Source organism: Leptopilina boulardi, unplaced genomic scaffold (genome assembly GCF_019393585.1).
Source record: "Leptopilina boulardi isolate dan_hultmark-lab unplaced genomic scaffold, ZJU_Lbou_2.1 LbouV2_195, whole genome shotgun sequence".
Taxonomy (NCBI): Eukaryota; Metazoa; Arthropoda; class Insecta; order Hymenoptera; family Figitidae; genus Leptopilina; species Leptopilina boulardi.
In genome coordinates this window covers 67667-186527 of record NW_026137746.1, presented here as the reverse complement: position 1 = coordinate 186527, position 118861 = coordinate 67667, and the positions used below count along the sequence as shown (strand labels likewise).

Genomic DNA, 118861 nt, shown 5'->3' with positions numbered 1-118861 from the left:
GCTATTGGCAACCAATGCTAAAATCAACGCGTCAGTCACGCAACGCAAAAGTTTAGGTTCCTATTGGAGAAAGGCCTTAAGGTTGTGTCCTAGGCCCTCTCCAGAATGGAGCCAAACGCAACGCAGACGCAAACGCATCCCTATTCAGGCTGGTTCCACAATGGACTCGACGCAAGGTAAACGCAGCGTTGACGCGACGCATCCCCATTTGATGCTGATTTCATGGAGGTTCTACAATAGGTGCAAAAGCCAAGTACAAGTGCAAGTCCAAATGCAAATCCCATGATTGCAAGAGAGATAGACTACCTATCCCCTGCGCACTCATGAGATTGCCACTTGGACTTGCATTTGTACTTGGCTTTTGCACCTATTCTGGAACCACCTTCACATATACGAAACGCGCGCGTTTTGCGCTGACGCGTGTCGCTAGCGACGGAGTGGGATACGTATTTGTTGACGCGTAACGCTAGCGATAGAGTGATATGGAAACAACTGTGTTGTTACCCATAAGGCTCTCTCCAGAATGGAGCTAAACGCAATGCAAACGCGACGCATCCCCATTTGCTTAGGCTGCAGTCCCATGGCAGCGTTTTGCGTTGCGTTTTGTCACTAGACCCTGAGTGTAAACATAGCAAACATATATCTGCATCTCTTTTACACTCATGGTCTAGTGACAAAACGCAACGCAAAACGCTGCCATGGGACTGCAGCCTTAGCATTGAGATGCGTCGCGTTTGCGTTGCGTTTAGCTCCATTCTGGAGAGGGCCTTAGGGTAGCTTGGAAGTCACTAGTCGTTTCGTCCCGGTCCCCACTACTAGACTCATCAGTAAGGCTACGTAGTGGGAAACCTGCCTTATACGACCATGGGGAAGTGAGAGTTGGATCGTGTATATATGCTACACGCTAGGCAACATCTACACTTGTGAGAGAGCACATGGGTACTGACCAATGGCAGAGACATCCATTGGCCAACCCCCACAGTGATATACGTATAGTTTAATACGTATTTCACTTTGTCGCTAGCAACACGCGTCAGCGCAAAACGCGCGCGTTTCGTATATGTGGAATCAGCATAAAGGCCTTTCTCCAATAGGATCCTAAACTCTTGCGTTGCGTATGCATTGCGTCGGTTGCTATTGGCAACCAATGCTAAAATCAACGCGTCAGTCACACAATGCATACGCAACGCAAGAGTTTAGGATCCTTTTGGAGAAAGGCCTTAAAAAAAAATTCATGTACGAAGGTGCTCATTGTAGAAACGACTTTAAATCGGAAATGTAAAGGTATTTCTCCAATAGGATCCTAACAGAGTTGGGTTGGTTTCCATTGTCCCCACTCGCCATAATTCTCGTCAACTACCGTACCCTGCTCTAGTGAAAATTTAGTGACTTTATTGTTAAAATTAGAAGTTACTAAATTTTCACTAGAGCAGGGTTCGGTAGTTGATGAAAATTATAGAACAATAGAAATCAACCGTAGACACAATTGCTTTTATACCTTCTTCTTTTTTGGCGAGCGATGAATTTTGTATGTGCTGACGTATGACGTCACAATATTAATCTTAAGCTGAGTTTACATTAGGAACGTTAGTACGCGAACGTGAACATGTACCTGCTGACGTCACAATGTTATGCATATGGGTGACGTCAGCGCGGAACGTTTACGTATAAACGTGCCCATTGTAGAACTGACTTTAAGGTTGTGTCAACAATAGACTAAAAGCATGAACGTAAACGTAACGTATCCATTTAAGGCCGATTCCAGAATGGACATGCAAACTCAGACGCATCCCCATTCAAATTAGCATTGGGATGCGTCAGCGTTTGCGTCTCCATTCTGGAATCGGCCTAATGGTGATTCCAGAAATGGAACGCGCGACAATTGATCGTACGTATACGGAGCGTACTTTGCTGTACTTCAACAGACGGACTCTCTCGCATAAAACGTATACTGCTCCGTATACGTACGATCAATTGTCGCGCGTCAGACGCGCGTTCCATTTGTGGAATCACCATTATGGAAGCCTTGAACGGCTCACGAGCGTCTGCGACGTAAGTGGCGGTGTTTCGAACCACAAGTATGCAGTGTCCTTGTTTTTCCGTGCTAAAAAAAGGACACTGCATACTTCCCGAGTATACACTTTATCAAAACTGCGCTAAAAATCCCAATTCGGAAACGGCCTAACACATATGTTGTCACGGTAACACGTGTGTTAGAAAAGGACAAAAAGTGTGCATATATCGTATATTTGTCCACGAGTGTATTTCGGATGTTCTAGCAGCTTATAATTTTAAAGGTGCTTATATACCTCAAATTTCGATCAGATGAACATTATTTCTGGACCGTGAAAATGCGTGAAAAGTCATTTTCACGGCGGGTATTTTTGAATTGTTTTAAACAAAAAATGTTTTTTTTAAGAAATATAATATTAAATAATTGTTTTAATATGTAAGAACACTTTAAAATAGTGATAGAGAGATGATTTGATTAAAAAATTTAGCAAATTTTGCTTTAAAACGTTTTCTGCTACAAGAAAGTGTAAAATGACGATGTTTGTGAAATGGTTTGTACAGTGCTTCTTCCTTGTTAGTGTCTCTCAGAATTTTGTTTATGTTATGTCGGTTCTTTTTAACTTGTAATAAATAATGAGTGCTGAAAATAAATCGGTAAGTTGAAATGTTTATCAAATAAATTTAAATTCAACTAATTGTTTCGAATAACTGAAAGAAACATGTACACATGTGAACTGTACAAACCATTTCACAAACATCGACATTTTACACTTTCTTGTAGCAGAAACGTTTTAAAGCAAAATTTGCTAAATTTTTCAATCAAATCATCTTTTTATCACTATTTTAAAGTGTTCTTACATATTAAAACAATTATTTAATATTATATTTCTTAAAAAAAACATTTTTTGTTTAAAACAATTCAAAAATACCCGCCGTGAAAATGACTTTTCACGCATTTTCACGGTCCAGAAATAATGTTCATCTGATCGAAATTTGAGGTATATAAGCACCTTAAACTTTCTTAATTCTGGTTTACCAGGAGTGTCAAAATAGGGGAGTTCTTTCATCCCATAAAATTGTTCATATTTCGGATGTTCTACTTCATCTTGTATTTATCTTTTATAACCTTGTTTGTGTTTACAAAATGAAATCTAACAAAATACAAAATTAGTTTTTGTAAAATATATTTTGTGAAATGTAACCCAGTGAATTGCAAATCTTCCAAGTTTAAAACTAAGGTATGATTTATAAGAAAAAATTAGAAATTTGTAAATCCATAATTAATATTGTTAAAAAAGCATTTGGTTAAAATTATTGTTTTTTTTTCTATATTTATAAAATCAATTTTTAAATGCCTCTTGAAAACAATTTATTTTTGTTTTAAGAAACAAAATGCACTTTATCTATTCTTGAAATTAATCAAAGCACTTTTTATTGAAGTTAGTTATTGAATTTTTTGAATTTTAAATGATAAAATCATTACAATTTTTTTTAATACTCTACTGTTATTTGTGTATTAAATAAAAAAATACTCCTATTTTATTTTAGTTTGCTTAAATTGTTGAATAATTCAGACACACAAAAGTTTTAGCTACTTTTCGGACAAAACCGTACAAAAGTCAAATTAATTATAAAATTCTAAGAAATAATTCTGAAATTAGGACCTACAAAATTTAAGAATTTCAAAAAAAAAAAATACAAAAAAAGATATTAAACGACGTGATTTGGTAATCTTAAATTAAATTAAATCTTAATTATTCCTACACTGACAAAAGAGTTTGGTTTTGACAACAAAACGTTTGATTGGTATTTAAGCAAACAAAAATTTTGTGCTGCTTCAACAAAATTTTGATTGTCCTAATCAAACTTTGACTAACACAATAACATAATTTCTATAAAACTTATTCAATTACACTCTTATTACAGAATTTTCGAAAGGTTTTTTTCTCTACTTTAAGAATATGAAATCCAAATTTTTCCTTTTAAAGCGTTTTTTCTTAAAATTTAAGGAAAAAATTCAATTTTCAATCCTTAAAGCCGTGTAAAAATTTTTTTTTTTTGTCTCAAAAAATATCATTTTTTGTGTATTTTAACACCATGGAGAAGAAAAAATGGGAATAGCTGATTTTGAAGGGTAAATTTGAAAAATTGTAATTTTTTATGTAAAAAAAAATCCAATTTGACTTTGAAAATAAGCAGATCCCATTTCTGTCAAAAAGTGATTTTTAAATTACACAAAAAATGCTATTTTTTGAGACAAAAAAAAAAAAATTTTTTTTTAAACGGCCTTAAACATCGAAAATTTAATTTTTTTCCTTAAATTTGAAGAAAAAACGCTTTAAAAGGAAAAATTTTTAAATTTGGATTACATATTCTTAAAGTAGAGAAAAAATCCTTTTGAAAACCCTATAATAAAAGTGTAATTGAACAAGTTTTATAGAAATTATGCTCAGTTGAAATTTAGAGGAATCTACTGAAATTAATTTTTGGATTGGAAACAGTTGAGGAATTTTGCCCCAAAAGTTGTGACTTTTTTTTTCAACAAAAACATCAAAAAGAGGTGCGACCGTTAAGAGTTAATTATGATTTATTTCTTTATTTACATGATTCTCCACAAAGATTCATTTTGATAAGATGTAAATAAAAAAAAAATCGGACAACGAGGGTTCCGTACTCGAAGCGAACTTATTTGGTATAAAAACAAATGTTTAAAAAATATGTGTTGTATGCTAAATAATATATGTGATACAAAAAGGAACAATTTTCTTAAATTTTTTTAAAAAAATGTACAATTGTTTCTTCTAGGATTTTGAGAAAAAGTAATAAACTAATGAAATATACATTGACAATTTTATTAATTATTAAAAATATTGAGAGGAACATGAGGATATGCAAAAGTAATGATCTGGGAGAATTGACAATTTAGTAATTAATAAATTAATTTTTTAGAGTCGTTTTTTATTTTTATTTCTGCGTCGTGCCATTCAATTAATAAAATAAAATAAATAATCTTTCAGTTATTTCTAAATAATAAGGCATTATGTCGTCTGTTCAACGATCTTTTGCACAAAAATTGAACAAGCAACATGCAGCCGATGTTCGACGACAGATTGCTACTTCAACTTCATATTCGAAGAATTTATCCAAAAGTGGAAGCAGTGTTTCTGGATTTTCTTCAACGGTTAGTTACTAATATCAATATTATTTGTAAACTTTTCTTACAGTAGTACTACCCAAGCAAAAATTTACAACCGGCGCAGCGTTGCGCCAGTACTGGCAAAGTACTGACCGCCAATATTGAACCAATACTGGCATATGTTTGGGATGATAACGTTTATTAGCACTAGTCATTAGTAATAACTTAGTACTGGCGTTCAGTACTGGTTCAATACTGGAATTTAGCAGTAATTCTGTATTTTGCCAGTACGGGCAAAATTATAGTAACCAGTAATAAGTTAGCACTGGTAGATATTCAAAGCATTAACTATTAATAATAATAAATTATTATAATAACTTTTAAATTGTTATTTTTTTATATTAACATTTTTACTCTTTATTTTATTATTCAAATAATTTCTTCAAATATTATAAAATATATATTAATTTGTATTTCTTTAAATTAGCGAAATTGAATGAAATTATTGGTTAAAATAGAGTTTATTTGATTCAAATATATTTTTTCAGTGTAAGAAAAATAATTCGAGAACTTCATTAATTATGTATTTCTTTTATTAAAAAGTTTTAATATTAAATTTAAATTTCATAATTCCGTTAACGAACGCATTGCAGTAATCGAAAATAAGTATTATTAAAATAATTTTAAAAAAATATGTATGTAAATTTAATTTTTAACCAACAAAAATACACAATTTTCACGTCTATGAAGTTGGGGTCGACGCTCAACGTCGAAAATTATTTTTCACGGGACCAAAAATAACAAATCATTTTTAAAAAAAGTTTTGGGTTCACATAATACCTTAAAAAGTATTTCTTAAGGTATTACATATTTGAACCGAAAATCTTTAAAAAAAAAAAATAATTTGACATTTTTGGTCCAGTGAAAAATAATTTTTGGCGCTGAGCGTCAACGCCAACTTCATGGAGGTCAATTTTCATAATTTTTCTGGATACTGGCATTCGGTATTGAATTAATACTGACCGAGTACTGGTTTGCCATTACTGTCTCAATAATACTGGCACAGTACTGGTACTGGCATGCCGGTATTGGCTTGCAGTATTGGCACAGTACAGAATTTAAGGCCAGGTCCAAGTGAGGCAGCGCCATCGACATTGATACTAAAATTTTGGAAAATTTTCAACAACCTTTTCTTGAAAACAAGATGGTCAAATACTTTTTCCTTTATGGATAATTGATTATTGGCAAGATATACATCAGCTAAAATTTTTTTTGAGTTAAAATAATAAAAAAAATTTCATGTCAATAAATTAAATATGAGCACTTTTTTCACAAAAACTGTAACAGTACTTTCTCTGAAATTACAATCAAAAATGCAATTTCCATTTGGAAAATTAATAAACGCTAAAAAATACACGACCTAAGATTTACCAATCACGAAAATAACAAAAAAAAAAGTATTTTAACATAACATATTTTACTCATTATGACAGCCGTTTGGCAGGTTATATATGTCACCAGACGTTTCGCAGATTTGCCGAAAGGAGGAGATTGGCGCTGTTGCTAACCACCTGAAATACATAATCTACCAAAGGGCTGTCACAATCAGTAAAGCAGTATCAATATGTTAAATATTTAATAAAATTTTTTTTTTCTTATTTTCGTGATTGGTAAATCTTAGGTCGTGTATTTTTTAGCGTTTATTAATTTTCCAAATGGAAATTGCATTTTTGATTGTAATTTCTGAGAAAGTACTGTTACAGTTTTTGTGAAAAAAGTGCTCATATTTAATTTATTGACATGAAATTTTTTTTATTATTTTAACTCAAAAAAAGTTTTAGCTGGTGTATATCTTGCTAATAATCAATTATCCATAAAGGAAAAAGCATTTTACCATCTTGTTTTCAAGAAAAGGCTGTTGAAAATTTTCCAAAATTTTAGTTTCAATGTAGATGGCGCTGCCTCACTTGGACCTGGCCTTAAGGGTAGGTCCTAGTAAGGCAGCACCACCTATATCGAAACTAAAATTTTGGAAAATTATTTACAGTATTTACTTGAAAGCAAGACAGTAAAATACTTTTTCCTTTAGGATAATTGATTATTGTCAAGAAATATACCAGCTAAAACTTTTTTTGAGTTAAAACAATGAAAAAAAATTAATGACGATAAATTAAAAATGAGCATATTTTTTTACGAAAACTTTTAAGATATTTTCTCGGAAATAACAAAAAAGAATGCAATTTTCATTTGGAGAATTAATAAACACTAAAAAAATACACCAGAAAAGATTCACCAATCACGAAAATAACAACAAAAACTTTTTTTAACATAACACATCAACACTATTTTACTGATTTTGACAGCCATTTGGTAGATAATAAATGTCACAAGTTATTTCGTGATTCTGCCAACAGGAGGAGATTGGCGCTGTTGCTAACAAATGCAAATTATCCTAAAGGAAGAAGTATTTTATTGTCTTGCTTTCAAGTAAATATTGTAAATAATTTTCCAAAATTTTAGTTTCGATATAGGTGGTGCTGCCTTACTAGTACTACCTGAACCAATACTGGTAAGTCAACTGTCGGCCAGCCAGTATTGGTGCATTATTGCGCCTGTTGTCAATATCGGCGTTTGACAGAAAGTTTTGCTTGGGTATTGTTAAAAAATTACACTCATATAGCATATATCGTAACATATTCGTCATAGAAAACATCCGTCTGATGTTATATTGGAAATAGAAAAAGAAGTGAAATATAGAATTTTATTGTAACAAAACTCAATTTTTGTAATACAAAAATAATTTCTTAATTAGAAGGATTAATAAAAGAAATTAAAAATTTAAAAACGAAACTAAATTTTTTTATTAAAATTAAAGTATGTAATAACATTAATATTAAAACTAAAACAAACAAATGAGACATAAGTTTTGAACATTCAAATGAACGACATTTTTTTGCAACTTCTTTAAGTACTTTTTTTATTACAAAATATTGTTTTAAATATCTAAAACGAAGTTATTAATTAAATAATTGTTTAATTTACTGTTGTATTTTACATTGCCATCGTAATTTTTAATAATTTATAGATTACAAAATAATATTTCGTTCATTTGAACATTCAAAACTTTTGGCTCATAATGAACAATTAATTCGTGATTTTCTTGCCTAATAAAGCCACTTAAAAATCTTAAAACTTTTATGTTCCATAAGAGACTTTAACAATTTATATTAATTTATAATTTAATACAAAATTTTAATTTCATTTTTAATTTAATTGAAATTTTATTTTTGTTAAAGATGTCTCTCTGTGAAGTATTAGAACCTCTTGACTATGAAGAGTTTTTACTTCAACATCAAGCTGTTTTAGATAGAGATCCTCTAAAACCAATATTAGATTTTCCTCCCAATGATGTCGAAGTAAGAGTCATAAAAAGGAAAATTCGAACAGAAGAACCAGTTATTCCCTATGAATCTTTGTAAGTACCCCTTTAATACATCTGTTTAATTACTTTTTTTAGTGAAAAAAAATATGGACACCTAGGGTAAATGACCCTATTACCGAGCCTTTAAGGCATTTCAATATTATTTGCAACAAGACAAGGCTGGAAAATGGTTGATATATGTTCGAAAAAATTTTCTCCTGTCATCCAACCGTTTTCAGGTCGACCGAGACCCTAATGCTCAGGCATTTTAGTTCAAATTGCTTCTGGAAACCTTTTATAAGAAAAATTACAGTTGAAGGACATATCTGGTCTGCAGCGTTGACTGTAATTAAAACCGTTAAATTTTCTTTTTCGTTGTTATTTACAATGTTGTAAACATTTTTTCCCCCTTTTAGCTACCAAAACTTTTTTTTCTTTTATATTTAGTTGTAGGGCAGTTTCATCGCAATCGAATATTCTCAAAGGATCAATGTTTAAAAGCTCTTTTTCATTTAAATATTCTTCGACTTCTTTGAACCAACTCCGTATAAAGTCTTCACTTATCGATGCACGAAGGAGACTTACGTTTTCGGCCATTCTTTGTCTTAAATTTTCATGACGTTGAAGGAAAGCTTCAAACCAATGCCGACCTGTTCTGTTGTCAGTAAATGGTGTAATTTTTTTTACAATTTAGCGACATTTAAACGCAAAACAATTCACAATTTTTTAAAAAATAAAACAGAAAAAATAACCTACCTTTGTAAACACAAATAACCAAAAACAACAACTGACTGAAATGTCAAATGAATGCCTTGAAGTTGCCGTTCGCGCATCGGTAATCCGGACGCGTGTAGAAAATTAGACCTGATTGCCGAGGCTCGTTAATTAGATAACACGTAAAATTAGGTTATTTATTTATTACATATCTCCGCAGTCCTTTGAGGACCATATAACTACAAAATGTGCTATGGTGAAACAATTCGAAAATACAAAAATAAGAATAACTATATGCAATATGCCCTGAAATAATCAATTTTGACGACGCGACGGCTAGTGACGTACTTAAGAAGAAAATCGTTGAATACAGAAGGATTAGCTGAGATTAAGTCAGTGTTAGTATTCAAAGATCTGTACATTAGGTTAATAAGGTAGCACCCGAAGTTTATCAGAGTACTATTTATTAAAGCTATGTCACTTAGACGAAAATAAAAAATATCGTCACGTCACGTAAAAAACGTGGTATATTGAAATTAATTAAGTCAAGAAGAGTTGGGCAATCAATTTTATATTGAATAATTTTCAAGATAAACATGGCCGCAGAAATGATGCGTCGTTCGTTTAAAGTTATAAAATTAAAGCGCTCACAAAGCATTATACATATAATCAGATCCCCTTGGAGGGTATGTCCCACCCATGGACGTAAGAAGTAAATGGACCCAGCACGTTGTATGTTTGATAGACAAGGGGGGTAAAACCGATCTTCGGTGAAGGGTGAGGCATTGGTGGAAGTACGTTGATTGGCCGTTTAGTACGCTTGCGCCGGCGCGCGTAATTTAAAACGAATAACATAATTATAAAAAGTAACTTGTAATAAAATCCGTAAATTTCAATCTAAAAAAATATGTTTTTCAAAAAAGTGTCCATTAAATTAATTAATAACATTTTTCTGTAAATATTTAATATGAAACAGATATTTTCCAAATACAAAACAATATGCAATAAATAAAATATAACACGATATAATAATGTTATTAATAATACAAAATGAATTATAAAAAAATTAATAAAAATAAATTATGAATAGATACATTTAAAAGAAATATGATCAACTATTTCTATAAATAATGAAATTAATAATTAAAAAATGTCACATAAAAATTGTTAAAAACATAACCTGTACCGTGAACAAACAGAGAAACACGAGATAAATACTTACCTGTGATATGTCACATTTTTCTTATTTCCATTTGTTTTAATAGTCCGAGAATTTTCACACGTTTTAATAATGTATTTTTCATATTTTTTTACCATGTTTTACTTATTCTAAGATTATAATAGAATGCATAATTAAAACCGCTAGACACATTGTCAACAAACAATAGTCGATTTCCATTTTGCATCGTCTGCTATACACGACGCAATGTTCGACCAATCACAGAATTTCCACCAATTCATGCGCACTGAACAGTTCTCCTCTTACCTACATGAGTCCCCACCCCGCAACTTTGTGCTGGGTCCATTTACTTCTTACGTCCATGGTCCCACCCACCTTGAAGGCCAAAAATTTGAGAAATCGTTTTTGAATTTTATCAATACTATCAGAATATTTTTTTTAGTAGGGAGACCATATTAAATTCGCATATTCTGCTGAGGGTCTAACTAAAACATTAAAAAGTGTGGTAAAAGTGCCAATGTTTGAGAAACTCTTAGATGACCTCAAAAGATAACCTAGGGTCTTTGAGACACTAGCAACTAACGACGTGATATGGTCAGTAAAGTTGAGATTGCTAATAAAAGACACACCGAGATCCTTGGCAGATGTAACCCTTGTTAAAATTGTGTTATTAATATTATAAGAAAACAGAGCTAGTGTTCCCTGCTTATGGAAGGACATGACCTGAAATTTAGATAAATTCAAAGAAAGTTTGTTAGTGGTGCTCCACTGGAAAATTGAATTCAGATCATCCTGTAAAAGCTCAACGTCATGTGTAGACAATATTCGTCGAAAAATTTTAACGTCATCAGCAAAAATAAAAACCATAGAACTAATATTCGCTACGGACATGGCCTTTAATATATGCCGGATATGACTATCAGCGCTCCATGTGGCAAAATTAGGCAATTTTCGTTGGACAACGATAATGACAGATCAATAGTAATCAATGTAAATAATATGAATGTTATAATAAAAACGGGGTTTGCTGCAATAAACCATGAAATTGAATTTCGCCCAGAAACAATTAAAAAAGGGAAGGCTTTAGCGATGATTCACGTTGTCAGGGTGGAAGAATTTAGAGTTAATGGAATCAGTGAAGCAATTAAAGCAAGTGTGATTCGTCAAACGTCTGTCAATTCTCCTCCTTATTCAGTTAATTTAATGGTAGTTTTTTATTTTAAAAGATATATATATATATATATATATATTGCTTTTTAAAATTCCACTTACACATATAAACGAAAATAATTTATTTAAACAAATAATTAAAGAGAATGTAGGATATAACATAACCTCAAAATTAAAAAATAATTTTTAATGCAAACAAAAACTAAATATAACCCATTTTTAAAGATTTAGTTATAAAAATTTCGGATAAAATTATGTTAAGTAATTATTTTTTAACATTTGACATTTTTTCAGAATAAATAAAAATCGAATTTTTTATCTATTTTTTATAAAGGATTAATTTAAATTTTGAGAAACTTTCTTTACAATCGAAATATTTTTTTAATTGTTAAAAAATTGTAAACAATTCAAATTTTATTTCATAATTAATTTTTTTACAACATATTTTTAACACTTTAAAAAAATTACGGTTGAAGAGAATTGTTTCACTAAATAACAAAAACTTTTGGTTCAGAAAAAAGTTCAAATTTGTAAAGAAATAATTATCTAATAAAAGATTTTAATTGAAAATAATTTTTTCCAAAAAGTGCATATAACTAGATCTTTCAAAATTACTTTAAATTAATTTTAAATAATTTTTTGTTTATGTTAATAGCCATTTTCACCATCCTCCATAAAAAATGCAACCTAAAATATTTTTTCCAGCTTGACTCAAATCGAAAAGTTACTTATGTTTCATGTACATGCGTAGCACAGGCTGGTGGAAAATGTAAACATATATTTGCATTAATACATTATATAAATACTAATAGAAGTATCAGTAAAACTAATCTCGAGCAACAGTGGGGAAAACCTTCAGACAGTCAAATTGGCAAAGAATTATACGCAAAGGGTTTAGCTGTTGCAGACTATTTTAAATGTAAAAATTAAAAAAAAATGTTAATTGTTTTCCATATGATCTAAAGTCTTCAGATCTTAATCACTCGTGTGCTTTGCGATCTGTTCTTCGTGAAGAAAAATCAGAATCTGAAAGAATAGTTAAATCGATTTTAAGCGACTTTATTAATCTTGCAGTTGCTTCTAGCCAAGATAGAGTCTGTGATACGTGTATTCAGCAAATTTTAGACAAAACTTAGAAAATGATTATATATTTTGGAGACAGTTCAGATGATGTGGAAGCAAAATTTCTTGATTTTTATCGCCAAGAAATATTACTGTTTGAAAGCGAAATAATGAATCTTTGTTTGAGAACGAGAAATCAGTCAAATTCACAAGAATGGTTTGATGCAAGATTTTTAAGAATTTCGGCAAGTTCAAAAGCACATTCAATTAAATGTCGCAAAACAAAAAGCATTGAAAACCTTTTAAAGGAAATGTTTAATCCAGTGAAACTAGTTGGAGCAGCAAAAAAAAATTTTAGTTACGGTCGAAAAAATAAACGCGTTGCCATATCAGAATGTGAAACAGTTTTTAAAACTAAAGTTATCGCAGTCGGTCTTTTCGTTCTTCAAAGTCAGCCATGGCTGTGTGCAAGTCTTGATGGTATCGTCGTCGAAAGCGATGAAATTAAATTATTAGAGATTAAATGTCCCATAACTTGTGAGCAAAAACCTATTTTCGACAAGGCTACGAATACATTTAATGTCTCTTATCTAAAAAAAGTAAACAATGAAGATCAGCTAAATCCATCGCATCAATATTTCACTCAGTGCCAAATTGGAATGTATGTTACGGGACTACAATCTTGTGACTTTACGTGTGGTCGCCTTGTGGAAGGTTTTTAATTAATATTCAGAGAAACGAAAATTTTTTAAAAAGCGTAGTAACCGTTTTAGAAAAATTTTACTTTCAGTATTATTTAAAGGAGCTTTACCAAAGAAAAAACAATTTATAAAGTTTTGTATTGTTAAAAAGTTCATTTAAGAAACTAGAGATTATTCTAGAACTTATACATCGTTTCTATTGTCAAAATTTAAGTTAAATAATATTTTATTAATACTAAAATAAGATTTAATTTTGAAAAAATTAAATTTGACTCATCTTTAGAAATTAGTTTAATGACTAATTTAATTTTTTTTAATGATGTTAAAAATATCTCATTAGTATTAAAGAGAAAAAAAAGTATTTAAAAATTTATCTAACTATTTTGTTGCCAAGAAATTAAAATATTTTAATAAAATGTAGACAGTTTATTAGTGTCAAAAAATTAAGACAGATTATTATTATTATTATTTTTATTATTATTGTCAAATAAGAGTGTATATTGATGTACAAAGTCGAAATCTGAAATAAAAAAATTGAAATGTATAATGTTACATTAAATCTCTGCGTCTTCAAATTCGCAGTCTTTGAAGATTGGAGGCTGCAAATTTACTAATGCACAACACATAAATAAAATGTTGTCCGCATTCGGTAATAAATGCATGGGTAGTTTGGCCAATATATTATAAATCCTTATCCGTTGCATTATTCGTTCAATATGTATGCGAAATTTCGCAACTTGATATGTTTCTTCTACTTCCTCTTCAGAAAATATTCCGTTTTGTAAAAAAGGTGGCATAACAAGAATAATACCTGACCCTTTTTCGTCAACGGTGCTTTGAATACCGGGAAAACCTTTATCTGCTAATACGAGATCATCTGGCTTCAACAAATCTAAGATTCCACTAAGTGTTGTGATCTGAGAATCACTGATTCGACCGCCATAACATTTAGAGACGAAAGATACAAGTCTAGATGGAGTGCAGCCAACCAAAACTTTAATTGTAAATCCTTTTTTGTAGTGAGAATATGTCTGTACTTTTGCTTATACAGTAGATGATTGGTCAATTTTTATTTCCGTGCAATCAATGATGACCCGACAGTTTTCGTAAACTTCTTTAAATTCATTTGGCATAGTCGCCTGTACAATTTCTCTACTTGGCCAAGTAACAAATTTTTTACATCTAACGGCTAAATAATCCAAAATGGAAAGAAAAATTCTCGAAATTGTTTTTCGATTGACTCCAAAAAAAACTCCCAAGGCCGAATAACTGATTCCTAACTTCATTTTACATAAAAAAACCGGTAGCCGATTATTTTTATTTATCTTTGTTCCATTGGGTTCCTCATAAATTTTTTGCAATAAATTAAAAGTATCTAATGTGACACCAGCAACTACGAGCATTTCCTGATCTGAGTTTATAGATAATACACCGTGAAAGCCAACTGAGCATTTTAAAAATCCATTTTCGTTGCACTCTTGTTTGTCAGGTCCCACGCCCTTACTACAATAAACTTGGTCTGTGCCTACTTTTTTATCGTTTGTTTTCTTTTTTAAGCTTATGATTTTTCTCGGAGCTTCTGGAATAAAAACTTGAGTTTCTGCTTCACTGTGAGTGTTGAAAATGTACCGATTGCAGACAAAAATTTTTGAATCATGAGTTTGATTTTCGCCGGGCAGAAAGTTTACTTCAACACTCTTATTTATCATTTTTTTGTCATCAATATCGTTTTCTTGTTCCGTTTGTTCATCGTCAAGAGGTATATTTATTGGTTGCGATTTTTCCAATTCAATTTTTGAAGCTTGTCTTTTTACTTCTAATCGTTTACATCTCTCATGTCTGTAAACAATAAATAATATAATTTATATTAATAACGCTATTAATTAATTTAAAAATAAACATTTTGAGTTGAGTGAAAATAAAAAAAAAGTGAGAATTAAAACAAAAAAATTGTCTTATCGAATATTAAAATACATATTTTGTTTTAAATAAAATTTTCCAATTATACGCAGTCTTTTTTTAAAGTGAATGTATAATTTTTGCAGTAACTTATATAAGTTTAAAAAATTAGTATAAATTAGTATAACCAGTTTTATATTTAATAAACCATAAAATAAAAATAGGAAAAGAACTAGGCGCAATTGCGCCTACATCTAAGGTTTCGTGGCGCTTTAAATTTTAATTTAATCCACTGTGGAGTGGAGGTCTTTCTTCTATCATTTATCTTTTTTGATTCACAAACAAAAACATTAGGTAAAATGTCCATTCGATAATGTCCACTATTAAGACATGTGAACTCTTGGACATGTCAACTATAGAGACATGTCAACTATAGGGACATGTCAACTACTGGGACATGTCAACTATAGGGACATGTTAACTATATGGACATGTCAACTATTGGGACATGTCAACTATTGAGACATGTCAATTACTGAGACAGGTCAACTACTGAGACATGTCAATTATAGGGGCATGTTAACTAATGGGACATGTAATGTCCATTCGGGAAAATGTCCATTCAGTAAATGGAGATTTGGGATCTGTGGGGCCCCAAAATTTGAATTTGGGAGCTATGGTGCCCCAAAATTTGAATTTGGGATCTGTGGTGCCCCAAAATTCGAATTTGGAAGCTATGTTTGCCCAAAATTCGAATTTGGGATCTGTGGGGCCCAAAAATTCGAATTTGGGAGCTATGGTGCCACAAAATTCGAATTTGGGATCTCTGGTGCCCCAAAATTCGAATGTGGGATCTGTGGTGCCCCAAAATTTTAATTTGAGATCTGTGCCCTAAAATTTGATTTTGGGAGCTGTGGTGCCCCAAAATATACTACGGACAGACGGACGCCAAAGTGAAACTATAAGGCTTTCGGCCATGGGCCACGAAACCCTAAAAATTGATTAAAAAAATCAAAAAATTGTACTTTAACTATAATTTTCTTAAGACAATAATTATGATTTTTTGGTCAAATTAAAATAATAATGTACTATACCTTTCCATGATTGTTTTTGAATTAATTTTTCGTTTTTTATAAATTTCCGGAAAAATGGTAGGATTGTAGCTTGGATTAAGAGGATTTTCCGATTTTTCATTCCCCGCAAAATGCTGGCTACAAATTCTCGAATATGACGAAGGCTCCCATAAGGTACCATCAGGACTAAACCAATTTTTTAAAATTAAAAGTAGTTGTATATATATATATTTATATATATAATTATTATTATTTATTATATATTTATATATATATATATATATATATATATGGGACGTTTCGCGCCAACCGGGCCACCCATCTCTCCAAAATTGAGAGCTTTCAAAATTATTGATTATATATAGGAATTATTTGTACATATATAAGTACTTTTGAAAAATGAGTGGCCTTTTGAAAAATCCAATATGGCGGCTGAAATATAACCCATAAAAGAATGAAAAACAGGAAAGATGGTTACAAACACATAAATAAAAATGAATATAATAAAGAAAACAGCTCTGCATCGACATAAAATTCATCACTTAAGAATAGACAATATATACCATAAGTGAAAATAATAAATTTACCAAATCCAAAATGGCGGATCCAATATGGCGGACTAAAATTTTTAAAAGTAATTGGAATCACTTGAGACTTGCCACTAAGGGGTTTTTGGAGTCGCTGATAACGAATCTGAAGTCTTTTTTCTAAAATTCAAAATGGCGGATCCAATATGGCGGACTAAAATTTTTAAAAGTAATTGGAATCACTTGAGTCTTGCCACTAAGGGGTTTTTGGGGTCGTTTTTTTAACGAATCTGAAGTCTTTTTTCTAAAATGGGTAAAAAGTTAAAACATAACAATAATTGTTTATTTAAACAATTTTATACAGTAGTTTTGAGCAGTTTAACTGAATTTCTTATTTGGATTATTAATTTAATACTATGTGGTACTAAAAAGTTAATTATTTCATAGAAATTTGTTGATTTCTAGGTTTTTTTAATATGCTATAAATAATCAATAATAAATTGTTTAAAAAAATGAAAAGTTTATCGTAACATTAATAAATTAGATTCGTATCCAGCGATCTAGAAAACACTTTAGAGCTAAATATTGAAAAGATTTATCGAGTTATTATTCTATTTAGACTATGACGTGTGCATACAATATGCTCAAGCAAGAAATTTAGTTACTTTTTTTAACGCTAGATGTCGAGGATGAATGAATCCATTTCTTTCTCACTATAGAGACGCAACTTCCATATGATAAATAGAAGCACTTTGGTGAACATTCTTTTTCTGTGTGGTTAATTGTTGATGCGTATACTGTTCTTCTTACTTCATTTTTTTATTTTCATATTTGATTTGAATTTCAGTCTTTCTTATTATTAGCGTTTTACTTTTTTTTTTGTTTTTTTTTTATTTTCAGATTTTTTATCATAATACTCAATTTTCAATTTGAACGTACATTTCAATCAGTTTCAATCAGGGACATATTGGTAAGGGTTTGCGAAAAATTTCAAAATTAATTTTAAAAGAATTTCCTAACTTAAATGAAAATGCAAAAGTTTGTTTAATGTGTAGAGACATGTTTACAAAAAAGCATGTTTCGAGTGAAATATTGAACAGTAAAATTAGTTTTGATTCAGAGCAGTCTGATATCGAAGAAGAATCTTCCTCAAGTAAAAAGACGCGTTTCACTAGAGAGAATGAATTAGAGGAGATGTTAAATGGGTTAAAGGAAAAATTCGTTTCTCTTGCCGAAAATGATCCACATCGTGTTACAATACTTACGATAGCTTCTGAATGCTGGAGTGCTCGTAAAATCTCTCAGGAATTTGGGGCATCTCGAAGAATGGCTAAAAAAGCTAAAAACATAAGAAAACTGGAAGATGTTTTAGCTATGCCATCCTCAAAAGTTGAAAGATGCTTACCTGAAAAGACAAAAGAGAAAGTTCTCGAATTTTATGAAAATGATATCAACAGTAGAATAATGCCGCATAAAAAGGAAACAGTTACTGTATATAATAAAGGGCGAAAAGAAAAGGTGCAGAAACGATTGTTACTTTGTGACATAAAATGTCTACACAAACAATTTAAGGAACAGAATCCAGAGCATCCAATTGGTTTTACAACATTTGCTGAACTTAGACCTAAGAACTGTATACGTGCAGGTGCAAATGGTACACACAGTGTTTGTGTCTGTACTATTCATCAAAATTTCAAGATGATGTTCGATGCAGCAAATATTGCAAAACTTACGAATGATCTGGACATATCATTGAAAAATTACAAAGATTGCTTCCAGTTAATAATGTGTAAAAGGCCAAAAGAGGAATGCTTTTTAAGAGAGTGCAAGCTTTGTCCAAACCCTGAATTATTCTCTAATTATTTAATGGAATTATTCGAACAAAGAGGTATTTCAGAAATCATTTATAGCACGTGGGAAGCTACCGATAGATGTACATTAAAAAAACAGTGCTTATCTATGCCAGATTTTGTACAGGAGATGTCCAACCGTTTGGAAATATTACTGCCTCATGATTTTATTTCAAAGAACCAGTCGAAATTCCTCCTTGATCTAAAAAATAACTTGCAGCCACACGAAGTAATAGTTCAATGTGATTTCGCAGAGAATTATGCTTACATTGCACAAGACGCTGCGCAAGCTTTCCATTATAATAATGACCAATGTTCTGTTAACACTGTAGTCTTCTATTATAATAATGGAAAGGAACTTTTGCACAAAAGTACAATCTTACTTTCTGAAAGTACAACTCATGATACTGCTGCTGTGTACATGATGCAAGAATTACTCATACCCGAAATAAGAAAAATCGTTCCTAATGTTCGAAAAATTATTTATTTCACTGATGGGGCTAAACAGCACTACAAAAATAGATATCAAATGAGTAATCTTGTGCATCATGAACAAGATTTTGGAATTGAAGCAGAATGGTATTTCCATGCGACAGCTCATGGCAAAGGAGCCTGTGATGGGTTGGGTGCTATTCTGAAAAGAGAAGCTACTCGAGCAAGTCTTCAGGCAAAATCAACAGAGGCCATTCTTAACTCAGTAGATCTTTTTAAATGGGCAGAAGAAAAATTTAAAGAAATTACATTTTTTTATTATGATCAGAAGAAGCATCAAAAAACCCAAAAACATCTGGCTAAGCGATTTTCAAAAGCTCCACAAGTCACAAAAATTCAGAGTGGACATGCTTTTAAAGTACTTCCTGGAAAAAAATTACAGGTGTTACAATATTCTGGAGCTAAAAGCACCATAAATACTATAAATTATGAATAATAATCTTAATCTTTTTTCAAAATTCAGACAGCTCTACCAAACAGCCCTTTTAAGGGCTATATGATGTACAAAACCGATCGTGCAACCTCCCCGCGGTGTACATCGGGTAACGCCAATGTCGACGGTACAATTACTTAAGAAAATAATGTAATTCAATAAAAGTAAGATAAGATTTGTAATCAGCGACCCCTAAAACCCCCAAGTAACGACTTTTACGCGATTTCGATTAATTCTTTGAAATTCGTCCGCCATATTGGATCCGCCATAATTAATTTTAGAAAAAAGACTTCAGATTCGTTAAAAAAACGACCCCAAAAACCCCTTAGTGGCAAGACTCAAGTGATTCCAATTACTTTTAAAAATTTTAGTCCGCCATATTGGATCCGCCATTTTGAATTTTAGAAAAAAGACTTCAGATTCGTTATCAGCGACTCCAAAAACCCCTTAGTGGCAAGTCTCAAGTGATTCCAATTACTTTTAAAAATTTTAGTCCGCCATTTTGGATCCGCCATTTTGGATTTGGTAAATTTATTATTTTCACTTATGGTATATATTGTCTATTCTTAAGTGATGAATTTTATGTCGATGCAGAGCTGTTTTCTTCATTATATTCATTTTTATTTATGTGTTTGTAACCATCTTTCCTGTTTTTCATTCTTTTATGGGTTATATTTCAGCCGCCATATTGGATTTTTCAAAAGGCCACTCATTTTTAAAAAGTACTTATATATACAAATAATTCCTATATATAATCAATAATTTTGAAAGCTCTCAATTTTGGAGAGATGGGTGGCCCGGTTGGCGCGAAACGTCCTATATATATAAATTTAACTAATTTAATTTTTTAAATATACTTACTTTTTCCTATTCACAAGGGCAATCCACTTTTCTCTTTTTTTCTACTTCTTCTGCCATTATACTAAAATTAATTGTTAAACTTTATAAATTAAATAAAAAACAATTTACAAGAATATTATTTATTAATCAAGTTTTAAGCATAACCTATAAATAATAATGACATAAAAATGTATGTATATATATTTAACTTGACAATATTTATGAAATTATGAAAATTACATAAATTTTTAATTACTTACCCGGCAATAAGGAAGGGATTAAAATGAATTGAAACTTTTCAATGCCTTTTAATTCCATTTTCTTCCGAATACTTTTTAGACATTAAATAAAAATTAATTATTATTAAATAATAATTATATTTGCTGAATGACATTTATAATTATAAAAGATATTGATTTTTGGATAATTTATAAAATTAGAAAACAATAAATTTAAACAAAGTTATTTAATCTATTAAAAAATATTATTTGGCATTCGTCTTTTTATCCACTTTACCAAAAATAAGGTCATTCAAATTAATTTCTAATCAACTGTAGAATAGCACTTTCTGTCTGTAGAAGGCATTAAAATAAGTAAATTTATGAAAGGGATTAAAAAGAATTCATTCTGTTAGACGCCCACTCCTTGAAAAAGTATTAAAAGGGATTAAACACGAACAGCATTGGATGGCATTGATTTCATTCAATTCCTAATTTTTATTGAGGCATTGAATGGCATGCAAATTTTACATAAAATTTTTATGGATTCAAAAGGATTGAAACGAGGCAGATTTATAACCTACCGAAGGCATTAAATAAGATTCCGGAAAGAAATGGAATTAATTAGCATTTAAAGGCATTCGATTGTCTGTTTTTTCAATACTAATTAATACCTTTTAATATACTCCTTCTTGCCGGGTACATCTTAATAGTTTATAAATTTGGTCGCCGTAGTATATCACAAATAGATTTAATCGTCAGAAACAATTAAATGTCACTTTTTTCTAATGTAAACATTTGACAAGTATCCAACGAAAAATGCGCCACATTGCCACTAGAGGCGCCACTGTGTTTCCGTGTCCGCAGCGAATTGTCGATTATATCGTTGATGTAAATTACAACTTTATGTATTCTATTTTTCAAATAATTCATAATTAAAAGCCTAATATTTATAGGTAAATTTAGCAATTCCAGTTTTGATTCCAAAATGTCATGGTCAATTGTGTCAAAAGCCTTTGCAAAATCTAAGTAAACTACATCGACTTGACAACCCATTTGGAATGATTTTCTAATAAAATGTATAAGACAAGCTAGATTTGTAACGGTAGAACGTTTGGGTATACATCTATGTTGGTTGTCACAGACGATTGTTTTAATTGCACTATTAACTACTGGTAATATACAGGTCTCAAAAACTTTGGCAAAATTTGAAATAATAACTATAGGGCGGTAGTTTTTGCAATCTGATTTATCACCTTCCTTATATACAGGTATGATTTTAGCTGTCTTCCAAGACAGCTTTTATTTAAAAAATAATTTGTGTAAAAATTTAAAAGACTAACTAAATCTATTCATTTTTAAACATAATATACAATAACTGTAATATTATAAAAATATTTGCATTTGAAAAGATATATTTAAACACATTTAAAAATGATATGTTAAAAGGGCGCTTTCTTAGCTGTTTTCGTAAGAAAACAATTGAATTTTCGCAAAATCGTGACAAATTTTTCAATAATTTATTTAACAAATAAATTTAGGTTTAAGATATATTACAAATAACTCACTTCATTAACAGAATATCAAATATTCCATTAAAAATTTTATATTACTTTTTTTACTGTCACAATATTTTATTAAGTAGAAAAGAACACTGAAAAAAATTTGCTTCGCATTAATGACTATTAACCATAGCAACTTTAAATCTAGTCAGCGTAACCAAGAATCCTAGTTAATTCAGTTATGTAGCAAGCCCTGGTTAAAATTTCGGATTGATATCGGACTAATCCGCAATTAGTATGAAACAATGCGGTTTCTGGTCAGGTTTTTGTCACCCGGAATTGGTTCGATTAAGTCTGAAACCAATACGGGGTGCGATTAATTAGTGAATCCAATATTAGTCTGGTCTAATCCGGAGTTAGTCCGATTGTCCGTAAACAGTAAATGTGGAATTGGTCCAGTCAAGTACGGAAAGAATCCGTTTTCTCTTAATAGTAAATCCGGAACTATTCGGAAATAGTCCGGTTTATGGTAAGATTTTAATCATCCGAAATTTGTCCGATTCAAATCGAAATTGGTGCGATTTATGTAACTACTAACTTTGAAATTAATCCGGTCTTATACGATATTAGTCTCATTTGTGTAATAAGTGAATCCGGAAATAGTCCGGTTTAATCCGAAAGTAATCCGGTTTATGGATCCCGAAAATCCGGAATTAGTCCGGTTGAATCCTAAATTAAACGGATATATGAATCTAGTAGATCCGGAATTTGTGGGGTTCTCAGAATCTGGAATTTTCCCGGTTAAGTCCGGAATTAATGCAGTCTGTATTACTAATAACCACAGACCTCTCCTTGAGAGAAAAAGAGAACTACAAATTTCTCTAGACATACACGTCTTCCACACGGCACGGCTTTTATAGAATGTCAGACTCTTCTCACTTGTGAGAAAGCCGCACCATGCGGCAGAAAAAGAAACTTAAAATTTCAGACTAGTTTTGCATTAAATCTGATAAGAAAGTCCGGATTGTTTCGAAAACTATACGAAAATTCTCCACAATTGTTCGAAATCTGTCCGAAGAAAAAGTATAATCGGAAATATGTGCGAAAATAGTTCGCAAATGTCTGGATTTAATCCATTTAAAAACCTTAATCCGATATAAGTCAGAAATAATACAAAACTTGTCTGTTGGCAATCCGCAAACGGTTCCCATAAATCTGGAATTAGTCTGGTCTATGAATCAAGTAAATCAGTCATTAATCCACATAAATCCGAAATTAACCCGGTCTATGAATCTATACAATCCTGAATTAGTCCCGTTAAATCCGAAATTAATCCGGTTTATTATACCAGTAAATCCGGAATTAGTCCTGTTTAATCCGAAATTAATCCGGTTTATGAATCAAGAAAATCCGGAATTAGTCATGTTTAATCCGAAATTAATCTGGTTTATGAATCCAGAATATCCGGAATTAGTCCGATTGAATCGGAAATTAATCTGGTCTGTGAATATGGTAAATCCGAAATTAGTCCGGTTTAATCTGAAATTAATCTGTAATTAGTCTGCAACAATCAAGATTTATTAAAATTTTCTACTTTTATTGATATAAATATTCACTTACATAGTCGGTATCAATCCGAAATTAGTCTTGCTAAACCATATTCCGTATTGAGGCCGGAACAAATCCGAAATTTGTATGCAGCAAATTCGGTAAATGTCAGAAACAATCGGAATTATATCTGATAGAAACGCGATAATTCGCAATGAGCCCAGAATAATCCGGAACTTGTACGTAGACTATCCGCAACAATCCGAATTCAGTATGTGAAAAATCCGGAATTAGTCCGTATTAATCCGAAATAAATCCGGTTTATAATTCCAGTAAATCCGGAATTATTCCGGTATAATCCGAAATTATTCCGAATTATTATTCCAGTAAATCCGGAATTAGTCCGGTTAAGCCTGAAATGAGTATGTTTAAACCCTACTTCGAAAATGAGTTGGAACAATCCGAGATTCGTATGCAAATCATCTGTTAATAGTCTTTAACAGGCCAAATTATATCTGTTAAAAACACGACAACTCGCAATGAATCCAGAGTAGACAATTTTCATAAATCTTGATTGTTGCAGACTAATTACAGATTAAACCAGACTAATTTCGGATTTACTATATTCACAGACCTGATTAATTTCAGGCTTAACCGGACTAATTCCGGATTTACTGGAATAATAATTCGGATTAATTTTGGATTATACCGGACTAATTCCGGATTTACTGGAATTATAAACCGGATTGATTTCGGATTAATACGGACTAATTCCGGATTTTTCACATACTGAATTCGGATTGTTGCGGATAGTCTACGTACAAGTTCCGGATTATTCTGGGCTCATTGCGAATTATCGCGTTTCTATCAGATATAATTCCGATTGTTTCTGACATTTACCGAATTTGCTGCATACAAATTTCGGATTTGTTCCGGCCTCAATACGGAATATGGTTTAGCAAGACTAATTTCGGATTGATACAGACCTATTCTTGATTCTTCACATACGGATTTCGGATCGTTTCATACTTAATTTTAACGAAGTTTTTTAAGTATATTAAATGCAGATTGTTACGGAGTGTTTGCGGATTTTATACATAAAAGTTTCGGATTACCACAGTGAAAATTCGGACTACGCTATTTTGTTCGGACTGATTTCAAAGTGATGCGTATTACTTTCAGATTCTTTGCTTACAGGTTTTGGATTGTTCAGTAGTATTTCCTGATTTAATTTTTTCAGGATTCATATTCGGATTATAGCGGACTGATTTCATAGTCATTCCAGATTATTCCGGTCTAACTTAGGATTTATTATTTTAGTCGAACTGATTTCAGACTATCGCGGATCATTATCGTACTTGTTTCGTACACTTTTCAGGCTAATCCAGACCAATTTTTTACCAAGGGTTGCCGTGCGTTAGTCATATATAAATCGGATAGATTCAGAGCATTATCGTACTATATATGCATATTAATTTCGGATTGATTTAACACAATTTCCGATTAAGAATTTCCCAGACTAATTTCGGATTAAAGCGGACCAAAACCAGATCTACTACATACTTCAATCGAATTGTTTCGTACTCAATTCGATTAAAGATATTTACCAACTAATTTCGTACTATTGCGGACTGCTTGCAACTAAATTACGTACAAGTTACAGATTATTCCGGATTTGTGTCTTGATGCCGTGTTTCAGTCATATATAAATCGGATCGTTTCAGAGCAAAACCGTATTCAATTTGCATACTGATTTCGTATTGATTCAATGTAATTTCGAAATATGACTCTGCTTAACTATTTGCTGATTGATGCGGACTGAAACTGGATTCTTCACATACTAAATTCAGAATGTTTCGTTCTTGGTTTGGACTTATATTTTTGAACTGAACTAATTTCGTATTATTGCGGACTGTTTGCGAATATTGTGCATACAATTTCCAGATTATTTCACTATTATGTCGGATTAAGTTTTTTGTTCGGGCTGAATTCGAAGTGAAGCGGATTGTTTTCATATTTTGCTAATACTATTTTCGGATTTTTTCTTATTAATTGCTGATTCGTTTTTTTCGGATTCGCATTTGGATTGTTTCGGACAGATTGCGGTTTGTTTTCGTAGATATTCCAGATTAATGCCGTCTAATTTTGGATTTGTCGTTTTGTTCAGACTAATTTCATACTAATGCCGATAACTTTCGTAATTATTTCGTACATTTTTCCCACTTATCCAGTCTATTCTGTCCGAATTTGATACGAAACTTACCCGACTTTTTTACCAGGGAGGTTAATATTGTTTCCTAGTTATATTAACTAAGATTTTTGGTTAATATGACATGTATCTATAGTCAATTTTGCTAAAATTTATTAAGTCAAAGTGATTCTAGCCAATGTAACTAAGATACCTGGTTATTCTGATAATGTTCCCTATAGTCATTCTGACTAATTTTCGAAATCAACTTTGACCAAGATTGTCTAGTGGGTTCCTGTCGTAACCAGGCAAATTAGTCAATTCCTGGTATACGGGTGTTAGGATTTTTTTTCAATGAAATTAAAGCATCGGTAATAGGGACATTTACCCTATCTCAGTAATTCATTTTAATTTCCAGGGGATTCTTGCTTCTAACGAAATACTTCGTTAAAAATCTAAAATTGTCGAAAACAAGTTTTTTTTATTACTGCTCCCAATATTATTAAACGAAAATGTATTTTGTCGTAGAACTCAAGGGGTTAATTATTTTTTTAGGGACACAGTATCGCCGTATGTAAGAAAATGTATCAAGACTTTTACATCAGATTGGGTTGTTGTACATAGAAAATTTAAAGCAAGAGCCGCTTCTATTGCACGTGATAAACTACTTCAAGATATACCAAAACAAGATTTCGAGGTTTTTATAAATTTTTCTTTTATTAATTATATATATATTGAATAAACATTCAAGTTCTCAATATTTTTTATCAGGTGGATCAGGATGAGACCCATTGCTCCACTTCTCCTAACGAAGATGATGAATTTTCGAATTGTGGAAGTACGCCACGTGGTTCCTGGGCAAGTTTAGATCTACGACATTCTCAACATGATCCTCTCTTTCCAAATATACTAGAACGTGTTTGTCCTGAAATAGTTGATCAAATGAATGAACAAAAACGCTTGGAAGATCGACAGGTGGTGATCATTTTTTACAATTTTATTATTATATTATTTTTGAATAATTTCTTATTTATTTGATATTTCAGGAAGCATTCTTTCCTCTATACTCACCACCTGCTTCATTAGACGATGAATGGCATGAAATTAATGCGGCTTTAGAACCATCTGAATCTTTTTCCCATAAAATTCTTGTCAAGTGTCTTCAATTAAAATTGGAACTTGAGGTTGAACCAATTTTTGCCAGCTTAGCATTATATGATGCAAAAGAAAAGAAAAAGGTATATTAAATAAATAATTTCAATATTTATATATTAGCAATTTTAAAATCCTATCAGTAGGGATTTATAAAATTCTTTTTAAGGTTTCAGAGAACTTTTACGTGGATATGAATTCTGAGGGAATTAAGAAAATGTTGGGAAGTCATGTCGCATATAGTGATACAAGTACTTTAGCTAGAAGTTGTGTTTTTAATATAAATAAACCGAGTTCAGATCTATTTTTGGTGATAAGATTAGAGAAAGTACTGCAGGGAGATATTACGGAGTGTGCAGAACCATATTTTCGAGACGATAAAAATAAAGACAAGGTAAGACTTTGATTTCTTTTAAATTTTATTTGATATTGTAATATAAACGAAGAAATTTAAATGTTATGTCGTAAAATAATGAGTAAAACTTAAAAAATTTTCTGCTTTAAATTCTGAATAAAATCCGAGTAATTGAACACTATTCAACTTTATAAAGCTAATTTTATATTATTTTCTCAAAAACTAAATATTTTATTAACATTATTTATTGTCGATCTGCCATGAATATTTTGCAATGACACTTTTCTTACCAATCTTTTAACAATTCCTCCTCTCTTTTTACTATGAGAAGTAGCAATAAAAATCTCATTCAAATTTCGTTTCAAAATCGAATTCGTGATATACCAAGTTAAATTGATATAAATTTGAATGATATCTTGAACTGGAACTTAAAGATAGAATTTGGAAGAATTTGAATATTTTGAAAAGAACCACACGGAGAAAATTTGTTCCGAGAGTTTTACTGAACTTAGTTTGGTAAAATTGGGATAAAACAGCAAAACGGTAATTTTCAATAATTAGTACAGTAAAATGAATTTCATAAAACTGTAATTCAAAAGGCATAAAATATTATAACACATATATTAGTGTCTCAAGTTCAGTTCGGGAAACCGTAAGGTACTGGCAGTACATAAACTAGAACAATAGCTAAGAATATTAAGGTCCGTTTTTGATAAAGCAGAATTGAAATTTCATAAATTATTTAAATTATTAATGAAGAGTTCGGTAAAACTTCAGGCAGAAATATAAAAAATAAATATTACCATTACTGGAAATCTCAATTCACCTACTTTAATGATTCTCTGATGGTTTACAATTTGATACTCACATATACGAATTGAAACAGTACAGCATGTTAACCTTACACCTAATACACGCAACACATTTTTATTTAACGTAATACATACTAAACGCATACATATAAAATAACGCAATACATATAATCGCTCGCTTTACATTGCTTCAGAAGGTTTGACCTGTCCTTATATATATTAATCAGGATTTTAGTTTACCGCTTGTGAGAAACGTTCAAACAATTTATTGAAAAAAAAAATAAAATAATTTAGATTCAATTATTTCTGAATATGACAACTAATTTTAAGACTACATATGACAAAATTAGGAAGCAAACTTATTTTTTTTAAGTAATTAATTCATTTTTTCTGAAATTTTTATTTAAAATTTATTTGTGATTTAAATAGAAACAAATTAATAAAAAAAATTATTTTGTTTGTATATTAAAAATAAATTATTTTCCCTAAAATTTAATTTAAAAATATGATTTAGTTTGAAAATACATCTGAGCAAAATTAAATTTTTTGTTTATTTCACCTATAATAATAGTTAATGAATTAAAATAATTTTTATTATGTTTTCTGAAAAATTGAAAAAAGACTGTGTAATAATAATAATAATAATATATATATAAATAAAAGGTATAAGTTGATAAAAAAGTACTTCAATCCTGAAAACAAATACGATTAGAATTGTACATAAGTTTTACCGAACTGGACTTGAATTATGTAGTGCTCAGAAAGGAAATACTCAGGAGAGCTGGCTATAGTTATCGTAATATAAACCAATGTTTAATGATTCAAATTTTCCATATATTTACAGTACTAGCTTGTAATAAATTAAAATATCATATCAAGTTTTAACTATCATCACTACAAAAAATAAAAAAAATATTTTGAAACATTCCTTTTGTGCAACTATATCCCAACTTTCAGTTAAAATTCAGTAAAATATCCGGAACAAATTTTCTCCGAGCACAGTGGTCAACATCTTAAGGATGCACTCATAGAATTTTGTGTCGATTTTACGGTTGTATTTTTTACATTTATTGCTTGTAAATGTTTTCGGTTTCTATGAATTTTGTAAATTTCAAAGTGCAACCTGCAAGTGTTGACCATTTAAGTTTTAGGATTTCATTATTGGTTCTAAAAGGAAAAAATAAACAATTTATACTAAAGAAAAGAAACATGGTTTTGGTGAAACAAATGTTTCTTCTTGTAGAATCGATAAGAAATTTACAAATAAAACTTAAGAGACGCATGAATTTTCTCCAAATTTCAAATGGCTTAAAACTTAATTGACCTAAAAGTCGTATGAACTAATTATTACTTTGCCTAATTTGTATATGACCTAATTATTATTTATTCTAATCTTTATTCAATATAATCCTCATTTGTCTTAATTCTCATTTGGCATAATCTTAATTTAACCTAATTCTTATTTAACGTAATATTTATCTGCCCTAAATATCACTTGGCCTACATTTTCTGTAACCTAATACCTTTTTAGCCTCATTTTTATTTGACCTAATTATTACTTGGCCTAAACACCATTTCCCATGCATAATTATCATTTGAAATAATTTTCTTCTGGCATAATTATCATTTGGACTAAACGCTGCTTAAACTAATTTTCATTTGATCTAATCTTTATAAAACATAATTCTCATTTGTCCTAATCATACTATAACCTAATTTTTATTTGTTCTAATATTTATCTGACTCAATTTTCATTTGGCCTAATTTTACATTATCCTAATTGTTACTTGTTCTAATATTATTATAACATAATTCTTAATTGGCCTAATCTTAATGTAACTTAATTCTCTTTTGGCCTAATCCTCATTTGATCTAATTCTCACTTGGCCTAAACTTCATTTGTCGCTCGCTTATGAACGTGACTCATAAGAGAGAAAAGAGCAAAAATATGTTTTGTCATTTTCTCTCTCATGTTTTGCGTTCATGAGCGGGTGACAAATGAAGTTTAGGCCAAAGAGAATTAGGTAACATTAAGATTAGGCCAATTAAGAATTATATTAGATTAATATTAGACAAACACAATTTTTGAAAAATATAATCATTCTCTATTCCTTGCTTCTCATCGAATAAGTATATAATGCACTAGACAGAGGTTCTTGATGTGTTTACTTTTTTCTTTAAGGTACGAGTTGCAGCGTCAGCAGCTTGTGAACGTCTTGGTCGATATCGAATGCCTCTAGCTTGGACTGCAATACATCTTTCTGGAGTAGTCACTGGAGGAAGCGATATGGAAAATACAACAAGCGTAGGTTCCCTAGACAGAAAATCTGGAAGTTTAGAGCAATGGCGAAAAAAAGTGGAACCATGTACCAGAAGAGGTTCTCTCGAAAGAAGAAATTCAGATAAAAGACGCAGTTGGTCTCCCGATGATTTTGCCAACTGCTTCGAAAGTTTTAGGTAAAACTATATTTTTCCCTGTTTTAAAGATTTTGTCAAAAAAACAAAATCTTTCTCTAGCACCTTCTGTAATTAAAAATAATTTCTTCTAACAACTTAACGGCCTTTCTATAAAAGTTATCTGTACATTTTGTTTTTGATTAAAAACTTCTGGCTGTAAAAAAAATGACTGAAAGTTTCTTGCTTTTGATAAAACACAGATTGATTCTTAAACGTTTAAATAAGTTATTGCAGTTCATTAAATAATTAAAATTTTCCTTTATAGACCTATTACATTGACAGTATCGAGTTTTTTCAAACAAGAAGCCGAAAGGCTAAGAGATGAAGACTTGTACAAACTATTAGTTGAGATTCGTCGGCCAGGTTCAAATTTAAAGCGACTTAAATGCCTACCTGGTATCTTGAAACTAGATTTGAGTCCTAAACCAGAAGATCTTCCACGATGTTTAGATCCTGATCTAAGAAGACTTACACCGTATCCTGACGAGAAAAGTCGCCCTGTTAAAGAAATTCTCGAATTTCGAAATGATGTTATTTTACCCGATCTTACATATCGAAATCTTTTATACATATACCCAAAGGTAAATAACAAAATACAATTTTTAATTACCTTTTTAGACTAGAAAGAAAAAGGACAATTTTTTCAATTACAGGAAGCTAATTTCAGCTCAAGAACAGGTTCAGCACGAAATATTGCCGTTCGAATACAAATAATGGAAGGTGAACAAGAGGAAAATGCATTGATGGCAATTTTTGGTCGTTCATCGTGTCCAGAAATGACTCACGAATATATCACATCAGTTTCATATCACAATAAAAATCCAAATTTTTATGATGAAGTGAAAATTCGTCTTCCCGCCGATTTAAATGCAAATCATCATTTATTATTTACATTTTATCATATTAGTTGTCAGAAAAAAATTGAGCAAACAAGTGTAGAAACACCCGTTGCCTACACATGGTTACCATTGTTGCGTGAGGGACATTTACAATTTGGTGAATTTAATTTACCGGCAATGTTAGATCCTCCACCTGCTAATTATTCATACATTGCACCTGATGTACTTTTACCGGGTACTAAATGGATAGACGCCCATCGTGGTGTTTTTACTCTTATTCTAGAACCCATTTCGAGTGTTCATGCACAAGATAAATATATTGATCGTTTTTTGTCATTGTGCAATTCATTGGAAACTGGTCACGTACCACCGCGAATTGGTGAATCTGGCATGGAATCAGAATTGAAATCGGCACTATTGGGATTGGCTCGTGCTTCAAATTCAGCGCTAGTAAGATCGATGCCACAGCTTTTTGATCAGTTAATTTCAATTCTTGTTTGTCCGCCAACTTTGCCTTCGCAGCCGTTAAATATTGCAGCAACTGTTTTTGAAGCTATTGGACTATTAGTGAGGAATGTGACAAATTTACCTGATGGTCAAATTGATGCCTATGGACGGCACGCGTTATTGGCGACTTATACAAGTTATCAGTGTACATTACCACCAGTGCCACATTTTCTTCGTCCTTTAATGATGCGAGCTCAAAGTAATCCAGATCTGCCATTGGAGGATCTTGAGATGGAAATACATTCCCGTGGATTGGATAGAACGGCTTCAATGCGTCAGGAAACACAGTCAGTGAATAGTAATACATCGAGAAGGCTTTTGCATGAGGAATTATGTCTTCATTGGATTGTATCGACGGGACAATCACGAGAACTTGCTACTTTACATTCGTGGTTCTTTTTGGAATTAATAGTACGATCTATGGCTGTAACATTGTCGGAATTAGGAACACTTGATGCAGTGAGAAAAAGTAGATTTTCACCACAATTTTGTGATGATATTGCAACACTAGTGGCTGCTATTTCATCGGAAGTGATAGCCCATTGTGGAAAGGATAATAAAGTTTCAATGAATTTAATTTCAAGTCTTGGTAATTTTCTCTCTGATCTTATGTCACTAATGGATCGTGGTTTTGTTTTGTCTTTGTTGAAAACAACTTGCTCAACACTTTCTGAAGCTTCTATACAAGTGCAAGATTCAGCTGCTCTTTATGCTTTAAAACTGGATTTGGTGAAAACCGTTTGTACACATGAGCACTATGTTCCTTTGAATTTACCATTTGGAACGGGATATACATCTGGATCGGCGCCTGTTAGTCCGAGTCCTTCGACAGGTAGTTCTGGTAGTTTTATATCGACACTTGTGCCTGGTGATCGAGCGCGTTTCTCTGAATTGAGCCAAGAATTTAGACAGCAACATTTTCTCGTTGGACTTGTTTTATCAGATTTGTCATACACTTTAGAAATTCCAAATCCAATGCTTCAAAACAAGGCTATCAGTACTATTCGCTATTTAATGAACTTACATGATGTTGATCCACGATATTCTGATAGTGTTTCGAAAGCGCGAGTCGCCGCTTTGTATTTGCCACTATTGAATATTGTTATGAATGCTCTTCCACAACTTTATCATTGGGATTCAAAGGAGAAAAGTGTTTACACTGATGATCAAGGTTCAATAACTCAGTGTGTGGCGATAGCAATTGCAGGTGGAGCATCAGCAGAAGTTGTTGGAGCTCAGTGTCGAGTGTTTCTTAGTTCGGAAGCCACTAGACATCTTTTAATGTGTACTCTTTGGCTTCTTAAATCTCTCGATAAAAGTGCTTTGATGCAATGGTGTTCAGAATTAAGTGTGAGACGTCTTTTGAGTCTTCTTCAAGTATTAAATATTTCTAATGCAGCTTTCGAATATAAGGGAAAAAAGGCATTGAAACGATTACCACAACAATCTTCAGCAACAAGTGATATTCGCTCAAGATTGGAAGACGTTATTCTTGGCCAAGGAAGTGCCAGAAGTGAAATGATGATGAGAAGAAAGGAAAGAGTTGTTGGAGATAAATTGAGATGGAGAAAGGATCAAATGCCCTACAGGTAATATTAATTTCGTTAATCCTGTTCTTTTCATTGTGAATCAAATTATTCCCAATGTGTCGCTATATTTTATGTATTTTTTGTGTTATTTTGTTCCCAATGTTCAAAAACTTCCCTAACTTTAGAAGATTTTTAAATCCTGCTTTTTTCCTGAAAAACAAATTTCCTTGATGCAAATTTATTTGTCCCCACTTAGAAACAGCAACGTGTGGAACTAAATATCAATATTTTTAATGAACAGATCTTCCGAACAACCTGAGGGAAAAGCAGTAGAACAAGATGCACATATTGAAGGAGCTTTAGCAGCAGAAGCATCACTCGTTGTATTAGATACACTAGAAACTGTTGTTCAAGCTGACGGTGGTGGAGGTATTAAACAATAAATTAATAATAAATGATTGAATTGTGAATTTCAAAAATTCAACTCTAAAAACCGTGAGTCATTTTTATTATTAATAATTGTTATGAAAAATGACGCTTTTTCGAGTTGAATCATTTTTGAAATTCAAGATTCAATTTGCAATTAATTTTCTAAGTAATTAATCTGTAATGAAGAAGACTATTAATGTTTTACTTTTACATTTTATCAATTTAGTGCTGCATTCGATTGAGAAAATTTGAGAAATGAACAATTTTCTTTTTTTTCATCGTTTCACTAACGAATAGTACTTCTTAAAACTAAATACAATTGTAACAAAATAGTTAAAAAACTAATTACATTAACTAGATTGGCGTGATATAGATAGAAATTCAGTATTAATTTACATAACGCCGAGATGAAATTTGTCAAATTAATATCAAAAAAGTAAATTTAATTTGAAATTGAGTTTGCTTCTCTACTAAGTATTAATTGAAGCATTATTTCCATAATTAGTTCTATGAAAAGCAACTGAGAAAAGTAAATAATTTCTTGTAATTCATTCTGGAAGAGACAAATTTATGATTGACAGAAGAGAAGGGCATTAAATAAATTCGATTAAAAGTTTGTACAAAAAACTTAAATTTGCGTAAAGAATTCTTGACGAAACTAAAGGGATGTTCAGTATGGTTGGCCGCTACCAAAAGTCTTGTAAATTCTTGGTAGACCTTGTCATGGTGGTGGGGCTTTTCACTAAAAGACATCCAAAAACAAAGATGTAAGCTAAGGAAAAAAAGAGGAAAGCTAAGGTTTAAGTAAGGACGTTTACGGTGCAGGGTAGGGCACTGCCGGAAGTGAGCAAGTTGGTTTCCCAGCTTTAAAATTCAGTGACAACTCTGCTGCAGTAATGGACACCTTGGGTACTGCAGCATCCAATGCAACAAGGAGGATGGACCATTGGGGCACCCAGTTTCTTAAGGTTCCCCAGATCCGTTTAGAAAGTCTTAGAAGTAGAAGAGGAAGCGCTTGAAGCGTTTCTAGTGTCAGAAGCAAAAGAAGTTTGATTTCGTCTGATCTAGATAATCAGACAATTGAAAAAGAACTCAATAAGTGTTTAAAGCTTAGGCAAGTGAAAGCTGAGTATCCTCAGAGGATCGAAGAGGAGATCGCCAAGATGGTAAAGTCTTGCAAAGTCCAGAAGAATGTCAACATGACTATTAAGGACGGACTTAAGACTCTTCAGGATCTTGTCAATGAGGCGAAGACAAAGCACGACCTAGCAGATAATGGAGATAGCAATATTATTGGCGCTATAGGTAATGTGGAGTTGAACTGAGAAGAGCGAAACAGGAAAAGAGAGCGTATTCATGAGAAGCGGCTTCGGCAAGAGGAGGCACCTCTTGTCAAAAAGATTGCGTTGGTGACGGTAACACCGAATCCTAAGCAAACCAGTAAGAAGAAAGCGACGAGTGAATCTACACTGGTGATCCAAATCGCAACAGGAATAATGTATACCGAAGTACTAAGCAAACTTTGGAGGGACGTGAGTCCGGACGTCAGCCACAAGCAGGTCGTGGGCGCAAGGCCTACAAGAAAGGGAAATCTCCTGATCAAAATCAGAGGAGGCTACAATAAGGGAATTCACCGGTGAGCTCGCCAAAGCGGTTGGAAGCATGGGGACCTACAACCGCAAGCTTCATTTCTCGTCGATTTGGTCCTAGGACCATCACTATACTACATCCTGGCTTCTGGAGCACTTCTGCCAACGCTTGTTGAACCTCTTCTTCTTGGGTAAGGTAATACAGGTCGAGGATCTCCACTGTGACCTTGATTATCTTATCCAAGAAGAAGAGGTTCAACAAGCGTTGGCAGAAGTGCTTCAGAAGCCAAGAAGCAGAATAGTGACGGTCATAGGACCAAATCGACGAGGAATGAAGCTTGCGGTTGTAGTCACCGACGCAGAGGAGACGGAAAGGTTGGAGAAAGTGGGACGCTTAAGGATTGGCCAATAAAAAGAAGGGTGATGGTCGTTCTGTGCCTGGCGTACGGCCATATTGGAAGAGTTTGTAAGGCAGCGGACATATCGATTGCGTGCTTCAAAGTCGATCATAAGTTTGCAAACTGCAGTAGAAGCCCAAGTTGCTTTTAAGGTAGATAAAAGTATTGCAATAAAGCGAAGATTATCCATATCGCAAGCAGCGGAGGATGCGGAGTCTTCAAGACGTAAAAAATAATAGAATAATTTTGTCTATTAATTAAAAATATCAATTACTTCGGTGTGGATCGTTTTAATAATTCTCTCGATGTCCTTTAATTTTCATCTAAAATAGTATTTTTCATTGACATTTTCGATTTTCTCGTTCGGAAATATTTATTTTTGACGCTAGTAGATACGAATTAAAACAAATTAAATAACAAAGTTACATTCCAGAAATTTCGAAAACTATCTAAATTGACAGAGAAACGAGAAATTATCGAATCGCATGCAACACTAATTTAATCATTCTCTGAACATGTAGTATTTTGGATAATCGAATTTTCAGGAGCCGTAATTGGTGCAGTATTGAAAGTTTTACTAAGAGCTTTAGCCAGAAATCAAAGTACAACAGTACTTCAACATATGTTCAGTTCACAGAGAGCATTAGTTTTCAAATACCACAGTGCCTTGTTTGACGAGGAAAGTGAAAGATGTGGAGATTTGTGTCTAACTTTATTAACTCGCTGCAGTTCTCCTTTGAGTGCAATTAGAAGTCATGCAGCAGCTAGTCTTTATTTATTAATGCGGCAAAATTTTGAAATTGGAAACGTAAGTATAAATAAATAATGTTGAAATTGCTTCTAATAATTTATGAGATTAGTATTTGTAAAATTAACTTATGTTTTAGAATTTTGCCAGAGTAAAGATGCAAGTGACAACTTCATTGTCTGCACTGGTGGGTCGTGGAAGATCGTTAAGCGAAGGTGCTTTACGTCGATCTCTTAAAACTGTTTTAGTTTATGCAGAACGTGATGTTGAATTAGCGGAAACAAGCTTTCCTGAACAAGTAAAAGATTTGCTTTTTAATCTTCATATGATTCTTTCGGATACTGTGAAAATGAAAGAATTTCAAGAAGATCCGGAAATGTTGCTGGACCTAATGTATAGGTAAATTTTACGACTTTTTATAAAATTATAAAATGGATCCACTAAATCTCTCATCGATTTATTTCAATGTGTTTGAGAAAAAAATTCTTGAAATTTATACATTTTTTGACCTTCTAAAGTAGTCGAATAAATTTTTTACTGTACAGAATTGCGAAAGGATATCAAGGATCGCCAGATCTTCGTGTAACATGGTTGGCAAACATGGCACAACAGCACATGGAGCGAAAAAATCACACCGAGGCTGCAATGTGTCTTGTACACAGTGCAGCGCTTGTTGCCGAATATTTGCATCTTTTGGAACCTGGAAGCAGTGGACGTCCAATTGGTGCCGTGGCGCTTAGTTCAATAACGCCTAATGCAATCGAAGAAAGTGCAGTTGGCGATGATGTGCTTGCCAGAAGGGAAGAGGGACTTTGTTTGGGTCCCGATTTCTCTGAAAGTGGATTAGCCGGCTTACTTGAACATGCAGCAAGTTCTTTTTATGCCGCTGGCATGTACGAAGCAATTCCCGATGTCTATAGAGTTTTATTACCAATTGCTGAGGCTGCTCATGATTACAAAAAATTAGCAAACATTCATGGGTAAGTTAAATTTAATTAGCCAAATTAAATATGATTATTGAAAATAAAAACAATTATTATTTAAATTTCGTTAATTTTTTTTTAGAAAATTACATGAAGCTTACCAGAAAGTTGAACAGTTATCAGGAAAACGTGTTTTTGGCACGTACTTTAGAGTTGGATTTTATGGAGCAAGATTTGGTGATCTCAATGGTGAAGAATTTGTTTATAAAGAGCCAACATTGACAAAATTACCGGAGATATTTTCGAGAATTGAAAATTTTTATGCTGATAGATTTGGAGTTGATAATATTGTTATTATTAAGGATTCAAATCCTGTTGATATGAATAAATTGGACACCGACAAATCTTATGTACAAATTACTTATGTGGAGCCATATTTTGAAAATCATGAACTGAGGCATAGATCTACAGTATTTCGCAAAAACTTCAATATAAGTGAGTTACTGACCCAGTATTATTATTATAATTACTTAATAATCGACTGTAATTTAAAATTAATTACTAAAATCGTAATCGTAAAAAAAATAATCTATTATATTCGTCAATTTTTGATCTATTATAGAGCGTTTTGTCTATGCTACTCCATTTACACCAGGAGGTAAAGCTCATGGAGAATTAAGGGAACAATGCAAGCGAAAGACAATTTTAACTGTCGCTACACATTTCCCTTATCTTAAGACACGAATTCGAGTTGTTTCTAGAAAGCAAATTGTACTCAGTCCAATAGAAGTTGCAATTGAGGATATACAAAAGAAGACAACTGAAGTAATTTTTATTAATTTTGTTCTTCTAATTTATAATATATTTAAAAGGAAATTAATTTAAATGTATAAATTAAAATATTATTTAAAAAAAAGGTGAAATGAAGAAAAATTAAAAATACATCTTTTTAAGAATTGAAATCTCTTTTATTCAGGTTGCAGCAGCAACTGCTCAGGAACCTCCGGATCCAAAGATGTTGCAAATGGTTCTTCAAGGTTGCATTGGAACAACAGTGAATCAAGGTCCAGCGGAGGTTGCTATTGTCTTTTTATCAGGATTACAGGAACAAAATGCACAACCATCTCGATTGCAGCATAAGTTACGATTGTGCTTTAAAGATTTTTCAAAAAAATGTCTAGATGCATTGAGAAGAAATAAAAATCTTATAGGACCCGATCAACGTGATTATCAACGTGAATTAGAAAGGAACTATCAAAGACTAATTGAAAGATTAACGCCACTTATAGCTTGGAGGTAAGTTTCAATTTAATGTCTATTTAACAATACATATTTATTTTACGTTAGAAAATATTAGAGTTGTGCAAAGTTTGGATCGAATCGAATTTTTTTCGATTTTTAAGCGCCTTGACTCGAATCGAAATAAACCGATCTGAGCAGCAGCTGGTTCGAATATCGAACTTACTGGCTTATTGACTGAAATTGATGAAATTATTATTATATTGAAAGTATAGTGTATGACGCATTGAAACAAGGGGTAAATCGAAACAGTAGTTATTTCAGTTAAATAAAAAATTATAAAAATAAATACGGCCTCGAACCTTGAACCTTAAATCACCCCCAACAAGGTTTGAGGCCGTATTTATTTAAAAAATTTTTATTTAACTGAAATAACTACTGTTTCGATTTACCTCAACTGACCCTAAATAAATAGTTTTAAAATATTTAAATAAATAATAAAGGAAATCAATTCAATTTAAATGCGTAAAAGCATATATTAGATATTTCATAAAAAAATAATTAAATAAACGTTTAAAATCAGTTTGTTTTTACTGTTTTTATTCATCAGACAATTAAAATTTAAATATGTAGATGTTATCAGTATGTTGACTCGTTTCGACATAAACCGATTTAAACTAGCGCCTTTTCGGTACGGGTTTTTACAATTCGAGTCATTCCAGCTCGAATGTCCAAAATTGTTATTTTATGTTATACACGGAAAAAAATATAAAGTATAAATATAATTTGAAAAAATTAAAAAACTGAAAATAGAAAACAAAGAATGCTAGAATTTAACATTCTTCAAAAAAAAGGACTCATTATAATTTCAAAAATGAAGTTCTACTAAAATAGTGGCACATAAAAATAAAAAAGTAAATTTTTGATAAAATTGATTATAAAATAAAAATAAATTATTTTGCAGAAATTCACCGTCTGATCTGCAATAAATTATACAGTTTTACATCTCTGATGGACGTTAAAAGTTTTTAAAAAAAAACAGTGGTTAAATTGTGTTGTAATTTTTCATATTAATATAACATTGGTATTATTACATTGTATTCGTAAACTAGAAGAGAATTTATTATTTATTATATAAATGTATTATATATGTAAGCTTTTTGTATTTCTTCTTACTTTATAAGTATTATTACCAAAAAAATAAATAAAAAATGCACCATTTTGAAAATGAATTTATACTTTGTATTTAATTTTACTGTACCCTTCTCACGAAGTTTTAACATGTTTATTACACAATTTTCAAATTAAAATAATTATTATCATAAATCTAATTTTTGAGTTGGGCGACTATTTTTTAAAATCAAATTTTTATTGTAAATATAAAAATTGTAACAAAATAAGTGCTAAAAAGTGTCAAAATGTTTAATTTTAAAATCATTTTTTTTGTATATAATTTTAAAAGTTCTTATTAAGAAGGAACAATTTTTTTCGAATGTAGATAAAAATTAAAATTAAATTTTACCATAATGCAACGAGACAAAATGATAAATTTATTTTTCCTTTAATTTTCCATTTGCACTTTTTTCTTATTTAAAATAAGGGACACAGTTAAATAGAATTTATCCCGGGTATAAACAACGTTCTTTATAAAATTTTTGTTAAATAAGAATTTTTTTATGTAGACATTCAGTTAATGAAAATATTGTTACCTGAATATTCGGATAAAGAGAAATTCATCAAAAGAACAATTCTGATAAATAAAAATTCCTTTTTTATAAAAATTTTTGCTGAACATAAATTCTGTCAAATGGAAATTGTATTATTTGAAAATTTAATATATTAGACAATCTGCTATACCTATATAAAATTTTAGTTAAAATAATGATTCATATGATTCATATTATGATTTCAGACATTAGGACGGTGCTTTTTAGCCGTTTTTCGGGATTTTTTTTTAAAGAAATAAATTTTTTTTTAATGAAATGCAAGAATGACATTATGTTGCACATATATTTATCTGTGTTTCACAATTTTTTTTAAGCATTTTAATTGAAAACATTCCATGTTAGCAGCCATTAAACCTGGAGTTGCGCCATCTGAGTTTATAATTTTTTGCGTCTTTTTGATTAAAAAAAGGGTATTAATTTTTTGTTGAACCCTCTAATGTGGTTTCCTTCCTTATAAAAATATAGTGTGAATATTTGAATAAATAGAATCAATTTATATCCTTTGAAAATGTAATGTATTAGAAAATCTTCTATACAAAAATTCAGTTAAATAGAAATTCTTCGAAATGAAAATTTATCACATGAAAAAAATCTACTTTATAAAATTCTGTTTTTGTTGTTAAAAAATGTATAACTGAAAAATAAACAGGTTCTCTAGAAATTAGCCTAAAATAATGTAACTATAATTTTTTGTTTTAATTTTTCAAAAAAATTTTTATTTCGTACTATCAAAAAATTGATTATGTAAACTTACAATCAAATATCATGTATATTATTTTGTCACGTGTTTGTGTATAATTATTGAGTGATAATTCGAATCAACATAGAAGTTTTGTGTAAAATCAAATTATAAGTGTATATGAAATGTGAATACTCCACAAAAGAGGAAATTTATTAATTTTGGAAATTATTATGGTATTAAGATAATTATAGGAAGCTTGTGGTTAATGACGATTGACAAATTCAATTATGTGAAAATTTATGTTGAGAACAAATGTTCAGGCGCCTGATAAGTATTTTTTTTTTATAGTTTTAATAAGTCTTATTGGCACAATAATGAAGAGTACCTTTCGAAGAAACGCAAAAATAAACGAAAAATTTTTAATTTTAAGATTAGTTATTCTTTTCTCTTTATTTAAAGTGAATTACCAAAACTGTAAAAATATATATACAGAACCTCCTAAATTGTATATGAAAATTTTTTTTTTTTTTAAAGGAGATTTAAGAATAACCTTAAACTAACCTTATAAAACAGGTACCATATAAAGGGGGGAGGGATACAAATTAAAAAATAATTCACATATTTAAAACAAAGATTTTCACAATAAACAAAATGACTCTCACTTATTATAAACTGATATTGCAATATATGAATCAGTTTAAAAAAAAAAATCTAAACCTGAAACAAAAATATTTACATTTCGAGTTCTTGAAAATTTTTATTATTAAACATTTGTTTTTCATGTAATATGGCCAAATAATCGTCATTTTTTTTAGCTCAAATTTAAAGTATCAATTATATAGAAAAATGTTAATATTTGTTAATTAAGAATATATATATATATATTTTTTTTTTGATTTTAATTAAAAATTAAATCTAATTATTGAAATTTCAAGATACTTCCAATCTAAAATTGATTTTCGGAATTCTATAATGTGAGCTTCTCCGGCTTTGCTTCCATTGCAAAATGTTAAATCAGTTCTGGAACCTGAAAAAGAAAAGTGTAATAAAAATTGTTATGGTTAATGTACTTGTCACTAATCAAAGAAACTGTTTCCGTCACTAGTGAACAAAAATTTGCCAAAGAGAAAAAAAAATGTTTCAAGATATTTTTCTTTTTTTTTTTTATTAATTTGGAAAAAAATTTTAATAAAAATTAAAATAATTTCTTAAATTTAAATTTTAACAAAAATGCAAATAAAAGTCAATTCAAAAATTTTTTTTTTTGAATTGCTTTTTTTAAAAAAAAATTGCATTCTTTGGTACGATATTCATGTTGATAAAACTTAAAATGTTTCTTTGATTAAAGAACAAACATTTGCTATAAAACATTTTACAAGTGGCTTTTTTAAAGGTTTATGAATTTTTTTTTTTTTTTTTTTTTTTTTTTAAAGGACAATAATTATTAAACGGAAAGCGGGAAATAATAGGAAAAGTTCGCAAAAGTTGAGGAGACAACTTTTCGGATGGCTTTTCTTCTTTAAATGAAAAATCCCTATATAGTGAACGAATTATATCACTTTCAGTAGTAAATCGGTGTTAAAAGATTGATTCCTTTCGACAGTATTTTAACACTTGAAAATCTCTCGTTAACGTTGTCCCATTACTGAAATGTTTTGACATTAAAAGAAAAAAAAAATACATAAAATTCAAATTTATGTACCTCGCCCTATAAAATTCTTCAAAGCTCTTAATGAAAAAAAAAAATAATAATAATAAGAGCACACTTTTCAAATCAACGAAAGAGAGATATAACTTGAGAAGTTGTTAAGCAAAATAAAAAAATATTTTAATTCACATGATGTGCTTCTAAATTCATTTTCATCTCTTTTGTGTCTCTTAGTGAAAAACGATTCGTTTTTTGTAAAATGTACTTTAAACTTTAAATCAATATTAATAGGGCTTATTTCGCCAACTACTGCGACCCCTTTGCCTAAAACCGCCTCTACCCCCTTGCTTATAACCACGAAGTCGTCCTCTATTTCCTGAAACAAACAAAAAAATAAATTATTTTTTAAATGTACTTCTGTACTTAAAATTAGGACGCATGATTATGTTCTAAAAATCATTAGTTAGAATTTTCATCTTATGGAATTTTATTTGTCATAATTAGTTTTGAACCGATTTTTTATTTGTTCGAATTAGTATTTTGTAGAATTTTCATTAAACCTATTTTCTATATTATAGAATTTTTATATAACCGAGAAAATTCATTTCACAGAATTTTTGTTTGTTCGAATATGCAAATTTAAACTTCTGTAGTTTTGTTTTAAATTTCTGAAAACAATTCAATTTTAGAGTTTTTATTTTAAACTTTTTTTAAATAATTGAATTTTTAAAAAAGTATTAAAATTATTAAAAATAATTGAAATTTTAAAGAGTTACAGTTGAAATTTTTCGAAATGATTAAATTTCAAAATATTTTGTTAAATTTCAGACAATAATTAACTTTTACAAAATTAAAAAGAATTTATTAAATAATTTTAGATAACCATTTTTAAAAAATAATTGAGTTTTCGAAGATTTATAATTTAGATTTTTGAAAATAATTGAACTTTAATGATGTTTGATTGAAATTTTTAGTAATTTCTGTTGCTGAAGAATTTATAAGAAATTACAGATAGAAACTGAATTTTAAAAGTTTTTAATTGAAAAATGCTTTAAAATAATTGAATTTTTAAATATAAAAATCATTAAAAATAATTTAATTTTGGAAGAGTAAGTTATAGTTGAAATTATTAAATTAAAGAAAATCTTTAGATGAGGAATTTCAGAAATAATTAAATTTTAGAAGGTTTTAAATTGAAATTTTTGAAAATAAAGTAAATTTCGAATGTTAAATATTTTTATAAGAAAAAATATAAAATAAAAAGCAAAAAATAAAACTTACCGTAGTTTGAAGAGATGTTTGAGCTGTACTTTCCACTTGGTGGAGTATAAAGTTCCCTTTTATTATTTTTCATATCGTCTCTATTGCGTTTATTTTGACTATTATCATTTCCAAAAGTAATAGGCGTGTGACGTTTGTGTCCAGACACTGTTTTATCGGTCTAAAATAAAATAAAACAAACATTTTTTTAAGTTTTTTAACTCTTCAGCATATTTAGGCAAAATTATTTTTAAAATTCTGTTTTTTTACACTAGTGAGTCAATATTATATATATATATATATATATATATATATATATATATATATGTAGAGAATTTGAATAAAAATTATTTCACAAAAATTAAAAGGAAAATCTCTTATGGAAACAAAAAACGTTATTTTCTTTTAAATACAAAATCAAAAATGATGATTATCAATCACTAAACAATTATAATTTAAAACTAAAATTAGCTAATCTTTAGATTTCGATCGATTAAATTTACATTTGATTAAAATTTTAATTAATTAATTAGTTTTGACCAATAAAAATTAGAATTTTTTTTAAACGATCAAATAAATAATAAAAATAAATATATACCTTTTGTGAGTTGGTGATAGTTTTCCAAGACAATTCAACGATACTTTTGAAACTGGGTGGCGAATGAAACAAATCCTTAATTAAAGTGTTGATATTATTTGTCGTTTTCAATGCAACAACTTTCAATTGATTTTCTTCTGTTTTTAATTCCTCTTCTGTTTTTCCATTAATTGCTTCACGCAATTTTTTAATATATCCTTGAATACCACGAGCAAAATACTGCAATCTTAATTTAAATTCCTTTAATTGTTCTGCATCTTTAGTTAAAAATTCTGGAGTTTGTTTGCAAAGTTTATGAAACGCGTACATCAAACATTCGACATGACTGAATTGAAGTTTTGGAACTTCTGTTATCTCTGCATCAGGAGGGAGTGGCATGAAGGTCTACAAGAAAAATTTTTTTTAATCAAATCCAATACGTTCATTTAAATATAAAAAATAGATTGCAATATTGAGAAAAAAAAATACATACGATTAATACATTGTAAAGTTGTTGAACTTTATCTTCCGCTTTTTCGAGTGTACCACAAAATTCTGAAAGTTCAGCTAATTGTTTTAAAATTTCCAATTGAGTGTCTCGACCTTCAATCGATGAAATCAGTGATAAATGTGGTAAAACTTGTACGCAAAGGTATGAAACGAATTTTGAAGAACTCGTTTGAGACTGTAAATAAATGAAAATTTATTTTAAAATTGAAATGGAGACGCATGAATAAGCACTAAAATTAATTTATTAGAATTTTCATTTGACAAAATTTTATTACCTAGAATTTACTTTTAGTCGAATTTTTAATTCTTCGAATTATTATTCAGCAGACATTTCATTTAAACGAATTTCTATATTACAAAATTGTCACTTAAAGAAATTTTCATTTTACAGAATTTTTTATTTAATCGAATTTGAATTTATGAGAATTTCAGAATAGTCATTTAAAAGAATTTCTATTTTACACAATGAATATTAAAAAGAATTATTTTCTAGTAGAATTTGCATTTTACAAAATTCTCAAAACGCCGAATTTTTAAGTCACAGAACTTTCACTTGCCTTAATAAATATTTGTCAGAAAATTTGGGCACTAACTTTAAAATTATCCAATCAGAAGCTATCAACGAAATTATGATTGGTTAATTTTAAATCATGCGCCCAAATATTTATTCAGGAAAATGAAAGTTCTGTAAAAGAAAAGTTCGACGTTTTAAGAATTTTTTAAAATGTAAGTTCGAACAAATGAAAATTCGAATAGAATAGAATTCTTTAGAATATTTTCCCTGTTAAATTTAAAATTCTTTTAAATGACTATTTTATATAATGAAAATTCGAGCAAATAATAATTCTATTAAATTACAATTCGATGAAATAAAAAGTCTGTAAAATAAAAATTCCTTTAAGTAACAATTCTGCGTTATAGAAATTCGTTAAAATGAAATTTCTGCTAAATAGTAATTCGAAGAAATAAAAATTCAGCTAAAAGTAAATTCTAGGTAATGAAATTCTATCAAATAAAAATTCTAACAAATAAATTTTAAAGCTTATCCATGTGTCTCGTATAACGAACGAGATTTGAAAATGTAAGTTACAGTTTTCACTTACATTAAAAAAGGGAAGTGCGTGTTTTATACATTCAATAACCCTGCTACATTGTTCCAAATTTGTGTGCTTGAATGGTACAGTAAGTTCCGCTTGTTCTATTGCAATATCAATTAATTCCTGTTGTCCTTTAATTGTAGAGCCCAATTTTGTCCAGGCCAATACATCCATAATGCTATGAAATTCACTAGCAGTAACATCCTACAAAATAACAGTAAACTAAGAACCCTTGTGATATGCAACTTCCATATTTAATGGGTTACATGGGTCAAACAAAAAAAATCGATTTTTTTTTTATTTGATAGTATAACATGTCAAGAATATTTTCCCAAGGTTTTATGATAATTTGAGTAAAACTCTAGGAAAGAGAGAGAATTTTCGAAAAAGCTTTTTGTTTCGACATGTACCTAGTGCAATTGATTTTTAATTACTTAGTCCGCCTTTTTGTATCAGTCATTTTAAATTTTGGAAAACTGACACCAGATTTGTAATCAGCGACCCCAAAAACCACAGAATAAAGATTTTCAAACGAATCCGATGAAATAAAAAAGAAAATCCGACGTTTATATCATTTAACTATGAATGCTGTTTTCTCAAAACTCTATTTTTGAAGTCGGTCATTACGATTTCTTAAAAACTAATGCACCGATTTTTCTGAAATTTAGCACACTTCTTCTACATAGAACATAGATTACAACCAATTTTACATGGTCTAAATTGTCCCAAAAATTGTAATTTGTGACAAAAAACTCTGTCAAAAATTTAAATTTTTTTAAAAACCCTTCCCTCATTCATGAGCTATACTCATCTACTACTAGAAAATATTTGGTTTCTTTTATTTTTGATGAAGCAGTCATTAGATATTGTGACTATCGTAAAATCACTTATTTTGAAAGGGGTCTTAAATAACCTGTTGCCATTGGCTTAATTTCTAATATTTTATTTATTATTTCTTATCTTTAATTGCTTCTATTAAATTATAAAAATAAATTTAGTCATTCTTAATAAATTCCAATATCCACAACTATACCTTTTCTTTTTATGTATAGACAGAACTTTTGATTTTATTCAAATGGGTTATTCTACAAACGAAGGACGAAAATGAAGAAAATATGGACACAACATTTTTTTCTCATTTAAAGTTTGAAAAGTACTTTAACTTCAAGTTAATGTTACTAAAAAAGATATCTGAAAATGGCCAGACAAAATATTAAAAATTACAAAAGTTATGGTTGTTTATAAACAATTTATCCAGGAAATTAAGATCGTGTATAGAAAATTCACATTAACACAAAAAATAATTAATGGATTTATACAAAATTTATTACTCGGGGGTTTTCGGGGTAGCTGATTACGAATCCGAGGTCAGTTTTTCAAAATTCAAAATGGCGGATCCAATATGGCGGAATATTTTTTAAAAATCGTTTGGATTTGCTTGAAACTCTCTACTCGGGGGTTTTTGGGGTCGCTGATTACGAATCAGAGGTCAGTTTTTCAAAATTCAAAATGGCGGATCCCATATGGCGGACAAATTTTGAAAAATTGGTTCGGATTTGCTTGAAACTTTCTACTCGGGGGTTTTTGGGGTCGCTAAAAGTGAATCCGGAGTCATTTTTTCAAAATTCAAAATGGCGGACAAATATTTAAAATCACTGGAAACTACTTACTTGAGACGAATATATTAAGTTTTTTCTAAAGTTGTCCGCCATATTGGATCCGCCATTTTAAAATTTGAAAAACTGACCTCTGATTCGTAATCAGCGACCCCGAAAACCCCCGAGTAATTATTTTCAGACAAATATATTAAGTTATTTCAAATGTCGTCCACCATATTGGATCCGCCATTTTGAATTTTGAAAAACTGACGTCGGATTCGTAATTAGCGACCTCGAAAACCCCCGAGTAACGAATTTTACAAGGATCAATAAAAGGTATCGCTTTAATTAGTAATTTGTTTATATAATTTGTTTATAACAAATTACGTGTGTTCTACTAGAACATAATTTTACAAATCACAAATCTGTAGGAGTACTTTAAGTGTCTAATAATAAAAAATATTTCGATTTCGTTGTGATATTCATACGATTAACAGGAAAAAGGTACTTTTCATTTGTTTATTTATATTAATATAATTATATATACAAAATGAAAATTAAAGATTGGGGTTTAGCAATATCTTAAAAATTTAGTGAGGATTATTTTAAGTCAAGAAAATCGAAAAATGTTAAAAAAAATTATTAGTTTTACGCTGTTTTTAGTGCTTAATGTATATCCTGTCTCAAATGTGCCAGACGAATGAGAATTTGGCAGTTTTTTTTTAAAAAAGGTAGAAACAACATTAAATAAATAAATAAGCAATTCTATCCGATAGAGAATTCAAAGTTGCAATGCATAAGCCTATAAAAGGACCTAAAAATAATATTTTTTTCAAAAAAATAGATGCCAGACGAATGAGAATTTGTCTGGTCACAACGCAATCTTGGTCACAAATTGAGAAATTTTTGTTAATAGAATAACAAATTAAATAAAACATGCGTGGTATCACATTTAGTTTAGTTTAGTTTAATTTACAACAATAACGAACTGTAACTTCATTAGAATGTTGATTTTTAATAATTTTAACGTGTTTTCAACTGCCTGACGAATGATAACAAAATCCAGGGACAAAATTCAAGAAGATATTTTATAAATAAGGTATAGAGTAATGTCATAATTATTTCCATATTAATAATCTACAACTATTCAAAATTACTAATCCAGTATGAATTTTCCGCTAAACACTTGAAAAATTGATGCTTGACCGCTCATAATTCCCTCGTTTGTAGAATCACCCATATATAAATTTGAAATACAACTTACCTGTAATACTTTCTTGCATTCTGCTATCAATAAATCCTCAGCATCTTTTGTAATTACACTATGACCAAGAGCTTTCAATTTAGTACCCAAAAATTTAATGCAACGTTCACGAGTTGAATCGTCACCATTAAGAATTTGACTGAAAAATCCACTCAATGCACCTGAAGTAAATAAGAAAATTAAGAAAATTGTATCTTTTTTCACTCTAAATAAATTTCTGAATTGATTTTAATTTTAAAAATGCATTAATTATTATAGTAAAAGATATTTTACCTTTTGAGTCATTTTTTATAAGAGTCATAATACTGTTATGTACCACATCAAGTTCTGTTGGATCCTGAGCTTGCAAAAGCTGAGCTAAGATATCAGCTATTCTTGGAGTATGTTCTGTGTTGTCTTTACATAACGATGGTAAATCTTTGATAGCCTGTTTTCGTATCTATATAAAGTGTACAAAAAGATAAATAATTGTTTTTTTTATTTCGTTATTAAAATCTAAATTCAATTTTTTTAAATCTAAAAACTATTTTATTCACTTATATTGAATTAAGAAAAAAAAATTAATGTTAAATCGTGTGTACTATTTTTTTTTATGATGAATTATATTTAACTAGGTGAATGAACTTACAGCGATATCTTCATCTTCGCAGAGATCTAAGTGAGCATCTATAGCTTGATCGGCTAGTTTTGGAAAATGCTTAAAGAATCTGGCAATAAATTGCGAAGCTAATCGCTTTTCTTTAGCAGATCCCTTAACAGCTGTTAGAATTTCCAAATACTCTTTTTCATGCTAAAAAAAATATTAAATACAAATGTAAAATTACATTAAAAAATTATTGTAACTACAAAAAAAAAAAAAAATTCAATAGGAAACAATTGAACCGCCGGCGACCAAAAGGGCTTACGCGTGGCTTTCGTTGGCCCTGCGTTCGGCGAGTTTCCAGCTATTCTAGGGGCCAATGAAAACCTCGCGTAAGCCCTTTTGGTCGCCGTCGGTTCAATTGTTAATTAGTTTCTTTCTGCCTCATTATGTTAACCAAAAACTAAAATAAATATTTCTTTTCAGCTCAAAAAAAAAAATTATAATAAAATAAAATTCTTTAAAAAAAAAAAAAACTGTTGGTTCATTAAAATATAAATGTTTTAAAAATTATCTCTGTTTAAATCTTATATTACTCTTCGACGAATTCGTTTTGGGTGGCGTTTATAGTTTTAATTTTGGGGCGACAGAACGGCGTATGATCATCCACATAATGTAAACTAAAAACGAACAATGAGATTCGGTATAAGCGAATATCGTTCACTTTTGACATGACGTAATAAGTCCTTTTTGTCTTTAAGTTTATTCTGCCGAAAGCTTAGGTAGAGTAAAGATCTAAATACATCTTCCAAGTGTCGTTAAAATAAAGACTTGGTTTATTGATTAATAATTTGGCGTTTCATTTATTTAACTATAGGGGAGACTGGGGCAAACCGACCATGTTAACAGTTGTAAGGCTCTAGTAACTAAAGAATCTAATGAAAAACCTTTTATAATAGCTTGTTGAAAAGGTCATCTAATTGCGCAACTTTTTCCTAGAGACACATGTACCTTAAAATGTATTGTTTAGCTGCTGCATCAATTTTAAAAAAATTTGCAAACTGGCCGGTTTGCCCCACCCCTGAGGTAAACCGGCTACACCTCTGGGGCAAACCGGCCAGTTCAATTTTTTTTTTTTTGACATATTTTAAAATTTCACCAATTCGAAGAAATTAACACCTGGCCGGTTTACCCACATGGCCGGTTTTTGCCCCAGTCTCCCCTACCATAATCCTAATAAAATAGAAGTATTTTTTAAATAATTGATTATTAATTATAATTGTACTTAGGGTCAGTTGAGGTAAATCGAAACAATAGTTATTTCAGTTAAATAAACAAATTTTTAAATAAATACGGCCTTAAACCTTGAACCTTAGATCATCCCCAAAAAGTTTTAAGTATTCTCCCATTTTCCGTTTGTCAATTAGAAGCAATATATACAAAAATTATTTCCTATTGCATGAAAAATTGAAAATCAAAGAAGACACCCATTCACTTGTTTGACTCGAATTTGTAAAACAAGGAGGGGGTCCTTTATGTTTATTTCATAAACATTATGCTTCCTCATTGTGTGAAGCAAAAAATTCGCTTCCTCGTGAAGGAAGCAATGAATTTGTCCAATTCAATTGATTGATTTAAAAAATTTCGAGTTAAAAATGTTTTAAATTAATTAAATTTTTTGAAAAATAAAGAAAATTTTAATTAATTTTGAGTGTAACATAAACTTTATATATACGAATCGATTCGTTTTAATGCAAGGAATACAATTATTTTATTCATCAACTTGAATTTAAAAAAAACACAAAATTTGTTAGCTAAAATATGAATTTTCGATTTTTCAATTTTTATTAATTCTCAAATTTTAAATCAAATCTATACTTTATATATACCAACCAATTCGTTTCAATGCAGGGAATAAAATTATTTCATATATATAAACATGAATTTAAATAAACACATCATTTTTTAGCTAAAATGAGAATTTTTGATTTTTTAACTTTCTTTAATTCTTTAAATTTCAATCAAATTTATACTTTATATATATCAATCGATTCATCTTGACATAAAGAAGACGATTATATTATATATTACCTTAAATTTTTCGATTTAAAAATTTTTTCAATTAAAAAAAAATTTTTGGAAAAAAGACGATAAAATTTTTTTTTTGGGGTATTTTTAAAAATCCTCTCGTCATTTTTGAGAGATTAATGTGTTAAATAAGCCTACCAAATTTTATCCAAATCCATTAAAACCTGTTAAAGATATCGTGTTCACAAAAACGATCCACACACACATACACACACACATATATATACACACACACATACATACATCCGGACAATTGATCAGGATCTCATATAACATGTTTCTATATAGAGGAAAATTTGTTTTCACCATTTTTAAAAAGTTTATAAACGAAAGGACTACATAGCTTCCTCCACGAGGAAGCAAAAAATAAACTAAAAATTCAAATTAATATTTATAATTATCTCTTATTAATAGGGGAGGATGGGGCAAGGATAGTTAGTTGCTGTTATGCTTAGACGGCTTGCTCAATAATCGCGTCATTCATGGTATATTTGCGTCTTAACACCAACAGATGATAGTAAAAATTGGAAGTCAATCTGCCACCATTTGCGAAGTCAGGAGTTTATTTTTGTAAAAAGTCTGTTTTGCTAAAATGTCAACGTAATGATTATCATATTGTTTTCTATATTAGTGCTTCCGAATATTTATTTACGTAAGTGTTTTCCGGAGTGGAATTTCCTGCTGTACACGAATATCGTAATTATTTTCAAATTAATTCACGTCGTTCCTTAAAATTTAGAAAAAACTGAAATATGAGCTCATGAGGCAAGGATAGTTAGACCTATTATGGATCGATAAAATCCTGCTAATACGACTGCAAATTATAAAAAAAATGTTTAATTGTTCTTTTTAGGTTGATATACATAATAGTGCGTAATTATATACGGAAAACGAAGCTTATTGACCAAGAAATTGGTGATTATCTGAAGAAAATTGGTTAAATCTCAGATTCAAGTTCAGACGAATTTTAATGCAATAATTGATATTTAGAAAATGTTCAAAACATATTGTTAATACTTGATATATCAATATTGAATAGTCTAATTCCAATAAAATAAAGAAAACGAAAATTTACTGATTTTTTATGACATTTTTAGCATTCGGATTCTTTTAACTATTCTTGCCCCGGTACTGGGGCAAGGATAGTTAAAATTTTTTTTTTACATTTTCATTCGTATCTCGTAGGGATTGCAGTCTACAGCAAAATAATGTATAGCAAAATTATAGCCAAATAACCAAGCTTTCCAAAAGTACTACTCATTTGCAGATATAAATTCAGGTTTCGTCGCTAGATTCAAAAAGTCTTACCAAACTATTCATGCCCCATCCTCCCCTACTACAATTCGGGGTAAATAGAAACAAAAATTTCAACAATATTTCTTATATTAGAGAGAAAGAGAAAATTGTATTTATCAACTACAACACTATTTTCAGAAATTATAAAAATGCATTGAAAATAGTATTCATCTATATTCTCATCAGTACATAGTATTTAACATGGTTTAATATTAAGGGAACTTTCTGGTTTAGAAGAGGCGCATGATTTTTCCCAAAAATTAAAAAGATCGAAAATTGAATTGACCGAATTACATTAAGTCGATATTTTATTTGAACGAAATTCTAAATGATCGATATTTAAAATGGTCAACATTTTATTTGGTCGATATTTTATTTATTCGAAATTCTAAATGATCGATATTTAAAGTGGCCGATATTTTATTTAGTCAATATTTTATTTTATCGAAATTCTAAATGATAGACATTTATGAAGGTCGACATTTTATTCAATCGATTTTTTATTCGGTCGAAATTCTAAATAACCGACATTTATGAAGGTCGACATTTTATTTAGTCGATATTTTATTTGATCGAAAATCTAAATGGTCGATATTTAAAGTGGTCGACATTTTATTTAGACGATATTTTATTTGGTCGAAATTCTAAATGATCGACATTTAAAGTGGTCGAAATTTTATTAGTTGGATATTTTGTTTGGTAAATATTCTAAATGAACGACATTTAAAGTGGTCGATATTTTATTTGTTCGATATTCTAAATGATAGAAATTTAGAAGCATCGAATTTTATATCCATCGAAATTTAATTTGGTCGATATTTTAAAAGCTCGACACTTTTTTAGCTGTACGAGTTTCCTTTCTATGTAGTTTGTCGGTAAAGCACACTGAAATTTTGCGAGAAATTTGAAATTATTGATGTAAATAATAATAACAACATAGAAAGGAAACTCGTACAGCTAAAAAAGTGTCGAGCTTTTAAAATATCGACCAAATTTTTAAGTCTATTTTCTTTGAAATGCGAGACAAAATACTGAAACTGTTTGACTTTGATTTTCAAGTTTTTATGCATTGAGCGTTAACTTTTTTTATCTTGCTGCCAATTGTCAAGATAAAAGCTTGGCAATACTCAAAACCTCTTGCAGGTGAACTGAGGTTAAAATATTGACGTTGAACTTAATTTTAAAACTATAAATTAAGCTCCAAAACCTCTTGTCCCCATTTACCCCAACTGATCCTACAACTTTTTTTATAATAAATAAATTTCCTGGGAATTAAAATTAATGTTTAAAAAACAATATTTATAATATATAAATCGTTAATATTAGTAAATTATAAAATTTATTAAAATTTTTGAAAATGGGAAAATTTACAAAGAGTTTTAGTTCAAAGAGTTTATAAATAATATAATTATTAAGATTTAATATTTAAATAATTCAATATTAAAATAATTGCATTAAAAATTTTGTGACAATAGTTAAAATGATTTTAAATTAAAAATTTCAAAAGTAATTAAATTTTCGAAGAATTTATTTAGAATTATTTTATTTTAAAATTACAATATTGAAGAATTTTAATAGTAAAATATGTAAATAAATGTATTGTTTACCTATTAAAAATCATGATTTTTTTTGGTGCAAAAAAAAAAATTGAGATATAAAAATATTATGAGTTACTACGTTAAAGATGAATCTAGAAAAAAATTACTTTGATAAATTTGAAAACTTTGAATTTTTATTTTTCAAATTTTGCTGAACTCTCTGTATTCCTTTTCTTAATAGATTCAATGATAGTTAAAATATTTTTTTGTTTCAATAATTCAATTTTAAATTTATTAGATATATTTAACAATTTTTTACTTAAGTAAAAATATCTCAGATGTAAAGCATAATAGTAAACTTTTAATAGAATAATAAATGCACAGCAAAAGTTTATTTTCATTGCTGCTAAAATAAATTATCTATAATTATTTTTCTAAATTTAAAAAAAAAATCAACATACATTCATATAAATTCAAAACAATAATTTCTAAGAAAATAAATGAATTAGAAAATGAAAAGAAACAAATTAAGATCAATCTAATAAAAGATAATCGAATAAAAGAAGATGCATAAATTTTTGTTAAATATTTAACCTCTAAATTAAAAAAAATAAAAATAATTTGATAATAGTAATTTTATACTTTCTTCATAACTTTACTGCATTAAATTATTAGAGTTTCATGTGAAATAAAATATTTGATATTCTAATTGCAAACAGTAGACACTAGAAATAAAGAATTTCTATAAATACATAATATTAACTACTTACCTCAACAAGTTTATCTTTGGCATCAGCAAGAATCCCAAAATTTTTATATAACTTCTCAATACTATCCGTACTCATGGTAAATATTTACTTCTTACTTTCATACAAATTTAAATTTACAACAGCGAAATTATTACTGACGCTACTTAAGTTGCTGCAATCTATCCTTTCGGGTCAAAATAACCGGCCTGTACACCCTAAAATGGAATAGATCATGGTAGATGGAATATAATGGTTGGTTGATTCAGCAGTATACAATGAAAAACGGACTTAAGGTCAAATATGACGCAGAGTTGGGCTGTTTCTGCATTGGGATTTTTGTCGCACTTTTGATAAAGTGTATACTTCGGAAGTATAAAGTGTCCTTTTTTTCCGTGCGAAAAAAGGACACTGCAGCATATACTTTATTAAAAGTGTGCTAAAAATCACAATTCGGAAACGGCTTTGGGGAAGCGGTAAAATCTAAAATATACAAGACACAGAAAAGTAGAACATCTGAAATGTGACATTTGTCATAGGTAGGTAAACACCAGATGGCGTATTGAAGTTTAGCCAATCCTAATAAACATAAATAAATTTATATAAATACACTCGTGGGCAGATATACCTACACATTTTGTCTTTTTCTAACACACATGTTGTCATGGCAACACATGCGTTAGAAAAGAACAAAAAAATTTAGGCATATAAATAGTTTCTGTCCTTTTCTATCTCAGGTTTCCCTTAAGGCCTTTCTCCAATATGTTCCTAAATGTTTACGTTGCGTGACTGACGCGTTGGTTGGCAATCGCAGTGACGTCGTCAAAGCATTGATGCCAACCGCGAACAAAAATTTTGGTTTATGTTCCACATATCCCTGTTTTCCAAGTTTACAATTTTTAATGCAAATTTTTCTCGACGGCTTTTAATAATTTTAATTATTTAATATTTATAATTAAAAAATTCAGTGTCTTAAAATCCTAAGGGTACGGTCACACGACTTTTGGAAAAACCATTCTTGTCTTTCTCTCTCCTATTACAGACGCATAAGTTTGTCTCACTCTGCATTTTCCGTCTTTGGGAAATGTAAGAAAATGCAGAGTGAGACAATCTTATGCCTCTGTCTTAGGAGAGAGAAAGACAAGAATGGTTTTTCCAAAAGTCGTATGACCGTACCTTAAACCAAACTTATTGTTCGCGATTGGTATCAATGCTTTGATGACGTTACTGCGCTTGCCAACCAACGCGTCAGTCACGCAATGCAAACATTAAGAAACATATTGGAGAAAAGCCTTTAGGGTGCAGTCCCATGACGGCGCGAATGCATAATGCAAAGCAGAAAACCATGAGTGCAGAAGAGATGGAAAGTTATCGCTATCCTTTTCACTCTAATGATTTTCTAATTTGCATGGGATTGAGGTCTTAATCGTCTTCGTAACCGGAATCATTCTGCTTTTGCCTTTAATGCGTAAACCATGTGAATAAAAAGGACTAAAAAATATCACCATCTTTGTCACTCTCATGGTTTACGATTTCCGCCAACGCTTTTATTTATGTGAAATCACATGAAAACGTGAGGCCAAGGTTCTGAAATAACGCGTAACTTTTAATTGTTTACGTATAATACAGTATTATACATTATGTAAAGTGAAGTAATTTATGTTCCGAACCCTGCGTAAAGGCGCCGTCCCATGACAGCGTAATAAAGCGGTCGAGTGTAAGCGAGAAAAAGCAAGTTTTTCTTCTCGCTCACATTCACGTCGCCCCCTTGCCCCGTCTGCCCGCAGGCAGGCAGCCGATATGTGACCGTACCATAAACCGCTGGCGTAAAGCGAACAGCATAAAAACGAAAGAGATGTACATATCTCACTATCTCTTTCGTTCTCATGCTTTACGCTGTCATAAGACGGCGCCTTAATGCTACATTGTCAAGGCGCTTGTATACCTCACCGATTCCGAGTATACTTACGTCGTGTACAATTGGAGTAAAAGAGACGGAAATATCTTTTGTCTCTTTTACTTCAATGATACACGACAGAAGTATACTTGAGATCGGTGAGGTGTACAAGCGCCTTTACAATGGTCATACATTCCGCTATTTTTGAATGGGTTTGCTCGTAGGGAATTTACGAAAGATTGAAAGGTTTTGAAATTCTCCATAAGAAAATCCAAAGCCCTTTCTCCAATATGTTCCTAAATTTTAGCGTTGCGTGACTAACGCGTTGGTCCGCAAGCGCAGTGACATCATCAAAGCATTGATACCAATAGCGAACAAAAAGTTTGGTTTATGATTTTAAGACACTGAATTTTTTAATTATAAATATTAAATAATTAAAATTATTAAAAGCCGTCGAGAAAAATTTGCATTAAAAATTGTAAACTTGGAAAACAGGGATAAGTGGAACATAAACCAAAATTTTTGTTCGCGGTTGGCCTCAATGCTTTGACGACGTCACTGCGCTTGCCAACCAACGCGTCAGTCACGCAACGCAAACATTTAGGAACCTATTGGAGAAAGACCTTAAAGCCCTGAGCACAATAGAAACGTAACCGGAATCATAATCGTAAACGCAACCGGAATAATGAGTTGGAGAAGGACAAACAATATGTCTATCCTTCTCTAACTCATTCTTCCGACTGCGTTTACGATTATGATTCCGGTTACGTTTTCTCAACTGTGTGAGTAAAAGAGACAAAAAGATATCTTATTTTACACTCTTTTAATCCCGTACATAGTGTTTTAAAATTCTCGGTAAAATTGAAACCTGAGAAGGTAAGAAAGAAATTTGCGGTAAATTACCGAAAAAAAGAGAATTTATGAGAATATTCATTTAAGTGATTGATAATTGCCTTTTTTAAATTTAAATATGTATTTTTATAGTATGTAAGTTATAAACAAACGACCGACATGTTATTAAATGAATAATTTGAACAATGAATATAATAGACTGTAAGGGTGCAGTCCCATGGAGCAGATTAGCAGAATAGATTTCAGCCAATCAAAAGTTAGTCTCTTGCGGCAAATTTTGCATTTCCGTTAGAGACTGTTTTTTTATTGGTCAACGTCTAATCTGCTAATCTGCTCCATAATGGGACTGCACCCTAATTTTCTCTGTGTTCTTACTGACAAGATGACAGTCGGGTATATATGCCTGCACTTTTATCCTTGTCTAACACGTGCGTCGTCATGGCAACATGTGTGTCAGACAAGGATAAAAGTGCAGGCATATAAATGTACCTGATTCAATATAATAATGTAATATTATATCAATATTAATATATATATATATATATATATATATATATTGTAACAAAGATATTTTTCATTATAATAATAATTGTACAGTCAGGAACATATGTCTGTACTTTTATCCTCGTCATACACGTTGTCATGACAACGCACGTGTCAGACAAGAATAAAAGTACAAGTAAAAATTCTCATAAATTCTCAGAGAAAAAACGATCCGGTAATTTACCGGTAAATTACCGTAATCTTCTTTCTCTTCTTGACGTAATTTACTGTCTTTAGAACACTACCCGTACAGAGTATGTTACACTCATGGTCAGATATGCCTACACATTTTTGTCCTTTTCTAACTCATGTGTTGTCATGGCAACATGTTTGTTAGAAAAGGATAAAAATGTGTAAGCATATCTGGTTACGAGTGTACGTCATTTTTCAAAACAGGTGGTAATATTTTACTTTATTTTATTTATATTTATTTTATTTTACATATATATATATATATATATATATATATATATCAGTGTTATTATTATATTTATATATACGTCGGTAATATAAAAATCTGCACAAAATTACCACCTGATAGACAGGGTGACGGCACATAAAAATATTGTATTTAGCAATTCATTGTGTTTTGGCCTTTCATGAACAAAATAAATGAGATAAAAGAATACAGCTGTATTTGTCTCCTTTTCTATTTTAAATTTCATGCATTTCGTTCGTGAACTGTGCGCCATCCGACTGACAAACGCTACGGCAAAAAAATGAAACAACACATTGTAAGTGAGCTTAACGAAATACAATTTCTATTTATTCTATGGTAAAGCGCAATGAAAATAAACCATAAAGACTTTTTTTAAAGGCGCCATTTCGGTGATTTCGGTATGCGTCCGACTTCAAGTAAAAATTATTTGTAAATCTTATTGTTTTTAATGAAATTACTTTGATAAAGTAATTTTTCAAGCTAAAACCAAGTTTCGATTTGGATATAAATTAGAAAAATGCCACGAAAACGGAAATTATTAAACTTACGTGAAAGATGTAGACTTTGTTTGACTGAAAATGGTGAAATGCGAGATTTGTTTACCGAACCATACTGCTTGAAATTAAAGGATCTATCTGATTGTACTTCCATAGAGGTGAGAATTATTTAATTATTTATTTCCTTTTATTACATTACTTCCTTATCTTTATACAGATAGACTTTGGTTTAAAAAATTTGATATTGATTTTGAGGTTAGATTTTGTCAAAATGTTTGTCTGCTATTTTTGTTACTCAATGTTTCCAGCAAAGAATATTAATCAATAGAATGTTATATAATTTGTTCTTATGTATTTTTTTTTCTATTTGAATAATTAAATTTTTACAATTTCAGTATTTTATTTGCAATTTATTTAATCTTATCTAGGTTATATTGTTTGACTGTAGAAGATTCTGTTTGGCAATATTATCACAATTTATGCTTTATCTTTGTTATATATTAAGAATTTCTGTTCTAATTTTATAAGAATTGATTGTTTATTACAAAATTGATTTTTACAAAATAAGTGGACAAATGTTAAAAGTATAAAATTTTCATTTATCTGTTGATTGTTATTTTATTGTAGTGTATTTAAAATTAGAAATTTTTCAATATATAAATCATAAAGATATGATTTTTTTTTTCGTGGTTTTGACGTTTTTGTAGTTCGATAAGCTTTATTAATTTTTCGAAAACAAATTGTTTAAAGTTAAAAAAATTTCTTTTTTTCTTTTTATCATAAACTTTATAATAATAAATGGATAATTTAATTATTAATTCCAAGAACTAACTTGAATTAATTTTAATTAAAATTAAATAATTTTACTAATTAAATTAAAATAATTAAAAAATTAAATTATCTTCAAATTTAAAAAAAAAAATAAACTAAAAATTGTAAAGTTTAAAGAATTAACAGGAATTTTATTAAAACGTTTAAAATAAGTTTTTCTTATTCTTTAACTAAAATAATATTATTAAATAATAGTGACTTTTAGAAAATTTCGATTTTATTCAATTTCAAGTTAATAGAATACAAAAATTTTTGCGACTTTCTGGAATTTAGTTGTAATTTGATTAAAATTTAAAGGTTTATTTATATTTAAATGAAATTAAAAAATTGTTTATATTGAAATTTTTTTTAATTTTGTTAAAAATAAATATTTAATCTATTTTTTACCCTTAATTTTGTATGTTTTAAGATTCAAAATGCATTTTTTTTATCTATTGGCATATATTTTACCGATATTTTATCCAAAGTTATTTCCTTTTTAAGTATTAAAAAAATTTTAAACATGAGTTTTTGAAATATTTACCTAAAAATCTTTATATTACTTTAAAACTATCACAAACAGTTAATAAATTATTTTATTTATTTATTTATAATAATAAACTGGCTTACAGAAAATTAAACTGCCTCTTCGTACAATTTTTACTGTTTAAATTAAAATACAAAAAATTTTCATAAAAGAAAATAAAAAAAAAACGAAAAAAAATGAAATAATAATATTACTACGATTGTAACTAGACTGTAGTATCATTTATCTACAGATTATTTTACGCGGTGATGCTTCTTTACATATTCTGTTATAAACAAAATTTTCGTCATATTTACTTCTATGAAACCTTAGCTTAAATAATTCATAATTCCGAAAAGATTTTGCTAAAACAAAAAAATTCTAATATTTTCTAAAAAAAAAAAAAAGAAAACAGTTCTAGTTTTCAAACTTTTTAACATTGAATGTTTCGGAATTATTTTCTTTTTAAAAATCAACAATTTATACATAAAGTGATGGATATTTTTAGTTTTTAATATAAAAATATTTAAAAATAAATTTTTGAAAAATGTTACGTAAGTAAAAAGAAATGTGATTTAAATTTAAAAAAAAAGTTAAATTTTTTATTTTGAATAATTTTTATCAGTTCTGGTTTAAAATATGTCCAACTTTTTTATATTTACTTATTTTTTTCATTAAATGTCAAAAATGTAGGATTTTTACAAGTCAGGGAAAAATTAAAAATTAGTAAAAATTGAGAGATCTTCAAATATATATAAAAAAAAAAAATTTTTTCAATAAAGTACAAATTAAATATCAAAATTTTACTACTTTAATGGGTTTTGTAAGATAAATTTCAATACAATTTTAAAGTTTAGATAAAGCGCTCTCTATAAAAGGAAAATATTAATATTTTTGAAGATCATTACTTAATTTTTTTGATTCTCTTAAATATACATGAAAACATGGTAAAAGATTTAATTTATTATATTTTGAAACTTTTGAGACAAAAATCTTTAAAATAATTAAATTAAATATATGTTAAATTTTGAATATGTTTTACATATAAATCATCTTTCTTTTTTTAATTTTAATTATAATTAAATTATAATTTAATAATAATTTAATTTAATAATTTAATTTAATTATAATTAAGTTCATAGATAACTTGTAACATAATAGGAAAGTTTGTATTGCCATCGATTTAATTTGTTTGTTTCTTTTCTTATTATTTTGTATCCCATATATAGTCCAGTTAGGACTATAGGCCAACTCATTCTTATGGTTGCGGTCACGATTCCGGTTACGTTTCAATTCTGCTCAGGCCTTTAACTGATGTATTGGCGAATCAAACCGACAGTGGCGCCGTCCTGGTGCATAGCGGAAGGACTAGATTTAGTGGGAACAAAATGTTAAAAATGCATGGGAAAGCGATAAATTATTTTAATAATTAATTCACTAATAGTTATTTCACTCCATTAGTGAATTAATTATTAAAATAATTTTTCGCTTTTCCAAGCATTTAAAAAATTTTGTTCCCACTAAATTTAGTTCTCTTGCTATACACTAGGGCGGCGCCACTGTCGGTTTGATTTGCCAATTTTAAAGCGTCGCCATTTTGAAAAGGTGAATTATGTTTTGTAGAAAACTCGACACGTATATTACATACGTAAAATACGTATAAAACTCTGTAATTTACCTGACGTATATTACGTGCGCAACCCTGTTGTGGAAGCAGCCTTAAAATGATGCGCGTGCATGTTTCGATAGTTGGTTTTGTTCATGTTGATAAAAAAAAGTTCTTGTAGAATTAGCTTAAAGGCGCTTGTAATTTCCCTGTCGCTAAAGGTGCTTTAAAGGTGGTTCCAGAATAGGTGCAAAAGCCAAATACAAGTGCAAGTCCAAATGCAAGTCCCATGAGTGCAAGAGAGATAGATAGACTACCTATCTCTTTTGCACTCATAAGATTGCCACTTGGACTTGTACTTGTACTTGGCTTTTTCACCTATTCTGGAACCACCTTAAAGGCGGTTCCAGAATAGGTGCAAAAGCCAAATGCAAGTCCAGCTTTTTTTTCTATAGATTAATGAATGACCGTTTCCGAATTGGAATTTTTGGCGCACTTTTGATAAAGTGTATACTCGGGAAGTATGGAGTATCCTTGTTTTTTCGTGCGAAAAAAAATACACTGCTTACTTCCCGAGTATACACTTTACCAAAAGTGCGCTAAAAATCCCAATTCGGAAATGGCCAGTGGGAATTGTACTTGGACTTGCACTTATACTTGGCTTTTGCAGCTATTGTAGAACCTCCTTTATACCTTCTTGTTTTGCGGAGCGATGAATTTTTACGGTCGTATCACTGAATTTGATTGGCTCTATCAAATATTCCATTTTCATAGTCCGAATCTTAAAAAATGATGGAAATGGAATATTTTACAGAGCCAATCAAATTCAGTAATTCGACCGTGAAAATTCATTGCTCGCAAAAAAGCAAGAAGGTATTAAAGCACCTTGAGTATTTTCAATTGGTGTCTATACTAAAATTTTGAACAATTGAAAATTGTTGCGCGCGCACCTAATCGACAACGCATTTTGTTAAGCCTTACGCACAAATGATTCGTGAATGTGCTTCATGAGATAGAAAAGAATACAAGAATACTCTATTCTTTTCCATCTCATGTATCTTGCTTTAGCCTAAGCAGAATAGATTCTCAATCGGGAACGTAAACAGAAATTCAATCATAAGAGCGAGTAAGAGAAGGACGCATCTGTATATCTGTCCTTATCCAACTCATTCTTACGATTGCAATTCTGTTTACGTTCCCGATTAAGAATCTATTCTGCTTAGACCTTTCGCGAAGGGAACCTATTGCTTAGTCTAACTTATAATTATAGTTACTTTCTGTAATAATGCAAATTGTGTAAAAAATGATAAAATTATACCTTCATTTCTTTTACAGTTGTGTTCGACTTACAAAACGCAAAAGAAAACCATTAATGAAAAGTCTAACGCATAATTGATTCGGGAAACTTGTTCGCAAACGCAAAATATGGTAGTTTTTGTCGGTAAATTTTTGTTTCTTTCAGCAATGGTGTAAATGCTCCCTAAGGTCAACACAAAATAGACTTCTGTTCTTCTGGGACCACATCATTTAATCATTCGACTGAATGAGACATACAATCATCAGAATCTCTTCCACTAGCGTAATTTGACTATTTACAAATTCATATGGTTGATTTCTATGTTGTCATCTTGTTCCAAATCTAAAATAGCCATGACTTTGATTCATGTGTAAAGTATTCCAACGAGTATTGTTCAAGTTGACTAAAGAGAGAAGATATGTCTGGGTTGAGTGATTGAATAGAATCTTTATAAGGCTTCGGTCACACTATCTCATGCATGCACTATGCATGTATGCAGAAACATTTTTTCACTTTGATGAAATCTAGTGAATGTTTAGTAACTTTCTAGTAAAGAGTTAAAGAGAGATGAAAGAGATGGACAGATATCTTTGTCAGTCTCTTGGTTTTTGCTTTCCGCCAACGCTAAAAGGTGCTTGTACACCTTACCGATCCCGAGTATTCTATCGTCGTGTAGCATTGGAGTAAAAGATACAAAAGATAATTGTTTCTCTTTTACTCCAATGATACACGACGAAACTATACTCGGGATCGGTGAGGTATACAAGCGCCTAAACACTGAACGGGATCTTAACGATACCATGAAAGTTGGTTGTCCTTAAAAATTAGTGTTTGCTTTTGTTATCTGATGTTAGATTTGTGGAGCAGTCGTTAAAGGCCAAAGAAGAATTGGGATTGGCAGTCTAGTGACTTTTACCTACTTTGTCAGAAATTTTATTTTTATTTCTCTTTCTATCGTGTTAATTAAAGAAAAAGAAAATGGTTATCAGAAGTAGGTCTTCATTCGGATCTTTGGGTGGAGTCGTTCCACACTCTAGGTCTCAACTCGGGAAAGGCCTAAGCAGAATAGATTCTTGAACGGGAACGCAATCGTAAACGGAAATGTAAGAATGAGTAAGAGAAGGATAGCAAATATTTTTATTCTTTTCTCACTCATTCTTACGTTTCCGTTCACGGTTGCGTTCCCGTTCAAGAATCTATTCTGCTTTGGCCTGATGCTGATTCTACACTCACCTAAAACTGCGCAAGCGGTCCGCATTTGCGTTACGTATTTTATGTATATAGATATAGTTGAATATGGGAAACGTGACGGAAAAGCGGACCGCTCGCTCAGTTTTCGGTGAGTATAGAATCAGCAAGAAGCGGCCTGCATAGCCTTTAGGGATTGGAAAGGTCCTGGCCCAAACCGAGGGTCTGCAAGGTCCTTACCAGCCTTGTGTGAATCGGTAGATGACCAGAACATCAGGTTCATCGACGTTGACCGAGCGTATCGCTCGAGACCATGGGGTCCGTGTGGGTATACCTGTACAGGGAGATCTCGCACGTAAAACTACTAGGCTATGTCATAAGTATGTAAACACCATATGGCGTATAGCAATTTAGCCAATCCTAATAGATTCTTAAACGGGAACGCAATAGAATAAGTTATAGAAGGATAACATATATCTTTGTCCTTTTCTAACTCATTTTTATGTCTACAATTGCTTTCCCGTTTAAGAATCTATTCTGCTTTGGCCTTAAGGCCTTTCTCCAATATGTTCCTAAATGTTTGCGTTGCGTGACTGACGCGTTGGTTCGCAAGCGCAGTGACGTCATCAAAGCATTGATACCAATCGCGAACAAAAAATTTGGTTTATGTTCCTCTTATCCCTGTTTTCCAACTTTAGGCTGCAGTCCCATGGCAGCGTTTTGCGTTGCGTTTTGTCACTAGACCATGAATGTAAAAGAGATGCAGATATATGTTTGCTATGTTTACACTCAGGGTCTAGTGACAAAACGCAACGCAAAACGCTGCCATGGGACTGCAGCCTTACAATTTTTAATGCAAATGTTTGTCGACGGCATTTAATAATTTTAATTATTTAATATTTATAATTAAAAAATTTAGTGTCTTAAAATCATAAACCAAACTTTTTGTTCGCGATTGGTATAAATGCTTTGATGACATCACTGCGCTTGCGAACCAATGCGTCAGTCACGCAACGCAAACATTTAGGAATCTATTGGAGAAAGGCCTTTAAAAGCTCGAATCGATAAAGTTGCGTCTACAATGGAAGAGGATTTGCACCATTTACAGAAAAACGATATTTTTAAATCGAAGCTAGAGTTACGATGGAATTCCAAAAATATGTACTGTAAGAGGTCAAAACTATGAATCATAGAGAAGCGTGAGTGCGAGTGAGACAGACTGTAGTTGGGGGCTCGCTTTCTCTCAGTACAATGTGAATTTTTGGAGTAAAAATAAAGGGCCCGTCCCTTATTGGCGTGAAATCGTCAGTGGAAAATAAAAACCATGTGAGTAAACGAGATAATTAGATATCACTTTCTCTTTCACTCACGTGGTTTACGCTTTTACGCCTACATTGGACGGGCTCTTAAAAGCGTTGGCAAAAAATATATGAGTGATAGAGCATTGTGCTATCCTCAGAGGCTGTTTACTTGCTTCAAACGCTGCATCTTACGTTGAATAATGAGACAGAGAAAGACAGACATATACGTCGACCAATCAAAATGCACTCTCTTGCGGTAAAGTAATATTTGCCATAAAAGAATAAATTTTAATTGGCTGAAGTCTATTCTCCTAATCCGTTAATCTGTCCCGTGTGACTCACCAGTTGGAGATTATATTTTAGGGTACGGTCACACTATCTCATACATTCACTGTGCTTGCATGCAGAAACATTTGGCCGGTCACACTTCAATGAAATATAGTGAATGTTTAGTAACTTTTTAGTTACAATCGAAATTTTTGGAAAATTATTAGAAAGTTACTACATATTCACTAGATTTCATCAAAGTGTGAACGGCCAAATGTTTCTGTATACATGAGATAGTAAAACCATATGGAGACTTACCTAGCCATTTTTTTTTGAGCTAAATTGGTTGGTTTCCATTGTCCTCAGCCTGCTCTAGTAAAAATTTAGTAACTTTTAATTTTAACAATAATGGAGCGGTCACTAAATTTTTACTAGGTAGTTGACGAGAATTATGATAAATGGCGAGTGGGGACAATGGAAACCAACCAATTATGCATGAGATAGTGTAACCGTACCCTAAGTACAACTGATTTATGAACGTTCTTCATGAAATAGAAAAGGAGACAAATATATCACTATCCTTTTCTTTAATGGTGTTCCGCAAATTTTTTACTGAAGGTGTAAAAGAGAGTCCGGAATACGGGTCTGTGAACGTCGTCAGACAATGGGAGAGACAAGACAGAATGATACATCGACGTTCAGAAACCGACTCTCCTTAATGCTGACTCTACATTGACTGCGAAAACGTGTACGTGAACGTGAACGTGCTGGAGTCAAATGTTAAGTCGGCTCTACAATGAACGTGTACGTGAACGCGACGTGCTGACATCACAATGTTAATCAAATGGGTGACGTCAGCACGTCGCGTTCACGTACACGTACATTGTAGAACCGACTTTAAGTCGGTTCTCCAATTTGCACGTTTGTAAGCGAACGTGAACGTGTACGTGCTGACGTCACAATGTTCTGCAAATGGGTGACGTCAGCACGGAACGTATACGTTCACGTACAAACGTGCCCATTGTAGAACCGACTTTATTCAAATGGGTGACGTCACACGTTAACGTACACCTTTGCGCAGCTAATGTAGAGTCAGCATAAAGTTGATTCTACAATAAGCGCGTCGGATGTGAACATGAACGTATACCTAATGAGAGAGAGGGGTATGGAGATATGCATTTATTCCCCTCTCTTTCATTAGGTACACGTTCACGTCCACGTCCGACGCGCTTATTGTAGAACCAACTTAAATGCTCCATAAGAACGTTTGAGTTAGAGTTAGGGCCAATGCACAATAGTTTCGCGAAGATTGTTCGAGAACTAGATAAATGAGATAGTAACATTCTTAAGATAACTATAAAATCGAGAGAAATTATTGTAGACTTAATGGACCCTAAAGCTGTGTTCACATGATTGCCTATGAACGCTGTGTTTTGCGTTGATAAATAAATTAGGAGAGAGAGAGAGAAAGAGAGAGAGAAACCGCATTCTGCATTCGCGTCTTCATGGGATTGCACCCTTATTTGGGTTCAAAAATCAATTAGGGTACGGTTACTCTATCTCATACATACACTGTTCATGACGTAACCTAAAGTTACTTTTCTAACTTTCCTTTTGTTCGTTGATTTTGACACTAAAACTCTAGGCATAATAGGTTTGTGAACGTATTACATGAGATGAAAAAGAATAGAGATATACTTGTATCCTTTTCTATCTTATGTAGCATGTTTCTTACTGGGTCTAGTTACAAAACCCTACTATGGTACTTCACTCTAAAGGTGCTTTTATACCTCCAGTATTTTGAAAATTCAATCCAGCCGATTGCTTGACCAAAATACTGGAGGTATAAAAGCACCTTTATGGGGAATCCATACTTTGACCTAAGGCTGCAGTCCCATGGCAGCGTTTTGCGTTGCGTTTTGTCACTAGACCATGAGTGTAAAAGAGATGACAAAACGCAACGCAAAACGCTGCCATGGGACTACAGCCTAAGAACCTAAAGCGGAACGAATTTCCGTAGCGACTAGGGGGTTTGACGATTGGGAACTATTGGAAAAATTACGGAAAAGAGACTTGCTTCACTTCTTAGGTCGAAGTGTTGATTTCTTAAGGCCTTTCTCCAATATGATCCTAATTGTTTGCGTTGCGTAACTGACGGGTTGGTTCGCAAGCGCAGTGACATCATCAAAGCATTGATACCAATCGCGAACAAAAAGTTTGGTTTATGTTCCTCTTATCCCTGTTTTCTATCTTTACAATTTTTAATGCAAATGTTTAAATGTTTAATGTTTAATGCAATTTAATATTTATAATTAAAAAATTCAGTGTCTTAAAATCATAAACCAAACTTTTTGTTCGCGATTGGTATCAATGCTTTGATGACGTCACTACGCTTGCGAATCAATGCGTCAGGTTGGAGTTACATGTTGATGTAAATCCAACCTCAGTCACGCAATGCAAACATTTAGGAACCTATTGGAGAAAGGCTTTTATAAGGGTGAAGTCCCATACCAGGGTTTGGCGTTTTCTCACTAGACCATGAGTGTAAAGGCGCTTGTATACCTCACCGATCCCGAGTATACTTCTGTCGTGTACCATTGGAGTAAAAGAGACAAAAAGATATTTCCATCTCTTTTACTCCAATGATACACGACGCAAGTATACTCGGGATGGGTGAGGTATACAAGCGCCTTAAAAGACATAAAGATATATGTTTGTTCTTTTTTCATTCATGGTCTAGTTACAAAAGGCGACACTTTACGCGTCCATGTGAATTCATCCAAAGTCGAAAAAATAGTTTTGTGACGTTAATTCAAAATTTTTTTTTTGATTAATCCTTTTCAAAATTCTTTTTATTAAATTAAATAAGGGAAATTTCAGTGGAGGAAGAAAAACAATTTATTACAAAACTCACTAATTATACATAGATTCTTAATCTTTGTTTTTCGTTAATGAACTTTTGTACATTTTACGGTCGAAAATTTTGTCTCTGCGCAGAAGTTGGATACAACTGTTTTGTTTAAATCAAATATACCATTTTTTTGTATTAACCCAAGTTTTTGGTTATTTGAAATATTTATTGTATTCAAATAAATATTTATTTAATGTAAATGAACGTTTTGTTTATTTTAATAAATTTTTCTAACAAAGAAAGAATTTGATTGATGTGCGATTCCAAGTGAGATTTTGACTTTTTCGGAGTAGGTTAACCGATTGCAATGAAACTTTGGAATTTTGTTATATATAGTAAGACTAATCTTTAACGTAAATTTCAGCCTAAAATATTTGTTAGTTTACGAGATTTGCAATAATAACAAAAAATTTTAAACTGCTATATCTTCCGTTCTAATAAACGGATTGAGGTCTACTTTTTTTTAAAATGTCAAGGAAAATGAGAGGAATAAATCTCTTTCAGAACATTTTTTTATAATTTTACAACTAAAAAAATTATTAAATAATAATTGAATAACTTTCACGCGACTAACTAAAATTCAATCACTTAAACGCTAAAATGATCTTACCTGTGTTTTCTTTAATGTTCCAAAGGATTTTTATTGTAAATGTAAGTTTAACTTAAGAAATTTTATTAATTTATTAGTATAAACAATTGAGATTTCTGCTAGTTGACGTGCAGACGACATTGCGCACGCAGCATTCTCACATAGCCAATTTAGTCCACGAATCACGTCAGTTGGCTATGTGAGAATGCTGCGTGCGCAATGTCGTCTGCACGTCAACTAGCAGAAATCTCAATTGTTTATACTAATAAATTAATAAAATTTCTTAAGTTAAACTTACATTTACAATAAAAATCCTTTGGAACATTAAAGAAAACACAGGTAAGATCATTTTAGCGTTTAAGTGATTGAATTTTAGTTAGTCGCGTGAAAGTTATTCAATTATTATTTAATAATTTTTTTAGTTGTAAAATTATAAAAAAATGTTCTGAAAGAGATTTATTCCTCTCATTTTCCTTGACATTTTAAAAAAAAGTAGACCTCAATCCGTTTATTAGAACGGAAGATATAGCAGTTTAAAATTTTTTGTTATTATTGCAAATCTCGTAAACTAACAAATATTTTTGGCTGAAATTTACGTTAAAGATTAGTCTTACTATATATAACAAAATTCCAAAGTTTCATTGCAATCGGTTAACCTACTCCGAAAAAGTCAAAATCTCACTTGGAATCGCACTGATTCAAACAAAAGTTTGATTAAGAGAATAGCAATGCATTTAATTAGTTGATTCAACCAAAATTTGGTTGTTTCTAATTTTTATACAAAAAATCTATCAACAATTTAATTTACTAGAGAATGAAATTAAAATACATTATAAATTTAAATCAGTTTATTATACAATTAAAAATTACATGTTTACTGACGAGGCTAGCGCCATCATTGCTGAAGAACAAAATTTTATGAGTTTTTTGGTTGGTTAACCAAATGTTCCTTATGAACAATAATTACTATAGCTCCTAAGTTGGCGCAATAGTTTTTTTTGTTGTAAATTAAATGCATAGGAATATATTTAACAAAAAATTACGATTCCTCGGAAATTAAAAAAAAAATGTTGTACCAAATAAATACATCTCGTAAAAAAAATTTAACAGAAGTTTCCAGTAATTAATCGAAATGCGTTAGAATTTTCATTTAATAGAATTTCATTAGATATAATTTTCATTGAATCGAATTTCATTTGTTCGAATTATTATTTTGCAAAATTTTCTTTAAATCGATTAATGAAAATTCATAAAAATGTCTTTTATATTAAATAAAAATTCACCAAAAGTATAATTCGAACAAATAAAGTTCGACTCAATGAAAATTATAATTAATGAAATTTTATTAAATGAAAATTATAACAATTGATTTTTAGAACTTTTTCATGCTTCACAATAAATCCAATAGTTATTCCAGTAATTATTTTTAATAAGGGATTATGCAATGGGGCCTCGATTATCCGAACTAACCTAGGTAGGATCGGATTGTGATAATAGAAATTTCAAGTGTATATAATTAAAGTAAAACAATGGATACAATTTATATTGATATTAAATAATAATTAAAATAGAAATATTTATTAATAAAATAAAAAATCAATTTTAAGATTCGGAAAGGCAAAAAAAGTTCGGATAATTAAGGTTTCACTGTTGGATCAAAATCAACATTTTCGTCGTTATCTTCATCAACAATATTCATAGTACTATTATTTTTATTCTCATTACTTGTATTCATATTCTCAATACTATTGCATTGATCAGAGTTTCCATGCCAATGTCCATCTTTACAGCGTACAATAATTGTATTTTTTTTTGTGTCATTTTCATTGCATACATATTTTAAATATACATCACGCAAATTACTGTAGATTAAAATTAATGTTGTATTTGTAACATTGTAATATAAAGAATTATTTAGACAATCATTATCTGAAATATTTTAGAATAATTGTAATTGAACAATGTTAAAAATTATATTATAGTACTGGAGGCAAAAAAAAATTTTACTCAAATTTTCTTAGAATTTAATTTACTGGGAGCCTGACAATAAATAAAATTATAAAAAATAAAAAAATTCATTAAAAACAACAAAATCAAAGAATTATATTAATAAGAAACGAAAATTAACAATGAAACAATATAAAAATATTAAAACAACAAAAGTAATAAAAAATAGAAACAATTTACCAAATACTAGATGAAATCAAAATTAGCAATTAGACATTCTCATAATCGTCATTAAAAAATTTTTGTCATAAAACACCGTTCGACAAAATTCAACTTTTTTTTTGACCCACAAAAAATTTAACATTTTCGTAAAGTAGGACCCAAAAAAAAAATACCCGTATCTGGCCGTTTTGCTAGATCAAGTGTTTTGTGGTTTTTAGGGGTGAAAACAGCCTCTAAATAAAAAATGACAAGATATCTTTTAAAAATTATTAATATTTTATAAAACTTGGTATCTGGGGGTTTCGGGGTCACTGATTATTAGTCCGATGTCAGATTTTCAAAATTCAAAATGGCGGATTCAATATGGTGGTCAAAAATTTAAAAAGTTATTAAATTTTTTTTAAACCTTAGTATCTACGGGTTTTTTGGGTCGCTAATGACGAATATGATGTTAAATTTTCAAAATTCAAAATGGCGGATATAAAATAAAAAATTAATAACTTTTTAAAAATTTGATCGCTATATTGGATCCGCCATTTTGAATTTTGAAAATTTGACATCAGATTAATAATCAGTGACCCCGAAAATCCCCAGATACCAAGTTTTATAAAATATATTAATAATTTTTAAAAGATATCTTGTCACTTTTCATTTAGGGGTTGTTTTCATCCCTAAAAACCACAAACGACTTGATCTAGGAAAACGGCCAGATACGGGTATTTTTTTTGGGTCCTAGTTTCCGAAAATGTTAAATTTTTTTGTGGGTCAAAAATTGTGTCGGACGGTGAAATACATACGATAGCATATAGGAGCTTCACTCTGGTCCCATTTTCCATTAATGCAGGGAATACTTGAATTTCCTCGAAGGGAATAATCTGTTTGGCAATGAACGGTTGCAATGTCGCCTTTTTCATTTATTGTAATATTTGCGATTTTATTTGCTATTAATAGGTCATTCACATTCAATGGCCCACACATTGAATCTATAAAAATATATTAGAAACTAAAAATTTACATATATGTGTGCATTTAAAAAAAAAGAACGTTTTAAAAATGATTTCTCAAAATACCTTTTAATTGGGCTTCAATTGATGATTGTAGATTTGATATAAATAATACGACGAGAATTACATTAACGATATCAGGAGTCATTTTTCAATTTTTTTCAGAGTAAAATATGTATGAAGAAACTTTTTTCTGACCTTTTCTGATGCATTAAAAAAATTTATTTATTTTAAAAAAAGACAATACAATTATGAGGCGTTATTCGTGAACTGTCCAACTTTTTTTGTCATGTTTTTCGATTCGATTCTTTCGTTCACAACTTTATGAACTTATTCTTCTATATGATCGTAATTTAATCTAAAAGTATTAGATTTTTAATTTATAGAATTTTTAAGACGCCGAATTTTCATTTGTCCGAAATTACAAATCACTGAACAAACAATCGACAGAAAGATTTCGGTGCAATTTTTAAAAATTTACCATACATAATTTTCTTGATAATTCTTAATTGGTCAATTTTCAAAAATTGCGTCGAAACCTTTCTGCCGATTGTTTGTTCGGTCATTTGTAATTTCGGACAACTGAAAATTCGGCGTCTTAAAAATTCTATCAAATAACAATTCGGATAAATTTGAAATTCGGTGAATTTTAATTTTTGTCATTTAGAAATTCGAATTACATATAAAATTCGATTAAATGAGAATTCTTTTAATTTTACTTCAAAAACTTAAAAGGGCAAAATGGTAATCTCGAAATTTTAAGAGATACAAATTTTTGAACATAAAATGTACGCGCCACGTCGACTCACTTGTGGGACTATGAGTCAAGTGAGTCGACTTGGCTCTTGCATCTTACGTTCAAAAATTTGTATCTCCTAAACTTTTGAGAATACCATTTTGACCCTTTAGGTTTTTGTAGTTAAAAAAAAGACATGCTTTCATTTTAAAAAATAAAAAAAAGTCGTGCCCAAAGACCTCAAAAATTTAAATAAACTTTTAATTTTACCATTTTTTTATGTTAAATAAAAAATGCGTGAGGGTTGAATATTCAACCTTTTGTAACTAAGAAAGGACTAGGCGGGAAAAAAATCTAATACTTGCAGGTTAAATTACTATCATATAGAGGAATAAGTTAATAAAGTTTGAAAGCAATCGAAAGACATGACCAAAAAAGCTGAACAGTTCACGAATAACGTCTCAAATGGGTAAAGAGAAAAAATTTTTGAAAAGTAATAGTGTTATTAATATTTTAAACATTATTTATTACTACTCCAATTATCAAAATATAATATAATAAAATACTTACAGTACTTTAAGAAGAAATAGTAACTGCGCTTAAAGAATTCAATTCTCAAGTGAAACTTAATATTTTCTACTTCAAATCGAAGCCTTTTATGTGACACTGTTTGGCTTAGCTTTTCTCACAATCGTCATTTTTATCAGAAAGAGGAATAATAAAATTTACGATATTTTTAACATTATTATATAAATTTTTTTTTACAATTCTCGCATTGTTTCGCGAGTATATTTTTACGATTTTAAAATTTTCTGAAAATATTTCGTAAAGACGCGGTGCTCTAGAAGCGAAGATAGGTTTCATAAAAATGCAGATAAAAGCCACCGAAAGTATTTCATATCAACAGTATTCTTTGACAAAATCTTCTATATATTCGAATTTTTTAAAAATTTAAAATCAATAAAAAACTTCAAACATAAATATTCCTACTGAAAAATTAATATTATTTCTTTGAAATATTTTATTTTGAATCAATAATTTTTACATTGCTCAAAATTTAAAATTTCATATCTTTCGGGCACCAACAAATTTTCATATTATCATTGTTAATATTTTTTTTCTTAAAACTTACTATAAATTCCACTAATATTATCTGAAATTTTTCTGATATTTTGAGATATTAATTACAAAATGCCCAAACACCCATTCCAATTTCAAAAAATATTGGTAGAATTTATTGTGTTACATACGTAGATTTTTACTTGTATCTTTTTTAACGTTTTTTATAAAAATAAGAAAATAAAATATTATTGTAACACTTCACGGTACAGAATATTTTTTGTCCTTCCTGACGGCGAGTGAATAAAAAGGCAATTAAAAGGCAATTCGGTGAAATAACTCTTGAACATCCTACGTAAAGCGTAGTAATTTGTATTTTTTTTAATTTTGTATGTAAGAAATTTTATAGTTCTAATAAAAAATTGTTTATGAAATTTAAAAATTAATTTTTTGAAATTTTTTAAAATCTTTGGATCTACCAGTAATTACGTCAAAATTATGATAAAATGCGGCACAATGGCACTAAAAATAGGTATATTAAATTTAGTAACAATCTATCAAAAAAAGTAACGTTTCTCCCGTTCTATTGAATATTTTTGAGTCAACCTTTCTAATAATAAATAATGCGTTGACAGTTCGTTTGGTTAATTGCGAATTGTATTTTAGCAGAATAATTGTATTAAACATTGTTTTATTATATAATTTTTAATACAATTATACTGCAGAAATACAATTCAATTTCTAAATTCTCATTTTCTAAATAACAACGAATTTCATGGATTTCTCCAAAATGAGAACAGGAAGGACTTTATTTTAAATAGATTTTTAACCTATAAAAATGTACAAAACATGCTACACAAACCATTTTTATCTGCATTTTTGTAAAACCTATCTTCGCTTCTAGAGCACCGTGAAGAGTCTCCACGGTTAAGATAGGTAAAATATCCCTATCTCTGGATTTTTTATTTAGCATCGTAAAAAGGTTCATTGAGGTGTAAAAATAAGTTACCTAGGACCTATACGACCTAAACCGTTCACTGAAGAAAAGAGGGCGCATTGCGTTACTTTTTCGAGTCTTGGAGCGCGACTCAGCTTTCAGGACTACTGTGCGACTTTGAAAATGTGCTGTAGGCTTTTCTGGGAAGCTTTTCTGGGCCTTAAGGTGTACAAGTTTGGGGTGCGTTCATGAATTCTTAAAAATTAACTATAATAATCTTTGAATTCATTCCTTCATTCCGTCCATTCATTCATTCCGTCCGGACCCCTGCTGGGTTTTCGGTGACAGAGAAAAGAACAAGTTATGGAGAGAGAAAGATATATCTTTATTTTGCAAATGAGGGTTCACTTGACCTGCAATCTTTTAAAGAGGATTAATTAATAACTCTGAGGACCCAGGTAATAATTTCTTTCTGTCTTTATCACGTAAAAAAACTATAAAGAAAGTCTAAAACTAAATAGGTAACGCATACCTTTCTTTCTTACACCAAGGAATATAACATAAGTACTTCTTCGTTTAACATTGCGTTTCTCTATCTAGACAATTCAAAATGGCATAAGAATATCTTCGTCTAAAATCTTAATCTTCTTCCTTTTTGTTTTGAAAATAAAAATAAATATATATATCTATATATATATATATATATATATGTGCATACCTGTATTAGAGTCCCTGAAAATTTTAATAAAAAAATTTAAAAATTATTACCTAAGTTCTCAGAGTTAATCCTTATCAACAAAGGTTCTATTATCTAAGGGTATTGTTCCATGTAATAAATGGGAGAAAAGAAATTATTACTTGGGTTCTCAGAGTTAATTCTCATTGATTATTTAACAAAGGTTCTATTGTCCAAGGGTTGCTTTTTTGTGGTAATTAATCCGGGGTTTTAATACAAGTGTATATATATGTATATATGGTATCTGTAATGAACTACTGATTAATCATATAAGAGTGTCCTTTTGCACTTATTGGCTGATCAGTAGTTACTCATTCATAGTTCTCTAATTCTATTGGATATTGGTAGTTGTATTGGATAAAAGGCAAAATTTGTTATATTGAATTAAAGGCAAAATTGGTTATATTTAATAAATGGCAAAATTTGTTATATTGGAGAGAGTGAGCGAGAGGATTAAAGATATTTAGATTTTCATGAATCAAAAATAAAATTAAACGAAGTATACTATGGCCAACATAAAAGAGTATGTTATTTTGAGTGATGAAGATTTAAAAATTGTTAAAAATAGAAATAAATTGTTAAATGACATGCATATGTACAAATTTGAAGATTTATTAAGAAAAGATTCCAATTCTTTTTTCAATATGCAAAGTACTTATACTTTTATAGCCTTAATGAGGGGTGTTTAAATGTGCATCAAATGAAATATTTAATTAGATTGTTCCCTTTTAAACCAACAGTAGTTTTTGTAGTTGTTGATCAACAACCTTTTGGTAGTGTTGAGTGTGGAGTATATGCAATAGCATTTGCAACATCTATATTTTTTAACGTAATGTCAAACAGCGTAAATTATGAAACTGATAATAACAGAATGAGAAACCATTTAAAGTCAATGTTTGAAAATAATCGCTTAAATCATTTTCCGTCAATAAGAACGTCTCACAATAGGAATTCGATAATAGAGAATGATTGGAACCGTCTTTTCATAAATCGAGCTCAGGAACTTAAAAATAATATTTTGAACCCTTGTTCTGTTTTAATACTTTTCCCAGCAATAATATTAACAGAGTTCTATTAACACAATATTTAGAAATTAAACATTCTCTAAATGACACTAGTGAAGAGAAAATAATTCGTACAACTAATAATAATATGAACAAAATTTCACCACTTGAATATTCAGAAATGAAGTATTTTCTGAGTGAAGAAATTGATAAAAAGATAATTCTAGGAATTAAAGAAAAGGGAAGGCAACGCGCGAAGTTACATATGAACAGAAAATAATTAGACAAGAGAATGGTAGATTGAGAAAACGTAATCGTAATGAAACAGAAACAGAAATACAAAAGAAAGAGCGCAAAAAAAATTTGACTTGCAAAAAAAGAAATTATCTATAGAAACTAAAGATGAAAAGAAAATACACAAGGATAAAAATTTGGCATGTAGGGAAAGAAAAATATCAATGGAAACTCAAGATGAAAAGAAAGTGCGTCAAGAAAATAATTTGTCATGTAAGAAGAACAAATTTTCTACGGAAACGGAAGATGAAAAGAAAGTGCGTCAAGAAAAGAATTTGGCATGTGAAAACGATAACCGAAATAAAAAAGTGTAAGAGATGCAATAATGTCTTAAACTTTTCAATAAAAGTAAGGTTCCACAGAATTATTTAGGTTTGATGAATGTAGAATGTAAGTTTTGTTATGTGTTACATTTTCTGTGTGAGAGACCGTCACATAGATTATTTAGTAGTTGCTGTCATAAGGGAAAAGTAAAGTTAAGCGCCCAAGTAGCACGGAATATTGGTTGATTGTAACATTGATATCAAGTGGGAATATTCCCGTGACATTCAGGCGATATCATAATGTCTTTACGGGGACATTCCTCGGTAATATTCACGTGTGATTCGTATGATATTGAGGGAATATTCCCGTGAAATTTGTGTGATATTGAGTGAATTATTCCTCTGATATTGAGGGAATATTCCAGTGATATTAATAAGATAATTTATAAAATTCTAACAAAATTTCAATTTTTTTTTATTGATTTATTTGTTTAATTAAATATTCAAAATAAACAACATTTTAGAATTTTCTAAATTACAGGAATATTGTCTCAATATCACAGGGATATTCCCTTAATATCCCAGGAATATTTTCTTAATATTGCGTGAATTTCACGGGAATATTCCCTCAGTACCATACAAATATCACGCGAATTTCACAAGAATATCACCGTAGAATGTCCCCATGAAGCGGACATTATGATATCGCCTGAATGTCACAACAATATTCCCGCTTGATATCACCTTGACATTCAAGCAATATTCCGTGCTCCTTGGGTGGTAGATTTAATATGAAGAAATTTTTTGTAAATTTCTAATATTAAATTTTTTGAAAAAAAAGAAGTGAATAAAGATATGGTTAATGCACACGAGCAACGTAGTCGGCCGCTTGCGGACGACAAAGTTGCTAGTTTAAAGTATATTTTTTTAACTTTTTAAAAGAGGGCACAGTTTTTCAACTAATTTTCCACTTCTAAATATATTTTGCGAGTATTTTGACTATGATTATTATCGTAGTAATGTATGAAACCAGATTTACGAAAATTAATCTTTTTTTTTAATTTATCGACGATTATTATAACGGTCGTCCCGATCGTCATACTGATTGTCTATTTCATTACTTCTTCGATCGACATAACGATAGTCTCTCCGACAGTTACAATAATCGTCGTTTTCATGTTTGAAATTTTTATTTAATTTTGTCTTTTTTGTACGGCGGAGGGTTCCATTTCTAATTTCCTCCTCCATCGTATCTTTTTTTTAATGTCACTTCTTCCTCTATTTCTTCTTCTTCCTCTTCTTTTCTTCTTTCTTTTTTTATTTTCTTCTTCTTTTTTTTCGTCTTGTTCTTTTTTGTTAAATTAGGCATTTAATGCCCTTACTGTTGATTGTGCAACAATTTTTGTTAATTGCTGATAAAAGAAGTTTTAATTAAAAAAAGTTATAAATTTTTTATTCAATTATAATATTAAAAAATTCTCATTATTATTCTGCACATTATGAATTAAAGAAAACTTTATTAAATAAATAATAAAAATATGTAATTATATATTACGGAATTATTCTCATCCAGGACGTTTGGTGGCAGACGTAAAGGTGGTTTAATACTACCCCGTCCTCATTCACCTCGGGTTCGAACACAACCCCTTTAAACCGTGACGCCTTTTTAAGAAAAATAATATTTACAATTTGTTATACCACACATGTCCGAAAAAGTCATCAGATAGGAAAATAAAGTGCTTGCGCAGCAGTTAAATCTTTCTCGAAAAATTCATCCACCATATTGGATCAGCTATTCTAACTTTTAGAAATCTGATATTATAGTTTTTATCAGCTATCTCAAAAATCTGTGGATTTTTAAATTTCAAATTCTCTACATTTTTAGATTTTATTTTTTTTTGTTTTGCTATCCTGAGATTTCTTGCTAATTGGGTGAGAGTTTTAAATATATTATAGAAAAAAGAAAGAAGAAGTTTTCATGAATATGTTGCAGGACGCTATTAATTAATTTTAATAAATTAATTTTATTTTAATAAAAATTTAAAATTTTTGAGATAAACTTAAAATGATGGTTAGATGTAATTAATAGAACACCAAAGCAGACAGTAGAATTTAAAATTTATTCATTTATAAAAACTTTAAAAAAATTTATTGTATAAATTTCAGATTAAATGTGAGCAGAATTTACCGAAAAATATTTGTCACGCCTGCATATACAAATTGGAAAGTTGGAATGAATTTAAGGAACGTTTCATGCGTTCCAATCGTCTCCTGCTGACGCGCTTAGAGGTTGCAGACAATAATGAACATTCTGTAAGTCCTTATTTAATTATTATTTTACTGTAATAAGATTAATGAAAAATTTAATTAAAAATCTGATATTTTTACTTCATTTCAGGCTATTTTGCCAAAGAGAAAATACAATGAACAAGCAAGCAGCGATGAAAATAGTCTAAACGAAAATAAGGTAGGTCTATAATAATCTATACAAAAAGTGCCATGTAGGTAAAATCTTAATATTGGAAAAAGTAATATAATAATTATGGACTTATATTTCTAAACAGTAGCAAATTTTAATATGAAAATAGGAAACTGAAGTTGATAAATCGTTGAAACTAATTTTCATAAATATATTAATAATTAAAAAAGAACTATGAAATTTACAAAAGACAATGGTAAAAATCCATCTTCCGTGAAAATAAATTACTATAGTTGTTTTTTTTTTTAGGAATTATGACATAAAAATTGGAAAGCTTTCGACAGAAATATCAAATTTAATTTATATTTAAATTAACATTATATTTAAAGTATAAATTAAATTAAATAATAATAATAATTAAATTAACTCAAATATTAGGGGAGAGTAGTCAGGGTTAAGCCATCGCGTTTATTTTGTTTTTTAGGAAAAGTCTTAAATTGAGCAATGCTAATCGTTGCGTAAATTCAAGATTAAAATAAAATTTTCCTCGCTTTTAAGCTAAGGTCAGAAGGTCACAATTTCTAATTTCAAAAGATCAAATTATGATAAAATAAAATTCTATGAATTATTGATTATTATTAACGTTGCCTGGATACACAAAATGCAAAATATACAACGGAAAAATTAATGGATAACTTATCATAAATCAAAGAACTAAGCTTTACAAAAAAGTATTTGCTGGTAAAAAATGTAGGAAAAAATATTGATTACTAAAATCGATGCTTGGGTACAAAAAATGAAATAGATTCAACAGTAGAACTTTAACAACGATTTCGAAAAGACTAAAAAATTATGTTTATAAGACAATGTTAGCATTTGTTGTAAAGTTTATTTGTCTTTCGCTATTTTTACCATGTCTTACGGATATCCAAGGAGAAGCAGGTGGAAAAGTAGATAGAAATATTTATCAACGTATGAATAGTTTTGTTCACTATTTTACAAAGAAGGCAGCCAAACATCAAGTAATGATTCTCATTGATCAGGAGAACGTAAATCAATCGTTTAAAATTAACGACTTTATTCAAATGATTAATTATCGTGTACCCACAATTATTACTACAATTAATCAAGATGACAAATTTTCCGGATTTAAGAGGCATATTAGTAGAAATCCTAGAGAGACAACAATATTTATCATTATCACATTTTCTAACGATGAAAAATTAATCAACAGTTTAGAAAAGCCAATGAAACTATTGTCAAATCTCTCTCATCAATATACTCGACCAAAATGTTTAATTATTCATTTTTCCAAGGACAAAAAAATAAATTATATGATGCTTTTAAAAAAATTCTGTCAGAGAGGATTTTTAGATTTTACCGTTCTTCAATTAACTGATGGTAAATTGAGCCTTGAAAACCGATTTCCAATTATAAAACAAGTTGCAACTATTCATCACTTTAATCCTTTCAGTAAAATTTACACAACACAAAATAGTCGGCTATTATCCTCCTGGTTTCCGGACAAAGGAAATAATCTTTATGGTCAGAAACTGAAAATTGCTAAAATAAGAGAACTTATAAAGTATTCTCAATTCCATAAAACAATGGCAATATTTTTAAATTATTCCCTACAGTTTGTGAAAAGGAAGAACTTAATACAGTCAGGTTTGCCATCAGGAAAAGTTCAATTTCTTCATCATGCTGTACAATATTTTCACGCACAAAATCAAAGAAAATTTCACTGTAGCCGAGTTATACATTTAATACCTATACATATCGTAGTTCCAAAAATACCAATTGCTGTCATTATGAATGTAATAAGTTACAAATTGTTTATCACAATAATAATAAATATATTGTTTATTGTTGCTTTAAAAGTTATTTTAATACTTTTAAAATTTGATAAGAATTCTTGGCTGACACTCGACATAGTACGTGTCATTTTGGAAAGCGGACTTTCAAACGTTCCAAAAAGTATGAGAGAAAGAATTGTTTTATGCTGTTTATTATTAGCGGTCACGATTTATTCTGGAGATTTACATTCAGCCTTGACAGATATGGAATTCTATTTCAGTCAATATCAAGAAATTAACTCGCTTGAAGATCTTGCTGCAAGCAAGTTACCTCTAGGATCTAGTGTCCTATCTCTATTGGAGAAAAATGACGATGATCTGAAGTACATTCAAAAATTAAAGAACAAAACAAAACACATCAAAAATGATCATCTCTTTTATTGTCTAAATGAATTAATTAAATACAAAAATGTCTCATGCTCCGTCGCATCTGATGTACTTGATAATATAATTAATAGACACAGAAAATTGCAGAAAAAAGAAGAATTCAAAATTCTTGATGAATCTCTATCTTACAGGGGAACTGTTTTTATTGTAGAGCCTGGATTTCCGATAATGGACAATTTTAATAAGAAAATTCTTCTGTTTATTGAAATGGGATTACTCTCAAAATTGGGTATATACAACTCTCAGAAGCAGGCAACTTTGAGTGACAAGTCATCAATAATAAATGAAAATGAATCAAAATTACTGCTTTTACGATTTTTGGTACTTTTGATTTTCGGTTACATTCTGTCATTGTTAGCTTTTATTGGCGAAATAATATGGCATTTTTTTAATGACAAAAGGAAGTTGCGTGTTATTAATCTTCGAAAACATCAGAATCAAAAACACACATTATTTCTTATGCGACGAAGAATTAAAAAGACAAAGAGATTAAAAAATGGATTAAAACATTCTCGACCTCTTGCAGCCGTACGTCGAAGAAAATGAAAATATATATCCCGCAGTAGTGATGTAGTGTAAATAACAACTCGAGTTTTTATTTGTTTTTATCAAATCGTCTCGTCCCGAAAACTAACACAAAAACGATCGAGTTCTCGGAGTATCTCGGAAACGTCAAAGATAATGGGAGAATTATTAAAAGAAACTCAAAATCTTAAAAGATCCTTAGAGAGGTATATTAGCATTTTCAAAAGTTTAATTTTATCTAATATATAATTAAGATTATTAGTTTGAAAGTTTTATATAAATATAGTTTTTAAAGGTTAATTAACAAATAAATTGTAGGTTAAATGTATTATTTAATAAATAATACTTAGCAAAAATTGACATTAAATTAAATCAAATTATACATTAAATAAAAATTAACGATTTATTCCTTAATAATTCATTATTTATTTCAATTTATTTAATTTATAGTTTTGTAACAATGTGTAATTTTTAAAATTTACATGATTAGAATTATACCTAACTAATTTTAATTTATAAAAAAAAATTACCACTAATTCGATAAATTTATTTGATTTATACTTTTTAACAATGTGGAATTATCAAAATTAACATGGTTAGAATAATAAATAACTTTAATTTGTTAAAAGAATTATTATTTTTCGATAACAGTTATTAATATATTAATAGTAATTTATTAATTTTTTAACCAAAAAAATTAAAATCATTTTTCTACTAACCTCCGTTCAATTTTTACATGTTTGAATTTGCAAAATGAGATACTCGTGAAGCTCGCTCGGATAGCCGAGAAGATCGTTTTATTAAAACAAAACAAACTATATTCTCGGTTGTCAAAATTAAAAAGTCCGATTTTCTCGCTCGTTTCTCGGATCGTCTTGCTCATATGCATCACTATCCCGCAGCATATATATCTTTGTTTTGTATGTGAACATTTACATTATTTCCTGAACATGGCAACTCAAGTTGGCAGTACAATTAGCCGAAAACCATCAGGTGAATTTAAAAATAAAATATTATCCAGTAAATAGAAAATACAGAATTGTATTTTCAATTACTTAAAACCTTCACGTATTCAAAAGTAATCAGTCAGATTACTTCTAGTTCTCTCACTGAAGTCATATGTCTTAAGTTATTACATCTTAACTCTTACGTTTTAAATCTCAAGTTATAACGATGAATATTAATTCTCTAAATTAATCGCATTACCATGTTACTAAATACTCTTTTCTTTTTACCATTTCTACAAAAGGGGGGGGGGGGGCAACCTCTGTGAAACATTACGGGGCGATGCTAACCGCGTTTCTTGAAACTGAAATCGAACAACAATTATTATACTTACTAGTTGACTCGTGACTCGACTTTCAAAATGAGTGGTCAATCGATGAAATAATGATAAATGATATTAAGGATTCACTTGAAAATATAAAATTTATTTATCAATATAAATAGATATATCAAATTACACTAATTAATAATTAAACTATGGTGCGTGATCGCGCACGACCAATAATTTGTTCGCGGGATGACTATGAAAATAATATGTGTCAACACGAGGGTCAATTTATGTCGATTTATTGTGGTTTAATATTATTTATATCTTGTCGACGTATTCTATGCATCTTCAGTAACGTAAGGTTTTATTATTGGTAAATTAATTTCTTTCTCTAAGATAGAAATGGAAATCGATTCTTCTTTACATTCAAATTTATTTTTATGTAATTTAGTCCCTTTATAGTTTCCAATATTCTTATTTGATCAGAACAAAAAAATGAAATGGATTTTTCTAATTATTGTTTCCATTTCTGCCTTGCTATAACGTGTTAGTTTTGGTTTTTTTAAAAAAAAATTTGGAAGATTCATAGGCGTTGTTGTTTTAAGAGAATTTTTTGTCCGTCTCCTCATTTTTTTAAGGTGAAAGAATTTTTATGTCAATGTTCTTTTTTTATTACTATTTTTTTTTTTGAAGAAAGGACATTTGAATTGTCTAATAAGTGATATAAAAATAACATAAAATACCTGCAAGAAAGATCTATCTGATTGCATTACATCAACACCTGTAAAAGAAGATTTTTTATTAGTATTTTTAAAATTAATAATATAGTGATGTGAATCAATCTTAATACCTTCTTCATCATGCTCGTCCTCGGAACTTGTTTCTCCAGTGTTTACAGTAAATACAAAATTTTCTAAATGATCGTACATTTCGTCTGCATTATTATCAATTGTGAAAAATTCTCTTTCCATTTGCAATGCATGCCTTACATAATTGGCCCACATTTCTGGAGTAACTCTTTCTATTCCACAGTTGAGTAATTTCATTACATCTGGAATTTTAAACGTTGTATTTTGAGACTTTACATATATTTTTATCTGGGACCAAACATTTTCAATCAGATTCAGCTAGCACCGATAAGGTGGAAATCGAACAATTAATCCATTCGATTTTTTGGCGATTTCATCGATAACGTACTTATCGTAATTTTTTTTACCGTGCTAACAATTTCAATCAGTTCTAACTTGATCAGCCATGGCTCAAATTCTACCTCTTTTTCAAGCATCCAATTTTGTATCTCTTCTTTTCTCCAAGACATGTTTGGAATTTTTTCTTCCTTCACCGAATGATATGGAGCATTGTCCATGACAATTACGCAGTTTTCATCCAATGTAGGCAATATTTTTTGAAACCAATCTTTAAATGTATCCCTATTCATCTCATCGTGGTAATCTGATGAATTTTTCTTACTTTTGAAACATAATAATGCATCCGGAACAAACCTATTTTTGCTTCCAATATGCAATATAAGAAATCTTTTTCCTTTCCAGTTGGATTAGATGAACCAGTTGATAATCCACGTAGAAATGCATCTTTCGCAGATTTAACTGTTGTATCCTCCCAAACTTTAGAGGAAACATCTCCTGCATTAATGCAGGTTTCGACCAAATAATATATTGTGCGACCTTCAGTTCTATATTTTGATAGACTTTGGAGATAGTTTCTGCGCTATAAAAACAAATCTTATCTGTCAGTTATCATACTATTCCTTCCTCTTTTGCAAAATTTAAAACCTAAATTGAGTAAAACACGATGCAAAGAAGCACTTGATAAATTTGGTATTTGCGGGTCAGTGTTAATAGCTAGCAAAATTTTATCTAATGTTGGCATCTCTTTATTAAAATAAATAAAATGTACTTTTTCCGTATTGCAGTTTTGTCAAATTCGTCAAATTTAGCTATCATTTGAAGGCGTAATTTTTTTATTAGGAGATTGTACTGCTCCTGATTTTTCGTACTCTAATAGTCGACAAAGTATCCAACGCATCTTTTTTAAAATGTTAGGCGTTACTGCTTTCATATAAATTAATTAATATATTCTTTTGAGTACTTTGCACCATCTGTAAAAGAAAAGTGTGCATATTATATTTAAAATAAGTATTTAATTTCTTTTTACATCAATTATTAGAAAATGATGATAAATTACCAATTTTTAGAAAGTAAGCTTTACAGTGAAACTGCGATAAATAAAAGCGTTCGTTGTTTGAAAAGTAATTCAAATTTTATATATTTTTGAAAATGAGACTCTTTTACAGAAATCTTAGAAACATAAATTTTTGTTTATATTTTATTTCAAAATGTGGTGCCGTAATTTTCCCCAAATCTCAAATGTCATAATATTCATTTGACATAAAACCAGTTGACATAACCAATATTTGTCATAATTTTTTTGGTCATAATTTTACTTTAGCATAAATTTTAATTGACATACTAATTATTCAGCATAATTCGCATTTGACAGAATGTTTATTTAGTATAAGTTATATTCGGTATAACTTTCAATTGTCAAAATTTTTATTTGGCATAATATACATTTGTCATAATCTTTATTTGACATAATTTTCATTGATCATAATTTTAATTTGGCATAATTATCATTCATCATAAAATGTATTTGATATAATGTTCATTCGTCATAACTACTTTTTGACATAATATTTATTGGTAATAATTCTTAACTGGTATAACGCTAATTTAACATAATGACTATTGAACATAATGCTCATTTTTCATAATTCTTAATAATCATAACTGTCATTTGTAATAATCACTGTTTGATATAATGTTTATTATTAATAATCAGCAATTGACATAACGCTTATTTAGTATAATGTGTATTTGACATAATGTTCATTTGTCATAATTTGCATTTCACAAAATGCTCATTTGTCATAATTCTTATTAGTCATAACTTTCATTTGTCATAATTTTTATTTGGCATAATTATCATTTAGTATAAAATATATTTGATATAATGTTTATTCGTCACATCGATTGTTTAATATAATTTTCATTTATAATAATTCTTAATTGGCATAAATTCAATTTAACATTTGTCATAACTATTTTATGACATAATGTTTATTTGTAATAATTTTTAATTGGTATAACACTAAATTAGTATAATGTGTATTTGACATACTGTTCATTTGTCATAATTTTCATTTGACATAATTCCCATTTGTCATAAATTATGTGTCAACGATTTTTTGCTGTATCTTCCCATCCTTGGTTTTTTAATTAGTAGTTTGTATATGTTGGTAAAGTAGATTAGGTGGCGCTGTCTAATATTTCTGAAATTAATTCTATCTTGCTTTTAAATATGAAAAATTACTTTTTTTTCCAAGTTACAATTTTAATATTGTACAATTCAATTACATTTTTTTAAAAATAATATGACAATTCATATTAATAATGATGACATTAAAAAATTGTACAATATTAAAATTGTAATTTTCATATTTAAAAGCAAGATAGAATTAATTTCAGAAATATTAGACAGCGCCACCTAATCTACTTTACCAACATATACAAACTACTAATTAAAAAACCAAGGATGGGAAGATACAGCAAAAAATCGTTGACACATAAAGTTATGACAAATGGGAATTATGTCAAATGAAAATTATGACAAATGAACAGTATGTCAAATACACATTATACTAATTTAGTGTTATACCAATTAAAAATTATTACAAATAAACATTATGTCATAAAATAGTTATGACAAATGAACATTATATCAAGTACATTTTATACTGCATGATAATTATGACAAATAAAAATTATGAACAATGAACATTATGTCAAATTAAAATTATGTCTAATGAACATTATGTCAAACTTAAATTATGCGAAATAAACATTATGTCAAGTGCTTATTATAAAAAGTTAACATTATGTCAATCAGTAATTATGACAAATAACAGTTATGACTAATAAGAATTATGACAAATGAGCATTATGAGAATTGTAAATTATGACAAATTAACATTATATCAAATAACAATTATGTTAAATTGAATTTATGCCAATTAAGAATTATTATAAATGAAAATTATATTAAACAATCGATGTGACGAATAAACATTATATCAAATATATTTTATACTAAATGATAATTATGCCAAATAAAAATTATGACAAATGAAAGTTATGACTAATAAGAATTATGACAAATGAGCATTTTGTGAAATGCAAATTATGACAAATGAATATTATGTCAAATACACATTATACTAAATAAGCGTTATGTCAATTGCTGATTATTAATAATAAACATTATATCAAACAGTGATTATTACAAATGACAGTTATGATTATTAAGAATTATGAAAAATGAGCATTATGTCCAATAGTCATTATGTTAAATTAGCGTTATACCAGTTAAGAATTATTACCAATAAATATTATGTCAAAAAGTAGTTATGACGAATGAACATTATATCAAATACATTTTATGATGAATGATAATTATGCCAAATTAAAATTATGATCAATGAAAATTATGTCAAATAAAGATTATGACAAATGTATATTATGCCAAATAAAAATTTTGACAATTGAAAGTTATACCGAATATAACTTATACTAAATAAACATTCTGTCAAATGCGAATTATGCTGAATAATTAGTATGTCAATTAAAATTTATGCTAAAGTCAAATTATGACAAATATTGGTTATGTCAACTGGTTTTATGTCAAATGAATATTATGACATTTGAGATTTGGGGAAAATTACGGCACCACTTCAAAATTAGAAATTTTTTTTCTCATTTCACAAAAAATATTAAAATATATTTGTAACAAACAATTATTTATTACATTTTTTATCAAAATCTTTATGAACCTATCTGGTCTTTTTTATTTATTTTTATTGGCAAAAAAAACATTTCATTCACAAATTTTTCTTCCATGGTTAAACAATAAAACTTTATAAATAATATTTATAAATTCACTTAAATTGAATACAAATTTTTGTAAGGTTTTCTCTTAAACAACCTTCCACTCACAAAATTTGTCGGAAACTGACTAAATTTGTCTGTCTTACAACTTACAGAAACAATATGGAAAGTTTGCAGGCCAAGTCATTAAATTTACATTTAATAATGCACTAAATAACGCAATAATAATTTAAATATATTTCATCATACGCTTTTTGCAAATCAAGTACAAAAGTACAAAAAATTCATAATACAAATTCAACTCTGATCGAGTAGTGGTTACTTTGTTGCCACCACATGACGTCTGCATTGTATCCGTCTATGGGATAATTACTTTTTTCAAAAATATAAAATTTTTAATTTTTTTATTGTTAAATTCACATTTCTTGTTTTCTTGCAATTCAAACGGTATGGCGTTTGTTATAAAAATGTTAAAAACTTTTATTAAAAAATATTAAAAATATGGAAAATTATATATGGTTGAAGTCAGAATAAATTGGATATTTGGAATATGAACTTGTTAAATTAATTATTTAAAAGATTCAACAAAATTTTTTTTTCAAATTTAACATATGTTTAGGGCGCATCATAAACCGAAGATCCAAAAGGCCTGCGACCTTGAATCAGAAAACTCTGGAGTACGAGTATATGTTAGTGTTAATATTTTTTGTGAACAAGACATGTTGAAACATGAAATTTGACTGGTTTAGAGAAAAAATATTCCACGCCTTATTTTATAACATTCTGCGCGTAGAATACCATAATTTTTTTTCGAGGGTATTTCTCTCGTGAGACAGAGTATAGGTACTTTCGACTAGAGTATTTTCTAACTTTGAATCTTCGCTTTAAAGATTTTGAAATGCAATGTAATAGTTTGCACATGCTGCAATATGCAGTTTTACCTGGATTTACTCAATGGGAATATATTCTTGAATAAATCTTTACCAGAGAAAGCGTGGGCCTACCTACTTTTTACTAATAGTGTGACCCTGCAGTATTATTTATTACATAATTATCTTTGTGAATTTAAATTGAATCTGGCGCACCTACCGCCTGGTTGTGCACATACGAACCATTTTAGTAGAAGACAAAGCCACGCTAGAGACCTGTTGCCGAAAAGCCGGCAGAGAAATTCGTAATCTCGTGCCGTGATTATGTTCTGCACCATAATATAATTATTTTATGTAATTAAAAAATATTTCGATAATCGCTGTGTATATTTTAATATTGTTGTTTTTACGCTAAAACTTTCTCTTGTTATATTTCGTCGGTTAGATGCAGAAACGTGCCACTTCACAGTAGTCTTGAAAAACGAGTCATTTCAAAAAACATTTGAGAAACCTGCCATTCCAGTTGAGATTTGGAAAACATGCCAATTCAGAATTGACGTTCGTTTTTTTTTCTTTAGGTTGGCAGTATTGAATGGTTATAAATTTTTACAAAAGATTTTTTCATTACTATTTTTAATAATTATTTTATTTATTTCTTTGTTTTATTTATTTTAATTGTATTATAATTAATTAACTTTTTTTCTATTATAATTATTCTTTATTAATTTTATTAGTTATTACTTTTTTTTGGAAAATATAATATTTTTAAGCATTTTGAATTACGGATTATTTAATTAGATTATTTATTACTTTGTAAACACTTCTTAGGATATTTTTTAATTTTATTGAAAGTGTTGGTTATGCTTTTAAATTTGTTTAATAAATATGCCATCCCACTAAACCTTTAAAAGTTAATTTGAATAATATACACTTATTATGAATAATAAATGTAAAATAATAATTAATACTAAGAAATATTTTTTATTAGTTTTAATCGCATTTAATAAATAATTTTTATTTAATAACACATTACATGGAAAATAATTATTATCACACTGAAACAAAATAATGAATAATTAACAAATTTATTTAATAAATTCATTGAAATACTCTTTTTTCAAACAATAATAAGAAACATGTAAAATACAACATGAAAAGTCATTTTCGTACAAGTTTATAACTTTTTAGTAGTTTCAACCTAAAGAAAAAAAACGAACATCAATTATGAATTGGCATGTTTTCCAAATCTCAGCTGGAATGGCAGGTTTCTCAAATGTTTTATGAAATGACTCGTTTTTCAAGACTGCTCTGAAGTGGCACGTTTCTGCATCCAACCGACGATTTGTTAAGACCTCCGATAACCAAGATTGTACTCTGGTAAGTTATATCAGTCATATTATTTTCTTGCTTTTAACTGCTTTCATATAATTCGAAGCCCCCCGATGATAAATGTTAATTCAAAATCCAGTGCAATAAAGTGTTAACTCAGAAATTTGCACTATATAGTGTCTATTCGTTTGTTTGTGCAATATAATACTAATTCAAAATGAGTTTAATAAAATGTTAATTTAATTTTTAATTCAATATAATGATTATTTAAATAATTGTGCAATATAATTTTAATTCTAACTTTTACACAATGTAAAGTTAAATCACTATTTAAAATATTATTTTCTTTATAATTTTAGGAATAAAAAATGAAACATTTAAGAGAACCAACTTTAATGTATTTAACTCATTTCTTACATATTATAATTACTGTTGATAATTGAAAACAAAAAAGTTTTTTAAAAGAAGAATAGGGATGTTTCATTTAAGGTAAAGTTAAGTTTGGATCGAGTTATGTTGACTTTAAATCAACCATGTCAGAATCGATCAGATTTTGACTTAAAACTAAAGTCGACAAAGTCAGACTTAATGAAATTAAAAATTTTTAAATTAAATAAGAGTAAGATTGACTTAGAGTTTTTATGTCAGTGTTGACATTAACTGTAGAATCAATGTTTTTTTTGAATATATGAAGACCTCGCGGAATAACGATCTATGGCATATTTTTTCAAAAATGAGATTATGATGAATTCATGTATATTTAATATCAATTGTGGCAAACCATATAAGGATTAATTAGTTTAAAAAGGGATCCGACTTATACAGATGGCACAAAGTTGAGAATTCTTCCGGAATAACAATTATAGTTATTAGTCATTAATTATATGACTGTTAAGAGACATATTAAAGAAAAGAAATATAACCACTTCAAAAGGAAGAATTAAGTTGAACTTACCTCGATCATATCGACGTTGGAATCAAAATTGCCCTATGGTTCTTTAATGTTAATTAATATTGTCTTATGCCAATCGAATAAATATTTCGCTAATATATTTTAAATATCCTTTATTTATTTTAATTCTCTTTTATAATTCCAATGATAATTATTTTAATTGCGCAGAGACGACGATTAACAATATATATTGATTAGCACCACTTAACTAAGAGAACGCTATTCTCTCTCTGAATATGAATTTCCGGTGGCCAGATACATGTGCCTCTGTCGTTTGCTAATTTTTCACGCGTACCACTCAAGCATATTTAAGTTGGTAGTAGCGCGGGAAAACTGTTTAAATTCAAATTATAGATTATTTGGGAAAATCACCCGGAAGGGCAGCGAATAATATTTAAGTAACAAACTGGTTTGTTACACAATATACACGTAGAAGTGATTAAAATTTGCAAATAAATTCTAAAAAATGTGAAATTTTATATTTTTCATCACATACTTTGGTTGGAATAATGATCTATGGCAGAAAAAAACAAATTGTTAATTTTATTTACAACTAACTTTATGTTTATGTAAGAATGTCATAACCGCAAAATGTGCATTGAGATAACATTACAAGAAAAATTAAAACATTATGAACCTTTTTACGGGGGTTTCTATCACGAGCACCCTTTGATTCTATGTGGCTGTATAAAACTGTGCAAGACTAAAAGAAGAAAGAAGGGCCAAATAAATCTCACATCACGAAAAAACGTCTCCTTCAAATATAATCTTAGAGGGAAGCCGGTCTGTAAAAAACACTAATTCACACGTATTCAATATCTTACAGACGCATTCCAACTCTGAAAACTAAATTGAAAGATGGAATTGTTACCCTAAAAGACAACCGTGGCCAACACAAATCGAGACTGCATGCAATTGACGAAACTACTTTGAATTGCAAGATTTTTAAAATGATTTTTATTTAGAATTTGGGCATTCTAGAACAGACACTTGTAGACAATGTGACTTATTGCATGCACAACAAATCGCCGCATCCTCACTAGAGGATTTCGAGAAAAGAAAAGACGTAAAGGTAGAAAAATCATACGAAATTTTAAAAGAAGACTGTTCGAGAGCTACAATCGATAACAACGTCGTTACACTCTGCGTTGACTTACAACAAGTCTTATTGTGTTCTACACTTTCTCATTCCAATATGTTTTATCAAAGACAATATTCAACCTATAATTTTGCGATTCATAATTTTCAGTCTGGTGAAGCAGTTATGAATCTGTGGACTGAATGCATTGCTAAACGCGGATCAGCTGAAATTGCCTCCTGCTTTTTGAAATACATTCTAGATAATTATCCTGTTCTTAAAAATAATGAAGAAAGGAAGCTTATCGTGTGGAATGATCGTTGAGTTGGTCAGAACAACAATTGGCGAACAACCTTATATCACTATTTGGTTAAATTGAAATATTTCAACGAAGTACATCAAAAGTTTTTAACTACTGGACACAGTTTTCATCCATGTGATGGATGTGCTAATTTATCTAAACTGTTTAAAATCAATGAAATGCAATCAAGCAACTTTAAATATTTCAGCCCTATTATTTTCTACTATTAAGGCTGAGTCTAGAAAAGAAATTCTAATATTAATTGGTAATTCAATTGTGAGTTTTAATTTTGTATCTGCTGAATTGAAAACATTGAATATTTCATCAGTTGGTGCACAGATTAATGTATCATCGATATATCTGAAATAAAATATTATTTTGAATTTAAATTTTTGTAAAATGTTACTTTCAAAATCTTCAATGACCATATTGGCAGCTGAGGAGTATATGGGTGACCACATGATATTTATGCTATATATTCAAAAAACATCGATTCTACAATTAATTTCAATAATGACATAAAAACTCTAAGTCAGTCTTACTCTTATTTACCCAAGTAACACGGAATATTGCTGGAATGTCAAGGTGATATCAAGTGGGAATATTCCTGTGACATTCAGTCGATATCATAATGTAAGCTTCACGCGGACATTCCACGGTGATATTCCTGTGATATTCGCGTGACATTCGTATGATACTGAGGAAATATTCCCGTGAAATTTGTGTGATATTAATGGAATATCCCTGTGATATTGAGTGGAATATTCCTCTGATATTGAGGGAATATTCCTGTAATTTATAAAATTCGAAAATGTTGTTTGTTTTGATTGTTTTGAATATTTAAATAAAAAAATTAATAAATGGAAAAAAACAGAATTTTATAAATTATTTCATCATTCCCTCAATATCAGAGGAATACTCACTCTATTGAGTGGAATACTCAATATCACAGGGATATTCCATTAATATCACACAAATTTCACGGGAATATTCCCTCAGTATCATACGAACGTCACGCGAATATCACAGGAATATCACTGTGAAATGTCCGCGTGAAGCGGACATTATGATATCGTCTGAATCTCACAGGAATATTCCTACTTAATATCACATTGACATTCTAGCAATATTCCGTGCTACTTGGGTAATTTCAAAATTTTACATTAAAGTTGGTTCTCTTAAATGTTTCATTTTTTATTCCTAAAATTATAAAGAAAATAATATTTTAAATAGTGATTTAACCTTCAATTGTGTAAAAGTTAGAATTAAAATTATATTGCACAATTATTTAAATAAGCATCATATTGAATTAAAAATTAAATTAACATTTTATTAAACTCAATTGATACTATATCGCACAAACAAACGAATAGACACTATATAGGACAAATTACTATGTTAACACTTTATTGCTCTAGATTTTGAATTAACACTTCATCATCGGGGGCGTCGACTTATAAGAAATAATATGACTGATCAAACTTACCAGAATAAAATCTTGATTATCGGCGGTCTTGACAAATAATGCAAAAGGAAGTTTAACGTACAAAACAACAATAGTAAAATATACACAGCAATTATTAAAATATTCTTTAATTCGCACAAAAAAATCTTCAATTACATATAACCACCAGGCGGTAGGCGCGCGAGATTCAATTTGAATTCACAAAAATAATTATATAATACATAATATTTCAGGGTCGCAAGAATCGACGTATTTTACTTTAATTTGAGAAAACGTAAACGATTATAATTGTTACAACATCTATAAATCATTATTTGTTTTCTTTACATTCCTTCATAAGTATACATCTAGAAACCATTTTACGTATGACCTTGTGAATTTTCTATAACTATTGTAATGGGGAATTATTAATTGAAAATAATATTTTAAAAATCGCTAAAAATTTTAGAACAATTACACATCTTTTCCCAAAATGGAATACTCTTCAAAAAATCTTAAAATACACCAAATCTAAGGGGGAATCCTGCCAAGGATAGGGCGATGTGAAACCCGTTCGAAACAACGCCTTCTTGCTTTTTGAGATAACCAACCTTAGCGAGACCGCTTGGCGCCAACGATGCTGATAAGACGCCGACTGTTAGTAATCTCCGACAATGTTGACCCAATGATGCAAATAATAAAATAAAATAGATCGCACACAATTTAATAACAAAAACTCAAATTTATTTAAATAAAAATTAACAACTACACTAACTTATAAAAAATAAAAATATATTATAACTGAATAGATTTCTAAGAAAAACACGACTAGTAATAATGGTGTCAGCCAGACAAGGAAAATACTAAAATCCCAATTCTCGGAATAAGGCCCGCTTTTCCTAGAATTTAGTACATCCTTCTTGGTAGTCCGGAAATCCGCATACGTCCATCCTCGTCGCGCCCAACTGGACGTCACCTAAAGGGAAAACTGGAAGGGACGTAGACCACGTGACTCTAAGCGCCTATTAATCATGCGCGTAATCATTTCTAACAAGACATGATAATAGTCACACCTTCCGAACGTTGAACGAAAGAAAAAGGAGAAACGAGACAAACCTATACGAGAAGAGAAGGAAAGACATCCTTATCTCTCGCTGGACACCAAACTCAGAAATTCATTTTTATTTCCATGGGATTCTTAGTTCTAACGAAACACTTCGTTACACTATTAAATATAATGGCGCTCTTGAATTTAATAATATAGTTTGGCCAGGATTTCTAAGTTTGTGATAGGTTGGTTAAAAACACGTGACGAACAGGGGGAGAATTTAAAATTAGTTTTTGAGTTTTAGTTTTTAGTCCAGTAAAATTAGTCAAAAAATAAGGTATACCATGTTTTAACTCTGGACCTCAATTTTGTCGTCTCAACAAGAGTAGCATAATTTATTATTTTAATATAATTTACATAAAATATAAGACTCTTTCATTATATTTTAATTTAATATACTTTGTAGTAACAATTTCTAAGTAATTAAAGAGTTTTGAGACTACATATATTTTTCTAGATAGATAATTTTAATTGGAAATAAAAGCAATGTTTTTTTTAAATGCACTCTTGCACATTATACAAAGTTTGCTTATTGATGAAAACATCTTGCTGTTATAAGATTTTTAATATTCAACATCAGTTACCAAATCAATTACATTTTTTAACTCGTAATTTCCATCCAGTACCGGCGACGACTTTCTGCCATTAATGGACAAAGTTCAGAAACAATTGACTTCTTTTTTTTCTTCAGATACACCGCAAGGTTTATCATTTCGTTGTGGTCTTGTTATTGTTTTAGAAGTTTTACTATTTAGAAAATTTAGTTCTTGAGGCGAAAAAATTATTATAGTTCATATTTATAACTTTAAATTTTTCAGAGTTAGCAGACTGTACAGCTTCTTGAAAGTCATTAAAATCATCAAGGTTGTGCATACTTTCTATAGACTTCTCCACCTGATGGTGGAAACCGGCTCAAAGTATTTTAAAACTATTTCTTGACTAGCTTTCCCTTCGGAATTGATAGTATAAACTAGAAATGTGAACAGGGTCCAATTTTTAATTTGCCCAGCACAATTATCAAGCCATAATCTTAAAATTATTTACTTAAAATAAATCGTTTATTTTACTTACTTTTTTCTTTCTTGAGCCAGAGTATAATTATCACGTGTAATATTTCTGATAATAATTGTACGCATAAATTTTTTTTATCTTAAAATTAATAACATTTTTTTTTTCATTTACAGAAAAAGAATAAGGTCAACAATTTATCGCCACTGGCTATGGATTCAATTTTTGAGGATAATAATCATTCAAAGGAAATTGATATGAAACCATCATTGTCGCCAGTGAAAAAATCAACAAATTTTAATACAGAAAAAGAAATAGAAAATAATTTTAGTTCACCATCGAAACCATCATTCTTTCCACAATATCGTCAAATTGCACGTCGTGGTAGAACATCTGAGAGGCGAAGAGCATACGCACGTCGTTGGGATGCTCGTAAAAAGGCTTTAATTGCTGCCACTGGCAATAATACAGATACAGATTCTGGTGCATCTGATAATCAATTATCACCCGTTCAAAAAGCACGTGCCAAATCAAATGCCGATAAAGAAGATGAAAAACAGAAAAAAATTGCCCGCGCATTAAAGAATTTGGAAACTAATATGAATGACTTTAAAAAAGAATCCGATTCTGATACTAAAAGAGTACTTCGTTCTCGAAAGTCAATTGGGGATGAAGTCAAAGTTAAAAATCGTAAATCAATTGATAAAGTAAAAGACATGGATAAAAGTAAAATTAAAGAAACTGATGATAGAGAAACAGAAAAGGAGAATGTCTCTATACCACCACGCACAGTTAAATCCGAACTTAAAATTGGAGATTCCACTTATATTGTGACATCAACTCTTGCTGTTTCGGAACCAGCGCATTTTGATAAAGTTTTCCACGATACGGTAGATCAAGAGAAACTTGAAAATACTGATATAATTGATGCAGTTCAACTTAAGAGAATTAGTCCACTTTCTAATGTGAATAAAGATAAAATAGAAAAATGTTTACATATTGAAATTGAAGGAACTGAATTTGAAGCACTTCAACGTGTTCAAGTTGATTTAGCAAGTTTTATTGAGAAGGATATGAAAAATAAAATATTTTCCGACTCAAATCTCTTAGATGATCTCAAAGACAAATATAAAGGTTCCTATGATAATCTCGATCAACAATTGAAAACAATCGTAGTGAAGGCAATAAAGAAAAATTATGAGACCTCAGTACAAAAAAATGAATTGGATTCTAGAGATGATATTGAAGTTAGTAAATCGGTATCTTTGGAATTTATTAAAGCCGCTATGCATTCTTCCGTTTTTCAACCTAAATTAACGCTTGATCGGCTTGATGTTTCAAATGTTCCATATAAAATTAATAATGTTGAAGTTTTACAAGAAAATGCAAAATTATACAAGAATTTAAAGGAGAAAATAACATGTTTACAGTCTATAGAAGATACAAACATTAGTTGCGAGGACAAACGATCAGAAATTGAAATTGTAAAGAAAGAAAAACCCAAGAGAATTGTAAAACAAAAAGTTGAAACTGTCGAGTGTGATACAACAACACATCAAGAATTACAAGATCTAAATACGATGGAAAGCTTTAACAATAAGGATTTAACAACTCCTAAAGGTCAAAACGCTTTAAAAACTTTCCAGAAGCATGGATTAAATCATAGGTAAGAATTAATTTTTTTAATTGTATTTAAAAAATATTTTCAACTGTTTTACATGTAAACGATTTGTTTATATTCGTTAATAATCTTCATGTTTCCTGTTACAGATGCGGAATTTGCAATCGAATATTTATTACAAAAAAAGATGCCGATGAACATATGAAATATCATCAAGATCCTTCACACAAAAATCGTGAAAAATTAATGAGATGTAAACGATGTCATGAAATTGTTCCCGCACGATTTGTTAAGTCACACATTTGTTCTGAACAACACAAGTGCAACTATTGTGGAATGAGTTATGTTACAGAGAAATCATATCTTAATCATTTAAAGACTCATCATAGTGATTCACAAGTATTTACAAATCTACGAGTTCACAAGTGTACTGTTTGTGATAAAAAATTCAATTCCGAAATGCAACTCGTCGATCATTTATCTGAACATGATGATTTAAAATCCACATTTGAATGCAGTGAATGTAATGTTAGATTTATATCAGAGCAGTCACTTATTAATCATTTACAAACTCACAATAGGCCCGATTTTGAAAAATCGTCAAAATCAAAAAGTATAAAAAGTAAAGAACAAGATGTAAATGTAACTGGACTTGAGAAGAGAACGCTTGATGGCAAATTAGATAATACCAAAACAAATGTTTCGAAAAAACATGTAAGTATTTTATTTTTTTATTCTAATTCGAACGTTCTATGTGTCATTTGTAATAATATTTCCCCCCCATTAGATCAGTTGGAATTTTTATGATGTCGGAAGTAAAAACTATTGAATTTTTATTTAGCAGAATTTTATAAAGAGAATTTATAATGAAACTAATTTTCATATCAAAGAATTTCTATTATAACTAAATTATAATTTAATAGAATTTAAAAAATTTTCATCAGAATTATTCATTTCTTGAATTTTTATTTTTCTGAATATTCACTTTTTTAAGTTGTATAAATAAATAACTCAAGCGTAACACTTAAAATTACATTTATTCTTTATAAGGGTGATTCTCCGCGTAGCGCACGATTTGGTGTCTGAAACTTTAAAAATATTTTTTTATCGAAATGATAAATATCAATACATATTTTTGAAGATAAAGTGTCAAAAAATAAATATCCATGGTGGGCCGGAAAAATTTTTTATAATTTTTTAATTTTTTTTAAACAAAATAAAAAAAAATTCTTTGCTTGTTGAATTCTTTAAAATAGTTGAAATTTGATTTTAAATGTTTATGGAAATTTTTGGGGGGTAATTCACAAAAATATATATAGCGCGAACGACAATTAAAAATTTTTATTTCGGTAATTTACGGAAATTTTCGAGGTAATTTATGGAAATTTATGCGGTAATTTATAGAAATTTTGGCTATAATTCATAAAAATATGTAAAGCATAAATCGCAATTAAAGATTTTAATTTCGGTAATTTATAAAAAATTTCGTGGTAATTTACAAAAATATATATAGCGCGAACGACAATTAAAAATTTTATTTTGGTAATTTATGGAAATTTATGCGGTAATGTATAGAAATTTATTTGGTAAGTTATAGTAAACTTACCGGAGCTGTGATAGTTTATAATAAATATTTTGAATTTCGTTTGTTTCATTGTGTATTAAACTTGGACTAGTGGCGGTCGAAATTTTTTGGCGGGTGGTGACGCTGGGGTCGGTCGAACCGGTGGAACTGATGTTAATAATTTTTTTTTTTTTTTTTTTTTTAAATTATCATTTATTTTTAATCGGTTTCATATGTTTCACATATATATATATAGACTAAAATAATATAACTACACTTTATTTCACCTTTATTATTTAATTATATTCTATTTTTTTAAATAATATTGAAGGGTCGGTGGATGCCGGTGGAGACGATTTTATGATGCCCTGTACAAATTTGAATCTTAAAATTTGTAAAAAAAGGGATAAATCAATTAGAAAATTGATTATCTTCTTCGTGGATCAACTTAAGGAATATAACTTTTGCTGTTACTGAAGTAGAACTATATTAACATTTGACTTTTATTTAAATAATTCAATGTTTAATAATAAAACGCAGAATAACACACAAAAGTGCAGTCAAGTATAAATAGCAAAAAAAAAAAAAAGAAAATAATTATTTTTTTGATCAAACGTTTTTTTTATTCAATTCCACTACAATATACAATACTAAAATAGCAACAGAAATTGTATTTATTAGTGTACATTGCTAAAAATATTAACTTTTTTGTTTAAACATCCTGTGGGGACAGATGAAATTTTGACGTTTTCAGCCTTAAAAACCACTTTTCACGAAAAATTATAATGTTAAATACAAAAATATCTATTGGTTTTTGTTTGTAGTCACAGAAATTATCTTTTTACATTGGAATCGAAATATTATGTGAATATTATTTGTGATTTTTCTCGAGTTTTTCTTTCACAACATGAAAAAAAGCAAGTTGTGCGCTACGCGGAGAATTACCCATAAACGAAATGAATTGTCGCAAGAAAATATTGAAGTACAAAAATTTTTGAATTAAATTTAATGTCGATCTATCGCAAATAAAATTTGTTGACATTTAAAAAGTGTTACGATTAATAAATGAAAATTTTTTCTGTTTTTTTCAGGAGGGTTATACATGTTTTGTGTGCGATAAAAAATTCAGTGATGAAGAAGTTATGAAAGATCATCTTCAACAACATTGCGATGATATAAGCGAAGATGAACAAAGTTCAAAGGAACATTATCAATGTGCGATTTGCAGTGAATCACTTGAATCAGAAGATGCATTAAGTACACATGTTGAAAATCATTTGTTTGACGACGGAGATGATAATCCAAATCTCATTAGCATAACTGATGGTGTAAAACAAAAAGATTATAAATATTATTGTGATCAATGTCCCGAGGTATTTTCATCAAAATCAATACTTGAAATGCACAAGGAAAATCACGATGAAGAATCAGACGCCATGGTATGGGAAAAAGAGAGAAACAATTATTCGTGCACAATTTGCGATGAAGTATTTTCAACTGAAAATGAACTTGCTGATCATTTGGATATTCACAATGAAAGTTCACATATTTGTTTATTGTGTGAAAAAACATTCTCCACACTTTTAGAATTACAAACACATGTTGAGACACACTGATACAAAACTAAGACATTATTTTGAATATTTTTTGTTTTGTTTTTAATTAGTGATTCACCCGATTTTTTTTTTCATTTTCACAAAAATAAATAAAATTATTTCTATAAAGTGTGTGAAGAAAAAAAGACCGGTTTTTGTTCAACATATTTCGTTGTGAAAAATAGATTACCATCTTAATTAAGAGTCATTTCCCTGTTAAATTTTTTTTTTTAATGTTGCAATTTGTATATTGCATAATGTTTGTAATTAAGGACCGTTCATTATAGTATAAGAACATATATTTATATATAAGTATAATTTCGTTATATATATATGACAGGAGATTTTTTTTTCATTAAATTAAAAATTTTTTTTTATCATAAAAATACTTGACTGCTTAATTCCCGAAGTGAAGTAATATTTTTATTCTTCTATAATATTACTGTTTTAGTAAAATATAAAAAAAATTTTTTTTTTTTGAAAACTATAATAATTAATAGTATGCTTAGGTAAAATATTATAAATTGTAAGAAACTATAAATACGTTTAAAAATATTTCAATGTCATTTTACAAATTCCTCATAATTATTCTACTTAGAAATATATTTTTATAAGAGTATATTTAAAGTGTAATATTATTTTGCGTGACTTTCAGATATTTTATTTTTTATTTAAAAAATAGAAAAAATTTATTTAAAAATATGAACGAATAAAAAAGGATGTTTACGTAAAATAATTTTTTAAAAAAATGTTTATGTTTGCTTCTAAGTGAACGCATAAACTATTTTGTCATCTTATAATTTCAAAATATTTGCACTACCACAAAATCAATAAATTTCTTGAAAGGAATTCAATTTTGTCAATAAACATACCAAGTTCTTTCCAAATCACTCATGTTTTAAGACGCATGAATTATCCAATAAAAATTATTAATTAAAATTTTCATTTTAAAGAATTTTAGGGACGCACGATTATGTTCTAAAAATCATTAGTTAGAATTTTTATTTTATGGAATTTCATTTGTCATCATTCTTTTTTGAGCCGAATTTTTATTTGTTCGAATTCGTATTTTGCAGAATTTTCATTAAAACGATTTTCTATATTACAGAATTTTTATGCAATCGAAAATCCACTTCACAGAATTGTTATTTGTTTGAATTTTTGTTTGACAGAATTTTAATTTTATAGTCATTTAATTAAAATGACTTTTTACTTAAGAGAATTTTAATTTAACAGAATTCCCATTTAATCGAATTTTATGTGATTAGAATTTTGAAATGACAGAAATTCCATTTCACTGAATTTTAAGTGGTCCGAATTTTTAAGACACCGAATTTTCATTTGTCCGAAATTAGAAATTGCAGAGAAAAACAATCGACAGAAATATTTCGGCGCAATTTTTAAAATTGACCAATTAGAAATTATCAAGAAGATCGTGATTGGTCAATATTAAAAATTGCGCCGAAATCTTTCTGTCGATTGTTTTCTCGGACAAATGAAAATTCGGCGTCTTAAAAATTCGATAAATTGGAATTTCTGTCAATTTAAAAATTCGAATTACATAAAATTCGATTGAATGAAAATTCTGTTAAATTAAAATTCTTTTAAATTAAAAAGTCATGTAAAGAAAATAACTGTAAAATAAAAATTCTAAAAAACAAAAATTCGGTAGCTGAAAATTTTGTTATGTAAAAATTTGTATAAAAAAAAAAATCTGTCATTAATCATTTAAAAATAATAAATTTAGACAATTTTGTCATTCTTGTGAATTTTTATTAGCCAGAAGAAATAATATCAATATTAACAAAATTCATTTTATTTTCTATTCTATTTATTTATTTTGTTAATTAATTTATATTTTTTCTTTTATTATAACTTATGAAAAGGATCAATAAAACTTGGCACAAATTTACATCGCGTGACATAATTACAATATAAATAATTAATTATTCGACAATTAGTCAAACTCTTTAATAATTAATTCTAGTTAAATGTGTGCTCCAGTTTTAGTATTTGTACTAATAGTTACAATTCAACTGCCGGAGAAGAATATTTAAATTAACTCGAAAAAAAATAAATAAATAAATAAGAGCCATATAAACGCGACCACAAATAATTTTTTAACAAATTGTAATTATTCAAAAAAAAAAAAATATATATTGTGCATAATTTTATCACAAAACTTGAAAATTTGATGAAAACTTTATTTTTATTTTTTATATCATAAAAAAGTTTTTTTTTTTAGGACTAGTGCAGAATTTATTTTGAATAACTAAAGAAAGACGATGATTGTACCAAAAAATATTAACGATGCTTTATTACCAATAACAATTATCAGTTGGATTATGGGAACTGGTATTATTGAATATCCCCTTGGCAATCCTCAAACAATATTTAGTATTATATATTCAATAATTTGTATAATTATACTAACTGCATCAATTGTTTTCAATTATTTTTCAATTTCCACAATTTATTCTGAGGAGATTCAAATGATAAATAAATTGATACTCACCGTATTTATCATTGGATGCTATTTTTTGTGTCTAATTGTTATTATTTTAAGTAAAATTAATGCTCAAGTAAGTATAAATAATTAAAGTGTTAATATAATAAAATATCAGGAAAATTACTATACGTATTTCTTATTGATTTTGTTAATGAAATTAGATTTTTTTAATTTCACACATATTAACGTATCCCATAAAAAAATCAGTAATTAGAATTGTAATTTTAAATAATTTTATTGTATAAATAATTATACCCAACAAAATTCTTTTGAAAAATTAAAATTCGTCTAAAAAGTCAAAAAAAAAAAAAATTATGACGAATTTTCATTTTTCGAACTATAGAATTTTTTTTAAACTAATATTTACTTAACAGAATTTTTAGGTCTCGAATTTTTATTTGGCAAAATTTTCAATTTACAGAATTTATTTTATATTTTTATGAATTTTTAACTTAATTTAATTAATTATGAACAACATATTTTATATAAATTTATTTTTGCAGAATTTTTCTTCATCCAACTTTTACTTTTTATGTAATAGAATTCTAATTTAAGTAAATGTCAATAAATTACCCATTCACTGAATTTTAATTTGTCCGAATTTTTATTTACACGAATTGTTATTTGATAGAATTCTTAAAACGAAGAATTTTCATTTGTCGAATTTATTGCAAATAACTGAACAACAAATTTACAAAAAAATTTTGGTTCAATTTATAAAACTTACTAATTACGATTTTCTTTTTTAATTTCTGATTGGTTAATTTTAAAAATTGCGCCAAAATCTTGTTATCAATTGTTTATTCGGTCACTTGCAATTTCGAACAAATAATAATTCGGTGAATTAGAAATTCGGACACATTCGAATCACATAAAATTCGTATGAATGAGAATTCTACTGCTAAATTTATTTATTTAAACAAATTTCCCGAAAAATATTCTTTTAAATAAAAATTTGGGTAAATAGAAATTTTCTAAAATAAAAATTCTGCGCTAAATAAAAATCCAGTTCCTAAAAATTCTGTTGAGTAAAAAATTCATTTAAAAAAAGGTCCAGAAAACTAAAAATTTTGATTTTTAATCACAGTGTGGTCCAAATTTTTTAAGCATCAATATTAGATTTAAAAAAATCATATTTATATTGTTATTCTTTATTATATTATTATTTTACAGAAATTAAAATTTTGTTTGCAAGAACTTAATTCTGTAGATGAAAAAATGAAGAGAATAGGAATAATGGAAAATTATAGTAAATCTTTTAGGATGAGCATTATTACTGCAGCAATTTTTATTGTATATTTAATAATTTTTTTCGTAATACTTTTTGCAAAACATGTCAACAAATTTAATGCTAAATCAATCTGCACTATATTAGTTACATTTTATTTTGTATTAGGAGCACCCTACATCATTGAATGCAAATTTATACACATAATAAGGTAAACTTTTTATTTTACAAGAGTGTTATATATAATAATTATAGAATTTTAAACAAAGAGTATAAAATATATTAGAGTAAATACCGAACAGTTTATAATATAAAATATTAATATTTTGTAATATTTTACAGAAAATATTGGGTGGTCCTAAAAGATAAAATTCAAAAATTTTGGATTATGTTTTAAAAATCATTTGTTAGAATTTTAATTCTATGGAATTTTATTTGTCATAATTATTTTTGAGACGAATTTTAATTTGTTCGAATCAGTATTTTGCAGAATTTTCATCAAAACGATTTTCTATATTACAGAATTTTTATCTAATCGAAAATTCACTTTACAGAATTTTTATTTGTTCGAATTTTTATTTGCTAGACTTTTTATTCAATATAATATGCATTTTAAAGAATTTTTATTGGGTAGAATTTCATTGCATAGAATTTTCTTTCAGATGAATTTTCATTTGTTCGAATTATTATTTGTTATAATTTCCAAATGACCGATTTTTCATACTACAGAATTTTTACTTAACTGAAAAATCATTTAACAGAATTTCTAATTGATAGAATTTTCATTTGCCCGAAATTGCAAATGGATGAATAAACAATCGACAGAAAGATTTCGGCATAATTTGTAAAATTAATTAATCAAAAATTATACATAAAATTGTGATTGGTTGATTTTAAAAATTGCGCCGAAATCTTTCTGTCGTTTGTTTGTTTGGAAATTTTATCAATTACAAATTCTGTTAAATGATTTTTCGGTTAAATAAAAATTCTTTAGTATGAAAAATCGAACGAATAAAAATTCAGCTCAAAAATAATTATGACAAATGAAATTCCGTAATATTAAAATTCTAAGTAAATGATTTTTGGAACATAATCATGCGTCCCGTATTTTTTTAAATGTCGAACAAACAAAGGCCAAAGCAGAACATTTAACAAAAAATATATTTCTATACATTTTGTAAGTAAATTATGTAATATATAATTATTATTTTTAGTTACATAAAAATAAAGTTTTGTAAATTGAATGAAGCACTGGATCAACTATCAGAATGTGATTTTTATTCACCGCAGAAGACAAAATTATACATTACACAAGTAGGACTAATTCGAGCAGCTAAGAAAGAATTGAATAATGAAGGAAAATTAATCGGAAATTTACAGTAAAATCATTTAATTATCTTAAGATATTAAATATTTTATCAAAATAATAAACTTTATATAAGTCCAATAAATAGGTTATCAAAATTCAGAGATGCGAACATAAAATTCAAAATTGTCCTTTTTCATGCGAATGCTTACATATTATTTTTTGGACCAATAAATTTTATTTTTTTTGATCTTGTTATGGAAAATTTATTTACTTATGAAAAATATGAGACGCATAAATAATGTTTAAAATTAATTTTTTAGGATTTTTTTAAAATTAAATTATCATTATTTTTATTAATATTTATTATTTAATTAATTATTTTAAGTCAAAATATTTCTTCGAATTATTATTTGACAGAATTTTTAATTAACCGAAAATTCATTTAACAGAATTTCTATTTGTTCGAAAAGTAAAAATTCTGTAATATGAAAATTCGAACAAATACAAATTTTGACAAATAAAAATTCTGCGAAATAATAATTTTTATTATATAAAAATTCTGTAATTTAGAAAATCGATTTAATGGAAATTCTGTGAAATAATAATTCAAAGAAATAATTATAAATTGAAATAAATAAAATTTTCGGTTATATAAAAATTTGTTTTAATGGAAATTCTGCAAAAGAATAATTTGAATAAATAAAAATTCGGATAAAAGAAAATTCTATTGAATAAAAATTCGAATAAAATTAATTTTAGACATTATTCATGCGTCTCAAAAATATTTCAATAAATATATATATATATATATATATATATATATATATATATATATAAAATTATTTACTAATCAAAATATTTTTTAGGATGATACACTTAGATTTAGTCAGAATTTCAAGATCTGTCAACGATATTTTTAGAATTGAAATAGTCATTTCAGTTGGATTATCCGTTGTTTTTTTGATTTTTCTTTATATCAGCTCTCTTTATGATATATTTAACAAAGAGACTAAAATGTTATGGTTGAAACTGATTATTTCAATAAACTATTTGAATAAAATTCTAGCAATTAATAATATATGTCACACGACCAGTGCTGAGGTATTTATTTAATTTATTTATTTTACAAAAAAATAAGTTTCTATATTCTTTAGAATTATAAAATTTTTAAAAACAGTAAATAAATGTTTTTTTTATTTAATAAATTAAATAAATAATTTAATTGATTATTAAATAAAAAAAATATTTGATTTCATTATAATATAAAAAACTGTATGAAATAAAAAATGATTTCTATTATAAAATAAAAATTGTGGTTTGACACCTAAAAAAAAATGATAAATTTTAGGCTTTGATGACAGGAAAAATTTTATTTGAACTTGAAACAAGAGATGACGAAGACTGTTTTAATAAGGTTACTATTTTTGTATAATTTGTTGATTGTTAAAACAAATGTTTTTTCTATTTAAATAAAAATTCCATAATATTTTCTTTGATAAAAGAATAATAATAATAATAATTTTTTTTTATTACAGATTAAACAATTTTTATTCGCTGTGAGACACAATCATTTATTATTTACAGCTAATGGATTCTTTCATTTAAACCACAATTGTATTCAGTATGTGAGTATTTATATATAAATAATGGAAATGAACATTTTATTGAAATTATAATAGAATTTTTTAATTTTATTGAATTTAATAAAAAAAAATGATAATGAAAATAATATTGTTTTTATAGATAGCTGGAATTATAACACCTTACATTATAACGACACGATATAAAAATTCATAAAAAAATTTGGCATAAAAACTTTGTGCATTGACGTAAAATTTAATTATCGTAAATCGTCAATTAAAATTATGTAAAATGAGATTTATACTAAATGAGTATTTTTTTTATACATAAAATAAAATGGTATGTTAAATACGACGTTGAAGAATATTCTTGTGCCTCAACTTTTTGACTCTAGTGTATAAATTAAATATTAAAATTTAAAAATAGGTGAAGATTTGAATTATTGATCCAAAAATAGATGACAAAAATGTGATAAAAAAAATAATAATTGAGCTGCAGGATCAAAGAAGGGCACATAATTCATTTGAATTACATTACCCAGATAGCACGTAAGCTTGCCGCGCAATATTGCCAACCTTGCATGGCAAGCTTGCAGCAAGCTTCAAATGTCCCACCTAACCCTTGCCGAAAGATTGCAGTGTAAGGTTACTGCAAGATTGCACAGTAAGATTATCGCAAGATTGCTCCGTAAGCTTGCACGGTAAGCTTGTCGCAAGATTGGTGCAAGGTTGCCAAATAACCTTGCCAATCAGCACAGAAGGTTGCAGCAAACTTGCAGCAAGCTTGCCATGCAAGTTTGCTCAGCAACCTTATGGCAAGCTTGACACAAGCTTGCGGAATATAACAAAAAAATTTGGGGGGGGGAGGAAATTTATTTTTGTACATACATTGAGCACCAGTTCTTGGGAGGTCAAAAAAATTTACTGCGCAGCCGTAAGTGCTTATGATAGCTAGTGCGCATAGTCCTCATTTTCAATGCAAACTTCTCTGCTGATTGGGCAAGGTTATTTGGCAACCTTGCACCAATCTTGCGACAAGCTTACTGTGCAATCTTGCAGTAACCTTATACTGCAATCTTTTGGCAAGCTTACCATGCAAGCTTGGGTTAGGTGGGACATTTGAAGCTTGCGGCAAACTTACCATGCAAGAATGGCAATATTGCGCGGCAAGCTTGCCGCAAGGTTGCTGCAAGCTTACGTACTATCTGGGTAGTTATGTGCCCTTCTTTGATCCGGCAGCTCAATTAAAACCAATTAATGTGCAAAATTTTGTTTTCAAATTAATTAAAATTTTAATCGAATAAAATTTAATTAAATTAAAAATTTGATGAATTAAAATTTCAACAGATTCGAATTTAAATAATTGAATTTTGGATATAATTAAAAATATAAATCAATTAAAATTTAAACAAATTTAAATTCGGAAATTTTAATTTGAAACTTAAATCAATTAAAAGATTTGATAATTTTAAATTTAAACCATAATTAAAATTCAGATAATGTGAGTCTTTTTTTTCCAATTATGAAGAAAAGCTTAAACTGTCTTGCTGTATTACATATTTTCGAAATTAAATTTAAAAAATTTTGAAAGTACAATATTTTTACAGTCTTTATTTCTCTTTACAGTTAAAAAATTATTTGCTTATAATAAAAAAAATAATAAATTCTTATCACATAATACTTTTTATTTGTAAAAAAAAAAAATTAACAAAAACCAATAATTGTTAAAAATAAAAATATATTATAATCAATAGAATATCCCACACAGCACCCAAAATTTCCTGAAACTTGACAGAGTATCACACGGCAAGGTTAGGAAACTTCATTGGCAAGGTTCATACAAGTTTGTGTTGATGTTTAAATGTCCACATGAAAAGAATATTCACATGAAACTTTGAGGAAATATTACGTGCAATGTTCAGTCAATGTTGTGTCAATATATTCATCTATACTTATTATATTTGTAAATGAAATTTTTATAACTATAGGCGAAAATGTAATTTCAATATTCACACAACATTGACTGAACACTGCACGTGAATATTTATGTACAATATTTCCTCAAAGTTTCGTGTGAATATTTTTTTCATGTATGGACATTTAAACATCGACACAAACTTGTCTGAACCTTGCCACTGAAGTTTCCTAATCTTGCCGTGTCAAGTTTCAGGGAATTTTGGGTGCTGCTAGTATATTATAAAATAGCAAATTAAGTAATGAATTTAATTTTTGATTATAAAATATCTTGCAAATGGACGAAAAAAAAACCCAGTAAAAAAAAAAGTATAGACAGTAAGGAAAAAGTATAGACTCATAGCTTAGTGGCTATACCGTTCGGCATGTAATGACGGTATAGAGACGTTACGGTGTATACTTTTTTCTTACCGTGAATACGGTTCACCTGGATTTTTTGAATTGATGTGTATTAACGCGATTTGACATTGTCAATGAAAAAGCCGATTGTTTTGAAGTGTAATAATGCCGATTACGAGGAGGAGCGACGAAATTTTATCTAAAAGTTAAAAAGGTAAATGTGACAGGCACGAGACCTGCGAGAGTTGTTACCACTGGATTGAGGAAATGCATCATTACTGACAAAAAGTATTCGACAGAAACTTACCGACAGAAAGTTACTAGGAAGAGCGGCAAATTCAAATGGTCAAATTAAATTCGAATGAATATATACATAATTTAATGTAGTTTTTTTATTTTAAATCAAGTATAGTATTTTAAATAATTAAATACCGATATTAAATAATTAATGTTTATTATAAAAATTGACATATAGACATGAAAATTTTTTCATTTTTAGCATTTAAATCTGTGAAATAATGAAATATTGTAATTTTATTTTTTAATTTCATAAAATTTTTATTTTTTATTAATTATTAATAATTAAATTTTTTTCATAAAAATAAAAATGTACTGCAAAGAATATGTTTTATGCATTGAAAAATAAAAATTTGTTAAAATATATTATTTCTATATTTTGTAAATAAAGTTATTTATTAAAATAATTTTTTTATTTATAAAATTGAAATAGATTAAAAAATTAATGTTTTAAATTAAAAATTTTTTATTTGAATTAATATATGTAATTAACTATTATGAAAATTAATTAGTCGTTAAATTTTTTTTTTTTTTTTAATAATAACTAATCTTTTTTTACCTATAAACAAATTTAATTTTATTTTGAACAAAATTATATTTTTAATGATAAAAACTTTGTTATTTTACATAGAGACGAATAATATTATACTTTTTTTATTTGTGAGTGAGAAGTGACCAAAACCAAATAATTGTAAATCATCGTAAAAATATTTTAAAAGGGATAGAAACAATAATACATTTTAAAATTATACAACACAAGAATACTCGCAAATGCGATTGTAAAACGAAAAGTACGAAAGTAATATAATTTTAGGTTTATTACGTCCTGCAGCCGTTAGGTGGCAGAAGCATGCAGGGAGCACAATGTCGCAGCTGTCATTATATTACTTTCGTACTTTTCGTTTTACAATCGCATTTGCGAGTATTCTTGTGTTGTATAATTTTAAAATGTATTATTGTTTCTATCCCTTTTAAAATATTTTTACGATGATTTACAATTATTTGGTTTTGGTCACTTCTCACTCACAAATAAAAAAAGTATAATATTATTCGTCTCTATGTAAAATAACAAAGTTTTTATCATTAAAAATATAATTTTGTTCAAAATAAAATTAAATTTGTTTATAGGTAAAAAAAGATTAGTTATTATTAAAAAAAAAAAAAAAATTTAACGACTAATTAATTTTCATAATAGTTAATTACATATATTAATTCAAATAAAAAATTTTTAATTTAAAACATTAATTTTTTAATCTATTTCAATTTTATAAATAAAAAAATTATTTTAATAAATAACTTTATTTACAAAATATAGAAATAATATATTTTAACAAATTTTTATTTTTCAATGCATAAAACATATTCTTTGCAGTACATTTTTATTTTTATGAAAAAAATTTAATTATTAATAATTAATAAAAAATAAAAATTTTATGAAATTAAAAAATAAAATTACAATATTTCATTATTTCACAGATTTAAATGCTAAAAATGAAAAAATTTTCATGTCTATATGTCAATTTTTATAATAAACATTAATTATTTAATATCGGTATTTAATTATTTAAAATACTATACTTGATTTAAAATAAAAAAACTACATTAAATTATGTATATATTCATTCGAATTTAATTTGACCATTTGAATTTGCCGCTCTTCCTAGTAACTTTCTGTCGGTAAGTTTCTGTCGAATACTTTTTGTCAGTAATGATGCATTTCCTCAATCCAGTGGTAACAACTCTCGCAGGTCTCGTGCCTGTCACATTTACCTTTTTAACTTTTAGATAAAATTTCGTCGCTCCTCCTCGTAATCGGCATTATTACACTTCAAAACAATCGGCTTTTTCATTGACAATGTCAAATCGCGTTAATACACATCAATTCAAAAAATCCAGGTGAACCGTATTCACGGTAAGAAAAAAGTATACACCGTAACGTCTCTATACCGTCATTACATGCCGAACGGTATAGCCACTAAGCTATGAGTCTATACTTTTTCCTTACTGTCTATACTTTTTTTTTTACTGGGAACATTTAATCGTTTAAAAAAAAGAACTTGTTGATATCAGGCTTCGCACTCATTAGTCAGTAAAAAAATCTGGCAGCCCCCTGCGGGGGCGGCCACATTCTCATCACGCGCTTCGCGCGTAGGGGCTCGCTTCGCTCGCTAGTTTGAGCGCGCCCCGGGGCGCGCGAAGGATGATCGTCCCGCTTCGCGGTCCGATATTATTACGCGCTTCGCGCGCTTTGTTTGTTTATTACAATTCAAAACCTATTAGCATTAATTACTTTTTAACTACACTCTGTAATACAAAAATTTTCCTATTAAATTTAAAAATTGTATTAATTATACTACCAGAAAGTAGTTGAATGACCCAAGAATCTATTTGGTAGAATGAGATTTTGTAGTTGTTTCAGACTTTGTGGTTGATTTAATTAATTTTGAAGTAAAATGTCAAGAAGAAAGAAATTATCTTTATTAATTTTATTAAAAAGAGTAAAATTAATTACACACAGAGTTAAAATAAGTAAAAAAGTAGTTATTTTAAAAGGGGATCTTCATATAATCGCCTTGTTTTGAAAAATTTATTAGAAACAACTCATAGTCTTTATTAAAATACGTTAAATTAAATTATAGAAATAGGTAAGGTTTAAAGGTATTAGAATAAATTTTTTATCGGGCAAAAAAAAGAGAATGACGGCACTGTAGCTGTTCAAACTTAGTTCCTTAATATTGCGCCGTGGATTGACCAGGTCTTTGTAGTTAACGAAAATCGACAAACCAAATTATTTACTAAAATAAGACATTCCGCTTTGAGCTAATTTCAATTGAGTAAAAGAAAAAATTAATTGAAAATTTAAAAACACTAAAAAAAGAACTTTAAAGTAAATACATTTTTTAAAGCAACAAATTTATTATATGAGGTTCCGCTCTCATGTTTTTATTCATATTCATAAAAATTTTTTTGTACAATTTATATAAGTGAAATTTTTGGTTTTTATAAATTAAATTTCATCTTCTTAAAGTACTTTGACTTTAAGGATAACATTCTCATCACGGCACTCGCGTTTCACGCTCGAAAATTAGAAAGATACTATAGGAAAAGGAGGCGTGCATTAACCCATTAACGGAATTTTTACAGGTACGTTGAGGCTCTATCAAATAGTGTACTAAAAGAACCGAAAAATTTTAAATAAACAATTTACAAGCATTAAAAAAAAGATTTTTTTAGAAATTTTGTTCAGTTTTTATATTTTTTTCAAATCTTATCCCTTTAGAATACCTTTAAATGCTAAAAATCTCGCGTCAAAAATGTTTCAATACGCCATTTTGAATTTTTAAAAACTGACTTCAGAATCGTAATGAGCGACCTAAAAAACCAAGGAGTAGAAAGATTTATTTAAATTTGTTAAAAAGATTGTTGGAAAATGAATTTTCTCTTAAAAAATAGCAATGTTTATACTTAGTTAATTTATAATTCTTTATAATTTCGCCTGCTACACTTATTATTTTTGTTTCACTTCACAATGCTTTCGTTATAGTGAAAAAAATGTTTTAGGAATACTGCTTCAAAAACTTTAAATCTAGAGAGGAAAGTTGCTAAAAGAAAAGGTGGCAAAATAGGTTAAAACTGGTCCGCAAAAAATTAATGAGTAAAATAACACATCGAAAATATTTTAAAATTTTTGTTACCTTAATCGTTATAGAACATAACTTTTTTAACTTTTTTGTTTTAATCTGTATCGAAAAGTGTTAAAGAAAAAAAAGTTTACAAATCTACAAATACATGAATTTTAACTAATTCAAAAGTAAATAATCGAAAAAATACGAAATTATAGTATAAACAGCGCAATATAAAGTATTCTAAAATAGAGGATTTTTTGAAAACAATAGCAATGTTTGGAAATGGAAAACAATAGTTGGACTTATAAAAAAAAAAAAGAATCGGAACTTTATGAGTAAGTCACTGTTATTTGTGTTAATTTAAGGTGGTTTAAACAGAAATAATACATAGATGAACATAGTTTTTCAAAATGAAGTAATTTTGCTCTGCATTTTACCCATTTTTCATCCGATTTTGTCCTTTTTTAAGAAAAGTGATATAACTTTTTTGTTTTAATAGCTATTGAAAATTATCAAAGGAAAAAAGTGTTTATTTTTACTCGCAATTTTCGAAAAAAAATTGAAAAAATTTTTTTTTAAAAATGCGACGTTTGGAAATTTTTAAAAACTACAAATTTGAATAATTTTGTTGTTTTTCAACGAAATCATCTGGCCAACGAACTCAAGCGAGATTTTGATACACTTAAAGTGTATACCAAATTTGAAGTCGATTCATTAAAATTTGTTCAAGTTATCGTCGAGCAAACTTTTTTGTCTACAGACAGACATACATACATACATACATACATACATACATACATACATACATACATACATACATACATACATACATACATACATACAGACAGACAAACATTTGTTTAAAACCTATTTTTTGGCATTAGAAAGGCTTGAAACGTGGAGATTTACATGAATTAGATGTTGGTCAAAATCGGGCAAATGTAATACTTTCTCATTATGATGAGAATGTAAAAATAAATTTTTAATTAAAAATTAAAAAAAAATAGAAAATGGCGGACTCAATATGGCTACCCAATATGACGGAAAAATTTGAAATTGATATGCTTCGTTCAAAATTCGGTGCTAGTGAATTTGTGGGGTCGGTAAATCAAAATTTGAGGATCGAATTATCAAATTCAAAATTTGGATTCATAGACACCAAAAATCTCCGTGTACCGAATTTTAAACTAATCGAATCAATGTTAAATTATTCCGTTATGATGGACCAGCCATTTTAGATTTTTTAAATAAAAGAAGTTCACTCAATTCAAAAGTTAGCAATCGAAAACTTACGATATTCTAGTAAAAACAGTGCAACATGAACTAATCAGAAATATTTTGAAAATAATTGCACTTTTTGGAAATGGATAGCAAAGGTTGACTTATAAAAAAAAACAAAACGAAACAAAAATTTCGGTATTTTATGAGTAAGTTACTTTAATTTATGTTAATTTAAGGTGGCTTAAAAAGAAACAATACATAGTCGCACATACTTTTTCAAAATAAAGTAATTTTGCCCTGCATTTTACCCATTTTTCATCCGTTTTTGTTTGTCATTTTTTAAGAAAAATGAGTAACTTTCTTGTTTTCACTCGAATCAAAAAATGCTAAAGGAAGAAAGTGTTTCATTTGACTCACATTTTTCAAAAAAAAATTGAAAAAAATTTTTTTTTGAAAAATGAAAATTTTTGAAAATTAAAAATTATAAAAAAATGAGTAACTTTCTTGTTTTCACTCCAATCAAAAAATGATAAAATAAAAAAGTGTTTCATTTTACTCATATTTTTCAAAAAAAAAATGAAAAAATTTTTTTTTTGAAAAATAAAAATTTTTGAAAATTAAAAATTTGAATAATTTTGTTGTTTTTTGACGAAATTGTCTGCCCAACGAACTCAGGCGAAATTTTGGTGAACTTAAAGTGTATACCAAATTTGAGGTCGATTAATTAAAATTTGCTCAAGTTATCGTCGAGCAAACTTTTTTGTCTACAGACAGACAGACATACATACATAAAGAAAGACATTTTTTTAAAACCTATTTTTTTTGCATCAGAAAGGCTTGAAACGTGGAGATTTACATGAATTAGAGGTTGGTCAAAATCGGTCAAATGTAATACTTCCTCATTATGATGAGAATGTAAAAACTTTAGGGTGGAGTTACATGTAAATGCAGAATGCAAAACCGAAAAGAATGAGAGTGAAAAGGATAGTGATATATCCTTGTCCTTTTCACTCTCATTATTTTCGGTTTTGCATTCTGCATTTACATTAACATGTAAATTCAACCTTATCATTTATGATGAGAATGTAAAAAAACTAGTGTGTTAAAAAAGTTTGACAAAACGTAACATCGTGGAATAAAAGTACCAGAAGTGATATTTACATGCTCGGTGGTATTTATAACATCCTCTACTAAAAAACGCATTTTTTCTCAGATTTTCCATGCGTCAAAAGTTAGGCTTTTTTATGCAAGTATTACATAAATTATTTTTTTTATAAAAGAATATCAAGGAAACCATATATAACACAGAAAATTAAAAGGCATTAAAATAAGTTGCAACGCTTATTATTTTAATCCAATTTTGCTTATTTTAATGCCTTTTAATTTTCTGTGAACAAAAATAAGTGAAGCGTTTGGAAAATAAATTCTGGTAAAGTGAATTTCTCATTTTTTTAAATTTAATTAAATGATAACATTCTCATAAAGTTTTAAGGACATCATTTTAAAATCTTTATAATTATTATCTTTTTAAAAAGCAGGTTCCTTTACTTTCAGTTCGGCTTTTTTTGTGTTATTAAAATTAAAAAATTAAGAATTTGAACCAACTTACCTGGAATAAAGTTCTTCAACTTTTTGTTTCTAAATTGAAATGTGAATGATATTATGTATCATGTAATCGCTATTTCAAAAATTTAAAATAGGATAGAAAGCACTTAGTAAAAATCGATTTTTATAACTGGATTTATTTCAAACTTCTAACTTTTAAACTTTTCTATTGACGAATCTAAAGTTGTATTTAAAAAAATAAAAAAGGCGGATTCAGAAATAGTAAAAGAATACAATCAGTAAGTTTTCAAAATTTCATATTGGCAGATCTAATATGGCGGGAACATTTTTTAAAAAGTGCTCGAATATTTTAAAACTTGGTATCTATGGGTTTTTAAGATCACTGATTACAAATCTATGATTCAAATTATGAAAATCAAAACCACGTTGTCATAATAAC

At 29.0% G+C, this 118861-nt stretch overlaps 5 protein-coding genes and 1 long non-coding RNA gene across 6 annotated transcripts; 3 read left to right on the top strand and 3 right to left on the bottom strand.

Moving 5' to 3' along the window:
* Nucleotides 1–3089: 3089 nt before the first annotated feature.
* On the top strand, nt 3090–40176 carry LOC127278151 (dedicator of cytokinesis protein 7). The gene is made up of 18 exons (XM_051299711.1): nt 3090–3251; nt 5031–5194; nt 8446–8624; nt 26523–26664; nt 26739–26942; nt 27014–27205; nt 27289–27513; nt 30469–30743; nt 31009–31324; nt 31397–33678; nt 33920–34047; nt 36580–36842; nt 36922–37181; nt 37328–37762; nt 37848–38200; nt 38328–38530; nt 38682–39001; nt 39909–40176. Exons 2-18 carry the CDS (start codon nt 5054–5056, stop codon nt 39931–39933), a joined length of 5943 nt encoding a protein of 1980 aa, XP_051155668.1. The 5' UTR covers nt 3090–3251; nt 5031–5053; the 3' UTR covers nt 39934–40176.
* Nucleotides 40177–42090: 1914 nt separating this feature from the next.
* LOC127278082 (apoptosis inhibitor 5) lies at nt 42091–55791 on the bottom strand. The gene is made up of 9 exons (XM_051299611.1): nt 55580–55791; nt 49936–50097; nt 49581–49746; nt 49308–49468; nt 46452–46649; nt 45332–45523; nt 44860–45243; nt 44283–44442; nt 42091–43377 (listed from the first exon to the last, which is right to left on the bottom strand). The coding sequence occupies exons 1-9, from the start codon at nt 55652–55654 to the stop codon at nt 43286–43288; spliced, it is 1590 nt and encodes a 529-aa protein (XP_051155568.1). The 5' UTR covers nt 55655–55791; the 3' UTR covers nt 42091–43285.
* A 3852-nt stretch (nt 55792–59643) lies between these two features.
* Nucleotides 59644–103349, top strand: LOC127278078 (uncharacterized). Its single transcript, XM_051299608.1, has 6 exons — nt 59644–59941; nt 80647–80793; nt 80879–80947; nt 98170–99659; nt 99764–100328; nt 102270–103349. Exons 1-6 carry the CDS (start codon nt 59804–59806, stop codon nt 102792–102794), a joined length of 2934 nt encoding a protein of 977 aa, XP_051155565.1. The 5' UTR covers nt 59644–59803; the 3' UTR covers nt 102795–103349.
* On the bottom strand, nt 71109–74907 carry LOC127278079 (coagulation factor XIII B chain-like). The gene is made up of 4 exons (XM_051299609.1): nt 74758–74907; nt 73518–73654; nt 73245–73430; nt 71109–72207 (listed from the first exon to the last, which is right to left on the bottom strand). Exons 2-4 carry the CDS (start codon nt 73597–73599, stop codon nt 71915–71917), a joined length of 561 nt encoding a protein of 186 aa, XP_051155566.1. The 5' UTR covers nt 73600–73654; nt 74758–74907; the 3' UTR covers nt 71109–71914.
* LOC127278080 (uncharacterized) lies at nt 85190–87050 on the bottom strand. The gene is made up of 2 exons (XM_051299610.1): nt 85791–87050; nt 85190–85721 (listed from the first exon to the last, which is right to left on the bottom strand). Exons 1-2 carry the CDS (start codon nt 85984–85986, stop codon nt 85591–85593), a joined length of 327 nt encoding a protein of 108 aa, XP_051155567.1. The 5' UTR covers nt 85987–87050; the 3' UTR covers nt 85190–85590.
* Nucleotides 103350–104814: 1465 nt separating the features above from the next.
* LOC127278091 (uncharacterized) lies at nt 104815–108725 on the top strand. The gene is made up of 4 exons (XR_007842446.1): nt 104815–104903; nt 105019–105355; nt 106456–106721; nt 108686–108725. It is a non-coding gene; the product is annotated as an uncharacterized LOC127278091 (long non-coding RNA).
* Nucleotides 108726–118861: the final 10136 nt, after the last annotated feature.

Bases quoted from the DNA above. Each gene is read 5' to 3' on its own strand.
- LOC127278151 (XM_051299711.1), top strand. From the start codon at position 5,054: ATGTCGTCTGTTCAACGATCTTTTGCACAAAAATTGAACAAGCAACAT. The intron at 5,195-8,445 runs GTTAGTTACTAA...TTTTTGTTAAAG, and splicing joins TTTCTGGATTTTCTTCAACG to ATGTCTCTCTGTGAAGTATT. The intron at 37,763-37,847 runs GTAAGTTAAATT...ATTTTTTTTTAG, and splicing joins AAATTAGCAAACATTCATGG to AAAATTACATGAAGCTTACC.
- LOC127278082 (XM_051299611.1), bottom strand. From the start codon at position 55,654: ATGAGTACGGATAGTATTGAGAAGTTATATAAAAATTTTGGGATTCTT. The intron at 45,524-46,451 runs GTAAGTGAAAAC...ATTTATTTACAG, and splicing joins ACGCACTTCCCTTTTTTAAT to TCTCAAACGAGTTCTTCAAA. The intron at 45,244-45,331 runs GTATGTATTTTT...TTTTTCTTGTAG, and splicing joins AACTTTACAATGTATTAATC to ACCTTCATGCCACTCCCTCC.
- LOC127278078 (XM_051299608.1), top strand. From the start codon at position 59,804: ATGCCACGAAAACGGAAATTATTAAACTTACGTGAAAGATGTAGACTT. The intron at 80,948-98,169 runs GTAGGTCTATAA...TTTCATTTACAG, and splicing joins ATAGTCTAAACGAAAATAAG to AAAAAGAATAAGGTCAACAA. The intron at 100,329-102,269 runs GTAAGTATTTTA...TGTTTTTTTCAG, and splicing joins CAAATGTTTCGAAAAAACAT to GAGGGTTATACATGTTTTGT.
- LOC127278079 (XM_051299609.1), bottom strand. From the start codon at position 73,599: ATGACTCCTGATATCGTTAATGTAATTCTCGTCGTATTATTTATATCA. The intron at 73,431-73,517 runs GTATTTTGAGAA...ATATTTTTATAG, and splicing joins AATTGAAGCCCAATTAAAAG to ATTCAATGTGTGGGCCATTG. The intron at 72,208-73,244 runs GTATGTATTTCA...AAAATATTTCAG, and splicing joins TGAAGCTCCTATATGCTATC to ATAATGATTGTCTAAATAAT.
- LOC127278080 (XM_051299610.1), bottom strand. From the start codon at position 85,986: ATGAAATTACTCAACTGTGGAATAGAAAGAGTTACTCCAGAAATGTGG. The intron at 85,722-85,790 runs GTATTAAGATTG...CTTCTTTTACAG, and splicing joins GGACGAGCATGATGAAGAAG to GTGTTGATGTAATGCAATCA.